This window comes from Pogoniulus pusillus, chromosome Z (assembly GCF_015220805.1).
Source record: "Pogoniulus pusillus isolate bPogPus1 chromosome Z, bPogPus1.pri, whole genome shotgun sequence".
Classification (NCBI taxonomy): domain Eukaryota; kingdom Metazoa; phylum Chordata; class Aves; order Piciformes; family Lybiidae; genus Pogoniulus; species Pogoniulus pusillus.
Window position 1 is genome coordinate 48,716,038 of NC_087309.1, and position 143,318 is coordinate 48,859,355.

The window sequence follows — 143,318 nt, forward strand, 5'->3', positions numbered from 1 at the left end:
CTGAGACCAGAGTCGCTCCTTGGTTGTGTTTCTTCCTGTGGGTCCACTTCTTGTCCCCATTCTGACTGACTAAATTTCTGCACGTGTTCATAAAATGTCTGATACAAAGCAAGGCCAAAGCAGCCTGCCTTTCTCAACAATGTGGATTCCCTGTCATTTGGAAGCATCTCTTCAATGAGGCACACTTTGCCCCCTGCCAAACAGAACGGTTTGAGGCAGGAATTACTGGCTGAAGAGTTCTGGCTGATAAACCAGATTAAAGGAACACAACAGCCTTTACTGATTTCAGAATATGAATTTGATGAGTAAACCCTATTCTGAATGGAAGGATAGATTCAGAGTGACAGCTCTTTTCATGTAGTAACATCTGCTCGGTGCTTTGCTATTAGCCTGCTTAATGCTTGCCAACAGCACAGCAGGAAAGTTCAAGCCTTTCTGGTGACAAATTCTTCACAAAAATCCCAAGGCACATCTCAGGGCTGAAGGAAAGGTCCATTACAAAGCTCTGATGCATATTTTTTTTACAGGGCAAAGGCTGGGTTTATTTGTGTGAGTTTTAACACTGCTGGGTGGCACTAGCAGACCTGCATGGAGCAGTGAATTAATGGTGTGTCTTACCCAGTGAATGCGTCTTGCAGACATGCCAATATGTGGTGCAGTTACTTATCATAGGATCATAGAATCAACCAGGCTGGAAGAGACCTCCAAGATCATCCAGTCCAACCTATCACCCAGCCCTATCCAGTCAACTAGACCATGGCACTAAGTGCCTCATCCAGGCTTTTCTTCAACACCTCCAGGGACAGAAACTCCACCATCTCCCTGGGCAGCCCATTCCAATACCAATCACTCTCTCTGGGAAGAACTTCCTCCTAATATCCAGCTTATACCTCCCCCAGCACAACTTGAGACTGTGTCTCCTTGTTCTGTTGCTGGTTACCTGAGATACCAACCTCCACCTGGCTACAGCCTCCCTTCAGGTAATTGGATCAATGAGGTCACCCCTGAGCCTCCTTTTCTCCAGGCTAAACAACCCCAGCTCCCTCAGCCTCTCCTCATAGGGCTTGTGTTCCAGGCCTCTCACCAGCTTCATCGCCCTTCTCTGGAAGGGCACGTTCAAGTATCTCAACATCTCTCTTGAATTGAGGGGCCCAGAACTGGACACAGTACTCAAGGTGTGGCCTGACCAGTGTTGAGTACAGGGGAATAATAACCTCCCTTGTCCTACTGGCCACACTCTTCCTGATACAGGCCAGGATGCCATTGGCTCTCTTGGCCACCTGGGCACACTGCTGCCTCATGTTCAGCCTACTGCCTACCAGTACTTGTACTCTTCCATCATATCTGTGTATCACCTTCACCAGCTTTTAAACTAAACTTCAGACTCTCCTTCATGTTTTGAGCTGATTTAGTAGACGTGGAAATTAAGCAAAGCCTGACTAGTCAGCTTCTTGTGACTGCATAGGAAGCCTGAAACAGAAATAGAAAATGGATGAACTTTTGCTGAGTTCTCACTATTCTGTAATGCTTGTGTTCCTGTGTCCTAACCACATGCTTCAGGAAACTGCTGATGTTTTGATGTTAAAAACACCAGTGGTTTTCCATTGCATGCTCACTGGCCACACTGCTTTCCTGTCTATTGTTCAATTTTTCAGTCTTCAGCCCTGCCGCTGCTTCAAGGAGCTGGAAATAAAAGAAGGTGTGCTGAGACTCCTGCCTGCAGTCCTGACTTGGAATCCTCACCTGAGGTCAGGACTTTCACTGCTCTTTTTGAGCAGGACTGCCAGTGACAGAACTGTAATGGAGTCCACTGGAATGCCCACAAGTGGGTGTACTTTGCTAGCTAAATAACCATCTGGTTGAGAGCGTTAGTCTTACAGGACTGGAAAATACCCCATCTCTAACTGAGTGTATGCAGACGTTAGAGCACATCTGCTTTTTATAAACTGTAACCATATGGTAACTCTTGTCTCTTCAGTCCTTGGTACAACACCAAATTTTGTAATGCTTTCTCATCATATGATCTGCTTCCTAAGGTATTGACTTTGCTCGCACACACAGGGAAAGAGGAAGGGGCTTTACACAATCCATATCCATTTCCTTTTTAGTAGGCGTAGCTCTGTTACCTGTAGGTATGTACCTGCATGCAGTTTAATAGCTTTTAGTTGAACTGAGATCCTAATCCTAGGGCAGTTTAGGACTGGAGTTCCAAATATTCAAATAGCATAGCGCACACACAGAAGCTCCAAAACAGACAAGGAACGGGAGTCTTTCCACAGAGATCTGCACTGCTACTAGGGGTAGCTTTGTCTCCAGTAGCAAAGACATCTTGTCATCGCACAGGAAGCTGAGGAATGCTTACTTGCTGCTTGGTGCTGCACTTTGGTTGGTGCAACAGATGCTGGAGAAAGCACCTTGGAAGCATAAAGGTCTCTGCTCCTGTTAGGAAACCACAAGCCCTGAAGCCATCCTTAGAGCATATGTTGTAAACTGAGAATGACTCAAAATCAAAGTTTCCAGATTACAAATTTATTCATAATATTAGGCAAGTAGAATATGAGCAAAGTTGCAGCGCTGGACGACAGGGGAGTCCCCGCTCCTGCCAACTGTCGTGTCAGGTTTCTCAATCAGCCTATATTTATACCACATTGTCTGTGGAAATTGTTGTTCCACCTATAAATCCATCCTTCCTGCGCATGTTCCTTCTTTTGGGTTAGGGTCTTCCTTCCCTTCTGGTGGTCGTTGAGGATGAAGTAAGCAGTCCTCCTCAGGTGTGCTCTGGTTAACCCGTCTCCAAATATGGGTTTCCTTTGGCTGGTTAACGTCCCGAGTCACATATGTGGCATGTTTTCTCAAAATTAAGGATGTACCTAAAGCTTAGTCCTTGGAATATGACTGATTAATGTCCCGAGTCCCATATGTGGCATGTTCTCTCTTATCTCAACATTAAGGATGTACCTAAAGCTTAGTCCTTGAAATTTTTAGCAATTAGCTAGCTTATTCTTTGCACATTACCATATATAGCATGACCTCTGCAGTTAGGCGTATTTCCTGATGTGCAACAGCTGTACCTACACTGCCGCTTGCAGCTAGGCATACTTAACACTCTATTAAAATGTTTCTTGATTAAACAATTACAATTACCTATTACACAAACGTTGATTTTTTTTTCATGAAGAACCGAAGGTCTTAACAGCAGAGGGATGCGGCTAAGCAGTCTGGACCTGAACCAGGTGCACTGCAGCGTTAACTTTGATGCCTGGTTTTTAAGATCCACGTTTATATGCCTTCTTCAGTGAGCTAATTAAATTATAGCTATTAAATGGCAGGTGTTTCAGGGGATGTATGAGCAGGCAAGTGACCTTCACAGTGTCCTTGAGGGTAAAACACTCTGCAGAGGCTGGTCCTGCATGGGTTCACTCTGCCGCAGACGCAGGTGGAAATGCCACCTCTATTGGCTTGGGGAATCACGGACGGCCGTGCAAGAGAACTCCCCTGGCGCCTTTAACTCGCGGTACGGATCCGTCGGGGCCAGGTGGGGGTGTAGCGCTCCAGGTTCGGAGGCTATCCCCTCGCTGGGAAGAAGGCTTCGCAGGGACAGACTGGATGGCGAGGCCCACCAGAAAGAGGAGCAGGAACGACTGCCGCAGCACCCACAGCTCCCACGGTGGCGGCCGCGACTGGGCGGTCCGAGGCGCAGCGAGCCCTGAGTCTCGTCAGGCCCGGCCCTACCTCCCCTCGACTGACGACAGCGGAAGCCAGGCGGCGAGGCCGGCTGAGGGCGTCGCGGTTGGCAGCGGGGCAGAGGCGGTGTCGCTCCGCCCGCGGCGGCGGTGTCTCGCGTTCTGCTTGCTCAGCTCAGCCCAGCCAAGCCCAGCCCTCTCCTGCATGAGGGAGGCAGCGAGTGAGCCCGGCCACTCCGCGCCGCCGGCATGTCTGCGCCCTGCTGCGCCGGCCAGGTAAAGGGGACGGGGGAAGTGCGGGAGGCTGGCAGGTGTGCGCCGCGGGCGGCGCGGGCCTCCGCAAGCCTGCTTGTACCGTCCGGGAGACGGGGGTAGGTGTCTCCGAGAGACGGGCACTGGGGGCCCGCCGCGGTGCTCTGACCGTCGTCGGTCTTCAGTGGGAGCCGGGAGCGAGGTGCTGGGGGAGCACCCCACAGTGTAGGAGTGGTGACGGCCCACTGCGCGGCACTGAGCGCCCTGGGAGGCACAGGGTGGGGGCTGCATCTGTGTGCCGTCTCTCGGTCACAGCGTCGTGCTTTCCACGGTCAGCCTCCCGTGAGCTGGCCTCCTCAATACAGTTAATGCATTAGAATTACAGCGTTTGCAGAGGAGAAGCCTGCTGCAGCGAGGCTGCCTGTCTATACGGCTTGGCGCTTCAGATGTTTATAGTGGTGGAGTTTCCTGGATGGATTCGCCTCCTGTTTCTCGGGGGCACTGCACGACAGAGCACTGCCTGCCGGAGGCGGTGGAGAGCCGCTCTGCCCGCGGCGGCCGCCTGCATCGGCAGCGGTGGTGGGGCAGCAGGATGCTGGTGACGACCCGGAGAGGAGCTTGCCAGAAGAATTGTACTGCAAGGAGCAATTCATAAAGGGGTAACAGATCACTTGGAGCTGCGAGAGGTGGATAGATAATTGCCGCTGACGCCTGGTGGTGGTGATAGTTCTCACGGTTTAAAAAGTGAAACGGCCTTCATTTCTCCCTTAGCTGCTAATTGCCTGGCACTCCTCAGACCCTCTCATAAATCACTTTAAATTTGGCTTGTGGAAAGATAAAGCAAATGCAGATGCTGATGGAGGAAATGAGAAATAATGATAAATGATGGTAGAGGGTGATGCAAGACCTATGCCCTACATCTTTTATGTCGTGCACCTGTTTTCCTGATTGAGTTTGTTCTGATGGAGGAAGGAGGATAAAGGACCATGGGCTGGGCAGTTTTTGTCCTTCATTTTCCCCTGTCTGTGCATCTGCAATAGGAAGCTGTTACTGCTTGTCCCATCTGCCACAGACTAGACAGCCAATCATGTTGGTTTACATATTTAAACACCTTGCAGTCTGAATTCTGTTGATATTTCTTCAGTGGGCCCTCAGCCCACTCTCAGTATCTGATTAGTCTCTTGCTTTTATTTGAAGCAGCTGGGGGGAAAAAGTCTCACATTGCTTTAAATCTTGGGCTAGAATTGTTCTTCGGGTTGCAGTTCTTCCAGTCTGTGGTAAATCAGGAGGATGACTGAACATGCCTCCACATGCCCATTCTTCATGAACTCCCCTGCAACTCACCAGAGTCTTGGGTATAGCAGTAACTGCATTTGATAATATTTCCTCTTAAAGTAGAGGGACTCCAGGACTGCTACTTCTCATGTGTTTTGGCAGTGAGAAGTTAGGGAGCAGCTTAACGAAGTGTTGTCAGTAAGTGCTGTTACTGCATCAGTTTGTGGCTGTTTGCATTTTCATTGCTTTACTTGGTGAAGAGGAGTGAAAGTGTTGTGAGCCTTGTGTGGTGAATAGCATGGCTTTCGTGGGACTGAACTTTGAGACATTCTTTAAAGTCACTGTTACTGCCCTTTGTAGTCATGTCTGATATTAATATTGACATTGATGTCTCGCTTTGGAGTCTGTAAATGAACTGACTTCCTTAGTGATGTCTGAACTGAAGCAAAAGCAGCAAAATTGTGCAGTACCTTAGGGAGATGTATCCTGTTGCCTGAAGCACTACTTTTGATGTAAGACTTATCTGTGCTAAGTAAGCCATATTGCTGGAATTATACATGCAAATGTAGTGCTGGTAGCCTTTTTATAGGCTGACACGATAAAATGGCATAAATGATGTTTCAACAGCATGCAATATGACTTTTTTTTTTTAAGAAGGAAAAATAGTGCTTGCCTTCATGACTTGATTTATCCCAACCTTGATGAGGAAATGCTTATTTAATGTGATCAATATAGAAGAAAAACAAAAGCAACACAAGTACTTCTTCCTCTCGCAACCCAACTTCCTCAGGCGTTTTAAGAATGCTGTTAATAAAGCTGAAAAAACAAGAAAGAACTTGGCCTCTCCTTAAGTGCTCCCCAAAAAGATGAAGCTAACCCAGAAACAGGAAAGATGGAACTTCTGTGAGTCCTAAAAAATAACACAACTCCCTAATTTTTCCCTAAAACATACCGGTTTAACAAATTTGGTGTTCCATGGGGTAGGTTTTTTTGCATTGACTGGTTTTGTCCTCGATGTATTTTGTGTCTGACTCTCTGTAGATATCCTTTCCTAAAACCAACTGGCAGCTTTGATACTGTCCTTCCGAGCTGTGAAAGTTCAGTTATGGATGTCTGTAGGTGATACCAAGTTTTGCCGTGAGTTAACATCACTTGACTATACATTTTTAATCTATTCATAATGCCAGTAAATTTTCCTGGTGTGAATTAGACGATGAGTGATTGGTACATTTGGTTTTCATCAAACTGTGCTAAAACATCTAGTTTATGCTGCCTGTTGGAATAAACACATAAAATTTTGCAGCCCAGACTCCTGTTGTTACAGCAGCAAGCTGCCAAACTTCAGTGTACTTTGGTTATGCTGATTCTGCAGTCAAAAATTATTTAAAATAATCTTAATTAAAATTACTGTGTGACTTGTGTCCTTGCCAAATGGACCCTGGGAACTTACTTTCAGGGAACTTGGCCATTTACAGACTTTAGTTCTTGAATTGTTTTTTATCAGGCAATGTACAAACTTTTTGAAGAGAATTGCAATTTTTAGGTTTCTGGGCTGTAATGTTTCCTAAGTGTTTCTTCTTTCTGTAGTGTTTCTTTGGTAGACTTATTTTGAGAATGCAGTGAGAATATAGTTTGCCTTGGACCTCCACAATGCTTTTGATTACATTAAAATATCTGCTTAAATTGACAGGAAACAGGATTTTACATCTGGCTTTTCTTCAGTAGTTATTCTCAAGAGAATAAAGTTGAGATCATGGTTAAGAAAAGCAGCTGTTGCGGAAAATCTTTATTGCAATGAATATGTTTTTTCCAGAGCTAAATAAATGTAATTTAGATAGTTAACATTAATTTGAACTGTGCAGTGTGCTGTTGCCAGGTTGTTGAAGGAGATGGATTTTTCAATTAGAACTGGTGGTTATTAAAGCTTATGAAGTTATTTTTGTGAGTATGTTATTTCTGCAATAAGAGATATTTCTTTGATACCATTCTGCACTTAGAAATGGTATCGCATAGTAAATGGTGTAAGATGTGCCACAAGTTAGAGCATCAGGCTTTTGTTTTATACCCAGACCTCTAATTTGGGGGATTGGGGAAGAAAAAACAAAATAGTTTTTCATTTATAAGATTGATCTCAGACAATCTTAGGACTTCTAAAGCTCATGGATTTTGTGGCTTGGGAAAGAAATCCCCCTGTGCACTCTGTGGTGGTCTGCTTCGCTGGCACTGCCTGTTTACATCTGCAGGTTGAGAAGTGAGTTTGCGGTTCTGTCCTTGTGGTCTCATCTTTTCATTACATGGTGAAAAGAGTGGCTGTGTCATTCTTGTCCAGGTTTGTGTCCTCTGAGGATGCTGGAGTACTACTGGAGTGTGTGTGTGTGGCGTGATGTGCTGCAGCACTGTGGGGTGGTGCTGGCAGGATTCCTGACGCTGCACCACATGGTGCTCCGCAGAAAACATCTCTTCCGCAAACGGGCTTTCTATGTGAGTGTAGTGTAGGTTATTGTATTTAACCTGAGCTGATCAATTAAAAAAAAAAAATAGCAGTGAATCTTCTCATCTCACATTTGCCTTCATTCCCCCTCTGCTTCCATTAATCGTGATTGAACATTACTAGCTGCCTGAAGTCTGACATGGAGTGTTGTACAATACACGCACATAGTTAGGAAAACCAGATCGGAGTAGGACTCTTCCCCCAGTTTGCAGAAACTTAGAGTTACTACTTGAAGCAAATGTTTGCTTAAACAACTGAATTTACGATGCCTGGTGTTTCTGCAGCTTTGTCCATTCAGGCTGGTGTGTTGATTCCCCTTTTGTAGATGCTGAACTTGTGTTGTGGCCTGTTCCGTACTCAGGGTTGAGAGATCATTTGTTTTCACTGCTAAACCTTATGCCTATTTTCAAGGAAATCATGAGAATGTAGTGTCTCTCCCTCCCCCCACCTGCCTGCCATAGTTGGATAAAAATTGCTACTGGTTTGAAAATTAATTAGAAAGGGAGGGAAAAATGACGAAAAGATGAAGAGTAGTGATAAGCAGTGTATAATTTGATACTTGCATTGCTAGGTTGGAATTGGAGCAGAATATTCTCCTTCTCATTTCAGGCAGTGACAGTCTCTGTTATTCCTGCTTAATTTTTCCATTACAGCCCAATTTTTTTTTTTTGTTGTTTTTGCCCTTCTCCTCTTATATTCCACAAGTTGGTTGCATTGCAAGTTTAAAGGAACAACTTAAATACCCATTCCCTACATCTGTGAAATGAAGGCAGTGTAAGAGCAGGGCCTTTGCTTTTAAGGGCAAGGTGTTTCTTTTCTGCAGAAGGATACTGATTCCGAAAATGTGGAAAACTGCCTGAAACTCATTTTGGGGAATCAGGAGGCAGGCAGTCTTTACTGCAGTGCTGGGTGCACATATGAGTGTATTTGCAAAGGTGAGTACACCTTATCCCAAAGCCAGGCAGTTTATATACAGAGTAATTATACATATTCAGTGGATTAAAAAAATATTATCATACTCATATAATTTTCCTAGAACTAGTTAACATATTCATTAGTGTGATACACAGACTCTATTCTGTAATCCAGACAGGAGTTGGTGGTCCACTGGTTGTCTCTAGTGGTAAATTATAGTCTTCCTTGCAGTATCCCATAGTAAGCCATGCCTCTGCACATGCTTCTTTCAGCCATCCTCTGGTTGCCAAAGCATAAACTGGTTCTAACTTGCTCAAGGTCACAATCCTTTTGGTTTGGATAGTAGATATGTACTATCTATTCCAAAAGCAGTGCTCCACACATCCTGTTACTTCTTGCTGAATACTGCTGAGCACTGTGATTCTGGGAGCTATGTTTCTGAGAGGATGTATGTGGGAATTAGCACCTAAAAGCTGCTTTATTCAGTATCAATATAAATCCTGCTGCTGAATTTATTTTTTCAAGTATTTTTTTTCATTGACTGAGGCTTCCATTACAATGGATGCACTTTGATTGTGGATGCAAGCAGCCCTTGTTTGAGGGCAGTAACACAGTGACAGCCTTTCAGTGTAAGTTGAACTGATGACTGCTGTCATCACAACCACATGCTGAGGTTGGATGGTGCTCCCCGCTTAGCCACGTGAAGGTATTTGGTCTTTAGATTGCTTCGAAAATGCTTCTCATGCTCTAGTTAATGGCACTTCCATTTCTTTCTCAACTGCCTGGGCTCTAATGTGTTTTGACATGTTAAATACCTTGTCTCCTAGCTTTTTAGGCTGTAATCAACCATTCTGCCAACTGAACATGACCTACTGCATTGTTCAGGTTGCTTAAGGGATAGGCTTCAATGTCAGCAGGTGCTGTAGCATGAGGCATTGAGGGACTGAGCCAGCCAGAGTTGTGGGAGAGCAGAGGAATTACCCATGACAGCATGAGGTGGAGGAAGGTGGCTCCATGTGTGTTTTGAAAAGAGTGCTGGCACACACAGCAATCTCATTGTCATTTTAATTAGTGATATCTAGGCTGGGACTGATGTTTGCAGTTAAGTGATGGGAACATTGAAATTTTATGTGGTACATGCTTAAGTGTTTAAACATATGGGTGTTCACAGTCTGAAAATTGAAGGTTTTGCATGTCTTTCTGTCCAGCAGGACTGATCTAGAATGCATTAGCCTGTCATCTCTCGTACTGAGTTGTAACAGGCAGTGGTTTTACTATAGCCAGGTGGGGGTAGATCTCTTCTCTCAGGCAACCAGCAATAGAACAAGGGGACACAGTCTGAAGTTGTGCTGGGGAAAGTACAGGCTGGATGTTAGGAGGAAGTTCTTCACAGAGAGAGTGATTGGCATTGGAATGGGCTGCCCAGGGAGGTGATGGAGTCACCATCCCTGGAGGTGTTCAAGAAAAGACTGGATGAGGCACGCAGTGCCATGATCTAGTTGATTGGATAGGGCTGGGGGATAGGTTGGAGTGGATGATCTTGAGGTCTCTTCCAACCTGGTTGATTCTATGATTTTCTGGGGAGACTAATCTGTTGTGGGATTTTGTCCTGGCTTCTTGTGTTCCAGTCACTGGGCAAACAGTAGCTCAGGAATACACTTAAGATGCTGCAGTAGGCTCTTTAAAAATGCTTATCGAGAGGTAAGCAGTGGGACAGCAAGAGCAGGCTCCATTTTCAGCCTGGCATTCTGAGATAAGTTGGCTCTTGTGACATTGATGTTCACACTACATTGTCAGATTAATAAGGCATGTGTGTTCTCTAACACACTATGATTCACCATTTAATGATTCACCATTAAGTTCTTGAATTGATGTTCACTTTGAAGGATCTGTGACAGAAGAAATTGTTTATTTCAACTATAGCTGTGGGTGAGAGGCCTGGAGCACAAGCCCTTTGAAGAGAGGCTGAGGGAGGTGGGGTTGTTTAGCCTGGAAAAGAGGAGGCTCAGGGCTGACCTCATTGCTGTCTACAACTACCTGAAGGGACACTGTAGCCAGGTGGGGATTGGTCTCTTCTCCCAAGCAACCAGCAACAGAACAAGGGGTCACAGTCTCAAGTTGTGCTGGGGGAAGTATAGGCTGGATGTCAGGAGGAAGTTCTTCCCAGAGAGAGTGATTTGCCATTGGAATGGGCTGCCCAGGGAGGTGGTGGAGGCACCGTCCCTGGAGGTGTTCAAGAAAAGCCTGGATGAGGCACTTAGTGCCATGGTCTAGTTGAGTGGAAAGGCTGGGTGATAGGTTGGACTGGATGATCTTGGGGGTTCTCTCTGGTTGATTCTATGATCTAAACTGGGATGTCTTTAGTAATGCTTTGGGTAAGTAGTTTTTTAAAATTTTTTTTTTAACTGTGATGTAGTGAGAGCTTGTTAATGTTTTGTACCAATTTATTGTCACTTTGTACAAAGTATTAGTGTCTTTTACTGCCTGCCTTAAAGTCCTCCTGGACTCAGCACTGAGCCAACCTTTGAAGACACACCATCTTAGTGGATCAACTCAGAGCTGTCAAAAAAAGTAAATCAGCTCTTCCCTCTAAATCCTTTTAAGATAATGCATACAGGAATTTAATTTTAACTGGTTCTTCACTCCAGTAGTACATGGACTTAAGCAGTCACTGCACTGCACATGTTTCTCTGTCCCTGGTGATAAACCGTACTGCATCTGTGTGTGCTTCATTCTGCCTCTAGTGTCCTGGTCTCAAGCATAGCGCTGACCTGGAAAAAAAATCTGCTCACTCTATGAACTCACAGCCTCAGACTGGCCAACTTTGCCATTGCTGGCTTGTTTTTCGTCTTTCAGTTGCTCTGTTAATGGCTCCGCTGCTGTGAAAGGTGAAGAAATGCCTGCAGCATGAGCTGGAATGACCTGCTGATGAGAAAACCGTAACACGGGAAATGGTAGGAAAGGACAATTGAACCAAGCGACTAGCAGAGATTGCTGTCAGTGAAGATGGTCAAAGGATCAGTGCAAAGAAGCTTCAGGAAAACAGTAGCCTGTTTTCATCAGCTACCTGAGACAACACTTAAAATTGCTTCCAAAAGCACACAGGCATGATGGAAGGACCGGTTGAGCAGAGAGTACTGTTGAAGGTGATGTAACCCAGGTGGCATGACCATGGTGCAAATAAAAGGCACCTTTTCAAGCACAGCCAGCTAGCTGGTTGCTTTCACAGGGCGTGCATGGAGGGCAGGCTGCTCTCAGTGGGGAAGTGATGTAGATCAGCCTCCCCTGCCTGCAGGAAAAAGAAGCCAGATGATTTACTCTGCTGTCTGTAGTTGGGCTGATGATGCTGCCAGGAGGGACTGGGGGAATTTGAGGGAATGCAGAAAAAAAAAAAAAAAGCCACACAAGTGCTGTGAGTAGAAGGGTTATAGCCTTCAAGTGAGACAGGATAAATAGTTTGGGTTGTTTCCTTGATAAGTGTGGAAAAAAGACCAGGTAAGTAAAGGGCTCTGTAAGCTAGTGAAGAAAGCCTTACCAGTGTTGGCAACTGTATCAGACAAATTAGAAGGTGGACTGCCTTTTTTCTGTTTCTAATGATAGATTTAAGTAACCAGAGGAACACCCAGCCACCTGATACTGCCCTCAAAGGACAGTCTCTGCTAAAAAGAGTAGCAATACTGGTGGGGAGCTGGGTGCTCCTCTCCAGCCAGTCTTGCAGTGTGACACATTGCAAGACTCAGGTCAGACTAAACAGTTGTTTTGTTTTTTGCAAGACTGGCTGGAGAGGAGCATTTGGGCAATCTTTAGACATTTTGCAGTGACATTGTTTTCTAATGCTGAGGTGAGTCACCATTTACTAGTGTTTGAGCATGGAGACAGAAGCTAACCATCCTCAGTTCAGCTTGATTTAGCTCTGCCGTTACCTGGCATTAGCTCACTGGCATTTTAGCTCTTGGTATAGCTGTCCTAGATGCTGCTTTCTTGACTGGTCTTTGACATGCTTGTGCAGTGCAGGGCATAAGCCCTTCACTTTGGAAACTCAGCTCAGATCAGGAAATGTTGGAGAAATTCTTGCTAGCAGAGGACACAGAAATCATAAACATGAGCAACCTGTGCTGGGAATGTCCTTGAGTCCATCCTGGGAGTTAGATACCGGGCACAGAGTGGCTTCCCCCCAACATGCAGCTGCAGGGGGTGGAGTGCAGCTGCAGGTGGGCAGGGTTTATGCAGCCCCAGAGGCTGACCCTCAGATTGTTATGGTATACTGACCTACCCATGCCTTACAAGTAACCCTGTACCCTCTGACTGTAACCAATCTTGGTGGAGCACGCCTCTTGCTAGAATGCATATAAGTCTCTGTGTCACAGAAATAAAGTGGATTATGAACATCTAACCATATTGGTGAACAAAGAGTCATTTTACCCAAGTGCTCCACTGGTTTATACGCCAATAAGGAAAGCCTTGCCAGAAAGCAGTGCTCAGGCAGCATCTAGGCTGGCATGATTTTTCTCTGAAGTCAGTTTTAACTCACAGTTTGCAGTGTGACATGTACTCCAGAACAGGTCAGTTGTTAACTGATATGCTGGATGCAAAAACCTCTCATCTTGAGCCACATAGTTAGTCTGAACATTAAGGGAGCAGTGACAAGCCAGTTAGGCCAGACAAAGGACAAAATTATAGAATCATAGAATGGTTTAGGTTGGTAAGGAACCTCAAAAATCATCCAGTTCCAGCCCCCTGCCATAGGCAGGGACGCCTCCCACCAAGCTCATCCAACCTGGCCTTGAACACCTCCAGGGAGGGAGCATCCACAGCCTTCCTGGGCAACCTGTCCCAGTGTTTCACCACCCTCACTGTAAAAAACTTATTCCTAACATCTAGTTTATATTTCCCATCTTCCAGTTTAAACGCATTACCCCATGTCATGTAATTACAAGACCTTGTAAATAGTCCCTCCCCATCCCTCCTGTAGGCCCTCTTCAGATACTGAAAGGCTACTATAAGGTCTCCTCGAAGCCTTGTCTTCTCCATGCTGAAGAGCCCCAAGTCTTGTAGCCTCTCCTCATAGCAGAGGTGCTGCAGCACTCTGATCACCTTTGTGGCCCTCCTCTGGACTCGCTTTAACAGTTTGATGTCCTTCTTGTGCTGGGTGCTCCAGAACTGCACACAGTACTACAGGTGAGGTCTCATGAGAGCAGAGCAAAGGAGGAGAATCATCTCCCTTGCCCTGCTGGCCACACTTCTCTTGATGCAGCCCAGGACACAGCTGCTGTCTGGGCTGCACGTGTACATTGCTGGCTCATGTTGAGCTTTTCATCAACCCAGACCCCCAGGTCCTTTTCCTTAGGGCTGCTCTCCAGACATTCTCCACCCAGCCTGTTTCTGTGCCTGGGATTGCGCCCACCCAGGTGCAGGACCTTACACTTGGCCTTGTTGAATTTCATGAGGTTGGCCTGGGCCCACCTCTCCAGCCTGTCCAGGTCCCTCTGGGTGGCATCCCTGCCCTCTAGTAAGTTGACTGTGCCATGCAGCTTGGTGTCATCTGCAAACTTGCTGAGGGTCCACTCGATTCCTCTGTCCATATCACTGACAAAGGTGTTATACAGCATTGGTTCCAGCACTGACCCCTCAGGGATGCCACATCTCACTGGTCTCCAGGTGGACATTATGCTGTTGATCACCACTCTCAGCCTGTCACCATCCCATTCTTCGTCCAGCAGTGCTCCACCCATCCAGCCTGTGTTTTTCCAGTTTGGTGACCAGGATATCATGTGGAACAGAGTCAAATGCCTTACTTAGGTCCAGGTAGATGACATCAGTTGCCCTTCCCTTGTCCACTGTTGCTGTGACTTCATCATAAAAAGCCACTAAATTTGTCAGGTTTGATTTGCCCTCGGTGAAGCCATTGCTGGGTACCACCAATCACCTCTGCTGTGTTTTCCATTTGCCTTAGCAGAGCCATTAGAAAGATCTACTCCATGATCTTGCTAGGCTCAGAGGTGAGTATGACTACTCTGGAGTTCCCGGGGTCATCTTTCCCTTCTTGAAGATGGGTGTTATGTTTGCCCTTGTTCCAGTCAGCAGGAACTTCACCAGTCTGCCGTGACCTTTCAAATATGATAGACAGTGGTTTAGCGACTTCATCTGCCGCTTTCCTCAGAACCCACGGGTGCATCTCATCAGGCCCCATGGGCTTGTGCATGTTCAGCTCCCTTAGGTGCTCACAAACATGGTCTTCAATAATAGTAGGCAGATCTTCTCTTCCCAGTCCTTACTTTTGCCCTCTGGGGCTTAGACATTGTGGTTGAAGCCCTTGCCATTGTAGACTAAGGCAATGAAGTCATTGAGTACCTCAGCCTTATCCATATCCTTTTTGACCAGCTCTGCATTTCCCTTCTGGAAGGGTCTCACATGCTCCCTAGTCCTCCTTTGCTCACTAGTACACCTGACGAAGTTCTTGTTCCCCTTAATGTCCCTAGCCAGATTTAATTCTAGCTGTGCTTTAGCTTTCCTAACTTGAGCTCCGGTTGCTTGAACAACTTCTTTGTATTCATCCCAGGTTACCTGTCCTTGCTTCCACTCTCTTTAGACCTTCTTCTTCTGTCTAAATTAAAACCTCTTTGGTGAATTTAGTTACTTCACAGAGACAAAGCATGCCATTGGTTGAAGAAACCCTTGCAAAATGTGTGTGCTTAAGAATGGGGAGGTTCTGTAATAGTCTGAGCCTAGCTGTTAATGGTTGGGACACCTGACACTGGGCATCTCTTGTTCTCATGAGCCAGAGCACTAACAAAATGGTTGGCTTGCTAGATGTTCTTTCCTGGAACTAAAAGTCTGAGGACAGGTGTGTAGCTTCTTCAGAACATCACTCATGCCAGGCTTTCTGCTTTGCTCTTCAGCCTGGTTGAAGGCTGCAAGTAGTGTGCTGCATGTAGTTGTGAGAGTAGACATTTGGGTATTTCTAACAGACATTGCCATGAAAAGCTCAGTGACCGCATTCTCTGCAAGTCTTACTGCCCAAATAATGCTAGTAGTCAAGGAATTAAGCAGTGCATGAAAATCTAGGCTGTTGTAGGCCCTCATGAAAAGAAGTTTCAGCAAGGCACATTCCCATGCTCCACGGGCGGGCCAGAAGGCATGTGGTCTCTGCAGCTGCTCTGGCAAGGCAGTCAGTTGGGAGGGAGGAGATGAAATGTGTTAAATCTTCCTTTCATTTAAGTAACTAACTTTTTTCCTTCCCCCCCACCATGTGCCCCTCTTCTCTTTGATTTGCACCATTTCTGTTGAAGTGTTTCAAAAGGAAGAGTGCTTTGTTGTGATAAGCTTGATAGTTCCTTACGACTTGTGTAGTTTAAAAATATCATAGACTATTTTGGGCAGTGATCCTGAAACTCCTCACATTGCTTTAATGGCTAAGCAAAATATTTTCTAAGACCTTGGAGGGTTTTTTTGAAACATCTGTGGAAAATACCTTCTAAAAATGTCAGTATCTCTACAAAAGTAGTAGACAGGACACATTTGCTTTACTTCTCAGTCTTGTATATAAACAGTTGCATGTATGCTTAACATTACTGTCATACTTGATTTCACTGATGTATCAGATTGGATCACAGCTTGCAAAAATCAGGACCTGGGTGTGTAGCAGATGCTAAGTGTGTGTTGGTGGAGTTATTCATTGTCGGGTGCCAACAGCTTGTGCACGTGTCAGTAAACCTGCTTTTGCCCTTTTGCTAATGAGTCTAACTCTCGTTAGGCACAAATATTACCCAGGCTGGCTCAAGATGTGAGTGTGCAAATATGTCCAGACCTGCCTCTACTTGGAAAAACTGGTTTGCATGGACTGGGCTGTTACATAGTCTTCTTCTCTTTACTGTATGGGTATAAAAATTACTGTTCCTTTGTATTGGCAGGAGCCTGGTGCACTCAAATCAGATGAGGTGGTAGGAAAACACTGATGAAATATCTGTTCAGAGAAGGCTCAAAGCACACAAAACTGCTCTTCTTGACTGCTTCCACAGTGTGCCCTCACTAGAAATGGTTAAATAGGTTTTGCTGTTGCATAGTAAATCAGCAGCTGAGAAGGCCTGATACACCATCTTTCTTTTGCCCTTCTTTTTTTCACCAGTAGGATGTTTTGTTTGGCCACCCCAAGCAGAAGAAACAACTGGCAGGTGTGCTAAGATGCTGGTGCCAGGATAAGAGTGAGTAAGCGAGTGAGTGGCCAGCAGAGGAGAAAGGCTGAGGGGCCAAGTGGCTATTGAGTCAGACTGTCTCTGAGAAGAAATGTCTGTAAAACTGCACTTAGAGTACTTTTTAGCAGAAGGGTTTCCCATACAGCTTTCCATAGCTGCTGTTGTGAAACCAGTGAAGTCAGCCATCATCCAGGCCAGCAAAGCAGGGGACCAGCCAGCATTGCGGAGGCCTGGAGTTGCAGTGTGTTGGCATGAGAGGCTGGCTGATTAGAAGTATTAGTGGAAACTCTAAATACTTGCATAGTGTGATTATTTTCAGACACTGTTGTTCCCCTAGTGAGGAGATATAAAGCTAGAGAGAGAGCCAGGGTGGCTGTACATGCTGTCTGACTTGTGGGAGCCTTTGGATAAGAAAAACTTAGAGCCAGAAAAGTGGTGTGACAGACTCCTACTACAACAGCTTGGTTTTCAGATACCATTGCCCTGGGTTCTTGGAGTGATCACAGGATCTTGAAGGAGCCGTCTAGGTACAGTTTAGAATTTTCAAGGCCCACCTGTTGGCAGCGGTTTGGCCTTGGGTTTATCTGGGTTGTGTTTGTCCTGAGAATCACGTGGCACCTTCTGTCTGCTGAACCTGTCCTTTGGAGGAGCTTTTTTTTAGTGATAATCAAAATCTGTAAGTTATGGTACCTGCTTTTTTTTTTTCTCCCCAGATAGTTTTTTTAACATGAGGAGAATTTGTTACTGCACTTCTGCACTGTGGATCCTGAGCCCCTGGGTAGACCCTCACTGCATTTTAAAGACAGATGCAAGGCTTCATGGGCAGTGGCTGTGGTAAAAGCATGCAACATCAGAGAGACTGTGTGGTGCAGCTGCACACTGTCCTCAGCCTTTTAACAGAGAACTTGTTGTACATGTGGGCTTTGAAGTCTGCCACTAAGATAACATATTTGAAACCTCTGAGGTCCGTAGGTTGTGAACATCATTTTACTCTTAAAGACTGTTTTCATGTATTTTTGGATAACACCTATTTCATTGTGGCCCACTGGAATGCAGTTACTCATAACCAATGTTTAAAAGAGGTGAAAAAAAAAAGAAGTAGCAGCCCTCAAAATGCCAAATTTGGGACTGTGGATGAGGAACCTAACCAACTTTCTAGTTTCCATGCCTGGTCAGAGTGGTTAAAGGTGTGTGTCTGCAAAAGCTGGAGACACTGGTGTTTTTAATAAATGTTGCCAGTTTGTGGAGTACATGCTCAGTGTTAGAAGCTATTATTAAAGACTCTCTCAATAATATGAAATGTTGCATACATGGGCTATATTTTTCTATTTAAGTATTTGTTGCTTTAAATAGCAGCTACAGGGTCCCAGTACTGGAATAGCAGGCAAGTTATTGAACATGGATGAGATTTCACTGGCAGAGCTTCCTAGCACCTGGCTTAGGATAATATTCCTTTTACAAATGCCAAAGCTGAATAATTTTTTATTTTCCTACTATAGTTTTTAGTATTACGCTGAGTATGGTCAGGAGTTTAATACTTTGAATCTGACTGGTAGATTTAAAGGACCCTTAGTCTTAGCTTTAAATATTTTTTTCTTCATAATTCTGAAGTGCATGGTTTATACTCTTCCAGCATATTTTTGTTCCAAAATGCTGTTAACTCCATTTGCTGAATTGGTAATTTGCCACAGCTTCCTTTTTTCTTGGGCTTGTATTAATGCTGTAAAGTTAGCTTAATTTCACTACATATATAAAAAAAATGGAATTCAGCTGCCACTGCCTCGTATTTTGAAAGTATACTTGCACAATATGCTTATGCATGTAGTATTTTTAATATCCAGCTTTGGTGCCAAAATTCTGCTTATTCCCCACAGCTGGAACTTTGTGTATTTTTTGGATGATTGATGTTTTGCAGCAGCAGCAGTTTTAGCAGTTGTATGCTTGGAGGCTTTTACCTCCTCTAGTGTGAGATCCCGTGGTGAGCTGGGAGTAGGGCAGCATGGAAACTAGGTTGGTTTGTCTCAATATTACGTCTTCTGCAAACTGAAGAGCTGCTGTCAAGCAAGGCAAGGGTCATCTGCAACCCCTTTTCTGCAGGACTGAAGGCAGGAAGCCTGAGCTTGGGTGTTGCAGCAGGGAGTCATGGCAAAGAAATAATAAGCAAATAAATAATAATAATTGTTTGGGGCTCTTTGATCAACCAATCTGACTGTGACTCTAAGGGTTGTATCGGATATGCATGTCTTCAGACACACGTGTGAAACCCCCATCTCTGGCCTGGACAGTCATTGATGATGGAAGAGAAAGCATCCAGGGAGGAAAGTAGTGCACGGTAGTTTGGTGCCAGAAGGTATGTGCAGGCCAGTTAAGTTTAGTCAACTCAGATGTGGTGCCTGTGCATTTTGAATCCTGTGGCATGGGCTGAGAAAAGACATCCGTCATGTACAACTGCTTGCTTGAAAGCAAGGGGTTCCTCGAACGTCCCCACAGCCCCTCAGGCAGCTAAGGAAGTAGTGGGAAAAGTGGCCTTGATGTGCTGGAGGCTTTGGTGCTGCCCCTGCGCTGCATGCTAAGCCACAGGTTACTCCTTCAAAATAGAGTTGATGAGGGATGAGGTTGCTCTGGGTCAACAGCAGTGGGTCCTAGAAGGGAGTATCCCTGCTTCTGGCTGCCTGATGATGTCCAAAAATCCCTCCTGTGGTTGTGGCTGTTAGGTTAATCACAGGAGCTGTATGAAGCTGCTGCTTATTGCAAGGAAGGGCCTGGCCAAAGGACAGTGCTGCTTTGTGTATAAAAATGAGCCTTTTATGTATGACTTTTCTAAAAATAGATGGCAGGGAAGGTACAGTTCACCTTTGAAAATTAATGAAACTGTTGACAGCAAGGAAATCATGAGCATCACGTTAGATCCCTTTCAAGATATATTCAGTACCTTGTCCCTGTTGAATAAGGAATTGTGCTTTATACTTGAGCTTTATCTTGATGGACCCTCAGTCACAGGTAGAAAAGCACTAAAATATGTGAGGAATTTTGTCTTTAGTAATGTTTCAACACTGGTCGCAGTATCAGCTATAGCATATTTTGCCATTATTTTCCTTGCAGCTGTGAAGTTTTTCCTGTCTGTTTTGTGTGCGGAATCACCACTTGCACCTTTGCAAGGTGTGTCTGGGTATTTGTGAGGCTGCCTTCTCTGCCTTTCTTCAGTATGAGATGATGCTATCTTATTTTAGCTCTTTCAAGCTCAGCTGCTTTCTTTGCAGTAAGCCAAGTATTTAAACTCTTTCTCTAGGGCTCAAAATATTTAGAAGTGTTAATGTATTTATTTGTTTGTTCGTTGTTTTATTTGTTTGTGAGTTTGGTGCTTGTTTGTTGTTGTTTTTTTTTTTACTCTTGTCTGTTTGTAAGGCCTTTAGCACAATTATCCCAAAATGTGATTTAAACAGTTTTTCCTCCTCTCTTTAATTTGCTCAGCCTTTAGTAGTATAAAAACTTTCCATGTACCATAAAGGACACCTTAAAAAGGATGGTATGGTTTTGGTGAATTGAAATGGATCTGTACAGGTTGTTTGAAAAAAACCCTTTGGCCTGTCTTGGAAACAAAATAGCAAGACAAGTCAGCAGTCTGTGCACTTACTGTGTAGGTGTTTTTTAACTCATGGAGGGGGAGGAATGCATTGCAGGAAATTGAGCGCAACGATTGCAATGCTTGTTCTGGTGAATGAAACGTATCAGGACCACAAACTCCACAGAGGTACAGGATTAACAAATTTGGACCAGCTCCTCTTCATTCTCTTCACTCTCATCTTTTGCATGTGGGAAAGCTAGAAACTGTGTGCTTAAACACAGTGACTTTTGGTAAACAAGACAGTTTGCTTCCACTTAAATACTGCTCAGCTGGGAGGAGAAGAGTTAAGAAATTCTGGGGTTCTACAGGAAGTCTGCAGCCTCTGTGTCTGATTTTGCAATATAAACCTGAAAGCAGTGATGACTTGTGGGTTTTTTTTTTTCTTACTTTTCAGTTGGCCTGCTGCTGTGGTACTGCTGCTTGTGCCTTGTGCTGCAAATGCTGCCCCAAGATAAAACAGTCAACCAGCACCCGCTTCATGTACGCGCTTTACTTCATCCTGGTGACTATCATCTGCTGTGTGATGATGTCAACAACAGTAGCTAACGAAATGAAAACACACGTAAGTAAGAGAGATGAACCTGCTGACACTCTTGGTAGGAAATGGGACTCTTTCCATAGCTCATCATGTATAGGGGTCCCTGTTCCCTCCAAAGAAGTGATTGATTCCCTCTCTCTCTATCCACTTTAGAATCCAAACAGGATAATTTTCCATGCTTGCTCTCTTCCTGTCAGTTGCTCACTCCTGGGGTGTGTTTCACAACAGGAAGAGTCAAAGATTACAGGACTCACAGCCTTCCTTCTCTCCCCTTGTGTGGAAGCCCACTGATATGAGCCCGTTACAGATTTACTGTGGAGACAGCATCACTAGAGGCTGTTCAGTTATTTACTTTATTATAAGCAGAGCAAAGTGGTTCAGTCTAATGTTGAGTTTGTCTCTGGCAATTTTTTTCAGTAGTAGAAGGAGCAGATTCATGTATTGCATTTGTAATGTCTGTGTTCTTGGTGTTGTGTGACAGACTGCTGCAATGCATGATGCCATAGATCCTTTGTAAGAGGTTTTCTTCAACATGTGCTGAGTCATCACATTCACATGTCTTCTAACTGCAGCAGATATTGTTTATCTCTAATTGTCTTTTCAATTAAGCCTTCAAAAGCATGAGTGGAGGTGTGGCTAAAATGAGATTTTTAGAACTCAAATGACTTTCAGAGTCCTACTACAGCTTTCCTAGGCTAAATGCTCAGCAACCTGCTTATAATCACACACTAGTCCTGTTGTACCACATCTGTTTTTTTTGTTTCTTAAACCACCCAAATTGCACTAAGAAATGCAGATCCTCTCTTTACTGTAAAAACTAAAAGAAAAGAAGTCTGTTTTTATGAAGAGGGAATAATGGCTGGGTTGCTTAATTCTTAAAAATTAAGTTTATGCACAAAACTCATCATCAGGCCTAGTTTGAGGTTGTGACTGTATTTGCCCTGGAAGCAGAAGGCTTCCCTCTCTGCAGGCATCTTGTTGTTTCGTGCTACCCACTCAGGAGAAGTGCCATTTGGTGCACAGTTAAATATGTTTCCTCATTTAACCAGTTGCTGGTCAAGTTGATGCCCTGCTTCCCTTCTGCACTTATCGTCAGTTGTCCATGAAATACTTTCCTCCATAGCAGCACAGATCTGGAAGCTGATGGTAGCACCTTGTGCCTGCAACACAGGTGAACCAGTAGGCTCAAAATGGAATTCACATGAGCACTTTTGTGCTCTGCTGCCAGTGACTAACCTTTCTTCCCATTCTACCTTCTTTACATGTTCTGTCCTAATTTTCTTTCATTTAACAGGGCTTTGCTTGAGTTATCCTATTGCCACCTTCTTAGCCTTGGCTACCAGAAGTTGACGATAGCCCTGGGCACTAAGTATAGATAGGATGCTTGCCTGTGAACTGTAGCTTAAAGACATGCGTGTGCTGAAACTGCTTGCCAGAAATTACTTTGTATTACTTGATGCTTAGTTTGGCAATGAAGTGAATAACTCAAGGAACTCAAGTGTGTGGGAAACAAATGATGTGCTTATATCCAAATTTCATAAAGTCATTTTCCATCAGTAGTGTGGTTTTAATGCAGCTTGTATCCCTAACAAAAATACACACTATTTATCCAACAGAAGAGTGATTCAACAACTTGCTTTTCAGTATTGCCAAATTTCTTTTCCGCTTCTTAGTCTTGAAAATTCAGTGTGGGAAGAAATGGCACAAAGAGTAGCTGTTAGTGTGAAGTGGAAAGAAAATCACCCTCTTAAATGAGAGTATTTGATGCCTTTGAATGGGAGATGAACCATCTGAAAGTAGGCTTTCTTTATCTGCTCTATAATTTAACAATTATGTTTGGAGCTGCTAAAAGTTCAAAGACTCCCGAACCTGATTCATCCCAGTTGTAGCAGAGTGCACCTTGAAAGCATTTATTCAACTGATCAGTCTCAGCTTCCCAGTGATGAACTGTGTTTCAACAATGCTGGGCACTTACTGACTCCTTAGCTTTTGGCTGGGTTATGGAGCAATCCTAGCTTCTCAAAGCATACTGTAAACAAATGCTTGGCGTGACTCTTTGAGGGTCTTACTCTCTCTTTCCAGAGAGGAAGAAGGATGTTAATTAGTTTTCATGAGAATGTTTTAATTTTTGTATTAAAAAGAAAATAACTGAACTTTTAATGCTCCATAAAGTTTGACAGAGAGCTGTGTGTTACAGGATCACAGAACCACAGGCTGCAGGGGTTGGAAGGAACCCAAAGAGATCATTGAGTCCAGCCCCACTGTGAGAGCAGGACCATACAGTCTATCTCAGATCACAGAGGAGTGCATCCAGACAGGCCTTGAAAGTCTCCAGAGAATGAGACTCCACAACGTTTCTGGGAAACCTGTTCCAGTGGTCTGTGACCCCTACAGTAAAGAAGTTCCCCCTCGTGTTGAGGTGTAACCTCCTGTGCTGCAAGCTTACATCCATTGTTCCTTGTCCTATCATAGGGAGCGACTGAGAAGAGCTTGTCTGTCCGTCCCCCTCCTGACACCCATCCCTCAGATATTTATAAACACTTACTAAATCCCCTCTCATTTTAGTCTCCAGACTAAAATGTCCCATGTCCCTCAGTCTCTCCTTGTAAGGCAGTGCTCCAGTCCTCTAATCATCCTTGTAGCCCTCCACGGGACCTTCTCCAGCAGATCCCTGTCTCTCTTAAACTGGAGAGCCCAAAACTGAACACAGTACTCAAGGTGAGGTCTCATTAGGGCAAAGCAGAGTGGGAGGAGAATCTCCCTTGATCTGCTGGACACACTCTTCTTAATACACCCCAGGATCCCATTGTCTCTCTTGGTTGCAAGGGCACATTGGGCTCTGCAGGTGCTAACCGAAAGCTGGGGATCTGCTCTGTGCCCAGCAGCACGTGTGGGTAAATAAGGCATTGTCTCAGAGACCGCAACTTCCACATCCTCTCTAAAGCTGGCAGTTTAGATGAAAGCATGTGTCAGTGGGAGGGCATGGTACCTGTGGAGTGTCTGGTTATGGTTTCAAAATCTTGGCTCCTAATCTGACCAACAGTATTTTGAGGATTGGCTGAAAGGCAGAACTTGAGGACTGTGTTAGTGGCACAGTCTATTTGGAGCACTGTAACAAATGGTGTCCTGTTCAATATATTCATTGATGACCTGGGTGAAGGGATGGATTCCTGGTGGAATGTTGAACCCAAAATTTGCTACCACAAATGAGGCTTTTGAGCGCAGATGTTCATTGCCAGTTTCTGATAAGAATTTAGCCATAGATGCAGGAAACAGTGTTTTGATTTGGTTTTTTTTTTAGTTTTCTATTCCATTTGTCAGCTGTTCAAGACAGGTAGTTTTACCTGGGTGTTTTGGGGGGCGAGGTTATTTTGGCTTTGTCTCCCCACCTATATAGAATTTCTTTCCTGCTTCTCTGTTTCTATAGCAAAGTTTGTTTGCCACATTCTCCCTTTATTAGATGAGGAAATCCAGATGAAAGCAGTCTCCTTCAGACTCTTTAGGCCAATTTTAGTACATTTCTTCCTTTTTTCCCCTCTGATGCCATTTCTCACAGCCTTATATTCATGTTTGGATACAGACAGACACAAGCTCAGAGGTGGCCAAGCCCCAGACAGCTGAAGGCTGGACATGATGTTGCCATGTTGGCTGGTGTCTTGCACTGTATTTATTTTGCATTCACAGCACGCAGTGAAGGGAGAGCAAATTGAGGGCAATCTGTCCCCTTTTCTGTAGTTGTTGCTGTCATCTCAGAAGGGTTTTACTGCATTCACAGAAGTGCCAACTTTGCTATGATAACGTGTTTGCTTGCACAGTAACCAAGGCATTTGCCTTATCTGAGCGAATGCTGAGTTTCGACAGCAAGAATGTTTTGTCCCCTGCTCAGAGGCCAAAGAATGTAGCTTATGTTGCTTTTAAAGATACAGAAGTAGGTATTTCATTGGAGCACATTTAGCAGATAACTAATCTGTGACTTAATGTCTGGCAGAACTACATGGCAAATGGAAAGCTTGGTGAATCGCATAGGCTGGGCAGGATGCTCAACATCTGAGTATGTTTCAGAGGATACAGAATTAAAAAAAAAAATTATTATAAACTTTCAGTGAAGAAATCACTTGATAAATTGTTCCCAGCAGCAGACAATCATCTCACATGCCTTTTTCATTACATCAGCTCTTCTGTCTGCAGCATTGTCCTTGTGTTTATTATCTTGTGGGGTCCCAAAGAGTTTGGTTTTATTCTTGTTTTGTTCCTTCAGGGTCGTGGGTCTAGCAGTTCAGTGCTGCTAGACTATTCCTGTGATCATTGCTTGCTGCTGTGTATTGTGCATACTACATGGTGGCTGAGCTCTTAGGTGCTTGTGTAGACACAAACCGAGCTGTTGTGAATCCATCCATGCTCTTTTTGTAAAGAAATTACTACTAACTGGAGAAAAGAACATGTAGGGTCAAAAATCCCATCAAGATCTCTGTAGAAGCTTATGCAATTAAAGAAGATGCCCATTTGCAGTTACCCAGACATCTGTTTTTAATTATCTTGTTGATTAATCAAATTTCATAGTGTCTCTTCATTTTGTTCTCCAGGTTTTATAGCAAAACGCTGTTTTGGTACCAAACACAGATATTACAGAAGTCTATCCCTGTTCGCTACTGTCATTTACATCAAACAAATACTTTATTTTCTCAAAAATATTGTTAATTTAATATTATGCATACTTGAAATCTCTTCTGACTGAGGAATATTGAATCCAAAGACTGGAAAGCCCATTTGCTTTCCCTGGCATTGCTGCGGCACCTTGGCTTGCCTGGATGTCACTGTGGCACTTATAGGTCTCTTAATTATTCCAGTCAATCTATTTGCTTATTTTGAATGCTGGCATGTTTGGCTAGTCTGACATTTCATTGTCTTCCAAGATCTGGCAAAGGCATCACTGATGCTCCAGACAGTTTTTCAGGAGCTCTCTAATAAGTCCTGGGTGTATTTTAGGCACAGCTACTTTTTTTTACTGTCCAGTGTCTTACACAGTGGCTACTCATTTCTGAGTTCTTCCTGAAAGAGCATCTCACTGTGGCTCAGCTTGAATCTGCTCCTAGAACAGTACACAGCTGCATTGAGACCTCCTTTACATCTCTTCAGTTGCTTCTATTCCACCCAGAATAAGCTTGGTGCTGTAGTTAGGTTTGCTAACCTTATCAAAACAACTCAATAGTGCTGTGAGCTGCTGAAATATTTGCTCTTTCTGGGAAGTTGCTGGGAAGGCTGTTGATCTCCTGGCTGCCTTGGGTTGCTGGTACAAGATGGGAAGTTGCACATTTTGCAAGGAAAGCAGACTTCTAGAGCCTGGTAGCTGAAAGACGGCACTTTATGTGTTTATCCCATGTTTACTACATCTCAAATGGGTTTCTATCCATCTAAGAACACTTCCTGATCACTTACTCTTGGTGCTTCTCTACTGATTTTGTGTACTGGCTTGCCTGCTGAAGAAGGGAGAAACTTGTACCTACACTAATTCTTGGAAATGTTCAAGAATGGTGTTGCCCACAGTATTTGTATGTTTTTCCTAAGGAAAATCTGGCCTGGCCAAATGCTTTCTGTAGTCTGATTCCCATTTCCTTTACTTGAGTTATTTGTTTGTGCATGCCATGTCCTGTCACATGTTGTCTCATTTCTTCTCCAGTTATTTTTGCAGGTAGCAGTGATCAGCTTTGGAGGGTTTGATGTGTTGCTTGACAGGTCTCACAAGCCTCATCTGAGGGCTGTGAGCATGCAGAGAGGCCCTTCTTTCTTTGAAATAGACAGTGCTTTTTCCAATTAAATGCCTGCATGTCTGTACAGCTGCCAGGGAGTGTCTGCACAGAAGCACCCCACAGGAGTGGGTCCTGGACACACAGACTTGCTGTTATGAGCTCTCAGCATCGTATCTGCCTGATGAAACAGAAGCCAAAATGTGCATCTGTTTGCTTTCCACTTACAACAGGAGCAAGGCCCTAAAGGCAAATATTTAACGAGGCAAGGGAAAGGTGGAATTTTCCTGCCCCTGTTAATTTAAAACAAAATCAGGGCAACTGGCACAACTCCCTTTCAGAGGCTGTGATAGAGAGATGGGAGCTTGCTGGCCCTGTGCTGCTTGGGTGTGCTTTGGTCTTCATTTCCACCAAGGGAAGCATGAACCAGAGCTTCCTGCCCTGTAGCCTTGTTCATGCCCCTTCTGCTGATAAAAACCACTGGCCTGGCTCTTATAAACTGGATTACTGAAGCAGTCAAAGTCTTTTGCTGCAAATCAATCCAAGTCTTTTGCTGTAAAGCATGGAAAGAAGGGAGAGAGCCCTTGAGGTTAATGGATAAGCAGAAAGGGGCAGGGATAGCTTAAGCCAACACAGCTGAAGGAAAGGCATGTGGAATTGTACAAAGCATCTGGAAGGAACTGAGAGCGGAGCCTCTGGAAAGTTCTGGTCCTTTGTGGTTTACATTTGTTTATGTCCCTTGAACTTTTAAATCCGGAGTGAGACTTATCAAGCATGCAAGGCATTAAGCCAGTGAAAAATCAGTGGTGAATAGATGGCGGCATGCTGGTTACAGTGAGCCCTGTGTCCTGTCTAAAGGCTTGCAACTTGTTTTGCTTTTCAGATTCCCTTCTACAAGGAAATGTGCAAAGGTATTCAGGCAGGAGAGATGTGTGAGAAGTTGGTGGGATACACTGCAGTGTACAAAGTCTGTTTTGGAATGGCCTGTTTCTTCTTTTTATTCTTCTTGTTCACCATCAAGGTTAACAGCAGCAAAAGTTGTCGAGCATACATTCATAATGGGTGAGTATTTGATTGCTGAATTTCCACTTCTTCTTGTAGATTTATGCTGCCCACCTTCCACAAGTGGGCAGCTGTTTACCTTCCAGTTGGGTACCAGGCAAAGAGAGAAAAACCCAAACCAAACAAAAGTTTTGTCAGAAATAATGTGGTCAAGTGGAAAGTGACTAAAGTGGCTGTCGTGGGTTTTTTAAAGAGAGCCGACAGAGATTAAACTCTCAAAGCAAATTTGGAGAGAAAATTCAGAATTATATTTGGAGAGAGAAAACAGCAATAGACATTATAAAAGCAATTACCATGGCAAACCCCCTTGAAGTTTCCCCCATCCCCAAAAAAACTATATCTACACTCCCTAGTGCTCCAATCCTCCCCCCACCCCAATGCCTCTGCCATCCAAGAGGCCTACTGCTTACATGTTCCCAATAAATTGGCTCCCACCACACACTCAGGGCAGGAGGAGGAGGAGGAAAGGAGAGCGAACTGACCTTGTTGTCAGTCTATAAAGAGATAGCAGAATTATGGGATTGAATAATAATCTTCTAGTCCCCAGAAAATGTTTTTAACCCTATAAGTCTCAACCTGGGACAAGTGGCAACTGGTCATCAAAAGCTGCTTTTTTCTGTTGTTAGGCTTTAATAAAGATTTCTTATGGTACTTCATTTGAAGACCTCTGATTTCCTGTTACAACCAGATGACTTTTTTTTTCCCTCCCCTCATCCAGATTCTGGCTTATTAAACTTATACTTCTCGCAGCAATGTGCTCAGGAGCCTTCTTCATTCCTGATCAGGACACTTTCCTCAATGGTATGTCCTTCTTTTTTGTTACACTGTTTAGTTCTGAACTACCTTGTGAGTGGCTATAACTCCTAAAGAGGTGATAAACATGAATATTGTCATATTTCTTCAAGTAAAGCCAGCATAGTTCAGGTGCAAAGAAGTATTTGGAGCTTTTTGATGGGGACTGTGTTCACAGAGATTGTGGTCTCTGTGTGAATGCAGAAAAGAGCTTGTTTTTTCCTGACCAAGAGCAAGCTGATTAGGTAGGTTAAATTATTGCTGTCTTGCAAATTCTTTAACAAGCAAGAGGACATAATAGAGCACAAAAAGAGTGTTAATTCAAGAGTACAGAGCCATGTTAGCTTGGCTTGTGCAAGTAGCTCTGCCATAGCACAGCAGCCAAAGTCTGTGCTGCGTGGTGGAGAGGTGTCGTCGCTGAAGAGCACTACGCAACCTGTCAGGTGCTGTTGTTTGCTGCTGGAAGCCTGCAGTGGAATTGAAGAATATGGAATGTTTTTAACTTTGAGGCTAGTGGCATGAATTCAGTAAAGTAATCTTAGTTTTTTGGTTGTATTGCAAGTTGCCTGCTGGCATGCCTGAAGAATTTCCAGGTTTGGGAGATGCCCTAGCACAGCACAGACAGATGCTTAAATGACATCTCTAGAAGGGGCTTCTTGTAGGCCTTTATAGGCTAGGAGCAGAAATCCCAGTGATACCAAGTCAAGTTTGTGCTCTTCAGTTTACCAGGTGCTTGTAAGACCTTAAAATGTTGAGTCTGGCAGGTGGGAAAAGGTGGGATCAGTAATGCAGAGGAGTGGTTGTGTGCTGCCAGCTTCTATTAAGGCTTGCTTGGTTACCTTCATTTTCATCACCCATCTTCACTAGCCAGGTGTTTAGAAGGGGAGGGAGTAACATAAGGGAAGAGGACAAAATGGACAGACATATATGAGCTCTGTGTTCTGGGAAACTAAGGTAAAAACCACTTCAGGTAAGCCACTGATACATGTAATTCAGTTTCTTGCTTTTACCAGCTATTTGGTCTTGCTTCAGATGTGAAAGGTGTTCCTCTCCTCCTTTGAGAAGTCATGGTATGGCTGTGCTTGTCCTTATTATCTAAGGTGCATGGTCATCAGAGGAGCCTGAAGGTACATAAGTCACACAGAATCGCAGAAACATCTAGGTTGGAAAAGACCCTCAGGATCACCAAGTCCAACCTATAACACTACTCTAGAAGAGCCACTCTAAACCACATCCCCAAGCACCACATCCAAAAGACTTCTAAACACACCCAGAGTTGGGAACTGAACCACCTCCCTGGGCAGCTCATTCCACTAGTGCCTAACCAATCTCTGTGAAAAACTTTTTTTCTAATGTCCAATCTAAACCTACCCAGTCTCAGCTTGAGGCCATTCCCCCTTGTTTAGTCTCCAGTTTCCTGTAAGAAGAGACCAGCAGCAGCCTCTCTGCAATATCTGTTTAAGTAGTTGTAGACAGCAATGAGGCCTCCCCTCAGCCTTTTTCAAACTAAACAGCCCCAGCTCCCTCAGTCACTCCTCATAAGATTTATTCTCTAGGCCCTTCATCAGCTTTGTTGCCCTCCTGGACCCACTCCAGCACCTCCACATCTCTCTTGTATTGTCGTGTCCAAAACTGAACACAATACTCTAGGTGTGGCCTCACCAAAGCCAAATACAAGGGGACAGTCACCTCCCTACTCCTGCTGGCCACAGCATTTACTACAAGCCAGGAATCACAGTGGTTGCTCATATTCAGTTCATATTCTTCAGTCCATAGGACCTGATGAAATGCATTCCAGAGTCCTGGGGGAATTAGCTGATGTAGTTTCCAAGCCACTCTCTGTGATATTTTAACAGTCAGCTGAAGTCTGGAGGAAAGGAAACATTGCACCCATTTTTAAAAAGGGTGGAAGGTAGGTCCCTGGGAATTACTGACCTGTCAGCCTCCCCTCCATGCCTGGGAAAGTCATGGAACAGATCCTCTTAGATGACATGCTGAGGCACATGGAGGACAGGGAGGTGACTCAGGACAGCCAGCAGGGCTTTACTAGGGGCAAATCCTGTCTGAACAACTCAGTGGCTTTCTATGAGAAAGTGACTATGGCAGTAAATAAGGGACAATCTGTGGATGTGACCTATCTGAACTTCTGCAAGGCCTTTGACATGGTCCCCACAACATCTTACCAAGTTGGAGAGGTATGGATTTGGTGGGTGGACTGTTCAGTGGGTAAGGAATTGCCTGGATGATGGCATCCAGAAGGTGGTGCTTGAAGTCCACATGGAGGGCAATGACAAGTGATGTCTCTCAGGGGTCCATACTGATGTCCCTTCTGACTGCAGAGGGGATTGGACTAGGTGACTTTTGGAGGTTCCTTCCAGCCCAGCGCATTCTATGATCCGGTCTGGTTTATACAGATGTGATGATACAATGCATTTTATTCCTGAGCATGCAAGACTGCTTGTCATTTTTGCAGGGAATCCTTTCCATGATGAAAAATTGTCAGGAACTTAACTGTGTTAGGAAAAGGTGAAGCTGGAGTTTTTGTGCTGGCTGGAGTGCAGTGTCTCAATAGCAGTCTAAGCTAGTCTGGTGATACAGTATAACATTCATTCTTCCCCATTCCAGCTCTTAACTTTCTCTCTAGAGCTGTATTCTGCACTTGCAACTCCATTTAGGCTCTGAATTTGAGATTTACAGGTAATCTATGTATTGTGTAGTTTTCCTTTCCCCACCCCCCCCTCCCATCAAGCAATTTAGACTGCTGTGGGGTTTGGGTTTTTGGCAGTTTTGTTTTGAGCACTCTCAGTTTGATTATTTTTTCTTAGAATTGAAGAAAAGCTCTTTTCATGCTCTCCATCATTAGCAGTTTGTTAATCGTGGAGAAGAGCACAAGATGCAAGCACTAAGTTTAAAGGTTTGTCTTTACCAATGACATTGAGGAGGGCATAGACTGCTCAGCAAGTTTGCTGACAACACCAAACTGGAAGGCTTGGCTGGCGCACCTGAAGGCTGTGCAGCCATTGAGTGAGTCTTGGACAGACTGGAGAGCTGGCCAAAGAGGAGCCTGAGGATAAGTGCAGAGTCCTGCACCTGTCAAGGAGTGATAAACTGCACCAGTACAGGCTAGGAGGTGATCTGCTAGAGAGCATTCCCATGAAGAAGGACCTGGGAGTCCTGGTGGACAAGAAGTTATCCATAGGATGAAAACATGCCCATGTGGCCAAGAGGGCCAATGGGATCCTGGGGTGCCTTAAAAAGAGTGTGTCCAGCAGATCAAGGGAAGTTCTCCTCTCTCTCTACTCTGCCCTGGTGAGACCTGACCTGGAATATTGCATCCAGTTCTGGGCTTCCCAGTTCAAGAGGGACGGGGACCTACTTGAGAGAGTCCAGTGGAGGGCCGCAAGGGTGATTAAGGGACTGAAGCACTGCCTTATGAGGAAAGGCTGAGAGACCTGGGGCTTCATAGTCTGGAGGGGAGAAGACTGAGAGGAGATTTAATAAATGTTTATAAATATTTGAGGGCTAAGTGTCAAGAAGGAGGGGACAAACTCTGCTCACTTGCACTCTGATAGGACAAGAGGCAATGGATGTAACTACAGCACAGGAAGCTCCACCTCAGCACGAGGAAGAACTTTTCTGTAAGGGTCATGGAGCACTGGAACAGGCTCCCCAGAGAGGTTGTGCAGTCTCCTTCTCTGGAGACTTTCAAGACCCTTCTGGATGCATTCCTTTGTGACCTCTGCTAAATTTTATGGCTCTGCTCTGGCAGGGGGGTTGGACTCAAATTGCTCCAGAGGTCCCTCACAACCCCTAACATCTTATGATCCTGTGGGGGCTATAGTGTTAAGTCCACAGTGGCTGTGCTAACTTTACAATTAATTGATCCATAAAACATCCTGCAGTTGTCTTGCCTGTGGCAGTGAGAGATTGTGAGGGTCTGGCTAATTACTCCATTGGTGTTCTACTTTTTCCTCCTCTCTCTCTCCCAGATACACATGCACAGCTATTTTTAACATACTTTTTAACGTGCTAGCTTCTTCCAGATTTGGTTTTGTTCAAGAACAGGAGCCTTATCAAGTGCCTATGGTGTTTTTAACAAAACCTCACAGTGGCATTTTCTGCTTTTTTTCAAGTAATGAGCTCATGGTGAATCAAAACCAAAATAAAGTCAGTCACTACATCATCTGTTAAGAGTAATGTACCCTAACTATTCTGTTCTTCCACTTCACTTACACAAGTTTTTTTATGAAAGGAAAACACAATGGTAGGATATGGCTGAACTTTGCTAAGGCGCTCCCACTCCCCTGGTTGTCTTTGCTGAAACCAGCCACACACGTGGAGTCATTTTATCAGCTATGCACTGCACAGCAGCAGAAGTTGTAGTTTAAACTAAAACTTTAAACAGGTGTCTGTATTTCCTCACAGACATCTGATGTTGCACATAGGAGATCTGTTTTCTGGCATACACAAACAGCTACCCTATGTAGGTCAATGATTAGTCAACCTGTCTTAAAAACTAGTCAGTGAATGCCAAGTGTTCCTGTCTCCTGGGGAGTGGCCCTTGACAGCATGTGCAAATAGATAAGCTCCGCCTTTGTTTTACTCTGTTACTGGAATCTGCAGGGGAAGAAGCTGCCTTTTTTAGTCCTGGTTTCCAGTACCTTGCAATTTCAGGGTTTAGGTTCCTGTGAAATGCTTTCACACCACCTCCCTTCCACCCGTCACGAATAAAAGTTTCAGTATTTTCTGTCTGAATAGAGTAACTCTTAGTCTTCACAAACATTTTCTATGTTAGGGAAACTCAGTAAATGTTCCAGCCAGCTTGTTTTGGAAGTGCAGCAGGTTGCAAGCTGAATTCATCAGATAGCTAATCTTGAGTTAGCTGAGCTGGCCTTTCAGCTGAAATCTTTTCACAGTATCAACAAGGTTGGAAGGGACCTTACAGATCATCAAGTCCAACCCTTTACCACAATTCTCAAGGCTAGACCATGGCACCAAGTGCCACGTCCAATCTTGCCTTGAGCAGCCCCAGGGACGGCGACTCCACCACCTCCCCAGGCAGCCCATTCCAGTGTCCAATGACTCTCTCAGTGAAGAACTTTCTCCTCACCTCGAGCCTAAATTTCCCCTGGCACAGCCTGAGGCTGTGTCCTCTCATTCTGGCGCTGGCCACCTGAGAGAAGAGAGCAACCTCCCCCTGGCCACAACCACCCCTCAGGTAGTTGTAGACAGCAATAAGGTCACCCCTGAGCCTCCTCTTCTCCAGGCTAAACAACCCCAGCTCCCTCAGCCTCTCCTCGTAGGGCTGTGCTCAAGGCCTCTCACCCGCCTCGTCGCCCTTCTCTGGACATGCTCAAGCATCTCAGTGTCCCTCCTAAACTGGGGGGCCCAGAACTGAACACAGTACTTAAGGTGAGGTCTAACCAGTGCAGAGTACAGGGGCAGAATGACCTCCCTGCTCCTGCTGACCACACCATTCCTGATGCAGGCCAGGATGCCACTGGCTCTCTTGGCCACCTGGGCACACTGCTGGCTCATGTTCAGGCGGGTATCAATCAGCACCCCCAGATCCCTCTCTGTCTGCTCTCCAGCCACTCTGACCCCAGCCTGTATCTCTGCATGGGGTTGTTGTGGCCAAAGTGCAGCACCCAGCTGCATGTCTTGCTACACCTGCAGGCTTGAGATATTCAGACTGCCTAGACAGTAATTAAAAAGATGAGTGCAATTTGACCTGTTTTCTGCCTTTCTGCCTTGCAGCCTGGCGATACATAGGAGCGACAGGAGGGTTCCTTTTCATTGCCATTCAGCTCATCCTGCTTGTTGAGTTTGCACACAAATGGAATAAAAATTGGTATGTGTTGGACAACTAATTACTTGAATAACATTCTTGTGGACTCCTGAAGAGTGCATTTCTTGGCATGGATGTAATTTTTGAAATAAGATATTTTAATGACAGTATTTAAAGTTGTTCATCTTTGCTTCATCCACTTTCTCCTTCCCTAGCAGATATGTTTCCTCCTTAATAGCTTATACACTGTTCTTAACCTCAATCACATGTTTTCTAATAAGTAGCAGTGTATTGGAATGTAAAAAACTGTTTACTTTGGGCTGGTTTATTGTTATGTGAAAGCAGACTTGCTATTGAACAAAGTTGTGCAAAAGAATAAAAGTAGATTTGCAGAATGTAACAGTGAAACAGTGTGCTGTGATGTAAACTGGCAAATCCCACTTTTTATGTCAGCTTAAGGCACAGTAATATTTTTTCCTTCACATGGAAACTGCTAGTTTCTCTTCAGCTCATGTGTGTTTATCTAAATATGCAAGATTCTCCTATCAACCCTCATAAATCCCATTTTGACACTGACTTAATTTGTAGTTTAAACACATTTGGTATTACCTTCCTCGCCTCTTAGCCTTTCATCAATTTAAAACATTGTTCTTCCAGATATTCACAGGAACTCCTGACACCACCGCCAACCTTTCTATCTCTCCTTTCCTGCTCTATAAACCTTTCCAGTTTTCTTGTTATTTTTAGCATACTAACTGATCAGAAAAAGTGTTAGCAAACCTTTAGGCTTTGTTAGCTTGCTGTTTTCAGGTGATGAAGAAGTGAGAACTCCTTATATTAATGTTTTGCTGAATGGCAGGGTTCTAAATGAAAACACAGGCTCTAGTTTAAGGTGTAAAGTTAATATGCTTTAATACATAGATATCTAAATACATATATATACAGTAGTAATTATCTAAAAGGAAATGGAAGCACAATAGTGGTGCACCTAATCAATAGTACATAAGGCTAGCTATAACGATTAAGAAAGGTACGTCATCAATTGCCCTAATAATACTCTACCATCACTTAGTGCTGTGGTCTAGTGGATTGGACAGGGCTGGGTGACAGGTTGGACTGGACAATCTTAGAGGTCTCTTCTAACCTGGTTGATTCTATGATCATCCAGATCTACAGTCACTGGGAGGGGCTTGGTTACAGCAAGGGTTTGGAGAGCTTTTCCTGGCAACTGGGAAGTCCTATGCAGTGTGCCCACTTGTAGGTGAGGTCTCCAAGGTCACTGCAAGAGGGCTCAGCTTTTTTAAAAAATTATTTATTTTTCTGAATAAATAAGTTTATGTGATTTCAAATGCAGAGGCACCTGGCTTCACTCTGCTACTAGATTCCACCCACACACTGATCAGCCCTCAGGGGAGGGTTTTTATCTATTTGGCTCTGACCACATATCTCCATGCAAAGCAAAGCTGGACACCTGGCTGCGTGGCTTTTACAGTCTGCCTCTAAATCAGGAAAGCTGAATATATTCCTGTTACGTTTCATGCTTACTAATGGTCATCTTTCACTGAAAATCATACATATTTCACTAATGATTGGGTAATACTAATCATAAGCAGTAATCAACTGTTTGCACCACAGTCACAGATATTTTTACTTCTAGTTACTGTAGGTGTTTTTCTGTAGATGAAAGATTTCCAACAACAGCATTTAATTTAGTACTCCCTGTCTTAGATAATTTTAATATAAGTCATGTTTCTACAAAACAACAAATTCTGAAAAACCTTGAGTCCACTGAAAAGCCTTTTGTGCCAAAATAACTTTTGCAGTTGCTAGTCCTAAAAAAAACCCAGTGAACTTTGCAAGAGGTATTTTGAAATTGAAGATAGACCATCTTGTAGCTGAGAGAAATTGGTGGGATAGACTCAAATAGAGTGGAGTATTTTTGAGCCAAAGGGTCATAAAACTGTCAAGGGAGTCCAAGAGGCAGAAGTGAGGCCATGCCAAGCAATATACCTTTGCTGTCCGTCTCTGAAGAGCTTTCTGAGGTAGCTGCGTTCCCACTGAGGAAATCCCTGAAGTATTGAGCTAAGACAAGCTTATGGGCTGATCCCAAAAACTGGAAATTCTAGGAGTCACACATAGTTACAGGAACAGCTGGGCATGATAATACAGAAAATAAACACTAACCTTGCAAGAACTTGTGTTGGCATAGAGACATGCACATGCTTCAGGAGTTTGCATGTTGTCTTTTGTGTTTGAGGATATGAACTGTTCAGGTATTAAGGTTTTCTTTTTTGAGGAAGGGGATACAAAGATAAGCTGCCTGTCTTTCTCTCCTCAGGACTGCAGGTGCAAACCACAAGCAGATGTGGAATGGTTTGCTTGCCCTCGTCACTCTCATCTTGTACTCCATTGCTGTGGCAGCCCTGGTCCTCATGGCGCTTTTCTACACACGCTCAGAGGGCTGCATGTACAACAAGGTCATGATTGGTGTTAACGGTGGCCTGTGCCTCTTTGTGTCGCTGGTGGCTATATCTCCCTGTGTCCAGAACTGTGAGTCTGCTGACCTTTACTCCTCTTGGGTTTGTGGTGCTGCCACAACTATGTGCCTGAAGGCATGAGCCATGTTCTGGGCAGATCTCGTGGTAGCTCATAGCTGGTGCTCTGCCCCTGTCCCTTCATCAACTCTATGAAGTGCTTTCACTGGTAATCAGCTCATCTGCCAAAACTAAAAAGGTGTAAAATGTACAGAAGAATCACAGCTGGTGGCTGGTAATGTGCTGTGGAGTTTAGACAACTCTTGCAGTGGTAGCAGGTGGAGTGATAGCTGTCAAACTCATTGGTTTACCATGTACTTTTGACTGTGATTCAGCATCTGTAAATTTTTGGGTGAGTTTAACACATATTTTGTGGGCAAATACAACTGTCATGGCATCTTGTCAGTAGCTTTTGGAAAGCTGGTGCTTTTGGCTGGAGCAGAGGGATGATTCTTTACTTAGGTGGGAGTACTTAATGCCTTTCTAAAACCTCCAACAGCACTAAAGGACAGAGGCTTTACGTGCCTGTGGAAAGGCATCTAAACTGGCACTAGTGATTTATGAACTGCTTCAAGTGAGAAAGAAAAGTTACTCTTCTCTTCTATGATACCGGTGTACTGTTGCTTGAAGGACATGAATTTATTTTTCTGTTTGTTAAAATGTCTGCAAAAATCACTTATTTTACCCTTTTTTCTTGTGAAGGCCAGCCCCATTCTGGTTTGCTGCAATCTGGAATTATCAGCTGCTATGTTATGTATCTCACATTCTCAGCACTATCCAGCAAGCCACCAGAAACTAGTAAGTGCTTTGTGTAAATTGTTTTAGATATGCCATGTATTAAAAGGAAGAATTCAGCAAACATGAATTAACAAACTCAGAGATATGGCAGTGCAGGGTTTAATCTGTTCTGGCCTACATATATGAAGTTGCAAGTACTAAAAACAGACCTGTGCAGCAGAAAGAACACGCAGTTGGCATTCTCCAAAATCACTAAAATTGATGACTATTTCCTTTTCCCAGGTGGGTATCAGATTCATCTTTCTGTACAGGGAGCATTCTTTTAACTTAAAAAAAAAAACCTTTCTGGTTCAGAATATTAATGCTAAAACTCCTTTCTTCATTAATGCTCAGTTTTTAGTGTTGAATAGCTGAAACAACAGTAACTAGAGGAAAATAAGTGCTTTGGAAGGAAGGAGAAGTTTTTACAGACACCTTCCAAGGAGAAAGGGGAGAGATGGGAGAAAATAGCTCTCTGCCACACTTGTGTGGGAAAGCACACACAAATGCATTCAAAACTTGAGAAGGACAATCAGACAGTATTTAGGTGGAAGATTTACTTTGGGAGCTTAAGAAGTGTTTTCATGTGAACATGGAAGTTAATTTAGAAGGCATCTGAATTACTCATAAGACTTGAGACAGTGCAAAAGGAAGAAAAAAGAGGAAGAAAGTGATGTATGGTATTAAATCATTGGTCTTGTGTTATTTCATGCTTGTGACAGTCAGAAACCCTTCAGCAGTTAAGTGAATGTATGTATTGCAAGTGTATTTGTCAGAGTATGCTTCTAACATACTCTGTCAGACCTCCTGTATTAGATTTTTCTCCTTGACTTCCCAGGCCAGAAAAATCTTGTAGTTGTCATTTGTTCTCAGAGATGCTCCTTTCTCCCTGTGTTATAAACACTGTCATAATGGCAGGTTTTACTTCAGCATGTGCTGGAGAATGCATGGGGTGCTGGCACTTAGTGAGGCATCCCACGTTCTGTCACTCAGATTTGACATGAATTTACATAATACTGACTCATGCTTCAGGGAGGCGCTTTGAAACTGGGTACCTTGCAAATGTGCCACCTTGCAAATCATGGCTGGAGAAAATGCAGGCTACAGATACTTATTTAAAAAAAAATCCAAAAAACAGCCAAAAAGCAGAGTTACAGATATCTGAGAAGGAATGGACAAACAAAGGTTCATTCTTGAACCTGTGCCTTAGCTTTTTGGTGCCAAACAGTGGTCCTGCCTTGCTGCAGAGGCGTTGCTGATGGACTTAGGTAGAGAATTCTGCGCATCTCTGGCCAACGTGTTTCATGAAGGCTTGTCATCCCTTCTTTTGCTCCCACCTCCATGCTGTCTCAGCTGTGTGCTGATGAAGCTTTTTGTGCAACCCTGTAAGGCTATGCAAAATCCTCCTCCACCGAGTCAGGGGACTGATGGAGTTATTTTTAACCTGGTGTAGCTTTTGTTGCATTTTTCCCTCTGCCTCTAAAAACAGTCCCAGTGGTGTTGCAGTGTGGCTGCTGGAAGGAAAGAAAGATGGAGAGACAGCTTGTCTCGACCTTTTGGAGCTTTTGATTTGAAATAAAGTGCAGCTATAATCTCTTGCTTCAGGGTGGTGCTGCAGGCTACTACTCTGCCTTACCTTGATTCCAAGCAGACAGCAAAACGCCAGATGCACCCTGGAACATCAAGGACTGAACTGGTTTCATTTCAGGGACTTAGAAGTAGGATTTGTTTATATGTTAGGAAAATAATCTTGCTTGGGACCCAGAAGTAGTATTTGCTTTAGATGTTAAGATGAAATGTTGCCTGCAACAGGTGCAACTCCTTGTCTTTGGTCCTCTTTATATCAGTTTGAGAACAGAACTACACACCACTTTTTTTTTCCCACTTAGTATGGATGTCATAGTTGTCCCCAAGACACCCCTGCTGTCAAAAAAAATGATGGTCTGAGGTCTGTTACCATCTTGGTCTTACATGGCTGTGTAGTCTCAAAAGTAGTGTTGGTAAACTTCCAACTTCTTGTTTCTTAGTACACCCAGCAGCCTTTTTTTCCTTGTTGTGTTTCCATTAAACAAGTAATTTTAGTACCCTGTTAAACTGCATTTTTGTTTTGCCTGAAATGTTGAATCTGCCAAGTCATATGTGAAGAGTGTTTTTTATTTATGATCTTTAAAAAATATAGATAGAGGAAGCTGTAATGTACTTAACCCAGCGTCTGAAGTAATGAAAGTATTTCACTGAAAGCCTTCAGTCTGAAGACTGTTTTGAAATGCAGTGAGTGAAATGAGCATTGCTGACTGTTCTTTTTGTTTATTTTGTTTTGTGAAGTCCTGGATGAAAACAATCAGAACATCACAATCTGTGTACCTGAATTTAGTCAAGGCCTGCACAGAGATGAAAACCTGGTTACTGGCTTGGGTACTACCATTTTGTTTGGCTGTATTTTATATTCTTGGTAAGTCTGGAGGTCTGCACTTCCTTTACTATATGTTGTGGTCTAGCTAGTGAAGGCTTATAGCAGGCCTCATGAAGACAAAGTAATGGGTAGAAGCAGAATAGAACTGGGCTGTAAGGTTCATGTTCTCAGTTTCGCAGTGCTTAGATACATGAGCCAAATAATAGAGCTTTTGAAACAGATCTATTCCACGAAAGACAGATAGAACAGTTTGCATCTAGAGGTGGAGGAGAAAAAAAAATCACACAGAATCACATAGATTGTTAGGACCTGAAAGGGACCTTGAAGGATCATCCAGTCCAGCCCCCTTGCCAGAGCGAGATCACCTAGAGCAAGTCACACAGGAATGCATCCAGGCAGGTTTTTCAGTGTCTCCAGTGAAGGAGGCTCCACAGTTTGTCTGGGCAGCCTGTTCCAGTGCTTTACCCTCACGATGAAAAAGCTTTTCCATATGTTCATGTAAAACCTCCTATGCTCCACCTTGCACCCTTTGCCCCTTGTCCTATCATTGGACGTTGCTGAAAAGAGCCTGGCTCTGTCCTCCTGACACTCACTCTTTGCATATTTATAAACATTAAGGAGGTCACATCTCAGTGTCCTCTTCCTTGGCCTAAAGAGCTCCAGCTCCCTCAGTCTCTCCACGTAACAATGTTCCACACATTTTATCAGCTGGACTCTTTCAAGAAGTTCCCTGAGATCCTTCTTGAATTGAGGGCACCAGAATTGGATGCAATGTTCCAGATGTGGCCTCACCAGGGCAAACCAGAGCAGGAGGAGAACCTCTCTCAACCTGCTAACCACAGTCCTAACACATCCCAGGATGGCATTGGCCTTCTTGACCACAACAGCACATTGCTGGGTCATGGTCACCCTGTTGTCCACCAGGTCCTTGTTTCCAGCTGTCCATGATCCCAAACTCTCTCAGGATGCTTTGATTCTGCAATTTTTTTTTCTTTAAGAAAATTTCTATACAGTTATGTCCATCTAAAACTCTCTGAAATTTATGTAGCCTCCTGACAGAGGCTATAACTGTTCCACGAGAGTCTTTAAAACAAATGAAACTGTTTGGGAGGGTTCAAGTCTTCCTTTAAACAAGGGTTGAGCATGATACTGCTGTCAGGATTTGCCAGAAATATCCTGCTCCAAAAAAGCCTGTCTAGGCCAACATAGTTCTGATGTTCACCTTGTATTATTGCAGCTCAGATCAATAAATTAAATTGTGCTCCAGGATGTGGGGAGAGAGAGAGAACTGCTGTGAGTCTAAAGGTGATGTATCTCTTGGTTGTGCAGATTTCCAAAAGACAGCATTGCCTCTCTGCTTCAGGTTTTTGATTAGGTTCTGCTTATGAATCAGTCTACTTCTGAGTTCACATACTGAAACTCATTAACTTTGAACTGATAATGAGAGACTTTCTGAAGAGGTAGCTCAGCTATTCTTCTATCAGATATGTGTGTGTTCCACTTAATTCTGCTATCAAATATATGTATGTCATCTATTATTGATCTGGTTCACATTAGTGTCTCAGGAGAGTGTATTTGTGAAGACAGGCAGCCTTCATGTAGCCTACAGGAGAAGTGCACCATGTAGCTAGGGAGATGAGAAGGCCTTCAGGGGCAATGCTCAGGTAGCCTTGATGTGTACATCAGAGCATTAACACCCTGTGAGTAATGGGAAGTTTGCATTACACGTCCTGAAAGGAGAAGACTGGTAAAGAAGTGTTTCTAATCACAAGAAACCACAACAGATTCCCCCCTAGACAACTACAGCCATGCAAGGCAGTGATTTCCAGCAACTGGCATGCTCACAACAGTGATTGGTTATTCACTTTTGAAACTGACTGACCAATGGCCTGTTTATTCACTGGCAAAGTCTCTGCAGAAATGCTGAGTGAGGTTAATATGAAAGTACTGGCTGTGCACAGCAGGAGACATCTCTTCTGAATTGCATATCGGAGCACTTAGCTATTTGGTGCTGTCTGGTGGTGATGAATTCAGAGCTGACCTATTTTCAAGCTTGTGATTCAGCCTGAGTTGGCCATTGTTTGTCTGTCAGGCTGGTTTCTACTTGTGCAGAAAAAAACCTTACACATGCTTAGCATCTGATGCTATATCCAGGCAAATACTTAGCTTAGACATGGAAGTAAACTCATTAATGTTTGCTGTGGTGTTAAAAAATCACCATGCTGGGTTTATACATTTGCCAAGGGTTTTGACACTTACTGTTTTTTCTTTCTAGTTTAACCTCAACAACACGTGCAAGCTCAGAGGCCCTGAGGGGAATATACGCAGCGCCTGAAACTGAAGTGAGTTCTGCCTTCCGCCCACAGGATTTCTGTGCAGACTTCCCCATGTGCTTTTCTTGCAGTTGTTTGCATGGCTAAGTTATCTGTAATTAGGTGAGGACGAAAAGTTTGCTCATAGCTATGTGCCTCTGGGTAGGTAGCTATGTCCACACTGGCCTTCTGCAGCTGCCTTTCTCCTGCCTCTGCCTCTCTGCGACCTCCTGCTGCTGTTGCTCCTGATAAGCACATGGCTTGGGCCTGCTACACGTGGCCAGACCTGCTACCTCATGTGGGGGCCTGCATCCAAGGAGAATCCATTTAATCCACTGCCATCCAACCTGATTTTGTACATGTATGTCTATATATGTTCCTTTCCCTGATACCTCTGTAACTTTCTCTTCCTTAAATACCTTTTTATTTTTTGTTTAGAAAGTAACTTTTTGTTTTGTTTTGTTTAACTTCCCAAATCAGTACAAGGCTACTCTTGGCTTGGCTTACCCTTTTATTTCTTGTCTTGCCTGATTTTTTTCCACATGGGTATAGGGCGAAAGAGGAGGCAACTTGAATTCTGTTCTGTTGGGTTTTTGGGCTCCAGGAAAGCTTGAAGGGCCACAGAAGATTGGCCGGTAGCTGGTCTCGTGGAGATGCCCTTATATACTGAAATAATTGGAGACTTTTGCAGTTGATAACATCATGCAGACTTCTTGTAAATACTGCTTGTGCCATGCAAGCTCATGTCTTCTCATTTAAAAGAAGAGTCTGCTGGGTTCTGGAGATCACAGAATCAGTCAGGGCTGGAAGGGACCACAAGGATCATCTAGTTCCAAACCCCCTGCCATGGGCAGGGACACCCTACCCTACATCAGGCTGGCCACAGCCCCATCCAGCCTGGCCTTAAACACCTCCAGGGATGGGGCCTCAACCACCTCCCTGCACAACCCATTCCAGGCTCTCACCACTCGTATGGTGAACAACTTCCTCCTCACATCCAGTCTGAACCTGCTCATCTCCAGCTTTGCTCCATTCTCCCTAGTCCTGTCACTACCTGATATCCTGAAAAGTCCCTCCCCAACCTTTTTGTAGGCTCCCTTCAGATCCTGGAAGGCCACAAGAAGGTCATCTCAAGCCTCCTCTTCTCCAGACTGAACAGCCCCAACTCTTTCAGGCTGTCCTCATAGGAAAGGTGTTTCACCCTCTGATCATCCTCATGGCCCTTCTCTGGACATGCTCCAACATGTCCACATCCTTCTTGTAATGGGGGCTCCAGAACTGGACACAGTACTCCAGGTGGGGTCTCACCAGAGCAGAGTAGAGGAGGAGAATCACCTCCCTCTGCCTGCTGGCCACACTTCTCCTGATGCAGCCCTGGATCTGGTTGCCCTCTGGGCTGCAAGTGTACACTGCTGGTTCATGTTGAGCTTCTCATCCACCAGCAGCCCCAAGTTTCTCTCCTCAGGGCTGCTCTCCAGCCACTCACTGCCCAGCCTCTATTTGTGCTTGGGATTGTCCTGACCCAGATGCAGGACCTTGCACTTGGTCTTGTTGAACCTTATGAGGTTGGCTTGTGCCCACCTCTCCAGCCTGCCCAGGTCCCTCTGGATGGCATCTCTGCCCTCCAGTGTGTCTGCTGCACCACACAGCTTGGTGTCATCAGCAAACCTGCTGAGGGTGCACTCAGTGCCACTGATCACTGAGGGACTCCACTTGTCACTGGCCTCCACTTGGACATGGACCCATTGACAGCCACTCTTTGGGTGCGGCCATCAAGGCAGTTCCTTATCCATCTCATGGTCCACCAATCAAACCCATGTGTCACCAGCTTGGAGACCAGGATGTGGTGTGGGACAGTGTCAAAGGCCTTGAACATTTCTTGAACATTTTCAGTTCTGATCACCTTTGTTCTCATAGCAATTGACAGTGATCCCAGGTTCCTATCTGTTATTCCCACACATGAGTACTTTCGTTTTGCCTAGAGTTTCATTTTGAATTATACTTCTTTTCCCTATTTCAGCAGTGAAGTTTTCTTCATTCTACCTGCCAGTTTCTTTGGCTGCTTTCTCCTGGGAACACTCAGAAACACTGGGGAATGAGGTTACCCCGTTATTTAGGCTTGCTAGTGTTGCTCTTAACGTGTGCAGGCGAATGGGGGATGAAATCTCCATCCCTAGATCTCACTGCTGGTGCTACTTGCATCTGCACTTTTAAATTCTGTTTTTCCAAGTCTTTAATCAGAGTGTCTGTGAGAATCCAAACACGCACGAGTGTCTGCTTATTGGTGTTTGGAGCAGCTGGGCGTGAGGAGGCAAAGGGTATTTCACACTGGGAGCATGTCAGTGCCGGAGGAGCTTCCCTCTGACTGGACAGTACAACCAGGTGGGGGTGCTGGTGCCAGCGCTCAGGAGCTAAGTGACTGGCGGCTCGCAGGTGGGCAGCCTACCAGCAGGCTGATCCTTAAGCACCGGGACATGTGCAGCCCATCTTGAGCAGACAGGGCAAGACCTGTACCTTCCTGCCCTGTGCTGATGAAGGGAATGGTGAGGAGAAAACTGGCACAGCATGACCAGTGGAAGTGGATGTGGCCCCGTCGCTGGGAAGGCCCTGCTCGTCTGATGCAGTGCTTGCTGACAGGATTATTTCCAGATGGTTTGGTTTTAAAGAGCAGTATGAGAGCCACAGAATGCGAATACAACAAAATGACTGGCGAAGAACAACTAATTGCGCTCTAATTACCTTCCCTGTGGCGAACGGCCTTTGTCCACTGGCCAAGAGTGTGAAAGCAGTTCTGCAGTTGCTTGTGGTGTGCAGAGGGTCTGTTGGCCTCTGTGCCATACACACAACTGAGCATTAGGAGAGGCTAGCACTACGTGAGCCAGCATCACTTGTTTCATCACCCTGTGTGTGCAGGGACTTGCTTGCAGCCATTTGAGGGAAGAGTTTGAGGCAGTGCTTCAGAATGTGAGTGCAACCCAGGGGGAGCTGGCGAGTAGGTGAGTACGAGTCACAGCGGGAGGAAGAGACACAGAATAAAAGGGTTTATTTAAATGCTTAGCCAGTGTCTTAAAGAATGAACTTTTGGACTTTTCATGAGTTTATGGACTCAGTGGGTAGGTGTAATCACAGATATACAGGGTAAAAGCTGCCATTTGGTGTTTCTGCTGGTCACTTTACCTTGAGGGCTTACTGTCTGGTTTTTGGAGGCGTGAGGAAAACTTGCATCTGGCCTGTGCCAACTGAGGAAGGAGTCTAGAGTACAAAGTGTAAAATTGCAGGGGTTCATACGTGTGAGGTGTACCAGACAAACTGGAGCACCCAGATTGTGGTTTTACACAGGGTCTTTGTAGCCTTTGAGCATCCAGGTTATTCAAGCATTAAGTGATTTGACTAATCCTTTAACACCCACACCACTGATTATTAGTCATAACAAAACTTTGCAAAACAACCGTGTCTCTGCATTATCCTTGCTGTTTGTCTATGATCCAGACATCCGTGGAGTCAGTCTTGTGATAGTTACTAATCAATGATGGATGGTTTCAGAGACATGTTATAGCGCCTGGGAAGCTGGCATTATCTTGTTGTCCTGTTGTCCAGGACTACCTTTTATCATGCATGGATAGTTCTAAGCTTCCAAGATGCTAATCCTTATTGCCAGGGCCAGGCTGATTTAGGATTGTTTTACTTAAGTCTCCAGTGAAAGTCTCTGCCTTGTTACATTGCAGTGTGTACTGTGAACTGATAAATATTAACAAAATTAATGCACTTTCATCCTCTGAAGACTGATTCATTTATTAATTCATGAAGGGAATTTTCCTGACAGGGTTAATTGTCTTCATCAAACCACAACAATTAATCCTAGAGTAGGATTTTATCAGAACAAAGAATGTTGATGACACACTACTGAAAGTGCTGACTTGCACTGTGATCTGGTGCAGAAAGTGTACTTGCGTATTTACTGGGCGAACACCACCCTTTTCCCATTTACTTTACCCCTCAACACAAGGAGAATCAATTTCATCTTTCCTTTTTTCCATCAATTAAAAAAAAAAAGTTCAAAAAAATCTTAATTTAAATGAAGCAGTAAACCCAGCTTCCTGCTTTTACTCATTCTGTCTCCATTTCAGCAACATCTTGCCAAGGTAAGCGTTTCTGACTTAAACTTGTCCAGTTGCCGTTTCCAACCTATGTGTCAGGGTTTGAAGGGTTTTAATTTCAATGAAGAATTTTTAACTTAAAAAGCACCTAGATGCCAGTCTGAAGAAGTAGTTCCCTTCTGAACACCAGAGGTCACAGCACGTGACCACTTTACTGTGTCTTTTCCACCATTTTGTTATAATCATTTGAACTAGTGTTTGACAATGAGTTATGTAAAATGGGTACAGTAATTCCTGAGGAATGCCTAATTTGCTCCAAAGCTTACTGAGCAGGTTTTTCTGAAGCTTAGAAACTCTCCTTGTGAGCTATTTGGCAAACCCTAATTTTATTTTTTGCCAGTTGGAAATGCAAACCAAGCTCTTCCAATTCAGTGCTTATTATGAAGATAGAACAGATCATGAAATCATATAATCAACCCGGTTGGAAAAGACGTTGAAGATCATCCAGTCCAGCCTATCACCCAGCCCAACCTATCACCCAGCCCTGTCCAGTCAACCAGACCATGGTGCTAAGTGCCTCATCCAGGCTTTTCTTGAACACCTCCAGGGACGGTGACTCCACCACCTCCCTGGACAGCCCATTCCAATGGCAAATCACTCTCTCTGGCAAGAATTTTCTCCTAACATCCAGCCTCCCCCAGCACAACTTGAGACTGTGTCCCCTTGTTCTATTGCTGGTTGTCTGGGAGAAGAGACCAACCCCACCTGGCTACAGCCTCCCTTCAGGTAGTTGTAGAGAGCAATGAGGTCACCCCTGAGCCTCCTCTTCTCTAGGCTAAACAACCCCAGCTCCCTCAGCCTCTCCTCTTATGGCTTGTGTTCCAGGCCTCAAGATCTTCCTTCTCCAACTGTTCTGCCTCTTTTCTGTAGCACAGGCTCTTACCCTTCCTATTTTTCATTTCACAGGTAGCTCGTTGCTGCTTTTGCTGCGTGCCTGATGGAGATGGTAATTACATTTTCGCTGCACAATCTACTTCTCTTGTGGCTTTCAGACCTAAGCCAAGGGAGTAAGGACACAGCTGCAGGTGGAGAGCTGCTTGTATCCTCATTCTGTAGTATATCAGACTGAATGAAGCAACAGAAGTGCTTAAAGTTAAGTTACAGAAGGAAGAGAGGCAGGAATGCTATTTTAGAATCTAGCTAAGTTAATTTCACTTCCTGCCTAAGAACAGGATAGTTAATAATCCCTTGAAGGACATTGCATTGCTGCAATGCACAAAGAGTAATTTCTGCTCTTTGCATACTTCTAGGTGTAACTGACTGCTGGATTTTTGGCTCATCAGCTCTGCAGAGGCTACTGTTTAGGAGTGAATTAGGAAGGGAGCATCCTTACCAGAAGAATAGTGTACGTGTAGAACAATTTAAATGGCCTGAATGCTTGAAAACGTGGCCCAGGAAGCTGAAACAGGGCAGGATTTCAGTGGCAGCCAAGCTTGGGCCCATGCCCTGAGGGCAAGAAAATGTTGAACAGTTGCTTTTCTGCATCACACCTCGGATGTTTTGCTGTGTTCTTCATGAAACTAGCTGCCCTTTTGAGTTCTCATTAAATTTACAACAGCTTTCTTGCTCTTGTCTCTTACAGCTGATGCTGAAGAGCACACTGCAAGTAGGGGAGGCCAGACTGTGATTTATGATGAGAAGAAAGGCACGGTGTACAGTTATGCCTACTTCCACTTTGTTTTCTTCTTGGCTTCGCTCTACGTGATGATGACAGTAACTCACTGGTTTCAGTAAGTGTGTTTCTTTAAAGCTGATAAGCTGTGTTGAGAGGGGAAGGGATGTGAATGGAAGCTTCTGCTATTAGTGTGCCTCCTCTCCTTAAGTATAAAGCTGGAAGAGATATTGGAATTCTTTCCTGGGTGATTCTTGAGCAAAATCTAAAAAGGGCTGCTCCCATTTGCCTTGTGCCTGGGATCACTCAGTTTGGGAACACTCAAAAGAACACGTCAGTCAGAAAGTCCTTAAGATCTCTGCAATTGTGTTTCAGCCTTTCTCCTCCACTTCTCATGAGGGCATAACTCATGAACCACAGTAGAGAGAGTGACAACTGAGGTTGCATGGCTCTGCACATAGCCTCAAATGCCTCAGTGCTCCAAGATGTAAGAGAAACATTTCCTATTTATGTTCCTGATTTTTAGCCTAGATTTTAAGACCTGGTACAGTACTCAGAGCAACAGCTACAGGTGTGGTGGTTTGGGTGTTACCCGCCCCCCCCCCCCCCCCCCCCCCCCAGCTTTGGAAATCACCCAGACTAGACTCAGCAGCTCTGGAAATTGAATGAAGCTTATATTTACAGCTTAGCACAATATACAAGCAGACGTTTAAAATTTATATACAGTTCTATACAGAAATATACAAGTTAAAAGGTAATAGAGAAACACAACAGACCTCCCAGAAACCTGAGTCCCCAGGAGGGCTTTCAACCACCCTTCCACCTTCCTCCCACCCCTCTACCTTACTCAAGATCTTGCCTTATGTTTAAGGTAGCCCGGAGGGTCAGCCAGGGGTGTTAGGAAGCAGATGAATTAGTCACACAGACGGCAGGTTAGGTTAGAGGGAGAGAGAAGTTCAGTCCAAAGCCCAGACAGCAACTGTGTTACCCTGATAATACTGTGCCTATGAGTGAAGCAGACATCACCATTGTTTTCTCCTCACAGCCTGTAATCTAATTCTTCTCACCAAAACATTCTAGCTAGCTTCAAACTAGCACAACAGGCAATAGTGTTAATTAATGATTTTTGACAACTCTATTTAATCTAAAAATTCATGCATCTGACAACTTAGTCTGTCACCGATTAACCCAATTTTACATGACGAGAAATAATTTATCTGTGCCTCACTTGCAGAAGTCATATCATGACAAATTATCCCCTACCTACAGAAACTCACAGAAGTAGCAAGAGAGGCCAGGCATGTGGTTTAACACTTGACCCTTCCAGAAAAAAATCACAACACAAAAATCAAGAAAACAGAGTAAAATCAAGAAAACAGAGTAAAATCAAGAAAACAGAGTAAAATCAAGACTCATGTACTTGCTGTAGGGAAAGGTATGAGCAGTTGTGCCTGCTGGCTGTGACCCACTTGTGAAAACAGGGGACACTGCAGTCCCAGTTATGAATACCGAGTTCATTGCTTCTGTTTGTTTGTTTTTTCTTAACAGTTATGAAAGTGCTCAGATCGAAAAATTCTTCACTGGAACCTGGTCCATCTTCTGGATTAAGATGGCGTCCTGTTGGGTTTGTGTCGGTCTGTACTTGTGGACTCTCTTGGCTCCGCTCTGTTGCCCAGCCAGGGAGTTCTCAGTGTGAACACTGCGACCATCCTTCTGTGGTTTTAATTTCTTTTTCCCCCCGCTCTGTTACAAATAAAATACAAGAGTCATTTTGTAATGAGGAAACCCCTACTTCCAGCAATCTACCAGTTAGTCACTTTTTAGTCAGACTAAACAAATGGTCAGAGACTTTTTTACTGGTTTTTAATTGTCACAAGCATTGCCCAAAGGAACAAATCCCTTTCTAAAGCTTTGTAGTGCCGATGCGCGGAGTGTAGGAATCTGTTGTTGTGAATACTGACGATCTTTCTCTGGCTTCATTGGCAAGGAAAAAAACCATGATAATCATGATGCAGGTTTACCCTGATGTACCTTCTTCCTTGCTGTGGACGCTAGAATGTCTTCTAGCAAATATGCATTCCTTTTTTATACTCTTTTATTAGCACTGTCTTTTACAGTTTGCAGCGACGATCCAGACCGCCGTTTTGTACAGCAGGTCATCGTTGTTAGTAGTATCCAGACAATTTTTCTTTTCCAAAAACATAACTAAATACTTCTATGGAAAGAGAATATGTAAGAATCTGATTGCCAAAGCACCTACTAAAAGTTGTTTATCTAAATACTAAATATATTTAAGTTATTGTATACTGAGATTGAGAAAGGAATGTACCAATGATAATAGAGTATTTATTCTATTATAACTTTAAAAAGCACCTGAATATTTTGTGCAGTTCAGATCTAGTCCAGTTGTTAGCAGAAGGGGATTTCTTACACATAAGTTTTAAAACTGGATTCTGTCCAACTTGGCTTTGCTGGCACACTGCAAGTTGTGTGTACTGCACAGAGATTTAAGATATGGTGCATTCTTTATTCAGAACGTTTGCTGTGGAGAAAATGCTAAACACAGGCCTGCTGCCAGTCGCTGTTCAATTTAAAAGTGGAGTGCTCGTTTACTTTTCTACCCTGCTATTTCAGCTCGTCTCTAAAGATCTTCCAGCATCTCCAGTTCTGTTTCCATTACTAATTTTGTAATATTTTAAATGCTTTGATGGTCCAAAAAGGACTGTAATGTGTCATCTTCCTTTTCTGCCTGTGTTGGTTGGAAAGCATTCTTACTAACTGCTGTATTTTCATACTCCTCTGTTTCCTGTTGGGATGGAATTGAGCCAAGCAAACCATTAATGGAGAATAACCTTGCTGTTGTGTATGCCTATTCCAAGCAGTGGAGTGGGCAGTCAGAAAAACAAAACCAGATGACACAACTGCAACAGCAGCTGCCATAGTACAAGTTACTGACTTGACAATGTTAAACCCTACCGTATTGCTTTTATTTGCTTTAAGCAGGTGATTTGGTGGCAGAATGACAGCTCAGATGCCCTAAAAGCTGAATAAAGTTGAACCCACTATTGGTATTCACATTCCAGTGGGATGAATTTATGACTTAATGCTAGTCCCAGAGGTTTTGTCTCCTCTCTCTTTTTCTAAGCAAAATCAACTGATTTAGTAGTTCTTCTTTTTGAAATAAGATGGAGCCTTAAATCTTCACCCAGTGCTTTCTGCAAAACAAAGAAAAGCACAAGAGAGAGGCCAGTGAGATGGCCAGAATATTTGCATGCCTTATTTTTTCTGCTGCAATAACTGCTGGCTAATGTACACCTGGTAAGTAATCCTAATACAGCAGATCTCTATTCTGCTTGGTTTCATTATCATTTTTAACTGCCTCATTGCTGTGGTATTCTTGGGCTCCTGTCCTGTTTGGAGCTTGCCAGGAGTATGATCTTCACAAGCCCATGCACTCTTACCTCAAATAAAATCTGCAGGTCTGCAGTTCTGTGTACTTACACCACCTACCCCAGTGATTAGAAGACTCAAAATACATCTCTTAGGAAATGTGAGGGAAGGAGGGGGCTGCCCAGAGATGACTCTTGCTGCTCTTCTTGTTTGTGCTTAGGGGGAAAAAAAAGCAGTTGAAGCTTAGCTTTGACATTGAGTTAGAAAGACAACAAAGAACTCTGAAGAAAGAAGCAGATTTTTTCTTTCCTTTTGCCTCCACTGGAAGGTTCTGATCTTGCCAAGAGCTCTGCTAGTGTGAGGGCCTGTGACTGTGTTTCTGCCTGCATTTGGAGTCTAGCCACACAGATTCTTCTGCTCCAGAAATAGGCCTTTGTTAACACGTTTGCAATCTAGAAGCCTTTATCTGTCCCATCGCTAAGATAAGAGCTTATAGACTGTGCAGTGATGACTAACAGTTGTCCCACCTAGCTCACAGCAGCTATTCTCACGAACAGTCTTGATCCAGCACTGCAGCTCTGAGTTGCAGCTGAGATAGCCCAGGCTCTTGTGCCTCCCTTCATGAGTGCTGTTCCCTAGAGAAGATTGCAATATTTGTCTTCTAGTGTAGTATCTGTTGTACTATGAGAAACCAAACAGATTTAATTTTAAATTATCAGTGTCTTTTTTTTTTTTTTCTAACAGAATGATGTAGGCAAGAAGCTCTGCAGAAGATGTGCAGGATTTCAGAGTGTAGGGCAGAGAATGGTAACTGTGCTCTGGTTCTGATAGCAGGCATCCCAGTCTTAAATGTAGATGATCTTAATGCATATCTTGGCCAATGGATGTTCTTCTTCGTTTACAAAAATATGTATTTTATGTAGGCATTATCTGCCTGCATAAGGACTTCCCGTACCTCTTTGTTCTCTTTTGTGTGGGTTTGCTTTTTTGGGTTTGTTTCCTTTTTTGTTTGTTTGGGGTTTTTAATAGTTTGCACTTAAGGAAATAGGTTTTGCTCAGAGGAAACAGGGTTGTGAGAGGAAAGGACACAGGGAGGCATGGGTCCGTTCTTCTAACACAGCGTTCACCTCATGTTGTTGCTCTTAGTAGAATGCTTTGGGTTGGAAGAGACCTTTAAAAGTCATCTAACCCAGCTTCTCTGCAGTGAGCAGGGACATCTTCAACTAGATCAGGTTACTCAGAGCATCATCCAACTTAACCTGGAACGTTTCTAGGCATCCACCACCTCTCTGGGCAACCTGTTATGGTGTTTCACCATCCTAATTGTGAAAAGTTTATTCTGTATATGTAGTCTGAGTCTGTGCTCTTTAGTTTAAAACTATTACTTCTTGTTCTGTCTGAATAGGCCCTACTAAAAAGATTGTGCCCATCTTTCTTATAGCCCCCTTTTAAGTACACAAAGGCTGCAGTAAGGTCTCCATTTTTCCTGGCTGAACAACTCCAATTCTTGTAGCCTTTCTTCACAGGAGAGGTGTTCCCAACCCTCCATTCTTCCCTTCCACCAACTCTTAACCTTATGCATCTGGATCTGTGGCTGTATGTATAGTGTGAGTGGGGCTGTATCTGCTTTTGGACAAATGTTGTGGGAAAAGACCCCAAAAATAACTCTGGGGATCTTTGTGTCCAGGCTGTGGTGCCAGATGCAGTGATGGTTCTCCAGGGCTTCCTAAGGAGTCGGTAACTGGTGGCAGCTGGTTGCGCAAAGCCTCAGGTTCTTGAGTGAGGCACAGCTTCCTGCTGACAGGACAAACGTGACAGCCTTGGCCATTTGCTGTAAAATCTGTATGGTGAACTTGCAACTACTTAATAAAATCCTCATCTAGGGTCAAGGATTCAAATGCCCAGTTCATAGATTCCAAATGGTTCATGCGAATGGGCTTTTAAAACCTTTTGAAGAAGTGCCTTCATACTTCCTGCTGTGACAGCTAATAGTTCAAGTGGCACTGGAGCTGAAAAACCTGAACTGAGCCTCTGAATAGGTGGTGCTTCCTTCTGTGTTACACTGGTCTGTACACAGCATACTTATATCTGTAGTGCATGTGGAAAATCAAATAGTTAGTGTTTGACAAACCTCTGGGGATGAGACTTAATTCAATTAGTACTGTGCCGTGGAATTAAAACTGGGAAAACCCACAGGCAGCCTGGTGCTTTTGGAAACAAATAACAGGTGTGGCTTATGTTTATGGTTGAAGAGTTAACTTTCTTTCCCCATACCTGAAGTGCAGGTGAGCGCTTTGTTTGAGGCAGTTACCTGTGCAGTGTCTGTCCTGCCTGGTGCCATGGTGGTTCATTGAATTCATTCTTGAACTTAAGTGAGCAGTGCAGTGTTTCTGGCTTCTTGCATTTTCGGGCTGTGTGAAGTGAGGAAGCTGTTGTTACAAAGACAGGAAAAACTAGAGAACGTATCCTGTATTGAATTTCCTCCAGCTAGAGCTGGGCTTATGCTGTCCTTTAAAGGGCTCTGGGAGGAACAGAACTTACTTCCGCTGGGAAAGTGAAACAATTTTTTTGTCCTTTTTCTACATTTTTGAATTTGCTATTATAAGACAGGTTGTTTGGAGCCTTGCCGCTGCACTGACAGTTGAGACTGGGACAATGTTAGGTTTTCTTATCAAGGTGACTCAGACCTGCAGTCGTGACTGATACTTTGGGACAAATCAATGGGACAGACTCGGAGAGCAAGTCTCTGAGTTCAGATAGCTGGACTAACAACTAAGGCCATAAAGTGTTGAGAAGGTGCAGAAGGCAGATGAACATGCTTGTTTGCAGTGGATCATCTAGCTCCTCAGAGCATGCTGATTGCTAAGTAGGGAACTCTGCTGAGATCACACAACGTATTTTTCACTTGTTTCTGATACTCTTTAGTTTTGTACTTCAAGAACTTCCATGAGGTTCAAAAAGCTCGTGTTTCCCATCTGAGTTGGTAAATCCTGGCTGGGTTGGAGCACTGCCATGTGAAACGGGTAATTCAGTGTTGCTGTGTGCGTGCAGTCCAGAGAGAGGGCTTAGCCCTGCATGGAATCATAAACACCACCTTCAGTTCATTTGTGTTGTGCTGTAGCTCCTTTCTGCGCACCTAGAAGCGCTTCAAGGTGGTAAGTTATGCACAGATAACTGCTTCTGTCAGCCACTGATGCAGCCATTTCTGGGCTAGAGTGTTGCTATTTCAGTGAAGCAAATGTTGCACTTGTGGGGAAAAAAATAAGAAAAGCTGTTTTTAACAGTTCTCTGATTCTGACCTGGAGAGTTTAGGGCACTCAAGACATCACTGCTTGAACATGGGCTAGCTCACAGTGAGCATCTCTGAACAGCTTGGTGACAAAATAATCCACTGAATGCTTTCAAAGTAAAGATTTTACAGCGTAAACCATTAGGCTTTTCTCCTAAATGAGTTGATGTAGCAAAATACCACAAGGTTGTACCTTTGTGGTGTGAGATAATCTGCAGCTAAAATTCTGCTTTCCTCATTTCTTCCAGGCTGTAGAAGCAATGTCTTTTTCTTGCAGGCTGTATGTACTCATTTTATTTGTCTTTTTCTCCTACTTGGATCTTTTTTTTTCAATGGCATTGTAAACCTGGTTCACTCGCATTCTGCTTCCTGTTAAGTGGAATGTCTTTGGTGCTAGAAAATAGCAAAGACTTCTTTGCCAGCTCTTGTTGACCTTTTTTATAGCAGGACAACCTGCTATGTTAAAGCAAAGGCTCATGGTTTATCATGTGGATCAGTTTTCGTGTATGAAAACTGCTGCTTTGGTTTCTGAAGTGGCCTATAAGTTCTTGTGGGAGGAAACCCCATAATCAGCACCATGACATTGTACTTCGTGTTTTCAGTTTTGTAAACAGTAGTTTGAGCTGAGTGTTTCACCTGACTGTACAAGGGAATGGACAGAGAAAGCTGTGGCTTTTTTGTACTCCGTAGCAGATTACATAGCTTGGGAGCTGGTATGTCTCTGTCTTTTCACCAAGTGCCCTTGTCCACTGCGGGTGGGGATACAGTCACACAGTACGCAGGGTTCCAAGTAGAAACTGTTGGAGACTGATAGGACAGATGCTTTCTAATGCCCAAAGAAACTCTCTGGGTTTCAAGTAGGCCCTACATCTGTTTTTGATCATTTGCTCTCCTCAAACCTGGTTCAAACTCATTCCATACCTGCTGAATAATGTAGTTGGTTTTTAAATGTTGGGATTTATTTCGGATAAAGCCACACTGGCTTCCCCCATGAGCCAGTCTCCGATAGCTCTCAATGCCATAGCATACAGCCATATAGACAGATTTGTTCAGAACCACACTCATCAGCTTTGGAATCACTCCAGCAGTGTAATGCTGCCAGGGCTTTTTCTCACCCAGAGCTGTGGGGTGCGGCACTGCAGCCGTGGTTTTGCCAAAGCAGCTCAGTGCGAAGCCAGGAAGGATTTTGGAAAGCTATGGGAAATGGGAAAGCTATGGGGAAATAATGTCTTGTTAGTCATACCTGAGCTTTACTTTTTCCTCTTATTGATATGCCTCCAGGTGCTTAGGTGTTGTTGGACATCCATGCAGATGTTAAGTGAAAATTAACCTTCAGAGAAAAGAGTTCATCTTGTCTTAACAAGAGCTGAGAAAATATTTACTTGGAACATATGGGTTCAGTGTCTGCTTTTTTGTTTACCAGCAGTAAGTGCTGTTCACTCTCCTATATGCCATGATAGAAAACTGGATGCAAAGTAGTCAAAATGTAATGATGATGGGGATTTAAATATTTTTCAATGGAACTTTTGGTGTGTATGTGTGGTTTTTATTCTATTAAGCTGTAGCCTAGTGAAGTGGAGGGTTTGCTCATTTAACATTTTTTGCAGGTGTTTGTGATCCGTAGTAACTAACACTTTTAACTTTTAAGGACTGTTAAAAGATTTCAGAGTTGTCAGCTCTTAATTGTAAAATAGCCAACAGCTTTGCCTTTTTAAAGCATGTCATTGGTTTTTATGGGCACTTCCTTTTGTATACTGGGTGAATGTATTGTTATAGATTCAGTGTTTAATGGACCAATAAAGTTTTTCTTACATTTGAAGTTAACTGTTGTGGTACACAGAATCTGACAAGTCGGCTCACTCAAGGAGAAGCTGCATAAATACCATGAGCTAAGCCGTGTAAACTGGTTGATCTCTTTTTGTTTATTACATTTCAGCTTTGTTTAACAACAGGACAAGTTTGCCTGCGGGATGTTACTTCATGGCTTTGCTGTTTATATTATTTTCATGTTCCTCCAGAGCATGATCTCGGAAGATGGCAGGTTACACAGCTTTGTCTGTCATCTCTGCTGTGTACTGTTCAGCTCTCTGAGGTGCGTCCAGACGTCTCTGACTGCAAACAAAGTGTTTTCCAGGCCAACTGTAGCACTGAAACCTCTGCAGTTGTCTGAAACAAGGAGCTCTGGGTTTTTTTCTTCCTATATTCGCCCAGAGAGTGGGGTGAAGGCTGCCCAATTTGAGACTTAGATCCACACCAGAGAAAAGTGCTGCATCTCCATGGATATTGGGCCTTTGCTTCTCACCATCCATATTCAGGCTGTTGTGGAGTCCTGGGTTTGCGTGTGCCAGCAGAAGCTCACCTGCTGGCACTGCTTGCCCCTACAACTTAGAGCTGACCGGACCCACAACAGGATGTCAGTTCCAGAAACTGCTGACCAAGTGTTGAAGGGTCAAATGGCAACTGCATTGTGCTCTGGTGCACAAGGGAGTTCTGGTGCGTGTAGCTTGATGCTGGTGCTGTGCTGTGCGCTTTGACTGAGATGCAAGGCAGAGAGGAGTTCCTAAGTGGTGCCAGGGCTCTACAAGAGCTGACCACCTTTGCTGACCAGCTGACCACTGCTCTGCCTACCTCTGCCCTCACCCCACCCTGCAGCATCACTGGTTTTTCAAATCAGGAAAGAGCTTTCAGGGAACAGAAGCATTTGAAATATTTGAAGTATGTCATTTACCTGGACTTGAGCAAGGCCTTTGACACTGTCCCACACCACATCCTGGTCTCCAAGCTGGTGACACATGGGCTTGATGGGTGGACCACTAAATAGATAAAGAACTGGCTTGATGGCTGCACCCAAAGAGTGGCTGTCAATGAGTCCATGTCCAAGTGGAGGCCAGTGACAAGCAGAGTCCCTCAGGCATCAGTCCTGGGACCAGTCTTGTTCAACATCTTTGTCAGTGACATGGACAGTGGCACTGAGTACACCCTCAGCAGGTTTGCTGATGACACCAAGCTGTGTGGTGCAGCAGAGACACTGGAGGGCAGAGATGCCATCCAGAGGGACCTGGACAGGCTGGAGAGGTGGGTATGAGCCAACCTCATGAGGTTCAACAAGACCAAGTGCAAGGTCCTGCATCTGGGTCAGGACAATCCCAAGCACAAATAGAGGCTGGGCAGTGAGTGGCTGGAGAGCAGCCCTGAGGAGAGAAATTTGGGACTGCTGGTGGATGAGAAGCTCAACATGAACCAGCAGTGTATACTTGCAGCCCAGAGGGCAACCAGATCCAGGGCTGCATCAGGAGAAGTGTGGCCAGCAGGCAGAGGGAGGTGATTCTCCTCCTCTACTCTGCTCTGGTGAGACCCCACCTGGAGTACTGTGTCCAGTTCTGGAGCCCCCATTACAAGAAGGATGTGGACATGCTGGAGCATGTCCAGAGAAGGGCCGTGAGGATGATCAGAGGGTGAAACACCTCTCCTATGAGGACAGCCTGAAAGAGTTGGGGCTGTTCAGTCTGGAGAAGAGGAGGCTTGAGATGACCTTCTTGTGGCCTTCCAGGATCTGAAGGGGGCCTACTAAAAAAGCTGGGGAGGGACTTTTCAGGATATCAGGTAGTGACAGGACTAGGGAGAATGGAGCAAAGCTGGAGATGAGCAGGTTCAGACTGCCATTTTGGCTGCCGAGCCAGATGGAGAGAGCACTGCGGGTAGTGCTCCTGGAATCGTTTTTTCTGCTCCGTTCTGCTGCTCTCCGTGGTTCTGGCCAGCACCAGAACAAGAGGACACAGCCTCAGGCTGCGCCAGGGGAAATTTAGGCTCGAGGTGAGGAGAAAGTTCTTCACTGAGAGAGTCATTGGACACTGGAATGGGCTGCCCGGGGAGGTGGTGGAGTCGCCGTCCCTGGAGCAGTTCAAGGCAGGATTGGACGTGGCACTTGGTGCCATGGTCTAGCCTTGAGCTCTGTGGTAAAGGGTTGGACTTGCTGATCTGTGAGGTCTCTTCCAACCCTGATTATACTGTGATACTGTAAAGTTGTTCACCATACGAGTGGTGAGAGCCTGGAATGGGTTGTGCAGGGAGGTGGTTGAGGCCCCATCCCTGGAGGTGTTTAAGGCCAGGCTGGATGAGGCTCTGGCCAGCCTGATGTAGGGTAGGGTGTCCCTGCCCATGGCAGTGGGGTTGGAAGTAGATGATCCTTGTGGTCCCTTCCAACCCTGACTGATTCTATGATTCTGTGATTTGTCATGGAGGTTGTAGCACACAGGAAAGAGTTAATCTTTGGTGCAATGCTAGACCCTGGTGTAGGAGCCCCAGCACACTGAACTCCAAAGTAGTTGCAGCTGGTGCTCCAGTTGAGTGCAGAGGTGCTGCTCAGGTGGTGGGGCAAGAGAGAAACTACACACACAGTTTTAAGGATACGGGATTGCAGCATCTTTACTTGCCAGATGTCACCACACATGGAACTGTGTCTCCGTTGCACAATATTCCAGAGAGAGGTAGTGGTGCAAGAGTAGCTTGTTTAAATGCATATAGGAGCTGCAGTGTGTTTGATGGGAATGTGAGAGGCAAGAGGTTTCCCAAACCTGGACTGTGACCTTGGGGTAAATTTTTGCTTGCAACAGGTGGGCTTTGCTGCTCCTGAACTTGCAGGCTATGCCGCAGTTGGTGTGGCAATACAACAGACATAGTGAGCTCCAGCATCCAGGGTTCAAACAGCACCTTCTGAATTAAAAGTTTTGTCTGTCCAAGCTATGACTGGTTCCTGTGACAGTCGAGCAAGGCAGCGTGTTTGCTGCTGCAGCGGTTAGAAGCTCACAGCTTCCTGCAGCAGTAGCCTTTGGCTGCGTGAGAGCCACAGCAGCAATAGCCTTTGGCTGCATGAGAGCCACAGCAGCAGTAGCCTTTGGCTGCATGAGAGCCAGAGCAGCAATAGCCTTTGGCTGCGTGAGAGCCAGAGCAGCAATAGCCTTTGGCTGCGTGAGAGCCACAGCAGCAATAGCCTTTGGCTGCGTGAGAGCCACAGCAGCAATAGCCTTTGGCTGCGTGAGAGCCACAGCAGCAATAGCCTTTGGCTGCGTGAGAGCCACAGCAACAATAGCCTTTGGCTGCGTGAGAGCCACAGCAGCAGTAGCCTTTGGCTGCGTGAGAGCCAGAGCAGCAGTAGCCTTTGGCTGCGTGAGAGCCACAGCAGAAATAGCCTTTGGCTGCATGAGAGCCAGAGCAGCAATAGCCTTTGGCTGCGTGAGAGCCACAGCAGCAATAGCCTTTGGCTGCGTGAGAGCCACAGCAGCAGTAGCCTTTGGCTGCGTGAGAGCCACAGCAGCAATAGCCTTTGGCTGCGTGAGAGCCACAGCAGCAATAGCCTTTGGCTGCGTGAGAGCCACAGCAGCAATAGCCTTTGGCTGCGTGAGAGCCACAGCAGCAATAGCCTTTGGCTGCACGAGAGCCACAGCAGCAATAGCCTTTGGCTGCATGAGAGCCAGAGCAGCAGTAGCCTTTGGCTGCGTGAGAGCCAGAGCAGCAGTAGCCTTTGGCTGCGTGAGAGCCACAGCAGCAATAGCCTTTGGCTGCGTGAGAGCCACAGCAGCAATAGCCTTTGGCTGCACGAGAGCCACAGCAGCAATAGCCTTTGGCTGCGTGAGAGCCAGAGCAGCAGTAGCCTTTGGCTGCGTGAGAGCCACAGCAGCAGTAGCCTTTGGCTGCGTGAGAGCCACAGCAGCAATAGCCTTTGGCTGCGTGAGAGCCAGAGCAGCAGTAGCCTTTGGCTGCGTGAGAGCCAGAGCAGCAGTAGCCTTTGGCTGCACGAGAGCCAGAGCAGCAGTAGCCTTTGGCTGCACGAGAGCCAGAGCAGCAATAGCCTTTGGCTGCGTGAGAGCCACAGCAGCAGTAGCCTTTGGCTGCACGAGAGCCACAGCAGCAATAGCCTTTGGCTGCGTGAGAGCCAGAGCAGCAGTAGCCTTTGGCTGCGTGAGAGCCACAGCAGCAGTAGCCTTTGGCTGCGTGAGAGCCACAGCAGCAGTAGCCTTTGGCTGCATGAGAGCCACAGCAGCAATAGCCTTTGGCTGCGTGAGAGCCACAGCAGCAGTAGCCTTTGGCTGCGTGAGAGCCACAGCAGCAGTAGCCTTTGGCTGCGTGAGAGCCACAGCAGCAGTAGCCTTTGGCTGCGTGAGAGCCACAGCAGCAATAGCCTTTGGCTGCGTGAGAGCCAGAGCAGCAGTAGCCTTTGGCTGCGTGAGAGCCACAGCAGCAGTAGCCTTTGGCTGCGTGAGAGCCACAGCAGCAGTAGCCTTTGGCTGCACGAGAGCCACAGCAGCAATAGCCTTTGGCTGCGTGAGAGCCACAGCAGCAGTAGCCTTTGGCTGCATGAGAGCCAGAGCAGCAGTAGCCTTTGGCTGCGTGAGAGCCACAGCAGCAATAGCCTTTGGCTGCGTGAGAGCCAGAGCAGCAGTAGCCTTTGGCTGCATGAGAGCCAGAGCACGTATCCCGTCCTCCAGCCTCCAGTGGCTAACAAGGGCTGGAGGAGAATCTGGAAAAGTGCAAGCTCCAAGGTGACAAGCTGGTGTGGCAAACAGCCGGGGTGCTCCTGAAGTAGCAGAATGGGAGCCTCTGGCTGCAGAAGCAGGAGTTGGGGTGGGGGGGGGTTGGAAGCTGGCTGTGGTCATGTTTTCTGATGCAACTGCTCTGTGCTGTCATGGTCTGACCAGCACTTGCTACTGGCAGGTCAGGGCAGGCCAGCTGTTTTTTACCCAACTTGAGCAAATACATGCACTGCAGGTCCTGGCCGTGATGTGTGTGTGCTCGCAGCACAAGTGACTGCCTTCTGTCTGGACCACACCCATCACTGTCAGAGAGGGTTCGTGCCTGGAGGAGGGACTCCATTGGGTAAAATGCAAATGACTAGGTGCAACTTTGCTTTATGGTCTGTGTTCTCCTTCCTAAATGAACAATACTACAGTTGCAGACTGTGTGCAGCTAGAAGACAAAGTGTTTTTTCTCGTGTTTCAAGCGTGATTTGTTGTTCCAATGTAAAGAGCCTGTCGATCCACTCTTGAAAATCTGGTGAGTGAAGCTGGGGTTGGTGCAGCCAAGGGCAAAGGAGGACTGAACTGAAGGGCCTCTAAGGAAGCAGCACCATGTCAGAGGAACACTCCTGAGTCATTCCCTTTGTTGGGGGACTTTGAGATCCCACATGGGATAGGTCACAAGGTCATACTGCTCCCACAAGCCTCAGCCATGATAGACAAGCCCATGGTGAAAACTTCCTGTAGCCCAAGCCTGTGATAGCAACATAAACCTTGAGGGCACTTTCATTGTACTCAGAACAGGAAACCTTTTTTTTTCCCTGTTTGTTTGGTGTTGGTGCTCTCACCTGCTAGTTTAACTCAGCATCTCTCTTCTGTTCTTGTGCTGAGAAAGAGCTGTTCATTTGCTCAGGGCTACTTCTCGTTTTATAAACCCTGCTAATTTCCTCCCTCCCCTGATGCTCAGGGTTAAGTATCATTTCCCACTGTCCTTTTAGAGAGTATTTCTATAGGCTGCAATATAGGCTTCAGCTGTCCTTGGAGCTTGTCCTTCCATCCTTCCATCCTTTCCTAGCTCCATTCTGAAGGAGAATTAGTAAGCATGTACACATTATCTCTGTATTTCAAATTACAGAATGCATTACAGAGTGTCAGGGGCTGGAGGGGACCTCGAAAGATCATCCAGTTCAACCCTCCCTGCCAGAGCAAGATCATCTATATCAAACACACAGGAACACATCCAGGTCTTGAATATCTCCAGAGAGGGAGACTCCACACACACACACACACCAACCCTGCACCCCAGGCAGCCTCTTTCAGTGTTCTGTCACCCTCACAGTGAAAAAAATTCCTCCTCATGTTTACAGGAAACTTCCTATGCCTCACCTTCCACCCACCACCCCTTGTCCTGCCATTGGGCATCACCAAGCAGAGCCTGGCTCCAGCCTCCTGGCACTCACCCTTTACATACTTATAAACATTGATAAAGTCACCTCTTAAGTCTCCTCTTATCCAAGCTAAAAACCTGCAGCTCCCTCAGTCTTTCCTCGTAAGAGAGGTTCCATTTCCTTAATCATCTTTGTGGCTCTGCACTGGACTCTTTCAAGCTGTTCTATGTCCCTCTTGAACTGGGCAGAGGGGCCAGAACTGAACACAGTACTCCAGATGTGGCCTCACCAGGGCAGAGTAGAGAGGCAGGAGAACCTCTCTTGACCTCCTAGCCACACTGCTTTTAATACTCTCCAGAATGGCACTGGCCCTCCTGGCCACAACAGCTCATTGCTGGCTTATGGTCAGCCTCCCATCAATCAGGACCCCCAGGGACTCTACCCTTCGCTGCTCTCTGACAGGTCAGTCCCCAACCTATACTGATCCCTGGGGTTGTTCTTTCCCAAGTGCAAGACTCTACACTTGCCCTTGTTGAACTTCATTCAGTTTGTTCCTGCCCAAGTCTCCAGCCTAAGTCTTGCTGAATGGCAGCACAACTCTCTGGTGTGTCAGCCACTCCACCCAGCTTGGTGTCATCAGCAAACTTACTGACAGTGCTCTCTCTGCCCTCATCCAGGTCATTGATGAACATACTGAACAGAACTGGCCCTAGTACTGACCCCTGTGTGAGTCCACTAGTTACAGGCCTCCAACTAGACTCAGTCCTATTCATCACAGTTCTCCAACCACTTCCCTTCAACCAGTTCACATCCACCTCACTACTCAGTCATCCAGACCACACTGCCTCAATGCAGACAGAAGAATGCTGCAGAAGACAGTGTCCAATGCTTTACTGAAATCAAGGTAAACCACATCCACTGCTCTACCATCATCTATCCACTTGGTTATGTCATCTTAAGAGCCTATCAGGTTGGTCAAACATGACTTCCCCTTGGTAAAACCATAAACCATGTTGAATGCTAATGACCCTCTTGTCCTTGATATGCCTAAGGACAGCACCACAGATAAGCTGCTCCACTACCTTTGCAGCTATGGAGGTGAGGCTGTCCAGACTATAGTTACCTGGGTCCTCCTTCTTACCTTTTTTGAAGACTGGAGTGACATTTGCTCTCCTGCAATCCCCAGGCATCTCTCCTGTCCACCATGACTTACTGAAGATGGTGGGGAGTGGTCTGACAGTGACCTGTGCCAGCTCCCTCAGCACCCTTAGCACACTGTGGTGCAATTTTTAAAACGTCTTTATTTTCCAGTCCTCTGTTAATGGCAGCTTGTGCTCACTGCAGTGTGGGGGGCTTTGAACTTGGTGATTCCTTTTCATAAGATTTGCAGTACCTGCTGAGAGTGTGGTGCAGAGTGGGGAGAGCAGCTCAAACTGAGCCCAGCTTTCTGCACATGGAAGTTAGGATTCCTTTCTCCCTGTAGGCAGCAGCATCTCTCTAGGCCTTTTTTTCCCTTTTATTTTCGTGGTTGTTGTTTTAGGGTTATGAAATGTGACTACAATGCCTGCAGTCAGCTTTTTTAGCTTTTACAGGATGTAAGTGTTTGTTAGTCACAGCTTTCTGAGAGTGGGTGGATGGGGAGGTCTGACAGAGTTCTTTTTCAGAGGAGGTCTGCCAGAGGTAACTTAGTCTCCAAAGGAGTTAAACTGCTCTAATGGAGACTGTACCTTCCCAGTTCTGCTAGGAAAAATGTTTTAAGAAGCCTTTGCCATGGCCAGACAACTCCCAACCACTTCATGCCTGGATACAATACATGCCTGCTGTTTCTGATGCATTCCAGATAGCCAAAGTTGCACTTTCTTCCCCACCCTGTTCCAATGCTCAATCCAAGATGGCAACAGATCCAAACTTTTCCTGGGAATGCTTTTAGCAAGTGTTACTCCCTTCTATACTGCTCTCTAGGTCATAGAGAAACTAAAAATAGAAGAAAAAAGAAAAAGAAAAAAGGAACAAAGTGAAGTCTCTGTTTTGTCTCATTTTTATTTTCACTTTTATACAAAACCAAAAGTCTGATAGAGTCACACCAGCGAGAACAAGCTGCAGTGTGCACTCTTGCACAGCAATCGTATAAGGATTTAGAATATATTTATTGTTTGCAGTAGCAGTGTTTGCTTTTCCCTCTTAAATATCACCAACTCCAAATTGCTGAGCTTGAAATTCTTGAAAGTCTTCTGGGATGGTATCTGAAACCCAGAAAACAGGCAGAAGTTTAGTCACTTCTGACAAAATCTTAACTTACTGAATTGCTCACCTACCTACTCACCTGTGTTAGCTAAAGTGCCTTCTCTTTTGTTCACACATGAATGAACAGAGAGTCCTTTCTATTCTATGAAAAGCATGGGGAGGCTAACCAGACAGTAGGTGCTACAGTAACAGTTCCTAACAGAGCACTGACAATCTTTAAACTGTTTCCACACATAAACTTTGTGACTTTTATTCTTTCATTAATAAACACTGACCAAAAAAGCAGACAAGTTGTCTCTGTTGCTTTTGCACCCAGGCACAGGTCAGGCTCCAGCACGTCTATTTCTCCTGTATCCTAACTCAGCCTCCTTGTGACAGTTTCCCAGGCCACAGGAAGGGATAACAACATCAACCCAGGGACCAATAGCAACTGGTAGAAAAACTTCACAACATTTTATCTGCAGAGTCACACAGCTACTTATATGGCTAAAGCAGCAGCCAGATGGAGATGCAGCTTGGTTGCATTACCCAAACTTTACTCTGGTTATTCCCACCCTGATGCAGGACAGGTAACTAAACTGCAGAGAGTACACAGGAGAAAAGGGGTAAGTCCTTAGTGTTTTGCTGATCCTTTCTGTTTATGAGGCTTGAAAATGATTTTAAAGGTTTTTTTCTGCAAATACAGGAACTTGTCTGAAATGAAAGTGGGGATGCTCAGGGACTTGGAGATTTCTTGGAGTGGATTTCATTGACTTACTGCAGCACCTGTAAAGCCATTGTCTGGTCACTGCCAAGGAAGGATTTATGACTTCAGTGACAGCTTTGAAATGTGCTTTCAGGGAAACCACATACTGGTTTGAGATTCATACCAAGTAACTTAATTGTATGCAGGCCTGTCTAGAAGTTCCCCTCTTTAACCATGACCTCCAAGTGCCAACCTTGGTGTACCAAGTGCCCAAGAAACAGAGCCCATCACTGCAACAAATCACTGAGACAGTGTTTGGCTGTATGGCTACTCTGTCCACTGGAGACCTGGGCTGGGTTTCTTGGACCTATAGAAAACAGACAAGGAAACTATTCCAACTTGACTGGTAACTTATTTTCCTCAGGCTGCCTTGATCAGGTAGGGGTTGATGATGAGAGGAGGCCATCCCCTCCAACCATGTCAAGCTAGGTGAGCTACTGCCAGGGCAGAAATAACATCATCATCATCTGTGAGTGACCAGTGTTTGCATTATTCTGTGTAGTGGGAGATCAGGGCTAAGCTGTGATGCTCTTACCCCCAGAAGGGCAAGCCAGCATGCTCCTATGGAGTCCAAGAATGATTCCTCTGTGGGAGAAAGGACGTCTTATGATCTTGTCCTCCCACAGATGGGAGCAGCCAGCAAGTATATGAGTGGCAATGACAACTAGTGACTAAATACTGCTGGCACTGCAGATTTATTTCACCCTGTATTCAGTGGTGGAGGCATCCTACACATAAATGGTTGCCTTGGTAGATGGTTGGTTGGTTTTAAATAACATTTCTAACTCTGGTGAGAGCTATGCTACGAACATGGCAGCAGAGTGGCTGCTCTGGGAGAAGGAGTTGTGAGGTGTGAGTTCCCATCTGGCTGGGCTGCAGCGTGCTGCTGGTGTCAGAGAAGGCGTTTCACAGCTGTGAATAACTTGTACATGAAAAGCAAAAGGAAGGATGCAGAACTGTTAAATCAAACAGCCTCAGGGCCCCTTCTCAGTGGTCATCTGTTAGCTAAAAGGACACAAAGGCAACGTTACCATTGCAGCGATATTTCAGGTTGGACCAAATGATGTTTTCCTGAGAGAAGCAGAAAACTCCGAGCCGTCCTCCACGCATGGTGGTGTCTATGGTTACACCGGAGTCTGCCACTAGGTCAGAGCCTTCATAAAATCTCGCCCTTAATGAAAGCAAACAAAAGCTCTGTCAGGTCTTTCCAAAGCCTACAACACTCATTAAAGTTCTTTCTTTATCCACGGTGACTCTAGCCTTGGACATGCTACTCTCCCGTCTAACCCAGGGAAGAAAAACCCCTGCAGGCTATGAACTGGAGCCATCTCTTCAGGGGAAGAGAGGGTGCTTTGGTGGTTGTTGGATTTTTACCTATCCCTCAAAAGCCTTGGAATGATTTTTCCCTCTAGTCAATAAGGCTGAGAGCTGCAACTAATGAAAATTTCCAGAGTCAATAATCATCAGAGAAAACTGAAGGAAGACGGACAGATCTTGCCTCACACAGTTTGAAGCAAAACTTTGATTCTGCTTGTTTGTCGTTTTGGGGTTTTTGGTTTGGGTTGGGTTTTTTGTGTTTTATTTTGTTCTAGAGGCAACATCTCAAAGCAACAGGAATCTTAAACTTCACTGTGAGATTTAATAATACTATTACTAATTCCAGTACAAGTTTTGATAATCTGGCATCTTCTCTGGAAACCCATCAGCAACTTCCCAAATATCTCTGTGGACAGCTGTACCCTGACAACTCAGCATACCCTGTGCTGAGCTCTTTCAACAGGACCCTGCTGGAGCCTATTGAATTGTTTCAGCTCTCTCTAAGTCAAGTCTCAGTCTCATCCATTTACTCTGGGGCACTGGAAAAATGACCTAGAGGACGAAGTGCCCCTGTGCTCAGCCCTGGTGAGGCCGCTGCTTGGGCATTGTATTCAATTCAGTTCTGGGAGCCACAGTATAAGAATGATGCTGAGGTCCTGGAGTGCATCCAGAGAAGAGCAGTGAGGCTGGCGAGGGGTTTGGAGAGTGTGCTGTACAGCAAGTGGCTGGGGGAACTGGGGTTGTTTAGTCTGAAGAAGAGAAGGCTAAGGGGAGATCCTACTCCTCTCTACCTGAAAGGACATTGTAGTGAGGCTGGCGTGGATCTCTTCTCAGAAGTAACTAGTAGTATGATGAGAGGACATGGGCTTAAGGAGTGGCAGGGGAGGTTGAGATTGGACTTTATTTACTGAGAGAGGGCTGAGGTATTGGAAGAGGCTGCCCAGGGATGTGGTGGAGCTACCATCCCTAGAAGTGTTCAAGAAACATCTAGAGGTGGCATTTCAGGATACTGTTTAGTGGTCATGGTAGTGGGGTTACAGGTGGACTCAGTGATCTCAAAAGTCTTTTCCAACTTTAGTAATTCTATGATTGTATGATGAGCCTGGGGGGGCCTGCTTTGGGCAAGGACACTGGCCTGACGTGCAAGAGGACAGTGAGTGATGACAGGAAATCAAGTTCCTGTGTCTTTTCGTAAAAGAATCCCAACACACAAAGCACAGAAACCACAATTCCTGTTATGTTCTCAAGTTTAGCTCCTCCAGTTTACTGAAGCAGTCCAGAAATATCTGTATAATGAGATTTCCGTGGGAGAGGCTGGCTCAAGTGACTTTTTCCTAGGTTTCCTTAAAGCCAAAGAGGACCTCTGCTAGACACCTGATGGCCTGTGGCATCTGGCCTAAACAGAGCACAGTGATGCAGACAGAGAGCTTGGGAAATTTCCTTCAGGCCTGAATGCGTTTAGCTTTTGAAGGACTCTGTGCTGGATCAAGAACTGGCTGGATGGCAGAGCCCAGAGAGTGGTGGTGAATGGTGCCACATCCAGTTGGCAGCTGTCACTAGTGGTGTCCCTCAGGGATCAGTGCTGGGCCCAGTCCTGTTCAATATCTTTATTGATGACCTGGACGAGGGGATTGAGTCCAGCATCAGTGAGTTTGCAGATGACACCAAGCTAGGAGAAGCTGTGGATCTGTTGGAGGGTAGGAGAGCCCTGCAGAGGGACCTGGACAGGCTGGATGGGTGGGCAGAGGCCAACGGGATGAGATTTAACAAGGCCAAGTGCAGAGTTCTGCACTTTGGCCACAACAACCCCAAGCAGCACTACAGGCTGGGGACTGAGTGGCTGGAGAGCAGCCAGGAGGAAAGAGACCTGGGGGTACTGATAGATAGTAGGCTGAAGATGAGGCAGCAGTGTGCCCAGGTGGCCAAGAGAGCCAATGGCATCCTGGCCTGCATCAGGAACAGTGTGGCCAGTAGGACAAGGGAGGTTATTCTTCCCCTGTACTCAGCACTGGTCAGGCCACACCTTGAGTCCTGTGTCCAGTTCTGGGCCCCTCAATTCAAGAGAGATGTTGAGGTGATGGAATGTGTCCATTTTGTCACCCAGAAGGGTGACAAAGCTGGTGAAAGGCCTGGAACACAAATCCTATGAGGAGAGGCTGAGGGAGCTGGGGGTGTTTAGCCTGGAGAAGAGGAGGCTCAGGGTTGACCTCATTTCTGTCTGCAACTACCTGAAGGGACATTTTAGCCAGGTGGGGGTTGGTCTCTTCTCCCAGGCAAGCAGCAATAGAACAAGGGGACACAGTCTCAAGTTGTGCCAGGGTAGGTATAGGCTGGATGTTAGGAGGAAGTTCTTCCCAGAGAGAGTGATTGGCATTGGAATGGGCTGCCCAGGGAGGTGGTGGAGGCACCGTCCCTGGAGGTCTTCAAGAAAGGACTGGATGAGGCACTTAGTGCCATGGGCTAGTTGATTGGTTAGGGCTGGGTGCTAGGTTGGACTGGATGATCTTGGAGGTCTCTTCCAACCTGGTTGATTCTATGACTTTGTGACACTGCCTTTGCTACCTTTCCCAGTTGCAGGGGACATTAATTAGACTGTACTCAGACTGCAACCACAGGCAGACATTTGCTCATGAAGCAGCTTCACAAACAGCTTGGTTTAAACTGAAGTTGCCTCCAAGATCTATTCACTACTGCCCTGTGGCTGGGCTACATAACTTGACAGTATAAATGTTCACAACCCACTTCTGGTTAAAGTCTCTCACATTTTCACTGCAGTTACTACTGAAGATGATGTACTGCACCAGAAAAGTGGAGTAATTACATGACTCAGGCACTGTATCTCAACAGCAGGGCAGTGATTTTTTTGGACAGCAACCGATTTTCCTGTATTTCTGTTCTATTATAAGGCTGTAAAGCCTGAGCTGACGATGCCAGAGCAGTTATTGTTTGCACTTTAACATGAACCTTGATCTACAATTGCTGCTGATCTCAATGGTTCAGAGAGAAGCCTCCTGAATAGTGTTTTCTTACATAAGCTTTCTCCACCTCCACAAAAGAATAACAAAATTAGGCTTGTTTGCCAAATATTCTGAATATATGCTATCAGATCTGTAATGTCAGGATAATTACCACTCTTAGGAGGATCATAACTCTTAAGTGGGCAGCTTCTATTAATTATGTTATCCCGGGATATGGAACTGAACTCTTACAGTTGCAGCAAAAATCAGAGAATCACAGAATTAACCAGGTTGGTAAAGACCTCTAAGTTCATCAACCTATCACCTACCCCTTCTAATTAACTAAACCATGGCACTAAGTGCCTCATTCAGCCTCCCAGGCTGGTGACACCTACAGGGGTGGTGACTCCATGACCTCCCCAGACAGTCCATTCCAATGGCAAATCACTCTTTCCATGAAGAACTTCTTCCTAACATCCAGTCTAAACCTGCCCTGGAGCAGCTTGAGGCTGTGTCCTCTTGTTCTGTCACTGGGTGCCTGGCAGAAGAGACCAACCCGCACCTGGCTACAGCCTCCTTTCGGGTAGTTGTGGAGAGCAATAAGGTTTTTCCCTGAGCCTCCTCTTCTCCAGGCTAAACAACTCCAGCTCCCTCAGCCACCCCTATAGGGCTGTGCTCCAGCCCCCTCACCAGCCTTGGTGCCCTTCTCTGGACACCTTCAAGCATCTCAACATCTTTCTGAAATTGAGAGGCCCATAACTGGACACAGCACTCAAGGTGTGGCCTGACCAGTGCTGAGTACAGGGGCAGAATGACTTCCCTGATCCTGCTGACCACACTGTTCCTGATACAGGCCAGGATGCCATTAGCCTTCTTGGCCACCTGGGCACACTGCTGGCTCACGTTCTGTCAGGTGTCAACCAGTACCCCCAGGTCCCTCCCTGCCTGGCTGCTCTCCAGCCACTCTGGCCCCAGCCTGTAGCTCTGTATGGGGTTGTTGTGGCCAAAGTGCAGAACGTGGCACTTGGACTTGTCAAAACTCATGGCACTGAACTGTGCCCATTTATTTAGCCTGCACTGGTCCCTCTGCAGGGCTCTCCTACCCTCCAACAGATCCACACCTGCTCCTAGCTTGGTGTCATCTGCAAACTTACTGATGCAGGACTCAATCTCCCCATCCAGATCATCAATAAAGATACTGAACAGGACTGGGCCCAGCACTGATCCCTGAGGAACACCACTAGTGACTGGCTGCCAACTGGATGTGGCACCATTCACCACCACTCTCTGGGCTCTGCCATCCAGACAGTTCTTGACCCAGCACAGAGGGTTCCTGTCCAAGCCACAAGTTGCCAGCTTGGCCAGGAGTTTGCTATGGAGGACAGTGTCAAAGGCCTTGCTGACGTCCAGGTAGACTACCTTGAGAGCCTTCCCCACACCCACCAGGGGTCACCTGGTCATAAAAAGAGATCAGGTTGGTCAAGCAGGACCTGCCTCTCCTAAATCCTTGCTGGCTGGGTCTGATCCCTTGTCCATCCTGTACGTGCCGTGTGATTGCACTCAGGATGGTATGCTCCATTATCTTGCATGGCACTGAGGTCAACGTTCTAACTGGGTTTCTGCCTCTCTAATTTTCTTCCTACACACCCTGGCAACATCTTTAAATTTTTCCTGAGTTACTTTCCCCCTCTTTCCAAAGGTGATTTTTTATCTTAATTCCTTCACAAGTCCCTTACCCATCCATTTTCATCTAAGAGATGAAAACAAAGACATTCTGAAATGCATTCTTTTTCTCATCACTGGCCAGCAGTAGCTTGGAAAACAAGACAAAGAAGCCAGAAAAGGGATCACGTTGGTAAGGCACAGTTACAATAGCCAGATGGTAGAAAAGTTAAAAGCAGGTTTAGCTCAGAAGTGGGTTTTGCTAGGAAAAGATCTGCAGGCTGAATTTCCAAGGTCTAACCTCTCACAAGGCTTCATCAGTGCAAAGCCCAGACACACTGTGAATTCTCAGACTCTCAGATGAATTAGGTATTAAGAAACAAGACTTTAGCCAGACACGTACCTGTGCTCCCCCTGCCCACCCTCCCCTCTTACCTGATATACCCAATCTGGGGTCTGTGCTGCAAGAACCAGCGGTAGGACACTTTGTCTTTCCACCCAACATTTCGGGGGTCCTTCCACAGCAGCCTGACCTGATCACTGGTATCCCCTGTGTGCCAGAGAGAGTTACGGAGGTGCTCACCAGGGCCTGTCTTGGATTTCACAGCCTGCAGAAACACAATTTTCCAATGCTTACCACAAAAGAAATGTCACTTTCAAGCACTCCAAAGTTTTTTGATGTGGGGATCAGGTCTGTAGAATCTCCCTCACTCCTGTTCACAAGTCCCTAATCTCTTTTATACAATCACAACCACAGCTTGCATAGAAAAGCAACTGAGTACCTATGGAGGCAATCTGACCAATTACAGTTAGAGGACAATGAGAGCAAAGACTAAAAGCACTCCAGCTGATGATCAGTGGCAAGACTGGAGATAGAAGTTCCCTTAGAAATAGGGCCATTAAAAGGGCTCTGTGGCAGCTGCCTCCCTTAGCTGTTTTGACACCTGTTGCAGGGAGAGAAGAGCAGCAGTTGTCAGGCTGTGCAATGGTTTGGCATGACAGCTTAGCTCACTGCGGTCAGATGGTGGGGTAGCTTGGCCAACACATGGCAGGATGGCATGGCCAGGATGTGCCCAGGGCTAGGAACCACGGCCAGTACCTTTAGCTGAATGCCAGGCTCTGCAACAGCTCTGAAGGGAGTTGCTTGCCAGTAGGTCTGTTCAGTCTGTTTCCACATGACCACATAAAAGCTGGAACTGTCTTGATATCCAAAAATGAAGCCAGCGTAGTCATCATCTGTCACAGTGTTCACATGGAAGGTGCCCTCAAAGTCAACGCCGTTAAAAGCTGTATAGCCTGAGGACACATGTGGGTTAAAGACAAGCCTGCAGATAATGAATTCATATGCTCTAAGTATTCTGCTCTAAAACCTGAATCTCAGAAGAGGGTACATACCAACAGCGAGGCCAGGATCACTGTTCATAGTCTGCACAATTTCCATGCCCTGTAGGAGTGAATTCAGGGTGGTCAGCATATATGCCAAGGTAGGTTGGATAAGCCAAGTAAGCCTCTTCTGGCCTCCCTTGAGCATCACCCCTATACATTCACAACATGTCTGTAATGCTGAGTATGTCATGCTCTCAATTAAAAGGAGAACTATGACCAAATATTAATGTTCAGGAAGGAATTTTCTTTTCCTACTGTAGAATTTGCCATACCGGCACTCTGATATTTTCTTCCCCTATCCTAGCCTTCTGAAAATCCTTGAACCTGGCCAGCATTGGGGATGGGACAAAGAAGGGAAGGGAAAAGGGCTATGGCAGGGCAGAGAGATTTTCCTAGGCTTAGTTCACAGAGATTGATCATGGGGTTCAGGATTTAACTCACTGTCAGCATTGGGTTAAGGAAGGTGTACATCTCTCATCTGGACTGGCACAGACTTTGGCAATGGGAAAAAATTGGATGCTCCTTGTGCCTCAGGACACATCAGCCTCCTGAAGGCTGGATCTTGTTAGTGAATTTTTTTGTTAGTTATTAGACTCCATCTAGAAGTACATTCTCTGCTATACAGCAGGTTGGACTTCTGGGAAGAAATCTGGGGAGCTCTGCTATAGAAATATTTCAATAGGGTGGCACAAAGGTCTCATGTTTGCCTTCTTGACATCAGAGAAATCAACCCACAACAAGCTGATCATCTTGTAATTATTAGAAGGATCAAGCTAACATATATTAGTATACAGTTTCTTCATTAGAACTCCTGTAACAACAGCTTCTGCTTTTAGCTTGTTTGCCAAAGGTTCAGGAACTACAGGGACAGTTTTAGTGTAGGTTTGAAATGATCTTTCTCAGACAGGTGGAGACAACCAGATGTATTTTTACCTGGTTTAGAACCACCCAGTTGGGATCAATCTGCGCATCTCCTTCTGGGTCCAGCACCACTGTCTGATAGGCTCTGAAGTCTGTCAAAGTGATCTCTGCATTCTCAGGGCACACATCGATTCTATCAATCACTGTATCCTGGTCAAAATCAGACTCACAGATATCCCCAACTCCATCACCTGAATGCATCAGAGAAGTGAAAGCAGATTTATGGTGCAGCAAGCACGCACAACTGGCCAAGCCACTGGATCAGGATGCCCAAGAAATTGGTGGCCTAATAGCCACATTTCTCAGGGAGAGGACCTGAGGAACCTTGCCTAAGCCAAAGGGCTCCCATGGATTGGGATCCCTCTGGGATGCACGTATGTGTGCATGGTGACTGTGCCCACCTGCACATGTAATGCCTGAGACAGGAATCAGTGCTGAAACATCAGATGACTCCTGCAGGCCCACCTTACCATTATCATCCTCCTGCCCTGGGTTGGGGACCAGCCGACAGTTATCAGGGCCTGGGGGCAAGAGGTCAGGAATGCCATCGTTATCATCATCCTCATCACACTCATCACCCAAACCATCTTTATCTGTGTCCAGTTGCGAGCTGTTAATGATTGTGGGGCAATTGTCTGTGCTGTCTTGGTGTCCATCACCATCACTAGGATCAGAGAGACAAAAAAGAAATGGTGCATCAGCATCAGCTGCGGCCTTTGCTCAAGGGACACCATGGGTACCTGAGCAGGAAACACAATGGGGAACACCCTCTGGAGTTGGAAACGGACCAGTGATGCACTGCAACCTGGTATTGCTCTGGTGGCTGAAGAGTGATGAGACAAGGAACAAACAGAGACTGTATGATAAGGTCACAGGAAGACGAAGACTGGAGCTACCAAAACACTCAGATAAGGAAACCAAAAGAAGCCTTATATGAAAGGAAAAAGATAGAAGAGCCCAAGATCCCAGATAACATCCACTCCTGAAAGGCATGCAAAGCACATCCAGCAAGTTCAGTATAAGCAATCAAAAGGCACACAGGAAACAGCTGGTTTCTCTTGTCACAGATGTTCGGTTTCTCTTGTCACAGATGTTCTTCATAAAGGTCTTGGTGCTCATGAACGTGCAGGTGTGAGTGTGAATGAAAATGTGTGGAGCTTTGTTACATACAAAACAAAAAGAAAAAAAAAAAATGTTACCTCACTAAAAGTTTCTGAGCAGTGCTCTGGGTTTTACAGCCAGGGAACTGCTCTGAATGCAGCCTCCACAGGAACTCAGAGAAGCCTGTACGAACAGTGGACTAAAAGTGAAGGGCTCTGTAACTACATTGCTACAGTGTGCTAGTTTGAAGCAGGCTAGAGTGTTTTGGTGAGAGAAACTAGATCATAGGCTGTGAAAGGAAAACAATGGTGATGTCTACTCCCCTCAGAGTCTTGCTGAAGAAGAAACAAAAACATTAGATAACACTCTTGCCATTTTTGTTGCATTCTGCCTCGGGCTGCTGGCTGAGCAACATCTTACTCCCTAACCTCACTTTCCATTTGGCCTAACCCACCTTTGCTTCTTAACCTCTTGGCTGCACCTCTATTCTTCCTTGGGACTGGGGTAAGGTTGAGAGGGGCAGGGGGAAGGTGAGGGGTGGTTGAGAGCCCCTCTTGAGGACTCAGGTTTCTGGGAGGCGAGTTGTGTTTCTGTATTACCTTTTACCTTGTATATTTCTGTCTATAACTGTATATACTGTAAATATCTGCTTGTATATTGTGCTAGCTGTAAATAAATAGCTTCATTTATATTCCCAGAGCTGGCTGAGACTAGTCTGGGCAATTTCTAAAGTGTGGGGGGGCAGGTAACACCCAAAACATCACATACAGGCAAGTGAAACAAGGCTGATAAATCATAACACTGTTTTTGAAATAACACCTCTTTGAGGAGGTACTGGAATTAAATCCAGGCCACTTTGAAGAATTACAGGTCTCTAGGAATCAGTAGCATGCTTCAGCTCAAGGCTAGCTTCGTCCACTTCCCTGTTGGTCTTACAAGCCACAACATGGCATACCTGTCCTGATTGGTATCGCAGGAATCTCCAACCAGATCATTGTCAACATCTGACTGCAAAAGGAAACAGAGAAAGTTCCAGTATGAGCTGCTTACAGCATCTATCAAAATGGCATTGTTAAACTACAACACAACCAAATCAAATACAAATAAAATAAACCCATAGAAAAACATCTGTTTTACAAAGCATATTTTCTTGCTATTGTCATCCATCTGTCCAAAGAGTTAGACAATTTAAAGAAAGAGCTAGATTTTTAGGCTGGAGCAGTTTAAGCAAGATAACTAGCTCAAGCAAGATCCCCTCGTTTTTATCCAAAGTTCATTACCTAAGCAGCTTTCAAAATGTGTTATGATTCTCCAGAATTTCCAGTATTTTTTGCTAGTCAGAAGTGGCTTAATCAGAATTCAGAACATGAAAAGGTCTCACTGATCTCTCACCCAGGAGTAGTGAAAGTTTTGGTAAAAATAAGGACACCAAGATTTTGTCCTAAAGAAATCCCTAAACCATCACACTGTGTGATGTCTGCCATAGACTCTGTGAGACTAGAGCACACCCACATTTCAGAACATGGCAGTACAAGATATTAGCAGGGCAGAAATGCTAACAACAACCCAAGCTACATGAATAAACCTGGTGTCTCCTCTTTCCCATGTCAGGAGAGTTTGAAGCTCCATAAAACTTTCCTGAATAGTTACTGTTAAAAAAATAAATACTACAGCTGCCTGAGCTGCCTCCTCCTCTTGCATTTTTTGGACCTTAGCAGACTCTGTCCCTAAGGCAAGGGTATTTTTAGCTTCTGCCTGCTAACCTGGTTTGGGTTGCTTATCGTAGGACAGCTGTCACAGGCATCGCCGACGCCGTCATTGTCCCTGTCCGCCTGATCTTGGTTGGGGATCCTCTGACAGTTATCCAAAAGGTTCTTAATGCCTAGCAAAAAGCGGATTGCCTGTTAGTTAAAAACAACTCCCATCTTTTTGTTATTGGATAGTTTAGACAAGAACAGCAAAGACGCTACTCCTTTTCAGCAACTGCTTAACCTTGCAGTGACATCATAAGCCTGTACTGAAACGTTTTATTTATGTGTGGATCCATTCACTTCAGAGAATTCAGCTGGAAACATTTTGCTAAACGTCAACCCAACCACACACACTTCATTAATTACACTAAATTCACTGTATCACAGCTTACAGGATGGGAAGTTTCATCTTCATTGTATTTGAAGAACTGTGATTTTTGTAACTTTGAGGGCCCCCACAGCAATGAAAATAATGCATTATGTAGCTCTTGGGCATCTGGACAGTCAGCAGCTGAGTACTCTCGGACATGTTTGCACCTTTAACAAACTACTGAATGAACAAAATCCTTAATTTACATAAGAAACATCGCTTAGTTTATCTGTTACACTGTTTGGTGATTCCAATGGAGGGTAACAATTATGTGTTAACCAAAATAAAAAGGATCCCAACCACAGGCCTCATGAAGAAAGATGAAGCATACATGACCCTTAGCAGCTGGTGACAGGGACTCTCCTAACATGTGGCACATTCTGGGTAAAGTTCCAAGAAAATCAGAGAAGCTGGAAGTGAAGGATTACCAACCATCTCCATCCATGTCATCATCACAAGCATCTCCTTTCCCATCACCATCTGTGTCCCTCTGATCATTGTTCAGGATGTTGCGGCAGTTGTCACAAGCATCTCCAAAAATATCTTGGTCACCATTTCTCTGGTTAACATTAGGAACCAAGACACAGTTATCCTGCAAGGGACACGGATCCACATCAGACACAAATGAGGCCTCGAACAGTTCAATATTTTCTGTGAATATTATCTCTGGCTCCAACGTCTCTGATCAGCTTGGCCAGCGCCTATGATTCAATGTCACCAGCTTCCTCAATGCTCTGATTTTGAACTACACAGTGGGAAGAAATAACACATTTTGGTGCCCTGAGTTTCCTTACATGGTCTTTCTCAAAAGCTCTAGCTACAGAGACTGTGACAGAATTTGCAGATGCTGCCAGTGAAAAGCCATTGCCCCCTTCTGGTGGAGACTCAAACCAAAGCTGAAGCTTTCTGATGCAAGTCTGTCTTTTTAAAAAAATAATCTTTTTTTTTTTTCCAGGAGAGCTGCTACTGACTCTAAGAAAATGTTATTTCAAAGTGGTATAAGTTTTCCCCTTCCTTCTTGCACACCCGTGACCTCATGCACAGAATCAGAACAGAGCTTAACAACAACGCAGAAGTTACTTGATTGCAAAAGGTCCTGAAACTGCATATGGATTTACAGTTGAAGGAGGATTTAATATCTTTCCTTCTAGAGCATTCATAAAATGGTAGCTCCAGCTACCAGAATCTAAGGTTGGCCTCTATGGCCAAACTTAGAGATGGACCTTCTGTGACTAGTAATCTGCCACACGCACAAATATACAGCCATATGCACAAATATATATTTGGGATAGAGTGAAATTGTCATCTTCCTTGGAAGAGCACTAAGAAATACTACAGAAGGATCTTAATATGGAACAACAGTGAGGATACAGGGTGAACAAAAAAGAGCTTTCACAGTCTGAGTTTCTCTCTGATGTATTCTGCAGTAGTGCTCCCATATGGAAACCTCCTTTGCTTTGAGAACGTAATTCACATGGGTTTTGTATTCCCCGGGGAAAGTGATTTCAGGCCAGCCTGCTCGTAGAACAACATTAATGCAGGTAATGTTGCTGAAAGCCATGGAATGGAAGAGAGTGGCAGGAGGACCCAAGCTCTGTATACAGAAAGCTCTAGAATTCAATGCTAAAATAAAATGATAAAGCTTACATTGCTGGGATTTAAGACTGAGTGAGAGCCTGAGATTTTTTAGGTCTTACAACAGCATTATATAACAGACAAAGACAGGATTTAGAGGGCTGCTGACAGTGATGGGTACAGGATAATCTTTGGCAAATAGCAGTGAGTCAGATTTCAAAATCACTGCCTGTTGCAGCAATGTGGAATCCTTCTGTCTGCACAGACGCCTGCACTTTGATGTATACACAGCACCTGCTCATTGGGAATGCCATCTCCATCTGCATCTTCATCACAGGCATCTCCAATCCCATCACCATCGGCATCTTCTTGTCCAGAGTTTGGGACAAATCTGCAATTGTCCTAGACAAAAAAATGAGACATGTCTGGAGTTCTAGGGGTAAACCATGTGTATTCATAAACTGCATGTCTTTTTTATACTACTGCTTTAATTAATCAAATTAAATACAACTTATGCAGACGAATTCAACAACCTGAAAAAAAAAAAAGATCAACACATCTAGTCATGCTTCTTCCATTCCTTCCCTTCATCTCCTCATGCCCTGAATTACTATAGGATTAAGAAATTTCTTACCTTTCTGCAGTTTTCAGCAGAGCATGAGAGTTCCTCATTAGGGTAGCCATCAATGTCAACATCTTTTCCACAAATATAACCATCACCAGCCCAGCCAATGCCACACTGTCAATAAAACACCGTGGTAGTACCACCAAAAAGTTAATGAGGCACTGTAGCAGTATTTGAGAAGGAAGCCCCACACCAGAAGGCATAGACAGATACTGAAGTACAGGGAGGTTCACTCCCATATTTCTCAATGTGGAAAGAAAATCTTGGTTTAAAGCTCTTTGTATCTAGGCATAGCTATAAAGAGCTAAGACTTGGTGTTAAATGGAATGCATGTCTGCAATACTTAATGATGTCAGTGGGAGCTGTGTAGTTTTCGTTTTGGCACTGGTCAGCAACCAGTTTTGGTTCCTCACTCAGAGATGGAGTAAATGAAAAGGGGGGACCTTGGCACAATACACCCCTAGCATCTCAGCAAGATAGCTAGATGGGATTACTGCATTTTGTTCAGTAGCTCAAAAATAGATTAGCAATTAGAAGAAGTTTTAAGTGAGAACTGCACTGACAGTTTGCATCAGTAAAGCAAGTGCATCACTAAAGCAAGTTCTCCTCAGTTAATTCAACTGGTACTCTTTCAAACCAGTGCCTAATTTGTGTTGCAACTGAACACAGACACGTAGAACTGCATGTCAACTCTGGCCTTCCCTTAAAAGAAGGACTCTGTCTAGCAAATATGTATGTAGATATCATCCCATTATGGCATAGACTTAGAATATCTTAGATTCCTCTTCTTTGAAACAGATGTGTTTAAAAAACAAGACTAACCCAAGTGTCAGCAAAAGCACATGCTAAACCCAAATGAAGAACATAGGATTAGTCTCTTGCATCCCTTTGCAAGCTGCTAAAAACAAGTAAGATATTTTGGTTATAGTCTTATAATGGAAGTTCATATGCCATTGGTGCTCCTCTGCTCCCACAGCTGGTAAGCACAGTATAGCCCACCCGTGCTTAGAATCTGTGATCTTACTCAGAAAACTGCAAGCAGGAGATGAATATAGGCATAATGAGTATTCAGAGAGGATTCCCTACGCGCAGCTCTGTGGCTGAGCACCAGAGAAGGAATTTGTCCTTGTGATGTCTTCTGTATAGTGACACTTGACAGTTCTCTCTGAGGATGCCTTATGAAGTCTATAAAAGCTATTCCCAAAAGATCTAACTACACACACACACAGTTAATATGGTACATGAGTATGGCTGCCTTCCAGACACGCTCCAAGAAGAAAACAATTCCAAGACAGGCTCAGATCAGTTATCTTCATAGCTAGTCTGGGCCAATGTGCCACAATCTTGTTCAAACAAAATTCAGCTATATAAAATGACCACAAAGACTTTCTCAGTTACAGACTAAAAAAGGATTATTTTTTGCTATAGAAATACATGAATGTATGTACTCACAATACATGTCACCTCTCCTCTCCTCTCCTGAATACAACGGGCATGGACACTGCATGGATTGAGGGCTCTATTTCTGCAGCTCCTCTCAGCCTGGCATCCCCTCGCTTGGTCTCCTGTAAATCCTGGTTTGCACTGGCCACAGTGGTAAGACCCCTGTGATAACAAAAAAAAAGTTACTAGTCAGTCTTTTAACAGGACTTCTGTTTCTTTTAAAGCAAGTGTATGAATGAGATTCATGTCACAGTAGTTATGCTGTGCGAGTTCTTCAACCATCGAGGCCTCTTGCACCGTGAACAAACTTCTCTGTGACACTCCGGTTTGGCTCCCATAGTGCATGCTGGAAACATGCTCAACTCTCACTTTTTTAGACCAGAAAAAAAAATAAGGGGGAAAAATAAAAGGTCAGCAAAAGCTTCCTCATGATGCCTTGTCCCTGCCAGCACCACCCTGCATCACTTCCAGGTAGCCAAAATATTCGAAGCAGCACTTGCTTTGTCAGATTGAATGCTCTCATGTCAGTGTAAAGCAGGCCCCATCGCTTCTTCTAAACTGAACTGGATAGAACTCTAAATCAAATACAGACAAGAAAGCTCATAATGTCTTTGCCCTGTCTTTTTTTTTTTTTTAAACTTAAATGTTTTTAAGTCAATTTGAGCTATTTTTTTTTTCTTGAGGAAAGAATTCTGGAGCTGAAGACACAGTCATCCTCACTTATGCTGCATGTAACCTTTTGCAGTGGTTTACCTAGAAGCACACACATATTTTGCACTCTCTTGTGTGAACAAATACAAAGAAGCTAAGCTAAAGTATCTCAGCATGTGCTGGGACAGCCACTATAGAAGATAAAGATGGCAGATGCTGACAAGAAGGGGTCTCCTTTAGGCATCTAATGTAGCTGTTGTTTTTATTTACGTACTTATGTATTTATCATATATGACATAGAAGTTAACTGAAAGCAATCTTTTATTTTTCCTTATAAAGAATAATTATTTTTGACATTTCAAGGAATAGAAATGGTCATCTCTCTGACAAAGTTGTGCTTCCATCTCTTTATGAATCTGAGGCACTTCACACAGGTTCAGTCAGGAACTCCATTCAGGAAGTACAAAGCCTGCTAGAGGAACTATCAGGATTGATTCAGCTCATATTGATAAAGAGACACATTTACTACACAACCAGGCTTTATTTTTGTCCTCTGTTCCTAGCTCCTTTCAAAACCCTGACTCTCTCCTGTCTGCATGCTTCTAAGATGAAGATCTACAGATGACTGAGAAGTAAAATAATCACTGAGCTATGCAAATGGTACACCACATACAAAATATAACAGCCTGTGCACTTTGTCCTGCTGGATGCCAGGACAGTATCTTCTATAGCCTGCTGAATTTGCTCAGTATATTCTATCCTACATTAGGCTTTGTTATGCATTAAAATAGCCTTTAAAGCCATCATTTTCAGACCACACTGCTTCTAAAGAGAGACATGAGTGAAAAAACTCACAGTGCTGTTTTGACAGATGGCAGGCCACTTGCTGCCTGCCTCAAACAGAGCTTTACAGCCTCCTGAAGAGGACCAGTCACGTCTAGTCATGCAGCAACATACACCATGACAGAAAGGTTCTAGATATTAAAAGCAAACAAACAAAACCAAATGCCAGAAACATAATTACCAACTAAAGTATCCCTAGAACAACAAGGTTATTCACACAGACAGAACACGACCAAATGACACCTAACTGCAAAAAAAGACAATTTACACTTGAAGAATAATTTTAATCCTTTTCTTGTTATGGAGAAAGCTTGCTCTGTGCAGCCAGCTCTAGCAGAACAATGTTTGACAGTGGCACAAGGAAGTTTAAAACTCTCCCACAGCATCCTCCTGGAGGATGACTTGGATATATATATGATATGCTTCACTAGGTAAAGATCTATCTAAACAATCAGGCCCAAAGAGTGGTGGTGAATGGAGTGAAATCCTACTAGCAGCTGGTCACTAGTGCTGTTCCCCAGGGCTCACATTTGGCCCGATTCTCATAAATATCTTAGTGATCTGGATGAAGTGATTGAGTGCATCATTAGTAAGTTTCCTAATGGCACCAAACTGGATCAGAGTGCTGATTTGCTTGAGCGTAGGGAAGCTCTACAGAGAAATCTAGACAGGCTGAGCCAATGGATGAGGTTCAACAAGGCCAAGTCTCAGGTCCTGCATTTGGATCACAACAACCCCAAGCAATGCTACAGCCATTAGGAAGATTGGCTGGAAAGAGGGCCCACAGAAAAGGACCTCAGGGTGCTGTTTGAGATCTGACCGAACAAGAGCCAGCAGTGTGCTCCAGTGGCCAAGAAGGCCAACAATATCCTCACCTGTTATCAGAAACAGTAGGACTAGAGAAGTGATTGTCTCATTGGTACTCTGCATTGGTGAGGACGCACCTGGAGTACTGGATTTAGTCCTGAGCCCCTCACTACATGAAAGACACTGAGCTGCTGGAATGCATCCAAAGAAGGGCTACAAAGCCAACAAAGGAGCAGCTGAGAAGATTGGGGTTGTTTAGCTTGTAGATCAAAAAGCTAAGAGGAGACCTTATCACTTTCCAAAACTACCTGAAAGGAGCTTGTAAAGAGGTGGAAGTCAGTTTCTTCTGCCCAGTAACAAGCAACAGAACAAGAGGAAATGGCCTCAAGTTACACCAGGGGATGTACAGATTAGACAGCAGGAAAAACTTCTTCACTGAAGAGGCTGTCAAGCATTGGAACAGGCTGCTTCTGGAAGATGGTGAGTCACCATTCCTGAAGGTACTTAAAGGATGTGTAGATGTGGTGCTTTGAGAAATGGTTTAATGGTGGACTTGGCAGCATTGGGCTAATGGTTGAACTCAAAGATCTTAATGGTCTTTCCCAACCTACACAGTTCTGAACATACATAACTGGATAGCATAGAAAGAAGAGCTCCCCCTGTTCCTCAGGGAAAGTGATAAGGATGCAGCTCAGATGGACATATTAATGGCAGATAAAGTATTGACTTTTTCTCATTAGCAGTCAGGAAAAGAGGGACGGTTTCTTTGGTTTAGATCAAACAAACAAACAAATTGAATTATTCAGCTCTTCAGAGCCCTAAATCAAATCCAGCTTCACAGAATTCTTAAACAATCAACTTCCTAAAGCCATAAATGAAAAGGTACTTACCAAAGTGTTTATGCAATGGGAATTTGGAACACAGAGTCCAAGTCCATTATTCTGACATTCATCAATATCTAAGCAGACCTATCAACACAACAAATCAACATAATAAAATCAATGTCAAGTTGAGATCCAAGTCTGAAGAAAAGTCTCTACAGTTTTTAAGTCTAGTAAAGAGCTCTCCTGCAACCACTCTGAGAACGGCACAGGCTAACTTTTCAGTGGATCTCCTGACACGAACTCTGAAGAGACACTGTGATATAATAAATTTTGACCTTAGGATAGGCTTCTCATTCACCCACAAGACTTTAGAGAAGAACTGTGCTCCCCTTGTTAGGCACTACACAAACATGCAAAAAAGTAAACTTGAAAAATGTCTTTCCTACCCTAATCTTTCCAGTTTAACAGAGCCCACTTAAAAATCTATCAGCAATATCTATGAAGATTACTTTTTTCCTCTCCCTTTAAAGCCAAGCAAACACAACTCAGATCTTCTAACTTAAAAACTCTCTTCCAAACTGCACATAGCAGTTATTCAATTACTTATGTATAAGTAAAATGCAGTACAAACATTGTTATAAACCAGCACCCTGCAATGGTAGATGCTGCCACTCACCTGCTTATTGCTCTTAGCATAGCTGAGTCCCACCCCTTGCACAGTTTGTCCTGTGTATCCTGGGGGACAGGTCTCACATCGGAAACCTGGTGCAGTGTTCACACATCTCACTCCGGGGAAGCAAGGGTTGTAACGACACTGCAAAGGGGAAAATTAATCAGCACACATTTTTGCTGCATCCAGGCTCCGTGGACACAGACCTCTCAGTTAAAGGCAATGCTACATGCAATGCCCGTACGTCTTCTGTTCAGAGCTTTGCTTACAGAGAAGTACCTGTTGCCTCTGTGACTTATTTCTGACTCCAGTAGCTCTTCAGCTATCTCTGTAATTGAACATCTGCAATCTTCCATTACAACTTGTATCTGATGTCCTAAACTCTGATCTCCAATCCTTAACTTTTCTGAGCGAACTCATTTCCCTCAGTGGCTGAGAGCCCCCTGGAAGGGTCCAGACCACAGCATCACGAGAGCCATACAACTCCAACCCACCAAACGGTTATGCAGTTGGGTTTTGTACACACACAAGGGACAGTAATATTATTCTCACTTCTATTTGGGCAAATCTCAAACCCAGAAATAACCCAAACATAAGGCAGATGAGCATGGACATCTCTGGAAATACCACATGCCTACAGCATCACTGTTGGCCTGAAAGCATTATCACCTCCATTGCCTCATGAAGTTTTGCAGAACCACAGTAAGCAGTTTCAGTGGCCATGTGGGTGCCAGTTTGAGAACCACATCCTGCACTGCCGCCTCTGCAACATCAACACTAGCTGTTAAGTTATGTTTGTTAAGAGCACCAGAAGCATCAACATGTTATCATGCTGCATATGGCTCAAACACAATAATAAATACGAATCATGAGAAAGAAATAAGAGTTTTTAAAACACTCTTGTTTCAACCCCTTCAACAGTAACCATCCTTAAAAGAGAGGGAAAGCAAGCCAGACGATACCCACCTACACACATACAACTTTGAATCACACAAGTAACAAGGGGGCAAGAAAAAGTATCTTTAATTTCAAAGTGTGTTTAACAGAAAGATTTGTTGTAAGTCCCCAGTTAGCTTAAGAAAAATGTAAAGCTTAGGACAGACATTTTGTGCTCATTTGCTGTGGATTTCTTATCACAAGCAGCAGAGGGCACTCAAATTACACTGTGTAGAAAGTAGAGCTGCAGCCCTCCAGATACAGGACATCAGCATGTAAACGCAACGTCTTCAAACTGTTAGTGAACAACGGAGCTTTCTGCAGAAATGGTAGAATTCTGCAGAATTTTTCTGCAGAAAATAGATTGGCAGGTTTTAGTGAGAAAGCTTTTAGATTTGGCTTTTTCATAATTTGTGTATCAACTTTTTATTTTCAATGCTATGTTATTAGGAAGCACGAAAATGGTTTATTCAATAGAAAAGTGCTCCCCCAGAAGTGGTTCCTGAAGAGTTTAAAACAAACAAACAAAAAACCCAAAAAAACCCCACAAACAAACAAAAAAAAAACCGACAAAAAAAAACCCCAACATTCATTGTCTCAGCTAACTCAGAAAAAGAAATGACACATCCCCTGTACTAGATAATGAAAAGCTCTTGCCATTGTTTTTTCACACCTGTGCACCCATTCATGAAAACCCATCTGTTAAAGGAGATATTTACTAATGAATAAAGCCTCACCAGACTACATGAGCATTTTGGTAGCAATGTCCACTTAAAGACCTCATTTCTATGACATTCCTTGGGCAAAATTTCTTTGCTGTTTCTAGTGTGAGATCAGATCTGCTATGTGAGATGCTGGCAGGAACACGGAGGCATGTCAATCTCCAGTGCAAGAGCCTAACATGTTAATATCAGGCCCCTAAAGAGCAGTCTTGGTTTATCTTCCCTACCACTGCTGTCATGGTTAGAGTTGCTCCCAACAGAGGAGACTATTGCTGTGCTCAGTCTTGCCCTGGGTAATGCTTAGAAGATGGAACCTATTCATGCTCGTGGGGTGCCATCTAGGCTGGCTTGAGACTCTCACCATGGTTGTTTGTAGCATGAAACTTACACCACAGCTGTCTCAGCTTCACCTCTTGCACTCACATTTCAGAGCTTCATCTCCTTTTTTTGTGCCTTCTGTTGCAGCAGTCTATGCCACAATAGGCAAAACAAGACATTGCCTACAGCTCAGAAAACTGCCATACTCAACCCATATTCCCTCCCCAGTGTTTTGAACAGACAAACACAAGTTGAGCACATCACATCCTGTCTGCTGATGGCCTACAGGAAAGAGTTAAATCACAAGAGCAGTCAAGGCAAGTCTATTGGCTTGGAAGGAGACTAAAAAAAAAGGAATTGCTTTTGTTGTTTTACATCATTAGGCAGGTACAGGAGTAGTACTATGCTATTCACAGGCACAGCTAACGACCTAATTCTCCCGGTTCCCTGTTCCACCCAGATGCTCTTCAGAAAAACAAACAAAAGAAACCAAAAACTAAACTGAAACAAAACCAGAAACTAACAAACAAAACCCTAACAAACAAATAAACAACCTCCCCCCCCCAACCCCCAACAACCCTAAAGATCATTAGTAAAAATAATCACACAGAAAAATATGGAGGGAAGCTCTAAGTGGTTGTGTTGTGTTCCGAGCAAGGGTCATATTCCAATTAACACAGGTTTTATTTAATCTCTTAAAACATTGTAACTTACCCAGTCCTCAATATAGGCCAGCTGAATTTCTAACATAAGTCTATTCTTTCCCCTTGAGCTAAGTCAACATTGTCAACTTTAAACACAATCATAAAGAGGCAAAAAGAAACAATGAATGTTTATTAAAATAGTCTTTCATAGACTTTGAAGGTAAGGCAGAAAACACAGCTCTGCGTTTGGGCTGAAGACCACACCAAGTTTGGTTCAGGAGCATTACAATTTAAAGAAATGAAGCCCATATTGACAAGAAATAATTCTGCAGTGTGCTAGTTTGAAGCAAGCTAGAATGTTTTGGTAAAAGAACTAGATAATGGGCAGTGAAATGAAAAACAATTGATGTCAACTTCTCTCACAGTCACGCTGAGAACTCTGGGAAGAAGTAAACATTCTCCATTTTTGTCTTTTCATTCTGCCTTTGCCTTCAGACCTGGTCACATCTCATTAACCTTGCTCCCACTAACCTCGCTCCCTAACCTCTTGGCTGCACCTCTCTTCTTCCTGGGAACTGGGGTAAGGTTGAGAGGGGACGGGGAAGGTGTTGGGGTGGTTTGAGAGCCCCTCCTGGGGACTCAGGTTTCTGGGAGGGGAGTTGTGCTTCTGTATTGTTTATCCTTTGCATATTTCTGTATATAACTGTATATATTGTAAATAGCTGCCTGTATATTTGCTGCTGTAAAATAAATAGCTTCATTTATATTCCCAGAAGCCGTCTGAGTTAGCTGGGGCAATTCCAAAAGTGGGGGGGGGCAGGTAAGAGCCCAAACCATCACATGCAGGATTTCTTGTGCAGTAGTGACAACTATGCCAAAAGCTTAGTTTTGCTGGGGTGCTTTTTTTGTGTGTGACTTTTCCTTTTTTTTTAACAACCAACCACCAAAAAAAATTGTAAACTTTTAAGTGACTTCTCAGCTCACCAGGGCATTTAAAGTTTCCACACATACAAGCTCCATAAAGTTGCAGCAAAAGCAAAATAGGGACGTAGACTCAAATCAGAACTAATTAGTATTCACTGTGCAGACGGTCAGCAGATTGAAGACACCAAGCATAAGCAACTCACTGATAGGAAACAGTCACTTTTTAGCTTTCTTCCCCAGCCCCCTTGTATTTTTCTTTTTAGATCAATGAAAGTCACTAATTTACCTCATCAATATCTGAGCAGGTAACTCCATTCCCTGTGAGCCCTTCAGGGCAGGGGCCGCACTGAAATCCCTCTGCTGTCTCCATGCATCTGACACCCCGGAAGCAGGAATTAACTTCACATTTGGGTTTACTGCGCCTAGGAAGCTGAGTCGGAAAACTCACAATTCCCAAACCTTTAATGTACAAAAAACAACAGTTTCAGCAACTGAGAAAAGTATCCACCATGGCTTTAAGGTGACAAGCCCTCTGAAGAGGCTCCTGAAATGCTGCAGATCAGGGGCCTCTGCACTGCACAGCTGCCAGCTGTGCTGTGGCTGAAAAGACTTCATGCTGGAATGGCTCAGTAACTTGCTGCATTCCCAGACAGGGGAAATGAAGGCTCTTTTGTGAGATCCACATGCTTTTCCTGGCTACACAGGGAAGCCTTCCTCCTAGGTTAGTCCCAGCACTGGTCTGCTGGTGGACAGGGGAAGAATCTCTGAAACACTGACCAAAGTGTCCCAAAGGTCTCAAGGGTGACAGTACAAAGCATTTCTCTGGCTAAATGGCCAACGCTACCACTTCAAAAGTAAAACTGTGCCATGGTTTCACAAAAGCATATCTGACAGTCTAGAAATAAGAGAAATAAAGAAACAGCATTTGTCAGACCATAAACACACAGCAGGGCATGCAAGTACACTGCCTTAGGTGCACAGAGGCCAAGCCCTGAACAAAAGCAAAGCTTTCTGAGACTCTGGCAGGTGCTGAACCTTGGTACTGATAAGTGCAGGATTTAAAGACTTTTTCTTTGGCACTTACTAATAAAGCTTACCCCGTTTGGAGCTCAGCTTGAGTTTTGATGAATCTGAAAGACTGGGCAATGAAATCAATTAAAAGGCCTGATGAGTTTAAGGCTTTTTGCTTCACCCAGTGAGGGAGTACTTTGGTTTTCATTCTGAGTGCAGGCATGTCCTGACTGTCAGTAGTGTAGGAGGGCCATGAAATGGCATTTGGGAAAGCATTATTTTTTTCCATTTAGCAAAAAGATGAAGACCACCTTTCGGGTCTTACTGCTTTTAACCAGTGACAGCCTACTTTCTGATAACTTTAAGGTGGACTACAATGGATCTTAGATTGACAATACCAGCTAGAGCAAAACATCATTCCTCCCTTGTCCTTCTAATATTATTCATTAACAATCTGGCTGCAATTTTTCCCTCTCCATGAACAAGTGACACAGTAAGAACTGACAGCACAGAGAGCTACTGCTTGGTTTAGTGGGGTTTTATCCCACAAAAGATGATTGTTAGGTCTACGGATTGTTAGGTCTCCTCCACTAACAAAAAAACTACTTTAAACTTTTCTCCAGTACATGCACAACATAGAGCACAGTACTTCCTAAAAGTATTTCTTAGAAACATAAACCTGATGCAACCAACACTGATTTTAAAATGACTGTACATTACATCTGGTTGCCTTTTAAAAGCAATAACAGGAATACTTACCACATGCTTGGCACTCAGCTATGGTATTTCTCAGAAAAGTTGTTTCCTTGACCTGGAGGATATAGAAAATAAACATTTAGATACAGGCATCTCCAGATTGCATCTGCCTGCCAGAAGAGCCATTATCTTTTTTTTTTCATCAGGATGCCACTTAAAACATGCAGCACAGGTACTCTATCTTGAAATGAGATGCTCTTTGTTGTCTATAAAATTAGGGACAGCCATAATGGTGGTACTTCAGTTCAGACTTCCTCAATTGGATCTTTACAAACTACATGCTTAACTTAATGCACACACCACCACCAATTCCAGTTCTGATGCTTACCAGAATGCAGAAGGAATGCAGTTTTGGTTCTGTTCAACATGCCTGCCTCTAACTAAAAGCAGGCTAGAATGGCTACTCTGATTCCTCTAGGCTTAAAGACACTAGATTTTCTGGATCTGAATATGCAAGTCCTCTATGCTCCCACATTCACTGACACTCCAAAGTGAGCACAGTGTACTAGGGGCTTTATGGTTATTTTTTTCTTCTCTGTGTTGTGTCTTTGAGGAAATGAATTATATACAGGAGTTTATTGCTTATGGGGATTCTGCCCTGACTCTTATCAAAAGTGGCAAGTTTAGGATATTTGACTTTGAAGCCTTTACACAGTACCTGCTGTCTGAGAAGGTCTTTCACGTCTCCCAGTATCTGGTTCATCTGCATCATCTGACCCATCAGCTGCCTATTAAAATCACCTGCAGAGAAGCAGCAATAAAAGAGTGTACAATGCACACAACTCGCATTCACTTGCCATGAAAATTTCTGAGATACAAGATGGAAACACAGTAAAGAGACGAGGAGTGCATATATTGCTGTTACTTAAGCCCTGTAGGAATCCTGAGACTAAACACCATATCTAGCTCCAATTTTTATAAAGGGATTAGCATGAACTCAAGGCTTTTCTGGACCTAAGTTCTACTGTATTGCCACAGAAACAGACAAAGCAGAAACCCCTCTGTGGAGAGAAAAAGCAGTCTGTGAGTTTTCTACCACTATTGCAGCACCAAGGCTTTCCAGTAAGGCCAAGCAACACTGGTAACTTAATGGCACTAGTGTAACTGGTTCCCCTGAGCCTGAAACCAGCAGCCCTAAGTGAAACTTTAGCATTTTATGACTGGGTTTTTGTGAAAACCCATTTGGAACAGGAGGGCAAGGCACAGGTGTGAAATATCCAAGCATACAGCAGAAAGTTGCCCCCACTAGCTCATTCTATGCTACCACAACTAACTCCTGTAGGCTCTTCAAAGAGAAGTTACCCTGCTTTCTGAGAAAGCTCACCATGCAGGCCCAACCAAGACTCAGGAGTGCCTGCTCTAATGAAAACATCACTTTTAATACCTGTGCCAGTCATTTGGCTTTTCTCCCAAAAGGCAGCACAAGTTTCATGGCTGCATTTGCTTCTTGGGAAGTGCTCAGTTTGTATGAACTTGAGTAACATTCACTCAGCATGCCATGAGCAAACATCAAAGCTAGTTCTCAATACCAAGCAACAAATTAAAGACTTCTGTGATGAGACCAAAAGTTACAAGTCATAGAATCAGTCAGGCTTGGAAGGGACCACAAGGATCATCTAGTTCCCATACGGCCAGAAGGGCCAGAAACAAAGCAAGACATAAGACTCTTATCCGTTAAACAAAACATTGGTTTTGACACAGCGACAGGAGAGAAGCAGAGAGCATGTTTAGCACAACAGCTCATAGTAGTTTCTGCTTGTAGCTGAATTCTGAGTTTGTAGCTTTCTTGGGCAGCTTTTTGTCTGTAAGCTGAAAAGACTGTGTGTAAAAAAAATTCATGAAGACACATTCTCCTACATTTTAACCAGGCAGGACAGTTTGGTATTATGCCCAGTGGCTTCAGGGAGTTTTATTCATGTATTACTTTTGTGAATAGTGAAAGCTTATTTTAAAAAAAAAAAAAAAAAAAAAAAAAAAAAAGCTTTCCTTAATGTTTACCTCATTGTTTTGTATTTCAAAGAATGTCTGTTTCCAAACATTCCAGTGTGAATCATTCAACTTTTCACATACTGTGCTTCTTCAGTTCAGATTTTCTCATCACAACATTGAATAAGTTTAAAGACTCAGGAACCACCTGTTCCAGAACCTGCCTCTATTCTAGTCACAGCCCTGTCCTTCTGGTATCAGGAAGGCAGGCAGGCAGTAAAACCCAATTTCATGTTTATTGCAGAATCTCACAGTGGAATTTGGCACACAGGCTCTCAGGATGCATGCCGGTGTCCTTGTTTTGCTTGGGTTGTGGTTGGGTTGTCTGGTTTTTGGCTTGAGGGTTTTGGGGTTTTGTAAACCAAGAAGGGTTTAGACATTATTGATTGAGATCTGCAAAAAAATGTCAAGATTTCAGATGCTTTTTGTTGGCGAGCACCTAAATCAAAACCAGATATATTCTACAGTTAAATTTTGCAGACTGTTAAACTTTAAGGTGGACTAAAAAGGTTATTCTGCCAGAAACTATTAAGTCTTATGTACAAATTCAGACAGTAAAGAAGAAGCAGGTGATTGGTTTTTTCTCATCCATTTAAAGCCAAGCCCTACAGTGGGCAGCACATGCAGCAGAATGACCAGCGATCAGTCTATTAGAGAGGCCTTCCATGGAGCTGTTGGTTCACAGTGTGTTGTGGACTGGCTTTTCCCAGAAGTGAGCACGTTATGCAGAAGATGCAGTTTGAAGCCACACAGTTATCTGGTCCTTTCAGGTAATCTCTCATCCACATCCCACCTATTGTGGCAAAGCCTCAGGTTTAGCTCAACTCTAGCTCTATACTCCAAGTTATCAGCAACCTGAGTAACAGAAAGGTTTTCACAGCAGTAATTAAATTCAGAGACAAATCTGAAGAATCACTATCTAGCAGGGGACTTGACATGCTTACTCTCTGTAATTTTGAAGTCATGTCAGGGAGCTACTCTGACCTTCTCAAGCCCTCGCCATAGAGAATGGTAACACGGCTTGGGTTGGAAGACATTTTTAAAGATCATCTAGTTTAATCATTCTGTCACGGCAGGAACACGTTTCACTAGGTCAGGTTGCTCAAAGCCCCATCCAATCTGACTTTGAATACTTCCAATGGATGAGGCATCCACAGCTTCTCTGGGCAACACGTCCTGTACGGAGCTTTGAATTCAGAACTCTGTTGCACAGCTAATTGGCCTAGGCAGGGTAAATGCACAAATGACAGCATATGTAATTGCAGGCCACTGGGAAATGCCTCACAGAAACTTTGATCTCTTTTGGGAGCAATACTTGCTCAAGCACCCCATTTGCCTCCATCCAGCAAAGTGAATGATGCTTCAAGATTCTTAAAAGAGATTGTGGTTACTTGGTCAGAGATGAAAAGTATGGATGATAGCTGAGAACAGTGTTCTTGCAGCCTATAACACTCCTTTTAATGAAATTGTGTACATATGCTGCACAAGGAATTACAGAGTCATGTTTGAAGTAAATAGAGAGAAGTATCCCCTCAGACTGGTGACGGATTTCTTGCCAGAAGACATTCTGAATCATACATTCAAAACTGACTGTATAGATCCATGGAAAGAAACATATATTCAGTACAAAACACAAAGACTCTAACTGCTGGTGGAGAGCTCTGGATAACCATGAACTGCTGAAGAATAGAAAAGCATTCACAGAAAAATATGGTGTAACTACACCATAACACCAGCCTTACCACTCTTACCCTTGGGTCTACATTGGCACACTATCTCTAAGAGTAGCTAATTTAAAAGAACCTTTGGTCTGGTGCAATGTTGGATTCCCCCCTTGCAAACCCCTATGTCAGCTTCAGGTACCCTGCATGAACTACATGACCTTCAAAGATCTTTTCAGACCTAAATGAGTTTTGTGATTATGATTACATGCAACAAACTAATCTCATCTACTGAATCCTGTGCATCTGTGGTACCCACATGGGAACAACAAAAGACCCAAATACACATGTTCAACCTCTGTCTGATGACTATATTCTCATCCACACAGTTAAGGTGTTTGTTTCCTGGACTGAACACAGAAGGAACGCAGCTGCACAGAGCAAACAATGGCCAGACACACAGTCAAAGCTATGCAGTTGTTCAGATCCAATGCCCAACCAAGAATTCTCCAATTAACATGCAAGCATATGCTTTTACCAAGATACATAGATCTCATATACAGGTGTCACATGACTATACAACTGTCCTGGAAGGGCAGCAGGCCTATTAGATGTCCTGGCTTGCCCCACCCTTCTGCTGATGGGGAAAGCAAGGGAGGGAGGAAAACAGAGGCTTGGGCCATTATATCCCCTCCCAAAGTGATAAACAGGTACCCAAAGGTGTTTAGGTACTTGTTGGTGTCTTGCCCAATTAAGGGTGAGCTAGCCCTGGTTTCACCTGATATGGTCAGTTTTGCAAATGCCATTTTGATTGGTGAACCTCTGTGGCCAAAGGAGCCATTGCACTCGGGCAAATAATATAAACTGAGCTAAGTTGCAAGCAGTTGTGCTGCTCCTGCCTCACTGCTCCACCTCAGTGTGTGCTGCCTCTGCCTCACTGCTCCTAGACAATGTGTTCTGCTCTGCCTCGTGCTTCAGAACAGCTTAGTCCTGATGTTTTGGGCTTGAACCACCTGGAAACTTAAGTGCCTCAAGTTTCCCAGGAGAAGGCATTAAGTGCCTCATGATGTGGCAAGAAGTGCCACTGACATCATGCTCTCTGCACAACTGCAAGAGACACTGCCTGCACCTCTGCAAACCTTCATGCCAAGAGGAACCAGGATCAGGTCAGAGATCGTCTGCCTCTTTTCCAGCACCCTGGGAAGATTTAGAAGCCTCTCAATGGCCAAGCAGTTCCAGCACTGCCATCAGAGAGCCAAGGACTATCTTGAAATTTTTACTCCACTGAAGTGAGTAGCACAGACTTTCCCTAGGGCTCCAGGCTGCCTATTTGTAAGTGGGATGAAGCCATTCTGTGGCTAAACTTTTCTAAATTTTCAATTCTCCTAGATGAATTAATTGCCCATAAGCATCCTTGTGAAGATTTCCCCGACCAAATTAGAACCCAAATTTAACTAGTTTGTATATAGTTGGGGCCAGGGCTTTCAGGAAATAAAATTAACTACATACTTTATAATTCCCGCCTCATTAATTGCCCCAACTAAATCAACAGCTAAGCATTTACATTCCACCTTTTTCTGACTGAACACAAAGCTGTAGTTATCTGACATACTGCTCCTGTAAAATGGCATTGTGAGGCATATACAAAAGTGCATGGCAGCCGAGTTAATATTGCTGTTGGAACATTTGCATGTTTTCCTTTGGTGGATCTGACTTTTAGCTTTTGAATATATTCATGTTGTTTTAACATTATTAATAATAGTATGATATTAATTTTACTTGAAGGTTATAAGCAACTGAATTTGAGAGCTTCAGCCAGAGACAGACAATATCTGTCTGTTTCACTCTGTATTATTGATTAATGAGCAAAAAGCTTCAGATGAGAAAATTGCAACTCTGCAATCTGGAAACCTTGCTCACAGAGCTGCATGTTTTTTCCCCATGGTTACCACATATCAATATAAAAACTGTAAGAATGTTGTGAACCCATTCTTCCCCCTCACATGAAAAGCAGAAAGGCAGTCTGGCACAAGAAAGGAGTACAGATGAGGGAGTCTAGCCCAGGTTTGCCATGTCAAGATGTTTGAGACCAACCTTGCCCATCACAAAGAATTGTACCAAATTCTGGGGATCTGCAGGAATTCTCATCGCCTGAGCTCCCTCCTTTCTTCTCTGCTCCCAGCTTGGTTTCCACAATGCTCAGCACAGGCAGAAAAGGAATTTGTTTTGGAGCATATCTCAAATCAAACAGGTGACAAAATACTCAGCTGACTTGCAGCAGGACTGATGGCTACCTTGCAGTGGCCTTTTCCTTTTGGATCTGTAGGATCTGTAGCTGCAGCACCAATATGCTCTGCAGTTACAGAATCACAGAATCAGTGAGGGTTGGGAGGGACCACACAGATCATTTAGTTCCAACCCCCTGCCAAGGGCAGGGACATTTCACACTAAATCAGGCTGTCTAGAGCTTATCCAGCCTGGTCTTAAAACACCTCCAAGGATGTGGCTTCAACCACCTCCCTGGGCAACCCATTCCAGGGTCTCACCATTCTAATGCTGAAGAACTTCTTCCAAACATCAGTCTGAATCTACCCATTTCTAGCTCTGTTCCTTTCCCACTAGTCCTATCTCCACCCAACATCCTAAAATGCCCCTCCCCAGCTTTCTTATAGGCACCTATAAGATACTGAAAGGTCACAAAAAGGTCACCTTGGAGCCTTCTCTCTCTAGACTGAACAATCCCAATTCCTTCAGTCTCTCTTCATCAGATGCAGTAATCTAAGTAGGGTCTTACCAGTGCAGAGGGGGAGGATCACTTCCCTTGACCTGCTGGCCACAATCCTCTTGATGCAGCCCAGGATCTGGTTGGCTTTCTGGGCTGCAAGAGCTCACTGACAGCTCTTATTTATCTTCTTGCCCGTTAGCATCCCCAAGTCCCTCTCCTCAGGGTTGCTCTCAAGCCAGTCACTGGCCAGCCATCACAAAGCACCAACAAGATGGCCCAGTCAGCCCAGGTTTAGGACAGGCAGGTCCTGCCTGACCAACCTGATCTCCTTTCATGATCAGGTTACCTGCCTGGTGAATGTAGGGAAGGCTGTGGATATAGTCCACCTGAACTTCAGCAAAACCTTTGACACTGTCTGCCACAAGCAGCTCCTGGCAAAGTTGGCAACTTGTGGCTTGGACAGATTCGCTCCGATATGGGTCAACAACTGGCTGGAGAGCCAGGCACAGAGAGTGATGATGAATGGTGCCACATTCAGTTGGCAGACAGCCACTAGTGGTGTCTCCCAGGGATCAGTGCTGGGCCCAGTCTTGTTCTGTATCTTAACTGATGATTTAGACCACGGGGTTGAGTCCAGCATCAGTAAGTTTGCAGATGACACCAAGCTAGGAGCAGGTGTTGATCTGTTGGAGGGCAGGACAGCCCTGGACAGGATGGATGGGTGGGCAGAGGCCAATGGGAGATAAGATTTAACAAGGCCAAGTGCAGGGTTCTGCACTTTGGCCACAACAACCCCAGGCAGCAATACAGGCTGGGGACCGAGTGGCTGGAGAGCAGCCAGGAAGAGAGGAAGCTCGGGGTACTGGTAGATAGGAGGCTGAACATCAGCCAGCAGTGTGCCCAGGTGGCCAGGAGAGCCAATGGCATCCTGGCCTGCATCAGGAACAGCGTGGCCAGTAGGACAAGGGAGGTTATTCTTCCCCTGTACCCAGCACTGGGCAGGCCACACCTTGAGTACTGCATCCAGTTCTGGGCCCCTCAATTCAAGAGAGATGTTGAGGTGCTGGAACGTGTCCAGAGAAGGGCAACAAAGCTGGTGAGAGGCCTGGAACACAAATCCTATGAGGAGAGGCTGAGGGAGCTGGGGGTGTTTAGCCTGGAGAAGAGGAGGCTCAGGGGTGACCTCAATTCAGTCTCCAACTGCCTGAAGGGACAGTGTAGCCAGGTGGGGGTTGTTCTCTTCTCTCAGGCAAACAGCAACAGAACAAGGGGACACAGCCTCAAGTTGTACTGGAGAAGGTATAAGCTTGGTATTAGGAGGAAGTTCTTCCCAGAGAGAGAGATTTGCCATTGGAATGGGTTGCCCAGGAAGGTGGTGGCATTGCCATCCCTGGAGGTGTTCAAGAGAAGACTGGCTGAGGCACTTAGTGTGATGGTCTGGTTGTCTGATAGGGCTGGGTGATAGGTTAGACTGGCTGATCTTGGAGGTGTCTTCCAATCTGGTTGATTCTATTCTATTCTACCTATTACAGACTCATCCTTCACTAGGACAACTCCTCATTGCTTCCTCCACCAGCAGCAGTGACTGTTTTGTTTTCCTCCAAACTGAACAATTTTTAAACCTTTGTTAACATGGCGGTAACTCGGTCAAACCATTACACCTGTCATTTATACTTGCCTATACAGCTTCTCCACATTTTAAATATTCATTCCATTAGCTTCTTTGCACTGGTATCCCAAGCAATGATTTTAACTGCTGGTTTCATATCTTACCAGTGTACTGAGGAACAGGTTCAGTTTGTTGAAGGAAACAATCCTGCATGTTCCCCACTTGGGCAAGTGTTCCACCAGTTACCAGCTTCAGCTCATCTAGCGTATCCTGGACTCATAAGAAAAGACAGAGCTCATAATTCTGATGCAGCAACAGAAAAAAATGTGAAATATCAGACAAAAGAACTTTTTTGAGAAGTTGTCCATTTCCTAAACACATAGGGCTCATCCACTATCCCCTTCAGTATTAGCCAGCACTATCTGAGTTACAGTAAAATCTCTGCCTTTCAGAGTATCACATAGCTGTGATTTATTTTGCACTTGTTTCCCTCTGTACACATTCATATTATCTTGCACATTTTTTCCTTGAATTGAATACAAACCAGTCTTTCCCACTCTCCACCCCTATTCAGACAGGTTTGTGGGCACCTTAGTGATTCTCAACATTAACAGGTTCATTTTCAAGCCTGTGAGGAAAGCAAAGGGCAGAACGCCTTTATACATTTTAATTAATATTAATTAATTAATTGCATTATTGATGATGGAAAATGATACTGTGTGCATCACAGTGATGGTGCTGAGATGACAGGAAGTTCTGTCAATCTCTCTGGCTGGCAGATAGATGAAGGAAAGCTATCATAATCAAACAGACAGAGATTAAGTTATCACACTATGCAAATCCCTTTCTGTATTTTGCCTTGTTTAGTCCATTTGGCTCATCATGAAAAGGAAATCCACATACACAGACAACAGTTGCTCATACTGAATGACTTAACCTGCTAACAAAAAGATGCACTAAGTCCTTGCAGTAAGTCCATTCTCCAAGAAACAGCTAGACTTAGGTGACAGGGGCAGCAACTTATTTCTTCTTATAAGATAAAAACCTTAAAACAAATAACATAACTATTACTAGGTCAAATGAAGCTAAAACTTCACCTGTTACACAGGGAAATTCTTTTTGCATTTATTTCTCAAATTAATAACTTATAACCAAATCACTGCTGGACAGAACTCAGCTGCTGTAAGGGCTGCACTCTAGATTCAGAAGGATCATCAAGGATCTCTAAGTGCTCGGTCTGATCACAGTTTTCCCACTCACCTGTGGCTTCTCCTGGAACGTGCGCAACTCTACTGCTGCTGACCTCTCAGACAGCATGGAAAATGCTTTTGGCAGGTCCTGAATGGAACCTGCTTGCAGGCAGTCCAGGTATAACTCTACCGTATTTGACGCCTGCTGCAGGCCACTTAGCCACAAGATGACAGCATGGGGTTTGCCATCAGCCAGCTGGACGTTGCTTAAGATCACCGAATTCAAGTTTCCATCACTCTTCATATAGCGCAGCACCACTAGTACAAAATACACAGAAGGATTATCAGAAGGTAGCAGATAAACCAAGGCTGATCAAGGCAGGTTCTGTGGAAATCTGCAATTCCTCTGTTATTTTTCCACATACCAGCCTTTGTAAATGCACCCCACATGCAGACACAAATGCTAATAATAAATGGGACAAATGAATTTCAGAGCAGGATTATCAAGACTCTCAAATGACTTCCCATTTGAAAAGCACTGCCACGTGCTCGATGTTTTCTACTGCTTTGTCTAGGCCCCTCTAACTGGCTTACTCACTGTTACCTTTCAGGGCATAAAATGCTATAATGCAAGCAGTAACGGTAAAAGATGCAGCAATCAGCCTGCAGTCAGCATTTTGAGAATTACATATTTGACAAACCCAGTAATAATCTACAGCAGAAATGTACAACTAGGGAAAAAATTATTAAAAATCAAGTTTCAGTGATGCATACTGCATTTAATGAAGCCATCTGACAGTGCATCATGGAATCACAGAATCCAAATCCATCTTTGAAGAATCCTAAGGAAGCAAGATTTGAGGCAGTTCTTTGTGAAAAAAAAAAACAACCAGTAAGTAAAACTGAAATATAATCCAGAAAAGACAAATTCCACACCTAGAGAGGACTAAGTCCCCTCTCAACTCTTCTTTAAAGCATTAGTGTATGACCTACTTCATAACTCACACAGTAAATTCTCATTTTATGAAGTAAAAGACACCACCAAAAAACAGCAGCAAATAAAAACTTTTGCACGCTGTGCAATATTGAAAAAAAATGCCTCTTTGCAAAGGAAATTTGATCAGTAAGCTAGGATCTGAAAGCTAAATCTCTTAGACCAGCTAGCTTATTCTTTCCACAAAACCTCTCCCTGGCTCTCCAAATGCATTTTTGCAGAAGCATTGAGCTGCGTGCATCTAGACAGTATGCAATTACTCTACAATATTAGAGAGCCTTGTTTCCTCTTGAAGTTCACAGAGGGCTGCTACTGTTTCACCTCTTAACTGGAGTTCAACTAAAAACTGTGGATATAGTGGAGGGGAAAAACTCACACATCCCACTTCTATTAATTTAACAAATTATCTTCCCACCTCTGATCTACTAACATACTCTCCGGTGCTGTGATCTCTGTTTGTCCACGACCTTCTGAATTACCAGGCACATGTTCTCTACTATTTTTTCTAATTGTTAAATCCAATCATTGAAAGAATCTAGATTTACACCAGCATTAACAGAGCATCAAGGCTACACCAGTACTGAAGTCTTCAGCAGCTGTGATCAAAGTCTAGTAACTTGCCAAAGGTAGCATTCATTGGCAAACTCCAAGCTCTGGCAAGACAGTACGTTGCAGGCATTTAATTTCTGTGAATATTATACACACCTGAAAGCAAGGTCTTTGGATCTGGGCCCTGCATTCAGGGTGACCAAACAGTAGTAAGCTACAGACAGAAAGAGGAGATTGTAGTCCAGAACAGACACTGCCAGAATAGTTTCAGTACAAGAAGCAGTCTGGCTTCAAAGGAGAATCAAGTATTCTTCCTTCAGCCAAAGGCAAGTATCCATCTGGTACACTAGAGTACGCTTTGGAAAGCAGATATTGCTGGACCACAGCCTCTGCAAGATTTAACTCATCCAAGTCCCTGCATTATGTGTTGGTTCCTAGGACACTCTACATTGTCATTTATGAGAGTAACTGGCTCAATCTCTACTGTTTAAGAAACAGATGTTCAACAAAACTGCTAATCCTGACAGTAAATACAAACTATTTCATAGAATCATAAAGTTACATCACTTTAATGAATTCCTCTGTTCAATAAAGGGTAAGAAACTCGTGGACACTATTTGCCTCTGAAAAATTATTGGGCAGTTGCCCAATAACTTATATCTGTGTTTTAAAAAGATTTAGCCATTATAAGCTATCAGGTACACCACAACAGAGCTGGAACACAAGCAAACCATTCAGAACACAGTTCTCTAATGTGGCACTTTAAAGGATAACTAAGAACTGCCTTGGCATACCTAAATTAGATTTGTGTAAGTCAAAACACCGTGCAGAGGAAGCACTATGCACACATGCACCCTTCCAAAATCATACGTTAATTTAAACACTGCATTTTGTTGGCTCACCACTTGAGAGGACCACAAACACCACTCACACTCCATCCTTTCAGGTTATGTGACAACCTCCAGGATGTACTTTAACTTACTGTATAAAGCAGCCATATGGGACAGTTCGAGAGAAATCACACCTGTAAACACTGTCTACTACTCATATACTGCCATATGCTTTAAACCAGGGGCACTAAGTGGCAAGAAACCACCATAAAGAGCCCCCTCCCCACTTGACCAGCTTTCTATAGTAAGTTTGTTACAGATGTCCCCCCATCCACTCAACACTGGTCACTAATAGGACAAATGTCTTCATTCTGCCTATCTATATGCTACTGCCCTGTCACGTACTTCTCAAATATAGCACAAGCATACTGAGGACATAATCAAAATAAGCCATGTAACCTTTTACTGTAAAGCCTCTTTGATCTGTTAATGTGTCAGTATCAAGAATACCTGCATGTCTGATTGTTATGTGTGATCAATTGTTCACCTAGCAATTTGTTAAGTCAGTATTACGAATTGCATGACACACGCTGATGAGGCTGTGTAACCACCTCCTGCCCAGCCTTAAAACACAGATAACACAAAAAGTTCCTGACCTCATAAGGTCAATTGCCCATGTTTTATCTAACTAATTCCCCTACATTTCCCAAACAAAAGGTCTGTTTTTATTCAGCAGATAAAATATTTTTTCTACGTATAGTGCCATTTCTCAGTAGAGCTTCTTTGAATATGGGACTTAACTGCTCAATGACAACATTGACAGCAGTGAATTATAGCAGTTAAGTCAATTGAGCAACAACAATTTACACAATTCGACATTTTTTTGCCCAACTTTAAATCTATAATACATCCTAGATCTGGTCTGGAAAGTGATGAAAGCTTGCCATTTCTAAAAGTCTGCTGAAGTTCCTACTCTGAGTGCAGATTAAGTAATTTCAATAAATGGAGAACACTTGAATTCACCAAAAGGATTCTGTCAGTACTAGGAATGTTTGTCTTGCATAGTCATATCTAACCTCAGAGCAAGAACCTGCCTTTGATATGCATGAGGCAACATAGTCGTGTGTCACTCACATTCCTGACTAATACAAACCAGTGACTGTCCCAAGGGGAAAAAGGAAAAAAAAACAAACCAACAACAAAACCCAAACCATATCAAACAAACAAAAACCCGTCCAAAAACCAACAAACCCCAACCCAAAAAACAACAAACAAACAAAACCCAAAACAACGCCCCAAACAAAAACCTCACTCCTTTCTCTAGACTCTGCTTTTTCCCCAAGGCAGAGCAGAGATACCATTCGATTATCAGGTCAGCTTCGCTGGCCAGGAAGGAGCAGAATCCAGTGAGAGGAAGGAATGAGAAGTAGAATGAGAGGGGAGGTAACCAACAATGTAATTTTGGGAGGGCAGGCCTAAGTGGTGACTCACAAGCACAAAAGTCAATCACACAACCTTTCTGTGGCAACAATAACTACGAGTTTAGCACTAGTTTTCTCTTACATGTGCTAAGCAACTCACCTTTGTTCATCCGTCCCACTACCGTAAATTCAAAGTATTTGCTACTGTCAGGTGAAAAATACAGGCCAAATATGGTGGCTGTGCTTTTTGTCTGCAGCTTGAATGTTGAGAGCAAATACACTTCATTCAGCATAGGATCACCAAGTGCTTCTTGCAAGAAGTTTGTTCCCACTCGCTTGTTGGAATACGGAAGGAGGTCAAAAACTGAAAAATAAATTAATTTCAGCAGCAAGTCAAATATAATAATGACTAAAGAAGACTGTAGTCTGAAGCCAACCCCTGGAGACTGTATGCTCTTCACTATTTCCATATGGCTATTTTAAAATGAACCTAAGGTGTCAATATGAAGACAAAATTAAACAATAAATATAATGCTTAAAGGTCACCTAGACCAACCCCCTGGCATTGGTAGTGGCATGTTAAGCAACCTGATCTAGTAAAAGATGTTCCTCTTGCCACTGACAGCACAGTTGGACTGGATGCCCTTTAAAAGTTCCTTCCAACAAAAACTATGATTCAATCAAAATATCACTTATGTTTTGTTGCAACTGATCTTATTTGCCATTAAAACAAAACAAACTCCAAGGAATTATTGGTAAGTAACACAGAAATGCCTAAGCTTTCAAAATTGAAGTACTCAAATATTTTCAGATATATCCCAAAAACTCTTCTGAGGATGCACCTCAACAGAAAACTTTCTAACTTAGCTCTGCTTTCATAAATTCAGATGCTTGTGTTCACATTTCAGTTAGCTTGGGGATCCAGCACCAACACTTTCAGACAGATTTCCAGTGTATTTACCCTAAGAACTATTTTGGCGGCATTTGCAGGGCACCAATTCAAATGCTGAATAGCCAAGAATGCAGTATGATTTTCCTAACCTCCTTCTCACTTCACTCACTTCTCAGAAGACACAATATATAAATAAGACACCTCTATCCTTTCTGGCACAAATAACACAGAAAGACAGGCCTGACAACAGTAATAGAAATCTGAAGGCACAATGGAAATTGTTTCAAATTCTTCTTTTTAAGAGTGTGTCAGCAGAGAGTCTAACATTACACTTGAGAGTATGCCAGCTAGCCCCCTTATGTCATTGAAACAACAAGTTTTCCTCACTGCCCCTAAACCCACAATGTCTTCAAACTCAAAGTATTTTACTGAGTTTCTTGGTAACCTCTTATTCCAAGCCACTGGTATTAAAGTCATACCTTTCCAATAAAGTCTGATATTACAACATACAGGTGTTATTTAAATGTAACAGCATATTTAGGCATTGCATACCACTGCCATTGCATGGGACTACAATAGGTAGGCCAAATTTTTCTTCCATACCAGCACAACACTGTAGAGCTGCCTCTGGGGAAAGGCCTGAACAACAGACGGAGCAAAGGCACATGACAGCACACTGCACCTTCCCTTGATTCAACCCATGGTTGTATGGCTAAGTTTAGTTTTCTAGGCTAAAAAATAGTGGATCTTTAGAGACGAGTCTTTTGTACCCAGTATGACCTCATAGCTGTTTTCATTGACTAGCATGATGGGGCCATCCTATCAATCCGCTGCCTCCTTATGCTATAAGCCAAAGGAGAACGCAAAGTGCTCCTTCGGCTTATAGCATGTGGACACACAGACTTATCCACAACCATGTGGAAAACCCTCTCTCCTTTTATTAGAGCCTTGATTCAGGCTGCTTCCATTGCTCATTCTGGAGTATTCATTCATCTAGACATCAATGCCATTCCTAAAAAAATCCAGTGTTTCCATCTCAGGAGACACTGAAATACAGATCATTGCTTAAGTCTGGGTCCAAGAATTCCATGAATTCTACTGAGAGTTTTCAGAACACAATAATGAAAGAATCAGGCCCTTGATTTGCATGCACTTGTAATGCATTTGTCAAACAACTAAGACAACACATATGCAAGACAGACCTGGTCAAAAGACTTCTCTTTCACTCATTTCAAATTCATAGCATTCCAGCACAACCACTGAAACCAGTGATCAGTGATCCGGGGCAAAAGGCTCAGTACTGAATCACATTTAGTGCACAGACAGCAAAGCAACTGCCCAAACAAGAAACTGGAATGCAACTCACTACACCCTACAACAACATTCTGCAGGTCATCATCATTCATAAAGTGCAGCTGTCTCCTCAGAGAGAGCACCACAAGAATACTTAAGTCACATCACAAAATGCTGACACACTTTTATCCAGCTCTTCTGTATCTATTGACTGGTTTTATGTCAATTATTGTGAGACTAATTAATCTCTGCCAGCATCACACACTTAAGAATACAGGAGAAATATTACAGAAGTAATGATTAAACACAAGCAAAACTCTGACCTTTCCATGAACATTTGTGGACATCTTAAAAATTTGCACACTGAAACGAATATTCTTACTTGTTGGATGGTTGCACTCTATAAAGCACATTGCCTCAACTGGATCCTTCAGCACCATCCTACAAAACCTTCTCTTGGGATATCTTCAGTGACCAGCATGTAAATGCAGTACATGCCTGAATCCATCCTTCAGCACAAATTACACATATGTTAGCAAAAAACACAGAAACACAGAACATTAGAGGCTGGAAGTGACTTCCAGAGATTTGAGTCCAATTCACTTGCCAAAAGCAGGAACATGTAGGGTAGCCCACACAGTAATGCATCAAGGCAAGTTTTGGAAGTCTCCAGAGAAGGAGACTCCACAACCAGTCTGTGCAGCCTGTTCCAGTGCTGTCACTCGTACTGTAAAGAAGTTCCTTCTCACATCGAGGTGAAACCTTCTATGTTCAAGTTTGTATCCATTGTTCCTTGTTTTATTACTGTGCATCACAGGAAAGAGAATGGTCCCATCCATTTGACACCCACTCATCAAATACTTACTGACACTGATTAAGATCTCCTCTCAGTCTTCTATTCTCAACACTAAACAGCCCCAGGTCTCCCAATCTCTCTCCATAGGGGAGATACACAAGTCCTTCAATCATCCTGGTGAGGGGCCTGGAACACAAATCCTATGAGGAGAGGCTGAGGGAGCTGGGGTTGTTTAGCCTGGAGGAGGCTCAGGGCTGACCTCATTGCTGTCTACAACTACCTGAAGGGACATTGTAGCCAGGTGGGGGTTGGCCTCTTCTCCCAGGCAACCATCAATAGGACAAGGGGACACAGTCTCAAGTTGTGCCGGGGGAAGTCTAGGCTGGATGTTAGGAGGAAGTTCTTCACAGAGAGAGTGATTGGCATTGGAATGGGCTGCCCAAGGAGGTGGTGGAGGCACCGTCCCTGGAGGTGTTCAAGAAAAGACTGGATGAGGCACTTAGTGCCATGGTCTAGTTGACTGGCTAGGGCTGGGTGCTAGGTTGGACTGGATGATCTTGGAGGTCTCTTCCAACCTGTCTGATTCTATGATTCTATCCTCTGGTAGACCCCTATCTCTCTTAAATTTGGAGCCTAAAACTGGATACAGCATTCCAGGTGTGGTCTCAACAGGACAGAGCAGAGAGGGAGAACCTCTCTAAACCTGCTGGACACTTTTCTTAATGCACCCCAGGATGCCACTGGCTGTCTTGGCCACAAGGGCACACTGCTGTCCCATGCAGAACTTGCTGTCCACCAGGACTCCAAGGTAAGCCTTAACCTGTACTGGTGCCTGCTGTTACTCCTCCTCATAGGCAGGGCCCTGCACTTGCCCTTATTGAACTTCATGAGGTTTGCCTTCACCAAGCTCTCCAGCCTGATGAATTTTCATCAGATGACAGCACAGCCTAAGTGGGGTTATGTAAGCTCACTTTACATCTTTAATAACATTACAGAGACAATAGCTAGTTTGAAAGAAAAAGGGAAAGAATCCACAGGAATTTCAGATTCCATTTTCAGAAGAACCACACAGAACTACAGAATGATAGGTGTTGGAAAGGACCGCTGGAGATCATCTGCTAAGCCACCTGGATCCTCAGAAGTCCATGGGACCAGATAAGCTCCATTCTAGGGTGGACAGAGCTGGCAGATGAGCTGCCCAAGATGTTCTCCATCATTTATCAGCAGTCCTGGCTCACTGGAGAGGTCCCTAAAGACTGGAAGCTGGCCAATGTAACACTCATCCAAAAGAAGTGCCAGAAGGAACTGGAAAACTACAGACCTGTCAGCCTGACCTCGGTGCCAGGCAAGGTCATGGAACAGGGCATCTTGAGTGCCATCACAAAGCACCTACAGGATGGCAAAGGGATCAGGCCCAGCCAGCATGGGTTTAGGAAGGGCAGGTCCTGCCTGACCAACCTGATCTCCTTTTATGATCAGGTTACCTGCCTGGTAAATGTGGGGCAGGCTGTGGATGTAGTCTGCCTGGACTTCAGCAAAGCCTTTGACACAGTCTGCCACAACAAGCTCCTGGCAAAGCTCGTGGCTTGGACAGATTCATTTTAACATGGGTCAAGAACTGGCTGGAGGGCCAGGCACAGAGAGTGGTGGTGAATGGTGCCACATCCAGTTGGCAGCCAGTCACTAGTGTTATCTCCCAGGGATCAGTGCTGGGCCCAGTCTTGTTCTGTATCTTAATTGACAATCTAGACCAGGGGGTTGAGTCCAGCATCAGTAAGTTTGCAGATGACACCAAGCTAGGAGCAGGTGTCAATCTGCTGGAGGGTAGGAGAGCGCTGCAGAGGGACCTGGACAGGATTGATAGGTGGGCAGAGGCCAATGGGAGATAAGATTTAACATGGCCAAGTGCAGGGTTCTGCACTTTGGCCACAACAACCCCAGGCAGCACTACAGGCTGGGGACTGAGTGGCTGGAGAGCAGCCAGGAAGAGAGGAAGCTCGGGGTACTGGTAGATAGGAGGCTGAACATAAGGAGTGACCTCAATGCAGTCTACAACTGCCTGAACGGACGGTGTAGCCAGGTGGGGGTTGTGTTCTTCTCTCAGGCAAACAGCAACAGAACAAGAAGACACAGTCTCAAGTTGTACTGGAGAAGGTATAAGCTTGGTATTAGGAGGAAGTTCTTCCCAGAGAGAGAGATTTGCCATTGGAATGGGCTGCCCAGGGAGGTGGTGGCATTGCCATCCCTGGAGGTGTTCAAGAGAAGACTGGCTGAGGCAGTCTTGCCAGAGCAAGTTCACCTAAAGCAGGAATCTTTTTTGTTCCTTTTTGTGGAAGTCAGACTTCAAAACAACTGGACAGTAAAAGCCTGCAGATGCTGAAAGGCACAAGCATCTGGTTTCAATACATGCAGCGAGAGTGAGGATTAATACAAGCATCTGAGCATGAGCATGCAAACACAACAGCCTATACCAAGTCCATCTGTGAGAAGGACCAGAATTCTCTCCCCTACATGCTTTCCATGGTTTTAGAAGAGAGCCACTAACGCTCCTATGAAAATGCTATCAAGGTACCAGCTACACTGGTGCGATAAACAATTCTTCAGTAACCTGCCCCAAACCATCAAGACTAGGTCTCTAGATGACAGCTAAAAGTCATGACAGAAGTTCTAAGAGGATGAGATATGAAGGAATGAAATTAGCATCACAGCAGAGGATGGAGCTCAAAATAAAAGACCCTTTTCCCCCTTAATTCTGCTGCCATATTACACCAGCTTCTTCAGACCCTCCAAGGATCTTCTCTGGTCACTACTAACCATAATAACTGCCAATGTAAAACCTGATCCACTTAAGTTCAGCGCTTCTCATGAACAGTTAAGGATTGCAGAGCCCTAGCCCCACTGCAAAGAATTCCAACAGACTGTAAGAAGGTGAAAAAGTCACATTGAGAGTGAGGGGTTTCACTGGTCACTGCCCCAACAAGCTGGAAATCTACTTACATTTTTAAAAAATACCCTATTTCTCAATATGACAATTTTCTGAAATGTTTTTACATCAAGAAGGACATTGAAGTTTCTGGAAATGCAGTTAATTAGTCTGATTGCCTGTCTTTTAAATCTGCATAAGTAGGGAGTAACAGATTAAAACACCATTGCCCCGGAGGGGGCTAAAAGTGAAAAGATAATTAAATGCAGCTTCAAGGCTCCCGGAATTGCACTAAATTAGATTAACAGCTGCACCCAGTAGCTGAGCTGGTTCTATGCACAAGCTGCTACCGCAGAGCACTACCACTCGCTCTATGCGTGCTCCAAAATAAAGCAACTCCTGAGTTCCTGCGCGCATTATGTCACGCAAGTAATGCTGGATTTAGAAGGTGGCTGTTTTCATACGCACTTTATAAAGTAGATTTTCCCGAGGAGTTTTCGTCGCTTTGTAATTACGCGTCTCATTTATGAAAAGTTCCAACTGAAAAAGCTCTTCAGACTCTCAACACACCTGCCAACATCCCTATAGTTGCCAGACCAAACTATGCTGATTTTAGGGAGATGGCTGATCGAGAGGATACATCGCGACCGCCTCCGGTTCCCACTGCGAACTCAGCTGGACAGCCGCGGAGGCAGGGCAATTGCGCGGCTCCCCTTGCACCTGCGCAGCTGGCGACTCCCCAGCCCCTGTCCCCCTAAACGCAGCGCTCCCGGCACAATGGACGGGGCGCCGTAAATACGAAGGCGCTCTGGCTCCCCTCGCACCTGCGGAGCTGGAAACTCCCCAGCCCCCGTCCCCCTGAACGCAGCGCTCCCGGCACAACGGATGGGGCGCAGTAAAGGCGAAGGAACCCTGAATGAAAAAGTGGAAAGAGAAGTTTGCTAGACCAAGGTACGAGGGGCACGGGGGCCCTTACCTCGGGGTGCGGGCGGGGCGGCGCGCCCCGGGCACAGATGCAGAGCGAGTGGCAGGAGCAGCAGGGCGGCGCCGCGCTCGCACGCCATGGCGACCGGGGCCAGGCAGGATAGAGCGGCAGACGACGGCACACTTTACAGCGGACCCCACCGTTTAACAAGGGCGGCCCCGGGTCCGGGGAGGCACGGCGGCAGGCGGCCGGCCATTGGCCGGAGCTGCCCCAGCCCCCGGGGGCGGGCGGGGGCCGCACTGGGGTTGGGTCGTGCCGTGCCGTCGGTGGCCGCGCAGGGGAATGGCCCACGGGTGGGCCAGAAGGGGGCGAACCGTCGAGGCTGAAGCCGGGAAGGACTGACATCGGTAGAGGTGTCTGCGCCCCGGCAGAGCCCAACGCTTGTGGAATCCCAGTTGGACTCTGCCCTTTGGGGAGCCCTGAAAGCAGAAGCGTGTTTAACAGCAACAAAATCCAAATGGATGGGGGTGCACTTGGTGCCTGACTTGGTCTTGGTAGACGTTTAATTAATCCACTTTTTCTAACTGAAGAGTGTGGCCAAAAGAGGTCATGGAGATTACAGACTGGGGCAAAATGGGTTTCTAGAAGGCTGACTGGTGAAGTGCAGATAATCTTATCAGCTCCTCCATTTCATTCAGAGAGTTCAGGAGCACTGGGAGAGCTCAAACTGTTTGGATTGAGGCTTCTGAAAAATTTCACTTAACAAACTCTCAAATCTGATGACTTAACCAAAATTGGTTTAGAAAAAGAATTCTGCTTTCACCCGCAACAATTTTCTGTATTGTGTGCACCCCCAGGATGTCATTATTCCATTGTTTCTCCTCCACTCCAGAAAACTCTAGCTTCTGTGTTGCTGATGTTAAGAAAAAGCTGAAGAAAGGGAGAAACCAATCAAGCCCCTTTGGGGCTGCACAGCTTTGCAACCAGTTTCATAGAATCATGCAATACCAGGTTGGGAAGGACCTCAAAGAGCATCTGGTCAAAACTTTTTTTGGAAAAAGCATGGTCTAGGTAAGACGACAGAGCACACTCACTGCTGAATCTTTATACTGTCCATGGGGAACCTACCACTTCCCTAGGTAGATTATTTCAATTGTTCTGATTGTCCTCATGAAAAATTTTCCTCTTGTGCCTAATCAGAATTTCCCTGGGAGTAACTTGTACCCATTATCTTTCACCTTTTCTGTGTGACTGACTCCTTGTAAAAAGTGAGTCTCCATCTTCTTTGTAGCCACCCCTTAAATACTGGAACATGGTGATAAAGTATCCCCTGGCTCTTCTCAATACTGAACAAACCCAGTTCTCTCAGCCTTTCACACAATCACAGAATGGTAGGAGTTGGAAAGGAACTCTAGGAATCACCTAGTCCAAACCCTCTGCTAAAGTATGTTCACCAACAGTAAACTGCACAGGACTGCGTGGAGATGGGGTTTGGATATGTCCAGAGAAGGAGACTCTCTGGATAACCTGTTTCAGTGTTCCATCACTCTCAAGGTAAAGAATTCACAGGATCACACACAGGCTCACAGGATGTTAGGGGTTGGAAGGGACCCAAGGAGATCATCGAGTCCAACTCCCCTGCCAGAGCAGGACAATACTAACAAAGATCACAGAGGAACACATCCACGCACGCCCTGAAAGTCCCCAGAAAAGGAGACCACACAACCTCCCCAGGAAGCCTATTCCAGTATGTCCCGTGTTCCAATTGTTGGTGCCCACTGGACCTCCTATTGCTGGGCACTGCTAAAAATAACCAGGCATTATCGTCTTGATACTCCTCCTTTAGGTATTTATAAGATATTGATAAGATCTCCTCTCAGTCTTCTCTCTTTCAACCTAAACAGCCCCTTGTCTTCCAGCTTTTCCATGTTGGATTCTCTCCAAGTAGTCTCTTGTCTCTATTGAACTGGGAAGCACAGAACAGGTGTGACCTCACTGCCTCAGATTAGAGTGGAAGGAGAACCTCCCTCTAGCTGCTGGTCACACTCTTAATACACTCCCGGATACCATCTGTGTTCTTGGCCACAAGGGTACACTACTGGCTGGTGGTTAACTTGCTGTCCACCAAGACTTCCAGGTCCTCCTCCACAGAGCTGCTTTCCAGTATGTCAACCTCTAAGTACCTGTCTTGGTACCTTCCTCATATGGCAGGCTTCCCAGCCCTTTGATTATAGCCCTTCTCTGGACCCACTGCAGCCTGTCCCCACTATACTAAACATCGGTTTAGTATAGTGGGGATCAAAGCTGAACACAGTATTCCAGGTGGAATAAGTGCTGAGTTAAGTGGGACAATAGCTCTTTGTCTCTGTTGGTGATGCACTTTATAGAACCCAGTATCCTGATGGTTTTCTTTGCCACAGCAGCACACTGTTTACTCTGACTGAGCTTGCTGCCACCAAGACCTCCAGGTCCCTTTCCACAGAGCTGCTCTCCAGCCAGGTAAACCTTGGCTTGTGCTGCACTCCTGAATTGTTCTCCCAGGTGAAAGATCACACACTTGTGCTTGATAAACTTCATAAAGTTCTTTATAGTCACATCTTCCACCCTATTGAGGTCTTCATGCAGACTGGTGTTGCAGAGGGGGGTTCTCAGTACCTACGCCTATTTTGGCGGAGGGGAGAAATTAATTGGGGAGATATAATTTTATATAAAAATATAGATTTATTAAATTCAATATTCTGAACTCTTGCCATCCCCAACCACTGTATATTAATATTAAAGGTCGGTACATGTTTATGAAAACAATCTAGGATAAAATATGTACAGGAATTTGTTATTTAACTAGCAAACATTCAAACTATAAACAGAGAGAGGAGTTTTCCCCGCAGCTTAATGCCACTTGGGGTCACATGCTATTTGCCCAGCAGAGCAGGCTGAAACTCTTTCTGCTCTATGGCAGAGATAACTTATATTTACAGAGGTATTAAAGCTTTTACTCACAACTCTTATTAATTGTTAATCACCCTCCGGGGCTGAGTCACAGCCTATATGAATGTTCAATGCTCCAGGGTCTCTGCCTGTGGACTCTGAGGCTGGAATCCTCCCGGCTTGAGGGGAAAGGATAAATCTTCCCAGCTTCTGGGGAAATAGGTTTTCTCTAACCTTTTCTCTCTCCTTTTCTCCGGTGAAGAGGCGATCTCTGCCTTTAGTGCTGGATTCTTCTGGATGTTGTGTCCAGGACTTCTCAGCTGGCAGGATTTCAGGAGCAGGAGAAGAATATTGTGCTGTCTCTGGCACAGTTCTTCACCGCTTCAGGCTTCGTGTGTGTGTGCAGACAATTCAAAATCTGCTTCCTGGGTATCTCAGTGGCAGTGGCACTTACCAGGCAATGATAGGCAGCAGGCATGCAAAGTGTGCATGGCTGCTGGGAATCTGAGCTCTGTAAATAAATGCAATACAGGATCTGGTCCTGATAACACAATGGCATGTAAATGTGCACAGCTGGCTGGAGACTATAGGCTCCTTATATATATATATATACATATATATATATATGTGCAGGCTTAAATGAGCTCTGCAAGAAAGATACGCAGGCAGGTGAGCTGCAAGTAAGTCAGAGCATGAGGCCTTGGCCTCTGAGCATCGAAGCTATGCAATGGCATCTGAGCATGGGGGTCTGAGTGGCTGAGCTATGCAGGGTCTGTGCCTGAGGGTCTGAGCTGAGCGCTGAAAGTGAGGGTCAGAGCTGTGCAAACAAGCCTGAGCTGAACACGTTGTTTACCTGTGCACCCCTATTTATTGAGTGTGGGCCGAGATTAATGGCCCCTTGGCCACTAGAATGACCAATCAGGTTGGCAGTCAGCCAAACCTAACCATAATAGGCAGAAGCTCTTGCCTGGACTTTCCCAAATATGGGGATCACATGGACTTCCCCAGGGAGACACAAGCTGGGTGTGTGGGGCTTACACAGCCTGTTTACGACCAGGGGTCCTGGCAGAAAAACATGTCCAGGCAAGGCATAAGCAAGCCTCTTTTCGGGCCTACAGGCCCTCCACCACAACTGGCTCTCCTTTCCAAAGTTTTCACCTCCCTACTGAATTTGGTGTCATCAGCAGACTTCCTCAGGGTACGCTTGATCTCATCATGCAGGTCACTTAAGAAGATACTGAACAATGTTGGCCCCAGTATGGGTCCCTGGGTGACTTCACTTGTGACAGGCTGCCAGTTTCAAAACCACCTTTTTACCACCACTCTCTGCGTGTGGCCTATCCAATGCTCCACCCACTGAGAAGACACTGCCTAGACCATGTTTTCTTCTTGTCCATGTGAAACTGCCTACCAAGCAAGCCACCCTTCCTGCTCCTGCTTTCTGCTCCCAAAGAAAGTGGCCTCCCGTGGTGTGGAGATATGAATTATGATTATCAATATTAATAACCAGGAAAAATATTAATGAAACTGAAAATTATTCATATTAAATCTCACCACCAGAAACTTATTTCCAAGGTACGAACGCACAGTTGTGGGTATTTGCACAGGGAACAGGCAATTTAAACAGTTAAGCAAAACCAGAAATACAAACATTAAACTGGAAAGAGATTCACAGAGAGTAATGCCACTTGCCCACTAGGGTATTTCATGGCCTCTAAGCAAGGCGGCTGACACCTAGAACCTTTATGGAGTCTTTTAAGGTTAGATTTGCCAGGTTTACTCATGGCTGCACTACTTTATGAGGGACATGTCCCTTGAGCACATGCAGGCAAGCAGGTGATGTGGGTGGCTGGCAGGCTAGAGCTTGGGGCTTTCTCCAGTGCTTGGGCTGGCTGCTGGTGCACATGGCAAGGCTCACCAGTCTGGAGCACCAGTCTGCAGTTTTCTGCACAGCAGCTGTATAGTTGCTTGCTATAAACTTTTCTTTAGCTGCAGCCTTGACTGCAGGCCTTCTTGTTTCTCCAGGCAACACAAGGCAAGGCAAGGCTTACCATTTTGGCCAGTATTAAAATAACTTTCCTTAGACAATAATGACCAATAGCAGAAGAATTGTAAAGGGAAAAACTCGATGCTTTCACCTCTGGGGTCAAGTTTGCCCAAACATGTCCAGAGATACACACAGTCTATGTGTGCCACAAGGTCAGACCACATGCAACACATGCACTTGGTTTTCCTGGACTCAGGACATGCCCAGACAAGTCTGGGCCACGTCCAGGCCACCAGACTTAGAAACACCCACCCACTCTCTGGTTTAGGGCATGTCTGGGGCTTGTCCTTCCAGGACGCATGGGACCTCACAGCTTTAGGAGAGCCGCAAAGTATTTCTCCCAGTCAGAAACACATGTTAGGTTTCCCAACCTTCTGCATGGCTTTCTTTGCCCTTTGCCTCTCTGTGTGCTTCAGTCCTGCAGATGACCATCTGTCACATCAGAAGAAACCAGTCATGGCTGCCTCCTCACAGCTTTCTACCCAGCAGACAACTGGAGTAGCTGGAGCCGTCTGGTACTATATACACCACAAAAAGAAGGGTAACAATGGGAGGAAAATGTTAAGTTAGAAAAGTAGTGTTGTTTAATATTCAGTCACATCAGGCTTGGTGTATACAGCTAAGAAGCCTGGTGAAGAACAGCCCTTGGGGTGCTTATTGTGAGCAAGGCAAGATACAGCATGCTGCGGGGCTGGGGCTGCAGAGCTCGCTGCAAAGAGTCTGCCTGACCAGCTCTGCCAGTACAGGGAGCACAGGCGTGAGCTCCTCTCCAAAGCAGGTGCAAGGGGATTTTCAAATGCCTTCATCTGGCCTGTATTCACATTCCCTTCAGCCACCATCCTGACATGGTGTCTACACTGTAATACACCCTACTGCTTATCCTTTTTGTAACAGTGCTGACCCACTTCTTCCAGTGCTCATTTCTTCTGTCCATCACCATGCTAGAGCGTGCATCCTCACATCCAATGTGTCCCAGCACAAGTGCTATTCCTCCACATCCCACTGCTTTTCCATTTACATCTCCATAAAACAAGAAATGCCTTGGCTTCAGTCCCACCATCCTTGCCCCTGCAGTGGAAGTGATGGGACAATGTGGTGATATCACTGGGCTAGCAGAAAACTGTGCAGTGGAGTGAGAAAAACACAGCGGTGGATGCAAAGTGCTATGAAGAAGGGAGAAAGGAAGGCTGAAAAATAGTAGAGCAAGAAGCAATGAGGTAATGCAGAAAACAGAAGGAAAGATTTACAGCGCCACGAGCTCCATAAAAAGAAGTCTGAGTGCAGAACTTGTCCCTAGTCTAATGGAAGGAGATGACACAGATGCTGCAGAGACTAAGACATGGTCCTGAAGCAGCACATAGGTCGCTCTGCTATATATTTTGGACAAGTCCTTCACCACCAAAGAGCATTCTTTGAAAACACAGGCTTAAATGCCTGGCACAGAAACATCATGAAGCTCTGCCATGTCATCACAGTTCCTTATTAAAAAAATCCATGAGAACAGACAGAAAAAGGGGGAATAAAAAGATAGTAAATTTTTGCTTTCATGTAAGGGAACACCATCAATTACCTGCAGTCATTTATTATGTAATTCATTTGAATTTTTCAAGACATACAAATTGTTTTATTGAAAATGTCCCTTCTCTGTCAAAAATATTTATTAAATAGCATATAATTTTCTGCTTCTGATTTAACTACAGCAGAGTCCTGTGCCAATGCTGATCGACTCTATGGGAGGAGGATCTTGCTTATAGTCTTACAAACTTGTTAGTGTTAGATTTGCTAGGTTCATAGTCTGTTCTTGATTTGCATTTGCTTATTCTTCTTGCTTATTCACCAAGAATGCACATGGAAACATTATTTGGCAAACCGAGCATGCTGCACAATATGACAGAAGAGAACCATATATACATCATAAAAAGAATGGCATGTATATAACAGAAGCTTGAATCCATGTTTAGATAAACTCAGCCAGGACACACGAAGGCGGCTGCAGATTTTTCAGTTGTTATTTCTATGCTCAGTTTTACTACTGGAGTATGTTATAGACTGAAGCATAACTTTCTTTCAGGGTTTTTTACAAAGCATAATGTTTATCTTCTACTTAAGAATCTGCTTGTCGTTTTCAATAAAAACAATGGAATACTAATTGTTGCCTTTTTACTCTTGTGTATTCTCTGAAGTACAAACTCCAGCTCAACTTACTGGAGGTTAGCAACTTGCGTAAGAATCAAAATGTTTTTATTAGACATTGTGTTTTCAAGAAACTGTCACAAAGCCAGTATCATTCTCTAAGCAGGTTTCTTACAGAAATATATGTTTGTGGTTTTTTAATATACGATCTGGAAGTAACCCTCAGCTGTTAAAATATTTGTTTGCTTATTTACATAAATCAATAAAATTGCATGCATACAGAACACAGAGAAGCTGCCATTATTACAGATTTTGCTTTGCAGAAGTATCTGTGACTTGTTTGGATTCCAAGTAACGGGGTAGAGAAAGTAGAAAGGAATCTCTGCTGCTCAATTCAGCTTTCATATTTTACTCCTAACATGCATCAGGAGACTCACTGTTTTTACAGAATGGTACCAATGATTAAAAAATCAGGATTCATGGGCAATTAAGATAGAGAAGTCTTATGCAAGTGAAATGTCAGCTCTAAACCACATCCTTTCATGTTTATGTTGATGTTTCTGGGTTTGATTCTGTCACATTTTCACAAAAAAAAAAAAAAGGTTTAAAAAAAGTTTTAGGAGAAGTTTTGCATTTTTCAGAAATATAAACCGAAGTCTCACTCTTTTCAAGTCAGGGCACATATCCATTCTCAATACGCCTATTTACTTTCCATTTACACTAATAGGAATTCCACTCAGGCAACCAAGAGGAAAATGTTTCTGAAGAGCTTTTAGATGGGGGAGGGGAGCAGATTGCCTTTTTTCCATCTTTGCTCTGGACTTCACAACAGCACAGAGATGAACTAGGCCCTAAGGCAATGCAAGGAACATTTACTCTCATATTTACCTCCTAAGCCTTCTTGCAGCCTGCCTTAAGAAGAGCAATAAGCTCACTTGTCCTCTGTATAGAAATAGATGTTCAGGATCACAGCTGTTAGGAGCCACCCTTGCCTCCAAAACTTCCACATCTCCTCAAGGCGACCATAGGGTAAATAGGCCAAGATGAAGTACCGGATGGATCGACTAGAAGCTATCTGGTCCCTCTAGGGGAGAGAACATTGTCCTTAACAATAGGTACCTTAACAACCTCTTTATAGGGAGAAATGTGCCGTAACAGTTATTAAAATGTATTTCTGCTACTGTTAACATTGCTAGCAGTGTGCAGAAGGATTAAAAATGGAAACCTGTTTCTTCTCCCGTGTTCAGCATTAACTGGAGCAGAAGGATTTGTGTTGCGGATTTTCATCACGACTCTTTCTGCCACCCACAGTCCAAGGGGGTAGAGAGGACAGATGAAGCTTTGCCCTTGCTCTCCTCATCTCTTTATGCATAGATGGTCAGTGCAGGGTTTGGTGTTTTGGGTTTGGTTTTTTGGTGGTTTGGTTGGTTTTTTTTTTTCAAGTCAGTGTGTGGTATTTTTTCCTTGTGTGGGAAGGATGGAAACATACTTGACTTAGTCTTTAGATGTGCTGTGGCATGTCTGCACCAGCGCTGAAATGGAACAGCTGACAACTTGATGCCTCTAAAGGTTCACAGTAAAAAAAAACCACACTGAACGGGCTATCATTACAACCTGGTCAAAGCTGGCACCACATGATGTTGAGCTCCTTATTTTTAAAACTAAATTGCTGGTGACTGCTTTGCACATTCGATCAGACGCTCCTGTGGAAAGCCGAGGCTCCGTGTGTCACGACAGAGCCAGAATACTGCTGGAGTTCCACAACAGGGTGGCACAACCCGCCGTGTTTCACACTTGAAGTTACGGTGCCTCCGTGCAGGCAGCCGGCGTTTCCTCAAAGGGCGACGGCTCCGGGCTGCTGCAGATCTTTTCCCCTCAGCGACGCCTCCAGACGCCTCTCCTTTGGGCCCGGCCCGCAGACAGCGGCGACTGAACCCAAGCCAGGCCGCCCTTACCCAAGGCCCCCGCAGCTGCCCGGCCACGTGCCCTCGGGAGGCGCCGGCGGCCCCGCAGGCGCGCGCCCACCGTCCCCTCCTCCGCCTGCGGGGCGCGGCCGGGGCCGCTCGGGTGCCGCCCGGGTGCCGCCATGCGGGGGCAGCAGCGCCGCGCTTCCCGCGCTGACGCGGGCGGCGCGCAAGATGGCGGCTCCCATGCAGCTCAGCTGCTGGGGCGGCGACTGGGGGCTACCGTCCCTGCACCCGGAGTCTCTAATCGTTATGGTAACGGCTGGCGGCCCCCCCACCGCGGGAAGGGAAGGAGGGAGGGATGAACAGACGGACGGACGGTCGGTCGGTACCATGTGCTTGCCTGCCAGCGGCATGGCTGTCCGCGGGGCTCTTGCCCTTGGGGAAGGCATCGGCGCCGCCACCGCGGGGCGCGCTCGGCCTCGTAGCCCTGAGGCTGAGTGCGTGCCGGGCGAGGGCCTGACCGCGGCTGCCGTGCCTGGCCGGGGCTGTGCGGTGGGGCTCGGCGGGCCGGCGCGGCCGCTTGCCCTCCGGGAGCAGCCGTAGTGCGGGCCGAGCCGTGCTTGCCCCGCGGGGCGTCGGTCGGGGCTGCTGCTGCTGTCCGTCCTGACGGTGCCGCGCGGGCTCCAGGGCCGCTAGGTCCTGGCCTCAGCGGGTGGCAGTGCCTGGAAACGAACTGGGGCACTGCAGGTCCGCTAATAGCAAATACGCACTTACTTTTCAGACCGTCCTCAGTGCCCGAAGCCGCTTGTAACAACTTTCAAAGCGCTGTGTTACACGTCCTTACACGTGCTGACTCTTTCCCCCTCACCCCTCAATCTTTATTGTAGGCTTATGCCAAGTTTTCTGGTGCGCCCCTTACCGTGCATACTATAGATAACTCATGGAGAGCTCCAAAAGGTACCTTCTTTGGTTTATTTTTATTCTTTAGATTATAGTCACGTTTTAAACGTGGATTTCAGTTTCTGCAGTGATTCTGAGTTTGCTCTGTGTTGGCGCCTGTAAGTTCCTCCAGTGAAGGCTGTCGGTTTTGGCAGTACAACAATTAAGTGACTTTACAGGATCGAGTGTGATGATTTTATGGAAATAAAATAATGGAATGAAGAATTGGTATCACTTCATGTGCATGAATTCCATTTTGGAAGTAGTATGAATGAAGAAAGGCTGCTATTAAACATCTTAACTTTTTTTCTTGCATTGCCAACACAATCCTAATTCTCTACTGTTCTGTATGAACATTTCAAGTGTAAGATGCTAGGACAATTTTGTAGCATACTTACCTTTAAGTGGTAATCTAAGTAAATGAAGCTAGAAAAAACTACAGATTTTATATAGAAAGTAGTTATTTTGGTTAATTTTTCTCCTTCCTTCCTCTACCTCAGAAGCTCAATTTTTGTCTCTCCCCCTGCCCCCCCAAGTTCCCTCTATGAAAAAAATCTTGTCAGCCTTGGTAATGAGAGGAGGGAAAAAAGGCTATAGGGGTGACCTTATTGCTGTCTACAACTACCTGAAGGGTGGTTGTGGCCAGGAAGAGGTTGCTCTCTTCTCACAGGTGGCCAGCGCCAGAACGAGAGGACACAGCCTCAGGCTGCACCAGGGGAGATTTAGGCTCGAAGTGAGGAGAAAGTTCTTCGCCGAGAGAGTCATTGGACACTGGAATGGGCTGCCCGGGGAGGTGGTGGAGTCGCCGTCCCTGGAGCTGTTCAAGGCAAGGTTGGACGTGGCACTTGGTGCCATGGTCTAGCCTTGAGCTCTGTGGTAAAGGGTTGGACTTGCTGATCTGTGAGGTCTCTTCCAACCCTGATGATACTGTGATACTGTGAAATTCTGCTGAACTACCTGAAGGGAGGTTGTAGCCAGGTGGGGGTTGAATCATAGAATCAACCAGGTTGGAAGAGACCTCCAAGATCATCCAGTCCAACCTAGCACTCAGCCCTATCCAGTCAACTAGACCATGACACCGAGTGCGTCATGCAGTCTTTTCTTGAAAACTAAGTGCCTCAGAGGTCACTTCATTAGAATGTGTTTGGGTGAAGCAGTGGGCAAATGCGTGCATGTGACTGTCAGGCAGTCAGAAATACTGCTATAGTGAAAGCAAATTTTTCATCTTTTTGCACTTGTAATGTTAGTAACTAGTCTCACGTATGGAGACAGTGTGCTTTAATTAGACATAATTTAACAGGCTGGTATTTTGGGAAGTAGAATGTGAGCCTCAAAAGTGTAACTTGCACCAGCTGGGATGTTTAGTACTGTGCTGAGTTGGAGAGGTTGTCTCAGTGAAGGTGGCATAGTCTAGTTGCCAGAGAAGTTAAAGATAAGGTATCAGAGATGACTTAATTGTGTTGGATACTTCTACTCGTTGCTTGTCTGTTTGCTCTGCATTTAAATTACTCTCTTGGTGTATTCCAGAGAGGTTAAAGCGCTGGAGGGTTGATGTACTCTGTCATTTACACTTACCACATCATCAGTTCAGGCATTGTGGTATCCATGCAGAAGTTGCATCTTTGACTCTTGTTTTTCAGTGTACAATTTTCTGTTAGCAGAAAATGCTGAGAACTGTCTGGGTGTGCTTGTCAAAAGTTCATTTGCTTTCTTCATACATATACATAAAAGCCGTTAAAAAATCCAAATAGGATTACTGATAAGTGACAATATAATAGCATTTATCAGCACAGTCATATTGGGCTCATTGTGGCAATTGCACTGTGAGTAATGCTATAAGATAGCCCCACTTAGAGAGATTTTACACTCTGCAGTCTTTGACTCTGAACTTAGATGAGTGAAGGCTGACCAGTAAGATCTGGTATAAGGGAAATTCTTGGCTAACGAATAGTTCAGAGTTATATTGTGATATCTTGGGCAGTGATTGTGGCAAGGCTAGAGAAACAAGTCTTTAAAAGAGATTTGGAGGGGAATGGCACAGAAAAATTACAGAAGGAAGGAGGCCCAGAAGTTAATGAGTTGCAAGGGCAGCTGGGCTCTGCTGGAAAACACCTGAAACCCAGACAAGTAGCCTAGTTCTGAGAGTATCAGATACCTGGGATAGTACATTGGCTTGGATGTGGGCCATTTTCTAGTGCATTGCTATTACTGAAGGGCACAATACCCTAAATGTGTTTGTGACCTTAGTGTAACTCTCTTGCTATGTAAGGCTTAGTTTATGCATACATATCAGGAAGATCACAGCATGCTGTGGAGAAGAGGGAAGTAGATGGAGTGACTGATTGCTTTCCAGTTATTTTAGAATTCATCCATATAAATTGTTGACTGTTTTATTTCTGCCTTCTAGGAGATGTGCCAGTTCTGATATCAGAAGATACTGTTATTTCTCAGCCAGCAAAAATACTAAACTTCTTAAGAAAGCAGGTGGGTGTCTTTCCCTGCCTTGTAGTGACTTTGCATGTCCCCTGTATGCATTGATACAGACTTATGAACATGTGTAACTCAGTTCTGAGCTAGTGTTCTCTTGTTTTTCATACTTGCATGAGAATTGCAAAATGGTGCCTTACAGATTACAGGTTGATGTTTCAGAGTCTGTTCATTATGTGAAGGATTTAAAAATAGGCACAGCATCATAGAATCCGTCAGGGTTGAAAGGGACCACAAGGATCATCTAATTCCAACCCCCCTGCCATGGGCAGGGATGCCCTACCCTAAATCAGACTGGCCTTAAACACCTCCAGGAATGGGCCCTCAACCATCTCCCAGGGCAACCCATTCCAGGCTCTCACCACTCTCATGGTGAACAACTTCATTCTCACATCCAGTCTGAACCTACACACCTTCAGCTTTGCTCCATTCCCCCGGGTCCTGTCACTACCTGATATCCTAAAAAGTGCCTCCCCAGCTATTTTTGTAGCCCCCCCTTCAGATACTGGAAGGCCACAATGAGGTCACGTCAGAGCCTCCTCCAGACTGAGTAAGCCCATCTCTTTCAGTCTGTCCTCATAGGAGAGGTGCTCCAGCCCTCTGATCGTCCTCGTGGCCCTTTTCTGGACACTCTCCAGCACGTCCACATCCCTTTTGTAATAGGGGCTCCAGAACTGGATGCAGTACTCCAGGTGGGGTCTCACCAGAGCAGAGTAGAGGGGGAAAATCACCTCCTTCGACCTGCTGGCCACACTTCTCCTGATGCAGCCCTGGATCTGGTTGGCCCTTCAGGTTGCAAGTGCACACTGCTGGCTCATGTTGAGCTTCTCATCCACCAGCACCCCTGGGTCCCTCTCCTCAGGGCTGCTCTCCAGCCAGTCACTGCCCAGCCTGAATTTGTGCTTGGGATTGCCTCGACCCAGATGCAGGACCTTGCACTTGGTCTTGGTGTACCTCCTGAGGTTGGCTTGTGCCCAACTCTCCAGCCTGTCCAGGTGCCTCTGGATGGTATCTCTGCCCTCCAGCAGGTCTGCTGCATCACACAGCTTGGTGTGGTTAGGAAACTTGCTGAGGGTGCACTCAGTGCCACTGTCCATGTTGAACAAGACTGGTCCCAGGACTGATCCCTGAGGGACTCCAGTTGTCACTGGGTTCCACCTGAACATGGACCCATTGACAGCCCACTCTTTGAGTGTGGCCATCAAGCCAGTTCTTTATCCAACTGGCCTTAAAAGAGCAGTTTTTCAGCACTATGCTCTTAATTATTGTACTTCTAATGTCATTATGGCTTTGCAGATCTGGTAAGTGTGATTTTAATGGCTGAAATGGGTAACAGCCTCCCAGTACTGTTCTGTGTTTTAAGAATAATACATACAGCATTCTTTTAAATTCACGTGCTTTTTCTTCTTTACCTTGTAGCTTAAAAATAGCTGCAGGCATTTCTGATTACACATCATGTTATTGCATAGCCAAATCTTGCTTGCCTTCTGCAGATCTCTGAATATTCACAAAGAATAAAGCTACTAGATTTATTCCTTCACAAAGTATATAAAGATGTCTAATAAAGCCTAGAGTAATTTTCTTATTTCTAAGATGGTCCTCCAGTCCACTACACTGCTTTTACAATAGAAATACAGTTCCTGTCTAGTCAAGATTATTTGATGAATGCTGTGTTAACGAAGCTTTAAATCCTCATGGGGCGGAAAATAGAATCTTAAAGCTCTGCATTGAAGATGATTTTAGACAATTGTTTTAGAACTCAGAAGTATTATAGCCATCTGAATGCCAATGATTCTGTGATGTTGGGGGGAAAAAAGCCTTCTCTGAGTTAAACAATAATATGCTTGCCTTTCAGATACCTGGGGATCATTACTGCCCCTTACTATATTAATGCAGTGAATCTGCTCTCCCCTCAAAACTTACAAACTCTTTTAATGTACTTTAAGAAGATTCAGTGTCAGAATTAAAAGCTCAGACAGCTGTAGCTGCTTTAATTTAGCTATGCATTTGGCCTCTTCTATTGTAAGCATCCAATTTCCAGACCTTCAGAATAGTAATTAAAAGCAAAAGGTGGGAATGCTTGCATTTTTCTGGCTTACACCATCTCAATGCCAACTTTTTTGTCAAAAATAAATATTAGGACTTCCTAGAGGTTTGCTGCATCCCTAAATCCTGAGTAATTGCCTCCATACCACTGGACAGTTGCTTGGAAAGCAATGGAAGAAGTCACAGAAGCTTATTCTAGGCATAGGAGCTCTCCAAACACTAAGAATGTCACACTGGAAGAGTGAGATGCAAGGTTGTTTGACATAGCTTTCCCAAAGAAGAAAAAGAATTACAGTGATTTTTTTCTGTCCTGAAAAATGTTACATTTACTGGCTTGATAGTTGTTACATTTAAAGCAACTTTGAGGTGGTTTGAGCATCCCTTTGGAAAGTTCTTTGTAGCACTATTTATAATACAATATTTTTCTTTTAATTTGCAGAAATACAATGCAGATTATGAGTTGTCTGCAAAACAAGGAGCTGACACACTGGCATATATTGCACTTCTTGAAGAGAAGCTCTGTCCTGCATTGGTAAGCATTTAGAAATACTTTATAATGGTCAGAAGTTTTAGAACTGAGCACTGTAAGAGACATCCAATGTGAGACACTAAATTAAAGCCTGTTGGACGTAGCTCTATCTGGAGAACATTTGCTTTGTTAGTTCAATTTTGGCAATACTGCCTAGCAACTTCAGAAGAGAGAAGTGTGTGTTTGTGGCATGTGAAATAGTAGTAATGAATTTGTGAAATGCATTTTGTAAGGGTACCTATGAATGTTTTATTCTTTCATATGCTTTTTTGGGAAACAATATCCTGAAACAGCTTACTGTGGCTGTTTTTTGTTTCATTATTTTGATAAAGCTTTGAATAAGATGTGGTATGTCTGATGTGGGCTGCACAACCATGAAAGCCTTTTAAATGATCAGTTGGAAATTTTGAGAAGTTAAAATACTGTAAGTAGTTTCATTTTTCAGTTCTAAATAGCACATGGCTGCATGCCTGTACCAATTTAGTGTACGTAAGTTAGAGCTATAAAAATCCCCAGACATTGTACCTCTTGAATGACTTAGGCTTCAGTTTGTACAGCAAACAAATATTCTGGCCAGCTGTTACCACAGGCTGTCCACTTCAGCTGACCCATAAGGTTACAGATTCATGATTTTATGATGTCTTTTGTTTATGATTTATATAAAATCTCAGAAAAAAAGCTTAGACAGTTCAAGCCTGCTGTTGCACATCTTTTTTGTAGTATGTTTTCTATGTACAGTGTGTATGTATGTGAGTGTGTGTATATATGCATAAACAGGAGTGAGTTTTGTGTACTCACAGACTCAAATAGAGCCTGATTTCTGGTGTTTCTGCTTCTCCAATAGATCTCAGACATTAAACTTTTAAGATGTCTACTATTCTTGCTAAAATTCCAGTCATATTTTTCTTTGTGTTGCCACAGCTGCACACTTTCTGGGTTGAGGCTGAAAACTACTGCAATGTGACAAAGCCATGGTTTGCTTCAAAGATTTCTTTCCCACTGAGGTTGTACCTGCCTGGAAAGATGTCCAGAGAAGCACTGAATAGGATATTACTGACCAAGGGTGGGCCTCCACTCTACAGTCTCACTGAGGTGGAAGCACAGGTGTGTGTTGCATGGTAAAGAATGTGTAAGTTGATACTGTGAAAGGCAGGAGCTGAAACAGTCTAGCATACTGTCAAATAATAAGAGCCTTGCTACTCTGGGCTCTTAGACAGTCTTGTATCTCATCAGATATACAGGGATGCCAAGGAGTGCCTAAATCTCCTGTCGAAGAGATTGGGAACATCTCAGTTTTTCTTTGGAGATATGTGAGTGTGATTTTTTTGTATGTTTGTTTTGTTTTTGTTGTTGTGTTTTTTCCCTTTTTTTTTTTTTAATTGATAGAACAGGTACCACATGACATTGTAAACACTGCTAGTTTCTTTTTGTTAAACTTGCTAGAGTGTTTGAAGTGCTACATGGTAGATTCATCTCACGCTCTACTTTTCAGGTTAATCTGAATGAGCATACAGGACGCAAAATCTTTGGACTAAGGCAACGTGATGCCTTCCTTATCCTGCATTTTATGCAGAAACAGATACTTCCTAGAGCTGCTAAGAAAATCTGAGGAACCTAACTAGTTAGTGTAGCACTAGAAAATGCTTTTCTCACCACTGCGTGTCACATCCTGGGCTTGTTTGTATAAACAGTGCTTTAAGCCTCAGATGTTACAGCTGCCTACATGGCGGGGGGGTACGTCTGGTAACACTCCTCTAAGGTGCAGAAGTCAGGAAGCAGATATTGCCCACAAAACAGCACCAGCAGGTCCTAAGAAAAATAACTTGTTCCTTTAGCCACTAAGACCACTATGAAAGAGTTCTGGTCTGCTGGCACCTTGCCAGCATATCTTTAGGTTAGAAGTGCTGAAATCAGTGGGCTGTACAAAGCATTTACCAGCTTGGAGTGCCAGAAGAGCTGACTGTGTTCTGTCCCGAGTTATGTTTAATATACACAGAAAATGGTGCATTGTAGAGGTCATGATGCCTTACCTCAGACACTTTGGGGTTTTTTTGGTTTGTCATTCTTTTCAGGCCTACTACCTTGGATGCCTTTGTGTTTGGTTTCCTTGCACCCATTTATAAAGTGTGCTTCCCTAGAGTACAGTTACAAGAGCATTTGAAACAGCTTCCCAATCTGTGTCGATTCTGTGATGATATTTTAATTTGCTACTTCAGGTTAACTGTTGCAGGTAAGATGTGTTTCTTTTCCTATTTTTTTACCTTGCATAGTGTTGTTTGGATTAGGACTTCAGGATTCCATCTGTGAACTGAGGCAAAATTATATATTGTGTAGTTCATGCTGTTGCTTCTTGGGGGAAAATCAGGTAAAGAAACTCCTAAAGATGTGCAGAAGGGATTGTAAATTTAAAGCAAGCGTTAATAATCAGTTTAGACTCTATGAAGGATTGGCAAAATGCACCTGCATCTGTGCTATGGCTCACTCTTAGTACTTCTGTTATTCCCACATGGAATGGCTCTTCCACTTAAATTGTTCTTAGGAAAAAAGTACTGCATGAAATTTCTCTCTAATGTACTTTTTACAGATTTAAAAGCTTTTGTAAATTCCTTTTCACTTTTCATCTTTCTACCTTCACTCTCCAGGCCATTCTCCAGCTGGACAGGATATAGCAGATGCTAATCTGCAGAAACTCACACAGCTTGTAAATAAGGAATCCAACTTGATTGAAAAGGTCACTTTTGCTTCAGTTACTAATTTTCCTGCTCTGTTGTTGTCTGTTCACAGATATTCTTGCATGACAACTGCAACTGTACAATGGACATTTTAATTACTTCTTTTCTAGTGAGTTACTTTATATAGAGGGGCAGGAACAGTACTGTGTAATTTGAAAGGAGGAATGAATGAAGCCTCTTTATTTAGAAAATTTTACAATCAAAAGAACATTGTGTTGCAAGTGTCCACACTGAAAAAAGGAGGATCTTTCCACAAAAGTACATTCCAGCAAAGGAGGGGGCAAATGAATTGACCAAAACTCTGAAGCAGCCTTGCAAGTTAAGACTGATCACAAGCTCTCCTTTCTTCATGCTGAACACTATAGTCACTAACTTAGAGTCACTCTTCCGCTTGTTCCACACCTAGATTTACTTCTTTATATTCTTTGTTTCTAAGGCTGGCCCTCAGCACCTGTCAAAAGCTATACAGCTTACATGGAGAATACTTGTGAACAGTTAGTCTGTTGATGCAGGCAGAGCACTTAAACTAGTGAAATCGAAGGCATTTCCTCCAGAAAAAGTTCAGTGTATGAAGTGGACCATTAACTGTGAGCAGCTTCTGTAGGAATAGGCATTGATTGTATTACCTCTTTGTAATATTGAAGTACAGCTGTGCAAGTTTTAGAGTGGGTTACACAGACACTCATCAGGCACGATTTACGTAAAGCTGATCCAACCTCAAGGAAATGGAATGAACTAGACAACCTCTTGAGATTTCCTATGTGTGCTATTCTCTGACCATGTTTATTCTGTAGCAGCCAGACTGTTTTTGATACCACATCATGCACAGGAAATTAGATTGATTCTCTGTGAGGATGTAATATCTTTAATCTCTGAATATAAATATATTACATTTAAATAAATCACTGAATATAATTTAAATGTAATATCTTTATATTCAGAGATTAATTTAAACCTGTCTTTGAAAAGGTCTTAACTTCTTTAATAAATACTTTTTGAAATATGTAACTGATCTAAACTCATGCAGCACCTCTGGAACATTCCAAGTTTGAAGAAGATTTGTTCTTGCAAGGTGCTTAATGTGGAGAAACAGCTGCTAGTGTTAGTAGTTTCGCTTTTGATCTGCTTTCTAGCAGCATTTAGCTACTTTGCAAATTTAAAACTTTGATCTCTTAGAAGCAGTGTTGCTTTCTTCAGTACTCTTGATGAAATTGAGCCAGAAGCACACCTGTTTGCCCTGGGTTTGATACAACAGATGTAATGGGTACCAGCTCTAACACAAGCATGTACTTGGGAGTGTCAAGGAACCAATCCATTACGTTGACTGGGCCTGAAACAACAGCCCCAAACCAGCATTAATGATGGCACCTCACACAGACAGACTAATTGTATAATCTGTATTCTACTGTTGGCCAGATTCAGGTCTCATTATTTCTCTGCAGATGGATGACAACCTCCGTAAGAGTCCTCAGCATCCCCCCCGAAAGCTAACGACACTCAAGCTTGCTGCAGGTGGAGAAGAAATAACTCCGCTGAATCGTTTGTCGCCTTGACAGCTTTTGTTGCCCATACACATGTGTTTGCCTTCAACTCTTAGGAGCACCACAGTGTATTTTTTCACATGATTGTTGTTTTGCAAGAAAAGACTCTGTTAATGGGTGTAAGTAGGGAAGAAACACAGCTTTACAATCTCTTATCTACCAGTGCTTTAAAAAAATTCTGTAGTTCAGGCTGATCACACACTAAGCTAAGGCAAAGATTAACACAAGGCTTATTCCTGCAGACATTAAAGTGTTTTTGTATAGCATATTTTTGCATTTAGCCTAGCAGAAATGTTGACCGAAAGTTAAAATCTCACTTATGGAATGTTCAACCTTATTTTGTAGGTTCTGATCTTACTGTAATCATGTTACAAGATGTGAGTGGGTATACTCTTTTATACCCTGTATACTCTGAAAATTATGAAGTATAGTTGCAAAATCTATGAAAGGGCTGCAGAAGCAAATGAGATGTTGGCTCTGCATGGCAGTTGAGAAGTGAAAATCAATGGAATAAGTCAAACATTTTTTGCTGTGCTTTCTTGAAGGCTTTTGGGCCTTGCATTTTAAGGTCAATTATATTTTTGAAAGCACATCAGATTCTACTTTCAAGGGGATTGCTGAAAAGCATTACTGACATTTCACAGGTACCTGGTGTTAGTCCTGTGTGAAACAGGCATAACCTGCACACAGGGTAATACCACATGCTGCAATACCAGTGAGTCAGAATCAGAGGACTGACTGGTAATAAGGGGGAGAAGCTAGACAAGAGACTTGACTAGCAAACATTGATCTATGTGTTGAAAGTTACTGGTTAAGGCTTTATGAGAAAGCTGATGTAGGCTTTTCGGTTTGTTGTAGATGCCTTTAATTAGTTCTGTCTTATTTTTAATAACCACTACAATTCTTTCAAAACCTGAAGAGCATCTGAAGTTTCATTGTTCAACAGTCTGCTTTAGAGTTCTTTATCTGTGCAAATGTATTACATCACAATGCCTCTTTCTTCTGTTTTATTAAGGGACTTCTATCTCATTACATTTTCTCCTACCAGTGTTTTCTCTTGGCAGTTCTAGAGACCCAAACAGTACTGTTACAATAGAGATGCTGCAATTTTCTATTGGCAGCATAGTGGCAGATGCTTCGTGAGTGGTTGTGAAGAGAATTAGTCAAAGGGATTGGCCAAAGTCCCTTCCAACACCTGTGAGTCTGTGAGCACTTCGGATACAGAGTTCCAGTAGCTGTATGCATGGGATGTCTGTTGCATTTTTTTGCTTTTTCTGGCCAAACCGAAATAGTCTTTCAGATTCGTTGCAGCTACTGGTCATGTTTGAGGGATATAGAGAACTATTTCCTATTTATAAAGACAAGCCTGTAGATTGTGTACATACTGTACTTTCAGATTTCATTTGAAAGGAATGTAATTTCTTTAACGTTTCTTAATTGAAATGTTGACTTTTTAACGAGCACTTTAAAATACTGTTTAAGCTTCATGCTTTTACTAGAATATTTGTTTCAGTGATTTCAAATCAATCTAGCTCATGTTCATGATAGTTGTATAAAATGACAGTCCACTGCATATAAAATTAAGTCAAATATTTAACATTTTTACTGCCTGTGTCTTGATAAGGTTTAAATGAGATAAAATCTGAGGTCTTCATTTTTTAAACATGGCTATAGAGAAGATGCCTTAGTTTGTTGCGTTTGTGAATATGTACACTCAGTCCTTAAAATCTCTTTGTAAAAAAGTTGTTGTTCCAAGATTAAAATTTTTGATTTTTAGTGGAGTTTTGGGTGTGTTTCTCTATGGAAATCATGTCAGTTTTTAATAACATTCTACTTTTCTTTGCAAAAAAGTTTATCTTGTCTGTGGGGGGAAATAAGAACAAAACCCCAAAAAAGCCTAACAAAAAACCAACCGACCAACCTATGGGATGCTAAAACAAGAAACTGGAATGATTTAGTGTATCCATGATTTCAGATTTTAAGCTTAAATCACAACTCTTGAGTACTAAACCTTTCAACACAGTTGTTTTTAGGAAGAGGAAACAGGGAAGGGCAGAAGTTTCTAGTCTTATTAAATTGGAGTGTTGGGCTGTGTTACAGCCAAATTTTGACAAACCAGTGCCTGAGTAACTTAATTCATTGGATGGCAGAGGACAGCAGGGCTACAGATCACAAGTACTGCATGAAGCGGTGCACACCATCCCAGGCATCTACTAAGGGTGCACAGCCATGTATCTTTTTCCTGTCTTTTGTTCTGGTTTTGATCAAAGTCGAATTCAAATCCAAACTGCTTTATGGGGAAAGTGTAATTTCTGGCACGTTAACTCAGACTTGCCCATTAGTTTACTGACATGTTTAGGTACCTGAGTTTTGCAGCTGAGCATTTAAGGTTGTCCAGGGTAGAGTCAGTGTAAATAACTAGCCATCTGCATCCAAAGCAGTCAAGGCTTCTCTGGATGGTGGAGAAAGGTGGAATCTAGATGTGATCCATCTTCTTAAAGTAGATGCCTAACACAGCAACATGAATCCTGAAAATTTATGTGTCTGTTGAGATTAAGAATCCTTAGCTAGCTACCTTAGCTGTGGAGCGAAAAGCTCTTTGGCATTTCTCTGCTTCCTGACACTGCAGGTGGTTTGCAGATCAGGGGTCAGCCCCTCTGGCTGGGCAGCAGTGGTAGAGCTTTGAAACCATTGCATGCAAAATGTGCACCTGGTACAGAGCAACTGGCTGTTGCACATGGTGCAGCTCTGCAGTCTGAAAATGCTGGGCATTTTGTGCACAAGCCTCTCTGTATCTGAATTCTGTTGTGCCTTCTGCCTTAGCAGAAAGTAGCTTCTTGGGTCTCCCTTGAGGGCGAGTGGCACATTGGCCATAAGATTCTCCTTCCAAAATGTTTTAAGGTTTATTGTGTTATTACTAGTTATTTCTTAATTGTTCTGGATACCCTGTTTTCCCCTCTGTGTAATGCTTTCCATGACTGTGCAAAGAACTTATTAAAAATCATGATCTGTGGCAAGATTCCTGAATATCAAAATGTATAATAAATAATATTATTTTTAATAGATCCTGCCCATACCATTAGACACTCCATTAAGTGAAGGACCCATTTGTGTTTGATTCCTGGTTAAAATGGTGTCCAGACTTGCATAAATAGGTTTTCTTTCTTACTTGATTTTATTCTTGTCATTGCAGTACAGACCTGTTGACCCTACCTGGGTCAACAGCTGGTGTTCACCAAACTGGTCTATCACTCTACCTCTCCTAAGCTGGTCAGGGAAGAGAGAATGAACAGTTTGTGGATTGAGGAAGAGATCATTCAGCAAGCAATTACCGTCAGAGGGAAAACAGACTCAACTTGGGGAAATCAGCTTAGTTTATTTCCAGTCAAGTCAGTGCAGGATAATGAGCAGGAAAGCTGAATCTTAAAACACACACACCTTCCTCCCCACCCCTCCCTTCTTCCCAGGATTAGATTTACTCCCAATTGCTCTATGTTCTATACCAGCAGCAACCCCGTGGAGTTGAGAACATGGGTTGCAGTCAGTTCATTTCATGTTTTCACTAGTGCTCATCCTTCCATGGATGGAAGACTCCTCACACTGTTCCCTGCTCCATCACAGCACCCTATCCATGGGAGACAGTGTTCCCATTAGCTTCACCAGTGTGAGTCCTTCCCACAGGCAAGCAGTTCATGAGCTGCTTCATGGTGAGTGCTTTCCATGGGGTGTAGTTCTTCAGGGATGGACTTGTCAAACATGGGTCCTCTACAATAGCACAAGTCCTGCCAACAAACCTGCTTCGGCATGGGTTCCTCTTTCCATGGGGCCACAAACTGCTCCAGTGTGAGCTTCCCACAGGTCACAGCCTCTTGAGTATCCTCTGCTGTGGCTTGGGATCCTTCATGGGCTTCAGGCTAATATCAGTTCCACTACTATCTTTCATGGGCTGCAGCGGGACAGCCTGTCTCACCATGGCCTTCACCACAGGCTGCAGGGGAATCTCTAGTGCCTGGAGCACCCTTCCTCACTGACTCTGGTGTATGCAGAGCTGTTTCTGCTCTGTAGTTGCAGAGCTTGTTCACAAATTCTTTCTCCCAACTGCCCTTGCACAGGCTTTTTTACTGTTCTTGCATGTGTTGTCACAGAAGTGCTGTCATCATCAATGATAGGCTTAGCCTTGCCCAACAGGGACCCCATCTTGGAGCTGGCTGGCATTAGCTCACAGCACTACCCCAGAGCTTTTCACTCAGCATCTGGCCACTGTCTTCTTTCAACTGTAATGGTACCAGTGGAAAAGCCACTCTACTCTGCCTAGTTGGTCCAGGCATTTTAATCACCATAGATGATGCTCTCTGACTTACACTTTTGGGAACTCCCAGATGTGTGCCTGTTGAACAGCATCTTTAAGCAGCTTTGACTTAAACATTTAGTTCCTGAAGTAGGTCAAGGAGCACCCATGAGGTAGCTTTACCTCCAGAGCTTGGAAGTGCTACTCCTTGCTTGGAAAGGCAAGAAATGGTTGAGCATAGGTGGGTTTCTGAGTGAGAAGCTATTCTCTTGACACTTGCCAAGGATATGCCCATGTGATACCTGGCGTGCAAGGTTTTCAGCAGCACTGCTGCTCTGTGAGATCCAGCCATTGCACAGATGATAGTACCTTGTAGCCTGGTCTGGGCAGCAGAGCAGAAGCCAAGCTCCACTGCACTGGTTTCCTCCTTGCACTAAGAGATCTCCCCAGTGGGGCAGCTCATTCTGGAGTAAAGTTCTGTATCAGAGGTAGCTACCAGGAAGGCAGGTGAATTTTTTGCATGACATCTGGGATGTGTTGAAGCAAACAAGGGCAGTCCAGTGGTCCCTGTACCACACTGGTTTGCTGGTTTTGCCTGAAGCAAAGCTCCAGGGAACAGATCCCAGGTGCCAACTGACATCACATCATGGAATGAGAAGCTCGGAGGGAGAAGGAAAGAAAAGGTCAGACAGTGAAAGGAATCAGGGGCATCTGCTTTAACCATCATTGACCTGTGTGAGAGAGATTTTTCAGTATCACCATACCTGGACTGTGAAAGACTGCTTTGCTGGCTACTTTGGCTGTACTGCTCCTGTGGGAAAAGGTGAGTGGAATCCAGTGGCTTGCTGTAGGTTCTGAAAAATAAAAGAAGTTACCTGTAATGTGCTAGGCCAGTTTGCCTCAGTGCAAGAGCAAGTGAGGAAGGTTTACAGAGTTTCATTAAAAGCTAAATTGAGACCAGCAATGATGTGACAACTTCAGCTGTATAGCAAATAAGATCTTACAGTGGATCAGCCTGTGACACAAGGCCATAACTTAGCTATGTTCAGCTCCCCTTTGCCCATTTGCTTATTAAAACCACATGGGCGTTTTCTTCATCATGAATGTCAGTGTTCCAAATTTTTACAGTGCTGAAGTGCTGTATGTGTGGTCTGTTTGTGATTTACTGTTACTAAAATTCAGTGTTTCTGGTCCTTGCATCAATGAAGAGTGCAGAGAAATTGCATGACTTTGGGTTTCAAGAGGGCTCATTAAATAGAAGCAGTTCCTGTGCAAGCATCCGGTGCTCAGCTCAAATTTGCCAAGCTGTTTTGACAAGGGTGGCTAGGCAGCCTGCCAGTTCACACAAACACCTCATGGTTTTTGTTTCCAAGAGCACAGATGTGAGAGAGGAATATCACAAAAATGAAAGTGTGGTTCTGCAAAGCTACTACAACTCAGCCAAAGCAACCTTCAAGTGATGGAGGTGGGAGTCCGGTTTCACTTTCACAGAATTGCAGAATCACAGAACATAGGGGTTGGAAGGGATGTTAAAAGATCATTGAAGGACAAAGATCTACTTGAAGAGTCTAACAGAGAGCTACAAAGATAATTAAGGGAGTGGAGCACATACCCTGTGAGGAGGGGCTGAGGGACTTGGGATGTTTTGGCCTGGTGATGAGAAGACTTAGAGGGGATCTAATACATGTTTATGAATATCTGAGGGCTGGGTGTCAAGAGGGAGTGGACAGCCTCTTCTCAGTTGCCCTTGTGATAAGACAAGGGGCAATGGATGTAAACTACAGCACGGGAAGTTCCACCTCATCATGAGGAAGAATTTCTTTCCTGTAAGGGTCATGGAGCACTGGAACAGGCTCCCCAGAGAGGTTATGGAGCATCCTTCTCTAGAGACTTTTAAGACCCATATGTATGTGTTCCTGTGTGACCTTGCATTAGATTCTGTGGTCCTGATCTGGTAGGGGGGTTGGACTTGATGATCCCCAGAGGTCCTTTCCAACCCTTAACATCTTGTGATCCTATGAGTCCAACTCCCCTGCCAAAGCAGGATCACCTAGAGTAGGTCACACTACAGCAAATGATCATTTATCAGTTGCTGCCAGCTGGTTTACTACTGGCACAGCAGTAGCAATGGTCATACTGGAAGCTGTCCTTCACTATTTGAAGAACAGGCTGTTGTCCTTACTGAACTGCAGACAGCATCCCTGTGTCTGCCCTCTTCACTTTGATGCATCATAGAATCATAGAATCAACCAGGTTGGAAGAGACCTCCAAGATCATCCAGTCCAACCTAGCACCCAGCCCTAGCCAGTCAACTAGACCATGGCACTAAGTGCCTCAGCCAGGCTTTGCTTGAACACCTCCAGGGATGGTGCCTCCACCACCTCCCTGGGCAGCCCATTCCAATGCCAATCACTCTCTCTGGCAAGAAATTCCTCCTAACATCCAGCCTAGACGTACCCCAGCACAACTTGAGACTGTGTCCCCTTGTTCTATTGCTGGTTGCCTGGGAGATGAGGCCAACCCCCACCTGGCTACAATGTCCCTTCAGTTAGTTGTAGACATCAATGAGGTCAGCCCTGAGCCTCCTCTTCTCCAGGCTAAACAACCCCAGCTTCCTCAGCCTCTCCTCATAGGGTTTATGTTCCAGGCCCCTCACCAGCTTTATCACCCTTCTCTGGACACGTTCCAGCACCTCAACATCTCTCTTGAATTGAGGAGCCCAGAACTGGACACAGTACTCAAGGTGTGGCCTGACCAGTGCTGAGTACAGGCGAAGAAGAACCTCCCTTGTCCTACTGGCCACACTGATATATAGTTATTATGTCCTGCCCATGTTCTTACAGAGTCTGGGCACTTGCAATTTCTGCTTATTTAGGTAGTTCTATCCAACAGAAGGGGGTGATTTTCTTTTATCTGCATTTTAGATGGTTTTATTTCAAATCTTAAGTCTCCCTTTGCAACATTTTCTCATCCCTACAGCCAGCTATTTCAACTTATATTCAACTAGTATTAAATATATAATGTAAATAGATAAAAATAGATAAAATGATAATGAAGGGGAAATTTTAAAGTTTTCCTGCAGGATCCAGCTACAGGGTATCCTGGAAGGCCCAAAAAAACCCTAACACCTGAAAAGAGGAGAGAGAGAGGTTTTCTGATATTTGGTTCAAAGGAGCTGCGTGTGCTCAGGTAAGGATTTCCCAGTGAGTTTTGCTCTTAGTTGTGACTACAATGGGAGATACCTGTAGAAATGCCTTTAGTGGCATGCTCCACTTCTCAGCAGCAGCCATTGGGAAAAGGAAGAGCTCCACAGCCACTGGCACATACTCTACTGAAACTGTTGCTGTTGGAGGATGTGAATTTTTGAAACCTATATATAATCTACCAAAAATTGTACTGTTTTGGACAGGAAAGATTGCACATACTCACATAAGAAATTGGAGAGGGGGGAAGGGAACTGATGGGTACACAACAGGCCCAGATTTGCCTGGAATAGTTGGTACTCTGTGATTACGTGGGAGAGGGATTTCAGCAATCTGCTCTGAATTAAGGAATGTGAGAACTCATTTGGCTGCTCTACAGCTCTAGGCAAGTGTCTAAGCCACTGGATTAGTGGCTTTTCTGCAAGGAGCAGAGATACATTATTTTTCACAAAAAACCTTGAAGGGTTCTGTTTCCTCAGTGCAGAATGCAAAAAAAATCAGAAATGCTCCTCCTGACTTCCATGGGGGAAGAAAGAAGTTTCCCATCTGTTCTATCTGCTTCCTTAGCAGCTCACAAAGACTATTCTGTTTAGCTGGCTTCCTTACTTTAGCTGGGCACGGGTAGCTGTCTTCACAGAGGGAAAAAAGGGGTTGAAATGTTGTTGACAACCGGTAGCACCTAGTGTAGGGAATATAGCAACAGAGTGATGTGCTGAAAAGGGCTGAAGCAGGACTGTTTTTCTGAAGTGTATTTTGTGGGAGACACAGTATCTGCTAGATGGCACCTGCAGACACAAACAGACCTTGAGAGCAATCTCCAAGGGCTCTGCATTGTTTGTAGTCCTATCCAATACATATCAAATACCTTCACAGAGTCCAGGGATCAGCTGATACTACAGTCCTCCAGTGGAAGACAGTAGGAAGAGTAGACCATTAGCCATATTTCTCCTCAAACTAACAGCTCAGCTTTCCTTTAAGTCACACTTAGACCCACTCAAGTCAGTTTGGTGTAGAAGGCCCCTGATTTATGTTGGCATGTCTTGATGCTGGCATTGTGCTGTTTTGTTCTCCAGCTTGAAGAAGACTGAACCTGAAGTTGCCAGCTGTTCTTGTAATTGCTTACTGGGCTTGATTTGGCAAGTTCCAACACACTGGGTTGCTCCCAGCACTCCAGCTTTATCATGGAAATTAATAACCAGTTGGCAGTAGGTCAGGAGACAAATATGGTTGGATGCCCTTTGTCATTGTCTTCATCTTTGTCAGAAATTCACCCATAGGCATGAGGAGTGCTGAATGCGAACTAAGCCTGATACACAGCGTAAATAAGAAAACCTAGGATATCAGTGACAAAAAACTAGAGGCAGAAGTCTCTTTTACTACCTTGTACTGTTCATAGAGAAAACCATTGAAGAAGAATATGTAGCAATTTTAGGGCCTTTTGTTTAATGGTCAATGTAGAGTTTGTTAAGAGTATTTGCCCACTGTTTTCCCTTTGATCAAGGTGGTGTAAGTCCTCTGCACTGACTGTTGCCAGTGCTTCTTTCCTGAGTTTCTGAGTAGGCCAGATTCCTATTTTATTTGCTGTCAAGCTGTCACAGTAAAATTCAAGAGAGATGTTGAGGTGCTGGAACATGTCCAGAGAAGGGTGACAAAGCTGGTGAGGGGCCTGGAACACAAACCCTATGAGGAGAGGCTGAGGGAGCTGGGGTTGTTTAGCCTGGAGAAGAGGAGGCTCAGGAGTGACCTCAATGCAGCCTACAACTACCTGAAGGGACATTGTAGCCAGGTGGGGGTTGGTCTCTTCTCCCAGGCAACCAGCAACAGAACAAGGGGACACAGTCTCAGGTTGTGCCAGGGGAGGTCTAGGCTGGATGTTAGGAGGAAGTTCTTGCCAGAGAGAGTGATTTGCCATTGGAATGGGCTGCCCAAGGAGGTGGTGGAGGCACCGTCCCTGGAGGTGTTCAAGAGAAGACTGGCTGAGGCACTTAGTGCCATGGTCTATTTGACTGGCTAGGGCTGGGTGCTAGGTTGGACTGGATGATCTTGGAGGTCTCTTCCAACCTGGTTGATTCTATGATTCTATGATTCTGTGATTCTTAAAGGAGGCTCCTGGATGCTGGCTAATTGATCTGATTGCAGGAGAGGTAGATGGTCCTGAGAAATACAAGGTACTGCTTTCTAGATCTCCACTAAAGCTCACACCAAGTGTCTAAAGCAATTTGTAGTCTGGAAAACCTTTACAGCATACAAGTTTGCTGGTTTATTTGGCAGGGCACAGGAAGATTTCCTTACCTCCTTCACAGTAAGAGCACACAGTCGTAGAGAAGTCCTGCCCATACCTGTGTAAGGCTGCGTTTTCCACTTAGAAGTTCTTAACTCACAGTTCTGGCTCTTAAAATTCTTGCATGCCTGTTGGTTTCTTGCACCTGACAAAGTCTGATAGAAAACAAAACTCAGCTCTGTTTTATGAGAGGAAAAAAAAACAACCAACAAACAGAAATAATTTTTTCCCCCCATTTGAGTAAAAAGTATGTTCACTGGCATAGGGGCAGGTGTGTTGTTTCCTGTGTCACAAGGCCTGCACCTAGAGAAAGAAACAGTAAGATCAGAATGACATCTGCTTTCTGGATGTCATGCTATGTGAAGGCCTTGTTCTTTACAGCCTTAGAGCTTGCACTGTTTCAGTGTGTCTGCTGTTCTGTTAAAGGATTACTGAGATCGCCTAATGCTCCCAGGGACACACTACGGAACAAAACCAGACCACATTTCTTCCAGAGACTGAATATAGTAATATAAGCTACCCTTCTGGAAGCCACCCACAGAATGCAAAACATCTGATTTTCATTAAGCAATTAACTTCTAGTTCTAAACAATAATGATATCCTTTGCGTTCTGTTTCAGCCTGTTCAGTGTGATCTGATTTTATTAGCTTTCTTGTGTGTTTTCAGCTTTAATAACACTAACAATTCCTTCTGTTGTTGGTTTAGCAGATGTCTCCCTGGGGCTTGTTTTGGATAATTCCTACCAAAATTTATGTAATTAGCATATGAAGGTGACACACTCTGTAAAGAACTGCGATAGTAATTTTAAGTTGGTACAGATGCATTTAATTTGTTTATTCTGACTACATCTGGTGGCAGAAGAGTTTGACTAGATGATCTTTTGAGGTCCCTTTCAGCCCCTGACATTCTGTGACATTCCATGATATATTAACTTCCTCCCACTTTCTTCCCTCCCAAGACTTTACAAAACTGATTTTTTTTGCTGGTGCACTTTTGCAGAAGCTTCTGGTGATGTCACACATCAAACATTAACACTGAGCAAACTGAGTAGCTTGACCTGGCATAATTTTTTGCACTGCTTATGCTCCTCTGCTCTTCATGCTTTTCCAAGATCATCTCAACTACTTGATAGCTAAATTCTTCAAGAAGTTAAAGGTAACTTGAGGTACCTCACAGGAAGGTACTCCACTGTGCATGGTGGGGTGCTGCCTTTCAGAAAGAGAATAGGATATTTTCTTAGGCTTTCCATTACTATATGGAAAAGCATATAGTGAAGTAAGTTTTTTTTTTCCAAAGAAATTCCTTGCAAAAGAATTTAACTTCCTTCACTCAAGCACTTGTCTTGTTTAGCCCTCAGAATAAAAATACATTAATTCTGACATCATTGTTCAGGCCTGAAGAAACTGTTTTTTGAAAGAGCAAGATTATTTCTTGTACCTGCAGCTTATAACATTATTCTTACAGAATGGACTCACCTACAATCATAGAATCATAGAATCATAGAATCAACCAGGTTGGAAGAGACCTCCAAGATCATCCAGTCCAACCTATCCCCCAGCCCTATCCAGTCATCTAGAGCATGGCACTAAGTGCCTCAACCATGGCACTAAGTTAGTATCTCCTCACTAATTCACTTTCATGCTGAAGCAAGACAAAGAAGAGTATCCAGCACTTAGGTATATTTATCTGAATGACAGAGCTGTAGACTGGGCAACCTGACAAAATTTTCCTCATGCTGAAAGTGCATTTTGTTTTCAAATACTTTGGCAAAGGCAAAGGTAACTCAGACTGCTGGAAAGGAGAGCTGATATTTCATGTTGATTCCTCAAAAGAACCATCAGGGTAGATATCCTAAACCATGCGTTAACTTGTTTGTTGAACTGAAACAGTATTCTTTTACCCCAGAACATTTAGCAGTAAGAATTACCTGGGGCTTCTGTCAGAATTATTCAGACAGAGAAACAAAAGGATTATTTCCTGATAGAAGCATTTATCTTGTTGCTTCATAATAGCGTAACACACACCCTTTGGATTTCTTTGACTAACATTAGCTGCATTAGAGCATAAGTGAATTTTGTTTTCCTTCCTCACCAAACCTCTCCCTTGAAAGCTGAACAGAGTTGTGAGTGTCTTCCTGAGGAGTCAAGCATATGAAGCAGGCCTGTGTTCTTTTCTAGAAGACATTTTAAAGTATTTAAGGCTTTGGAAAGAAGAGCAGAACTTCAGTTGCTGTGGGAGTGCCAACCTGACAACACCTTGTCACAACAACTAGTCTTGGTTCTTGGCAAGCCTTGAGCAGAGCAAATGCAGATTCTCCCAGGAAACAAAATGCTGTCTGTCACAATAGGAGCAGGAAATGCACTTCGGTTCTGTTCAGCTTCTGGAAGCCAAGTTTTCGAGCACTTCAAAATTCAATATTTATTCTCTTGTATGGAAATGAGGTCAGCTAATCAGACTATAGGTTTTGTGTCCTAAAACAGAGTGTCCCATTGTTTCAGTACTGTCTTGGAAAAACAATTTTCTCCTGAATTACTAACCCTGTAAACAATCAGAATTAACATCCACAGGACATTTTATAGCCACTAATATTTGTGGCTTAGTTTAAAAACTGCAGTGCAAATATTGTGCAACAAAGCCTGTTTGAAACCTAGAGACCACGACATCACTTCTCCCCTCATTTTGAATTTAAAACTCTTTTTGGAGCAGGGGTGCTCGTAGCCATTGGCATTCATTTAATGTGATATTTTTTTCCTCTAGGTCAATATTCCTACAGACTAATGAAATAGAACCTATAACTTATTTCATGGATCACAGTAATTTCTGAGCAGGTCTTTTTGTAGTATTAAATGAGTCATCATGCTGATTTAAACAGCATAATGAAGCTCTTTCATGTTCTTGGATATCAAGAGGAAGTTATGAAAATACTTCATCTGCAAGAGAGAGTGTGCTACTCATTGGACCTTTCGCTTCAGAGACGAGAAACAAAATTATTAGACTGCACATCCTATGGAGTGTTCATCGCTGCTGGTGTATAGATTTTCCTGAACTTGGAAAATACACTTAGAAATCAAATAGAAGTAGAAATTGTAGAACAAAGACCTTCTTGTTGGCTTGTAGATCATAGAATCATAGAATCAACCAGGTTGGAAGAGATCTCTAAGATCATCCAGTCCAACCTATCACCCAGCCCTAGCCAGTCAACTAGACCATGGCACTAAGTGCCTCATCCTTGGTGCCTCCACCACCTCCTTGGACAGCCCATTCCAATGGCAAATCACTCTCTCTGTGAAGAACTTCCTCCTAACATCCAGCCTATACTTCCCCTGACACAACTTGAGACTGTGTCCCCTTGTTCTATTGCTCGTTGTCTGGGAGAAGACACCAACCCCCCACCTGGCTAGAAGATGGGGTCCTGGGTTTCCATATCAATTCAAGGTTTGCAAATCTTGACTAGCATTTCTCTCACACTTTCTTACTCAATGAATTATAGAATCATAAAATACCAGGTTGGAGGGAACCTCAAAGATTATCTGATCCAGCCTTTCTTGGGAAAATACAGTTTAGGTAAGATGTTTCAGCATACTTTCTACCTGAATCTTGAGGGTGCCTGGGGTGGGGGAAAAGAAGGAAAGAGATGTATATATTTTCACTCTTACTGGCCAACAACAAGAAGGCTAAAGACGTCTTTTTGTTTGCCTCACTATACAAATAAAATCTTTCCATTACATCTCCACCTGTGCTAATAGATCAGAGTTGACAAAATAGCACTCCAAATAGAGTAGCTCTCACCAGCGACTGACATAAGTCTCCTTCCCATCTGCAGGGTGAAATGAAACTGAAGATTGATTTCGCTAGTCACTGGTATTGGTGAATAACCAAACGTGAAAATTATAGTCTCTGCTGTAGAAATGGAACTCTTTATCTATGCCAGTAGTCTGAAATACTGCACATAATAATGTAATATGTTGCTAACATTGTATTTCCTTAGGCTTCTACCCCCATACTCACTACTGACTTAATTAATGCAGCTGACAGATACAATCATTAGCTGATTATGCTTAACCTTTGTGAACATTTGCAGCATGAAGGTTGCCTACTCCTGTGTGAACCACTTGCAAAACTTGGATAGTAAACCATCTGTTCCTAGTGTTTTCATGCAGTGCAAATGGGATCCAGGAAAAACAGAATGTTTGAATGTTTTGCTAACTGTAAACCAGATACCACAATGGTGATCAGATTCCAATTCCCTTTAATGGCTTCAAGGTCTTTAAATTTTAATCACTTAAACACAGCATGCCAGTGATGTGTGCAAAAAGCATTAAAGCTGAAAAATTCAGGTGGCTCATTAGAGATGATGCTCTGTTTATGACTAACAACTAGGGAGCACCATGTTACATGCACTTATTGCTGTGTTCCTCCAACAAGAGATATTGCAGAAGTTTGTCTGAAAATACTGTGTGTTAGAGACTTCATCTGTTACAATGAAAGGCTCCATCTGAGCAGGCACTTAGTGTGCTG

General features: G+C 44.2%; 3 protein-coding genes across 3 annotated transcripts; 2 read left to right on the forward strand and 1 right to left on the reverse strand.

The window, feature by feature from the left end:
* The first annotated feature begins 3,486 nt into the window (after positions 1–3,486).
* Positions 3,487–56,660, forward strand: SERINC5 (serine incorporator 5). The gene is made up of 12 exons (XM_064176504.1): positions 3,487–3,959; positions 20,828–20,995; positions 27,599–27,777; positions 28,496–28,578; positions 34,327–34,420; positions 36,696–36,907; positions 37,594–37,689; positions 39,994–40,120; positions 42,357–42,423; positions 47,457–47,496; positions 48,133–48,280; positions 49,711–56,660. The coding sequence occupies exons 1-12, from the start codon at positions 3,933–3,935 to the stop codon at positions 49,856–49,858; spliced, it is 1,389 nt and encodes a 462-aa protein (XP_064032574.1). The 5' UTR covers positions 3,487–3,932; the 3' UTR covers positions 49,859–56,660.
* An 8,103-nt stretch (positions 56,661–64,763) lies between these two features.
* On the reverse strand, positions 64,764–109,877 carry THBS4 (thrombospondin 4). The gene is made up of 22 exons (XM_064140882.1): positions 109,790–109,877; positions 103,070–103,273; positions 99,186–99,433; positions 98,090–98,195; positions 90,603–90,685; positions 89,948–89,999; positions 88,464–88,636; positions 84,640–84,777; positions 84,030–84,107; positions 80,848–81,000; positions 79,405–79,509; positions 79,065–79,172; positions 77,628–77,787; positions 76,838–76,956; positions 76,030–76,082; positions 74,444–74,637; positions 73,986–74,164; positions 73,062–73,110; positions 72,766–72,962; positions 72,102–72,274; positions 66,762–66,901; positions 64,764–64,984 (listed from the first exon to the last, which is right to left on the reverse strand). The coding sequence occupies exons 1-22, from the start codon at positions 109,875–109,877 to the stop codon at positions 64,923–64,925; spliced, it is 2,862 nt and encodes a 953-aa protein (XP_063996952.1). The 3' UTR covers positions 64,764–64,922.
* Positions 109,878–118,945: 9,068 nt separating this feature from the next.
* Positions 118,946–130,803, forward strand: MTX3 (metaxin 3). Its single transcript, XM_064140259.1, has 9 exons — positions 118,946–119,065; positions 119,641–119,710; positions 122,100–122,176; positions 124,665–124,757; positions 125,676–125,858; positions 125,988–126,064; positions 126,827–126,984; positions 127,397–127,485; positions 128,929–130,803. Exons 1-9 carry the CDS (start codon positions 118,985–118,987, stop codon positions 129,037–129,039), a joined length of 939 nt encoding a protein of 312 aa, XP_063996329.1. The 5' UTR covers positions 118,946–118,984; the 3' UTR covers positions 129,040–130,803.
* Positions 130,804–143,318: the final 12,515 nt, after the last annotated feature.

Excerpts from the sequence above, each read along its gene's own strand:
- SERINC5 (XM_064176504.1), top strand. The coding sequence starts at position 3,933 with ATGTCTGCGCCCTGCTGCGCCGGCCAG. Across the intron at positions 27,778-28,495 it reads CGAGCATACATTCATAATGG|ATTCTGGCTTATTAAACTTA; the intron begins GTGAGTATTTGA and ends CCCCTCATCCAG. Across the intron at positions 36,908-37,593 it reads ATCTCCCTGTGTCCAGAACT|GCCAGCCCCATTCTGGTTTG; the intron begins GTGAGTCTGCTG and ends TTTCTTGTGAAG.
- THBS4 (XM_064140882.1), bottom strand. The coding sequence starts at position 109,877 with ATGGCGTGCGAGCGCGGCGCCGCCCTGCTGCTCCTGCCACTCGCTCTG. Across the intron at positions 103,274-109,789 it reads CGCCCCGCCCGCACCCCGAG|TTTTTGACCTCCTTCCGTAT; the intron begins GTAAGGGCCCCC and ends TTTATTTTTCAG. Across the intron at positions 77,788-79,064 it reads ATGGCATTCCCAATGAGCAG|GATAACTGTGTCTTGGTTCC; the intron begins GTGCTGTGTATA and ends TGTCCCTTGCAG.
- MTX3 (XM_064140259.1), top strand. The coding sequence starts at position 118,985 with ATGGCGGCTCCCATGCAGCTCAGCTGCTGGGGCGGCGACTGGGGGCTA. Across the intron at positions 119,066-119,640 it reads CGGAGTCTCTAATCGTTATG|GCTTATGCCAAGTTTTCTGG; the intron begins GTAACGGCTGGC and ends TCTTTATTGTAG. Across the intron at positions 126,985-127,396 it reads CTTCAGGTTAACTGTTGCAG|GCCATTCTCCAGCTGGACAG; the intron begins GTAAGATGTGTT and ends TTCACTCTCCAG.